Here is a 144,179-nt window from a genome sequence, read left to right as displayed (position 1 = left end):
GTGTGTGGTAAGGTGGCAAAACAGTACTGTTTCAAAACTGCGAATGTCAATAAGCTTCCAGTCACAAGCAATAAAAAGACATAGATGGTGAGTGGTCTTCTGGAAGAATAGGTGAGCTCTTTCAGTGCGCAAACAAAAAAAAGTAAATTGTTAAGTTCTCCTTTTCCCAGACAGTGTAACCTGCCATCTGAAAATCAAGTTATCAAATGTGAAATTGGCGTAGTTCACCCAGCCTCACACAACATGGACTTGGAGACTACTTATATGTACAAGTCCCAGTATAGGCAATTATTGATGGAATTTCTTATTCTTAGTGTTGAAAAAGTCAAAACTGCATTTGCTCTTCTGTGGTTAATTTCTGTCCTGAGTGCAGTAAATTGGATTGGGTTGGCAGTAAGAGAAATAAAGCCCAAAACTATTACCAAGTGATTCAATAGAGTGTGGTTTGGGGGTCAAGAACAAGGTGGTTCTGTGGCCATCGAATCTCAAGAAATGCAGCAACAACTGCTGAATTAAGTAAAATGTAAAACATTTCATGTAGTGTGGATGACTGCATTTGAACTGATGACATTCTGTCATCTCAGATCACTTCTACTTCAGCAACAGATTTAATAGAAATCTGCAACACAGTAGATGATTTGGAAGAAACAAAGGAAGAAGAAGAGAAAAATGATGTCCCTAGAAAAACTAGTATGCCTGAAAAAGCTGTTACGCGCATAAACAACATTATACAATTTGCAGCACACACAAATTTTTCCAAGTTGTTGGAACTATTGTATACTGCAAAATATTGCATAGGAAAAGCAATTTGGAAAGGAAATTCAAACAGGTTTCCCTCCTTGATATGTGATGAGAAAGGTGATAGCTAAAGCAAATAAACAAAGAAATAATATGACTGTACATACAACAATAAATGAATTTAAAGTTAGAGCAAAAATACAGAAATTCTGTATTATTTATGAACTTCCAGCATGCTGGAGTAACTCTGGGACAGCAGCTTATGTTAACCAATACAATGGAAAAACTGTCAATGTTGCAAATTCCACTTTTATGTACTTCCTCTGTAACTGTTCATTTCCACTTTGTTATATATTATCTTGCCACAGTTCGTATATTTTGGGAAATACCATTTTGACTATCTGGATAATTTTAAAATGAGTCCTGGCCTGAAACTAGTCATCAAGTAAGTGAAAGTGGAATTTACAACTTTAGTTGTTTTTCTGTTGTATTGCCATATTATTTGTCAACAGATGTGTGAGTCTAGTGTTCTGTTTTACAATCTACAGTAAATGAACAATATTGTGCAGGGGTGAAGCTATGCAAATTCATGAATAATTACAAATTTATCCTTTTGTGCTTGGTACAAGACAAATTTTATGTAGTCTAGTGAGCTTTGTGTAATCCAAAAACTTGTCCAATTGGAAAATTATTTTAGTCCCATTTGATTCCACTTTGAGTGAGTTTTATTGTATAAACAATGACCTGTTGGCAGTGGTGATGCTCTACAGTCTTGTGGATACGTATGACAATTTTAGATGTGCTACTGAATCCCATCAGGACATATGACTGATATTTGTTTATTTTTGACATGAATTACTTCTGTTTTTAGCAATTTACATATGTAATGCTGTTTATCTTCATGTAATAAATTAGATATTATTGTTCAGTACTACAGAGCTTACCCTATTTATAATGTTAAATCACTGTTATCACATTTTACATGGGATAGATAAATTTCTTTCTCTGTTGTAGTTTACATTTTAAGAGAGAATGCTGGTACATCATCTGTCATCATATTGTTAAATAATATAGCTGATCAAGATAGGGCATATGTTAAGTAGCCACACATATGAAAAACCTATCAGTTAACACTCTGATTTATTATATAACTGCTATGTGAATTGGCAAAATTGACACAATGTGTTAACATTGATCAGCGAATTTATTTTCTATATTAGATAACTAAAAATATGTTCCAGATTCTAAACCAACACAACATGAGCAAGAACTGCAGGAAGAACTGAGAAGCACTCGGGAGCTTCTGGAGTCTACTCAACAAGCACTGGAAGTACTTCAGCAGCAGAATGCTGATACTGAGCGAGCATTGAAAGATGCAAAGGTGAGAAATGAGTGTAATGTTAAGATTTTTATCTGTAATACCATACAAGATATCATTTACAGTTGCACAACTAAGCAGATTTTGTTATCAATGGGCCATGAAAATGCAAGAGCTTTTAAAAAATAATACTATGTTAAAGAAGAGAACAAATTGGACGCTAATAGTCAATACATAATGTGTACATCTGGCTGAAGATACATTGTGCATCACTTACTAGCAGCTTATTCAAATAGCTTGAGCAAGGTATAATATAATAATGGTTATATTGTTGCTGATTCAGCATATGTTGAAAGACATAGGATAAATGGTTTTCTGCAATTGCTAGACCCCATATTTGTTACACTGATTTCCTAGTGAAAATGTTCTGTAATGTAGCAGAACTGGTTATCATTGTAGAAAAAGTTTGACAACTGACTATAACTACACACTTTTAATAACTGAGTTGTCATGAGTTTCTTCACTTGACATTGTATCAGGACTTGTCAAAAAAGTCGATGCTGCGGTCCGTGAAAACCGTAATTTCACAATAACAGAACTCTCTATGAGTTTTCCACAAATTTCACGAAGTTTGTTGCATGAAATCATTACCAAAAAGCTTGGTTACAACAAGTTTTGTGCAAGATGGATACCAAAAATCTTGACAGAGTTTCACAAAAATCAGCAAATGGCTGCAGCGTTAACATTTTTGGACGCTTACAAGAAAGATGGCGACACATTACTCGATCACATTGTTACTGGTGACGAAACATGGGTTAAGCATGTGAAGTGCAAGACAAAATTGCAGTCAATGCAGTGGGGGCAATCAAATTCCCCCCAAAAACCCAAGAAATGCATGCAGACAATGTCGGCAAGGAAGGTGATGGTGACTGTCTTTTGGGACAGAAAAGGTGTGATTTTTGCAGATTTCCTGTAAAGAGGCACTACAATAAACTCTCAAAGGTATTGCCAAACTCTGCACAACCTCAGAAGAGCAATACAAAACAAGCGCAGGGTAAAGTTGGGCTCAAAGATCTTGCTGATTCACAACAACGCCCGAGCCCACACGACAAATGAAACTCATGAAGTTCTCGAATCTCTTAAGTGAGAGTTGTTTCCTCATCCACCGTACAGTCCCGACCTGGCACCGAGCGACTTCCACTTATTCCCAGTGATGAAGAAGTGGTTGGCTATGCAGCATTTTGATGACGACGCACAGCTTCAAGAAGAGGTAACCATGTGGTTGAAGGTGCAGGCAGCCGAATTTTACGACGAAGGAATTTCCAAGCTCGTCCATCGCTACGATAAGTACCTTAATTTAAATGGCAACTATGTAGAAAAGCAGTATTTAAGTGTGGCTTTCATCTGTATATAATAAAAAAATTTCCAATACTTTATTTATTTTTAATTCCAAAACACAATGTACTTTGTGGATAGCCCTCGTATCAGGACTCCATAGATTTTATTGTGGTAATGTAATGTCAGTGGCAGCCTATTATCAGGTGCTCATGTGTTACAACACACTGTAAATATTACACTGAAGTTTGCCATTTATCTTCAAATGAGAGCCAGAAATTGCACTAAAATTCTATCATTTACCTTAGAACAAAAGCCAGAAATCACACTAAAATTAAACCCCTTCTCTTAAAATAATATGCAAGTAAAATGGGCAAAAACATATTTTGTAATGCTCCATCCACAATAACTAGAAACCAGTGTTAAGTGCTGAAATGATGGTCAGCCATGCTGTGATCAACTCAGCCAAGGGATGCAGCTGCCTGTTTTTGACTGCACATGCTCTGATATAATGTCACCCCTTCCAGCACTATGAGTGCTATGCTACCCACAGCATCAGGTCAGTATTTTTCTTTGAAGTTGCATGAGGGATTTTTGAGGTACCATTGCCAGAACTGTGCTGCGGCTGAGTGATTTAATGTACAGATTGACAGTTTGTGGACAAAAGTTCAATTCCTGTTGTTAGCAACACAATTTTTCTCTTTGTATTTTATTCCTTGCAATGTTAAACAATTAATTATTGAGTTTAAATCTACAAGGTGTACAACTTTGCTTCCGCCATTTTTTTCCCAACATTTGAGGCTTTAATGAAACAAACTGGTTACACATGTATCATTCAGAGTATTTTCCATCGCTGGCCACTACTTTCTCCCATCTTTTGGGCAGTGTATGAATCCCACGTTGAAAAAATTGTTCACCTTTTGAAGTGCTCCACAAATTGATCCAATTTGTGACTTCTTCATGAGATCGGAAGTGTTGGTCAGCCAGGCCATGTGCCATTGATCTAAACAGGTGATAGTCAGAGGGAGCAATGTCTGGAGAATATGGCAGGTGGGGTAGGACTTCCCATTTTAACATTTCCAAGTATGTTTTGACATCTTTTGTAAGTTTTGACCTCTTTCGCAATAAGGGGTCGAGCGTTGACATGCTGCAAAATCACTTTATCATGCCTCTCGCTGTATTGTTGCCATTTGTCTTTTAACGCTCTGCTCAAATGCATTAATTGTTTTTTATAACAAGCACCTGTGATTGTTTCACTTGGTTTTAACAGCTCACAGTACATGATGCTGAGCTGGTCCCACCAAATGCAGAGCATGATCTTGGAGCCGTGAATATTCGGTTTGGCCGTCGTCATGGAAGCATGGGCGGGATATCCCCATGATTTTTTGCTTTTAGGGTAATCATAATGAACCCTGGTCACAATTTAATGCAGAAATCCCTTCTGTTTTTGCCTCTGAAGCAACTGTTCACAAACACACAAATGCCGTTCAACGTCTCTTGGTTTCAGCTCACATGGGATCCACGTTCCTTTTTCTGTATCATGCCCATAGCCTTGAGACATTTTGAAATATCTTGCTGTGTCACTCCTACTAATTGTGCCAATTCTTCTAGAGTTTGATGGGAGTCTTCACTCAGCAGTGTCTCCAATTATGCATCTTTGGCCACTATGCAGGTCTACAACGTTAAAATCACTGTTCTTGAAGTGTTGAAACCATTCACAACACATTCTTTCACTAATAGTGTCCTTACCATATGTACATTTGATGAAACTCATCTGCTGTTTGCTTCATATTGAAACAAAACAGTAACATCTCCCACAGATGACGAGAATTAGGCTCGTAAACTGACATTTTCAATCATAAGCAACTTTATGATGCAGCCACAAAATGACTAATGTTTGAATGAGGTTATGTTGACTGAAGTCCAAGTTAACTGCCTGATGTCTGCAATCTGTTTCTTCCGACCGCTACTTACTGTTTTCGCCACCTATCGGCAAACGGCGGAAGCAAGGTTGTACACCTTGTATTTGAACAGTTCAATTTATATACATAAAGTTAATAAATTCAATTTAGTCATGATTACTACCTTTGTTAGTCAAAAGGATAGATGGTGGTAGAAATAATGAGTATACAGGGAAATTTAGTATGAAAGTGTTTTCTGTAGATGACCTGCTAAATAGGCTCTTATCCAGTTGATCCTTAAAGGAGAATATGAGATTTAAAGAGTTAAATAGATCTACTTCACATGAAAGGAGTGTGTATTAGGCTCACCAATTTGGCTTATGTAGCATTGAAAATGTCAAAGTACTTGCAAATATAACAACAACAACAATCAATTTTTAACAAAATAATTTAATTGGATAGATAAAAAATCTACTCACCAAGCAGCAGCAGAGCACACACATAAAAGAAAGTTGTATTTAGGCAAGTTTTCAGAGTCAGTGGCTCCTTCTTCAGGCAGAAGGTTTGGAAGGGAAGGAAGAGAGGTGAAGGAAAATGACTGTCTAGGAAAAGGGGTAGATTTCGGGTAAGTCACCAAGAACTGCAGATCAGCAGAGACTTACCACATGGGTTGAGAAGGAAGGACTGATTGTTGAAGACTGCACTGGACAAGATTTAAAAAACAGAGCTTAAAGGTGGAAGACAGGGTAATATGCAAGACAGAGATTACAGCTTAAACATCATGTATGAGTTAATAAGAGTGAAAAATGAAGTGCATGTACATAACAGAGATTGGAGGGGCAGTAAAAAGTAGGTGGGTAAGACAATAAAAAATGTAGAAAACTAACATGGAGTGAAGAAAAGAGTAGTTACTGTGAAGAAATGCTGAGGCATTTTGTAAATGGTTCCTACCAAAAATTTAAAAAATGAGCTAAAATTAATTTGTAAGAAAACCTTGAAAACAGAAAAACTCACAGGTGAGTAGAAGATGGCTTTGATACATCCAGTACATGAGAAAGGCCATAAACAAGATGTTAAAAACTTCATGGGAATTTCTTTGTGACCCATTGCATGTATTTTCCAAGACGATACTTAACAGAGTAGAAACAACACTGGTCACTAATTTAGGTAAATATCAATGTGGTCTTAGGTAGGGCATATGATGTTCTGATAAAATATTTAATCTGAAGTCAAATGGTTTCCACAGATTACTGAGTTGAAAAGATGTTTGTTGATTTCTGAAAGGCCACTGATTCTGTTGACAGAAACCATAGATAAAATAAAACTATGTGAGTTGAAGCACATTGATGCTCCTTTCAAGTTCCTAGAATATTTCGCCTGAATGGGCTGTAGAAAAATGGAAAATGCTTGCTAAAGCTTTACGCATAGAGAATGAGGGAGCTTTGAGGAGCCATTGTGTGGCCAATGGTTTAATGCACAGCCTTGCAATTTGTGGACCACAGTCAAATTTCCCCTATTACCAACCAATTTTTCACTTTATTTTATTCCATCCAATGTTCAATTATTAATGGCATAATCCATATCAATTCAGGCAACCTAGGAAAAAATCTTACCTTTGTAGTCTCGGATGTTATTGAATTTAGCATATGTCACAATGAAGGACTAAGTAAGGAACACATATCTTTTTTGTTTTCTCCAAAAAAATTTCTGCTCCAAGATGCAGCCCTGCATACTGCGCATACCATTTTGAAGATGTGAATTTTGGAAAAAAATTTAAAATGTGTCTCTGGAAGAGTTCTAGATATTTTGTTGTGTTCTTTTATTTTAAAGATAATTGCTTTATGATTACAAGTAAATCATCCATTTTGACTTATCTGTCAAAGTTCTTTTGCTATAGTCTTCTGAACTTTTTTATAATTTATGAAAAAAAATTTTTTTTTTTTTTTTTTCAAAAATGCCGTTCCATAAAATTTTCATTCTTTTTCTGTTGATTAGTACCATATAGTTCTACATTCCCTGAAAAGGAGAGCTTCCACTTTTAGGTTGAACAGGTTTTATAAACAGCTGAAATTTTTGCCATATATAAAACCTGTTTTATTACCACATTATCACATAACAGGCTCATAAAAGTCAAAACCTAGCCATATTTAAAATAATTTTAGTTTTTAAAGATGAATAAGACGCTCATTTTTCAAGTGTTTTAAATGGTTCCAAAATGTATGTGAAAGGTCCCAAGGTTTCAATTTATACAACTTCTGTGAACTCTGTTTTGTACTGAAATTAGCCAGTCTATGAACTAAAAATATGTTCCACTGCTTCAGTATCTTCCTTTGATATAGAGTGATGCCTTCCTGTTGAACTAATAGGAACTGGAGCAATTACAGTCTTCAAAACATTGTGAACAGGGAGTGAGCACTGATGGTGTTGTTGCTGTCCTTCAGCTGGAAACCTATATCCAGCAGCTGGTCCATGTGGTAGCATAAAGTTCACTACAATTTTGTTTAATTCATAAATGGTGTCTATAATCTCTGCAATCCACCAGTAACAGTCATACACACACGCCACCAACATCTCCCTTCTCAGGTTGTGAATCTGAATATTGTCCTGTTGTTTCTGACGTGTTGGCTGAACGAACAAATTTTTTTCTTTCTTGCTCTTTAAAGTGCGTGCAATATGAGTTTGCCAATCGATTTGAGTCCAAAACTGTGTCTTCTGAATTGCTTTCACAGGAGTAGTTTGTTTGGACCATTCTTCTTTTTCAGCTCATTGAATTCTTCGATTTCCTCTTTGGACAAAGCAATCAGGGCTGTGGATGTGTAAGATTTCACGGCTCTTGTAAAATACTCAGCATTCTGAATCACAGCTCCATTTGGTCTGGAAAGATTATGTTTTGTAGCATGGTGCTTCAGCAGGCCTCCTACACCTTCACAAGGCCTCTTCCCGTGACCAGTGGCACTATATACCCAGTCAGTCGGTACAAGCGACTTGGGCCTACTCAATTCAAGTAGCTGGTAACAATTTTTAAAATGACTGGTAGCACCATCGGAAATAGTGATGACCTTCTCTGCCCCTGTTTGAGGTTGAAGAATTTTGTGCATTGCTAGCAAAGCACGTGCGGAGTCATGTCCTCAGTCATCACTTATAAATGCAACACTTGTGGTCTTGTTTTGAAAATATGTCACTCCTGTAAAAGTTGAAACCTGGTCATTACTCCAATGATACCCTTGTACTTTTTGTGGGAGAATTATTGACCATTTCTCAGCAAAAACACAGTGAAGCACTAAACATAGTTCTTCAGCCTGTACATGCTCTTTCACTTCTGCAATGTGTTGTTTTGCAATTTCTTCATGTGTTGGTGTTACTGCTTTCACTGACCATTTACCACATTCACCAATGGAACTGCCAAAGTCAGCAGTTTTCTTAATTAGTTTATTTTCCTCCCATGACGCGTATGTAATTTCTGCAGAGTTATCTGCTACGTCTTCCAGGCCAAGTGTCCGTAAAAACAGTCCTCCCTTTTCAGTGCAGTCACCACATTCTTGAAACAAACAAGTCTCTTCACTTTATGTCACAGACTACTAATGACTTCACATGCCCAACAAAGGTGTCATATGTCATGTGCTCCAGTAAGTTCTTCAAAGCTACCACACATAATTCAAAATTTGTGCAGTACACACACAAACAGACATCTCTAGGTGGGTGTGGAACTACCCACATAGGTTGTAGTGAATAAAATTTTGATCTTCATTACGCGAAGTTGTATAGTTGCTCTTATAAATTGCAAAAGTGTTGTTAATACTGCAAGTCATGTACCTCTTCACTTTCACAACTTTTTTACCTTCAACTGTTACAGTTATAGTATCTTTTTTGTTAGCACTCTGGTAAGAAAAGTCTCATTTATCTTCCAGATAAAGTGACTGCACTATTTCAACTTGAGCTACTTCTACAGGATGACCATAATAGGGATCTGGTCTTCCAAAGACTCCTTTTACAGATCTCACATTTCTTGATTTGTCTACCATGTACTTTGATACTGATAGAAGGTGGTTCAAAATTGTTTTATTTGAAAATGTCTGTGAAACAATAGTTAAAATTTGCACATTTTCACTGTAGGATGCACAGTATTCAACAGCTGAATTGGTATTTTTGAAATATTCCTGGCAAGAGGTGCAAGAGTGCTTTGGCTCATTTCCTTCTGAAGATGGAAATTCTACTTTGAAGGGTGTGGTCAGTTTTGCTGTAGTGTATTCATCCATAGCTTTAGTAATTTCTCTGTGCTTTCTTTATGCATAGAGCTTATGACTCTACTTCATTGACCACAGTTTCTTCACAGGAATAACACCTACCTCTGTAGTTGACTGATTTGGGATATTTAATTCTTCTTCTATTGATGCAAAATCTGCATTATATGCACCATGGGAGGCTTCACCTTTTTCAGATATTATCATTGTTGTTATTCTGTCAAAACATTCAGAACACAAAAAGTCATCTCTGGAAACATTTTCATTTTGAACAGAGTCTTCAAATGATAGCATTTATTACCAATCTGAACAAAGTCTGTTTTCTTGTTTGTCTTATACATCACTCTTTTATGGATATGCAAATAGTCAGCACACTTCACTCTCCTGTGGCCCCAGTCAGAAGACATTTCAAACAGCCCTTTTCACAAAATACACTGCAACTGTATCAACTAGCAAATTCCTCAAGAATACACCGGCCTTGCTGGATGGTCCCAGATTTCTTAGAAGCCTCTTCAGTACACAAATTATCACTGAACAACTACAATACAGAAACCTGCAATGAACAATCATGACAAAGAAACTGACAAGAAACTACAACAAAGTGTGAGAAATATCTGCAACAATGAAAGTGAAAAGAAATAATTGCAACAAAGAACTTGATAAGAAATAACTGCAACAAAGAAAACTGAAATAAACGTTGTAACAAAGAAATTAGTAAGAAACAAGTTCATTGAAGACATACATTACCCTTGAAAGTTAAAAAATGATTTTTTGAAATAAAACCAGTCCAAATTAAAAGTGGAAGCTCTCCTTTACAGAAAATATAGTACTTCATGGTACTAATCAACAGAAAAAATACACTCCTGGAAATGGAAAAAAGAACACATTGACACCGGTGTGTCAGACCCACCATACTTGCTCCGGACACTGCGAGAGGGCTGTACAAGCAATGATCACACGCACAGCACAGCGGACACACCAGGAACCGCGGTGTTGGCCGTCGAATGGCGCTAGCTGCGCAGCATTTGTGCACCGCCGCCGTCAGTGTCAGCCAGTTTGCCGTGGCATACGGAGCTCCATCGCAGTCTTTAACACTGGCAGCATGCCGCGACAGCGTGGACGTGAACCGTATGTGCAGTTGACGGACTTTGAGCGAGGGCGTATAGTGGGCATGCGGGAGGCCGGGTGGACGTACCGCCGAATTGCTCAACACGTGGGGCGTGAGGTCTCCACAGTACATCGATGTTATCGCCAGTGGTCGGCGGAAGGTGCACGTGCCCGTCGACCTGGGACCGGACCGCAGCGACGCACGGATGCACGCCAAGACCGTAGGATCCTACGCAGTGCCGTAGGGGACCGCACCGCCACTTCCCAGCAAATTAGGGACACTGTTGCTCCTGGGGTATCGGCGAGGACCATTCGCAACCATCTCCATGAAGCTGGGCTATGGTCCCGCACACCGTTAGGCCGTCTTCCGCTCACGCCCCAACATCGTGCAGCCCACCTCCAGTGGTGTCGCGACAGGCGTGAATGGAGGGACGAATGGAGACGTGTCATCTTCAGCGATGAGAGTCGCTTCTGCCTTGGTGCCAATGATGGTCGTATGTGTGTTTGGCGCCGTGCAGGTGAGCGCCACAATCAGGACTGCATACGACCGAGGCACACAGGGCCAACACCCGGCATCATGGTGTGGGGAGCGATCTCCTACACTGGCCGTACACCACTGGTGATCGTCGAGGGGACACTGAATAGTGCACGGTACATCCAAACCGTCATCGAACCCATCGTTCTACCATTCCTAGACCGGCAAGGGAACTTGCTGTTCCAACAGGACAATGCACGTCCGCATGTATCCCGTGCCACCCAACATGCTCTAGAAGGTGTAAGTCAACTACCCTGGCCAGCAAGATCTCCGGATCTGTCCCCCATTGAGCATGTTTGGGACTGGATGAAGCGTCGTCTCACGCGGTCTGCACGTCCAGCACGAACGCTGGTCCAACTGAGGCGCCAGGTGGAAATGGCATGGCAAGCCGTTCCACAGGACTACATCCAGCATCTCTATGATCGTCTCCATGGGAGAATAGCAGCCTGCATTGCTGCGAAAGGTGGATATACACTGTACTAGTGCCGACATTGTGCATGCTCTGTTGCCTGTGTCTATGTGCCTGTGGTTCTGTCAGTGTGATCATGTGATGTATCTGACCCCAGGAATGTGTCAATAAAGTTTCCCCTTCCTGGGACAATGAATTCACGGTGTTCTTATTTCAATTTCCAGGAGTGTATAACTTTGGATTGGCAGTTCTGAAAAAAAAAATCTGTAAATTATAAAAAAAATTTCAAAAGACGAGTGCAAAAGAACTTTGACAGATATGTCCAAACAGACGATACCATTGTAATCATAAAGCAATTATGTTTCAAATAAAACAGATTCCAACAAAATGGCTAGAACTGTTACAGAGATACAACATTTTAAAAAAATTTCCAAAATTATCATCTTAAAAATCATTTGAAGACTCTGTTCAAAATGAAAATGTTTCCAGAGATGACTTTTTGTGTTCTAAATGTTTTGACAGAATAACAACAATGATAATATCTGAAAAAGGTGAAGCCTCCCATGGTGCATATAGTGCAGTGTTCACAGTGTCATCTTTGGATGCCTGTACTTGGGGCAGGAATTGTTCTGGAGAAAACAAAAAAAAAAAATGTGTTTCTTGCTTACTCCTGAATTTCAATAACTTCTGAGACTATGAAGCGTCATTCACCAAAAGCAGTAATGTAAACCAGCATAATACGCACTATTGGGCAACGGAAAATCCATTATGACTGTGACAAGTGGAACATCAGCGACCTTGGTGCGTTAATGTATGGGGCAGCATTATGGGAGGAAAGATAATTGGCCCCCATTTTATCGATGGCAATCTAAATGGTGCAATATATGCCAATTTCCTACGTAATGTTCTACCGTGGTTACTACAAGATGTTTCACTGAATGAGAGAATGACGATGTACTTCCAACATGATGGATGTCCAGCACATAGCTTGCATGCGGTTGAAACGGTATTGAAGAGCATATTTCATGACAGGTGGATTGGTCGTCGAAGCACCATACCATGGCCCGCACGTTCACCGAATCTGACGTCCCCAGATTTCTTTCTGTGGGGCAAGTTGATGGATATTTGCTGTCATGATCCACCGACAACGCCTGACAACATGCGTCAGCACATTGTCAATGCATGTGCGAACATTATGGAAGGCAAACTACTTGCTGTTGAGAGGAATGTTGTTACACGTATTGCCAAATGCATTGATGTTGACAGACCTCATTTTGAGCATTTATTGCATTAATGTGGTATTTACAGGTAATCATGCTCTAACAGCATGCGTTCTCAGAAATGATAAGTTCACAAAGGTACATGTATCACATTGGAACAATCGAAATAAAATGTTCAAACGTACCTATGTTCTGTATTTTAGTTTAAATGACCTACCTGTTACCAACTTTTCATCTAAAATTGTGAGCCATATGTTTGTGACTATTACAGTGCCATCTACCACAAAACGAAAAAAGTGGTCCAACTAAAACATTCACATTAATTTACATACTACACGAATATGTAATAATAAATGGGTTCCTATTAAAAAAAAAAACAGTCAATATCCGTTTCACCTATGGCGGCGCCATCTAGCGGGCCAACCATAGCGCCATCTGGCTTCCCCCTTCAAGCTAGACAAATTTTGTTCTTTGTAGTTTTTTTGTTTGACGCTTATTTCGTGAGATATTTGGCCTGGTCACGATCAATGGACCACCTTGTAGTATAGTAATGTTTCACCTTTGGCATTTTCCGTGAATTGTAATACTGCTTAACGAACCTTAAATTTGAGTCCTCATTCTGCTTCCTTCTTATTTGCTTGCAAATTTTCCTGATAAGCTTCTCATCCTTCACTTCCTGAAAATAAAACGACCTTACTTGTTTTTCATGGTTCTTACTACTGTCAGTATCCTCCTTCCCTGCTGGCATCCTAGATAATGCATCAGCTACAATATTGTCTTTTCCTTTTACGCACCTTAACTCCAAACCAAATTGTGGCAAATACAAAGCCCACCTAGTTAACCTGCTGTGTTTCAGCATGCACTTCTGAAGATAGCTTAAAGCCTTATGATCCATTACCACTATGGCTTATGTCCAAGCAAATAGTACTCAAACTTTTGAAATCCAACAATAATTGTCAAAGGCTCTAATTCTGAAATGTTATAGTTCTTTTCATGTGGCTGTAATGTTCTGATAGCAAAATCAGTAGTTTTGTATTCAACTCCCATCTCAGTAGGTACTAATTCTTTTTTCAAGCTCTGAAATGCCTCTTCACGCCCCTCTGTCCAATTCCACACCACATTCTTTTTCAACAAATTACCAAGCTGAGGATGGTTAAATGACTGATCTGATACAAACTTTCGGTAGAAGCCAAACATAGCTTTAATATCCTTTCTGTTCTGGGGGCGGGGGGCGGGGGGGGGGGGGGGGGGGGGGGGGGGGGGGGGGAGATCCACAATAGTAGCAAGCATTTCTGCTTCAGGCTGTATACCTTCCTCATTAATCCTGTGACCCAAAAATGAAATTTACTTCCTCACAAATTCTGATTTATTTTAGTTTCATACCTCCCATGTACATAGCTCTCAATACTTCATTCTGATTCTTACAGTGCTTGAACCATTCTGCACTCACTACTAGGATATTATCTACACAGACAGTGATTTCATTGGTTAATATCTCACTTTGTCAGTAGCTCTGATAAACAGACACAGACAAGTTCAGACCAAATGGCACCACACAGTACTGGTAACACTTACCTACATGTAAAAATGCTGTACAGGCCTAGATTCATTGGCCAAACTGATATTACAATAGCCAGAAGTCACATCACAAGAAGTCAGAAATGTACATCCATAGAACTTTTGCAAAATTTCATTTATGTTACCTGGTCTGTCACTTTCCCCTACTACAATTTCGTTTAACTTCCTGGCATCCAGAACCAACCTGATACCACCATTCGTCTTCTTTACAACCATAAGTGGGTTACTACATCTGCTGGTTAACCTTTCTGTTAGCCTTCATGAGACCATCTTTTGAATTTCTTTCCTCGAGCTTCCTTTTTTGAAAATGGAATAATATAAGGGATCCTTAAAGTTTAATTTGCACTTAAAATCTCTTACCAAACATGGCCTGTCTCAAAAAGCGTTACAGTTGCTCAGGAGAATTCCTTTTAATTCCTCCCTTTGATTATTTGTAATACCTTCAATATCCTCAACTCTCCTTATTATTTCCAACCTTACTCTCTTCTCCTCTTCTTCCTCAGTAACCTGCTCAGTGGTCAAAACTCTTAATGGCAAATCTAATTCAGCCTGCACACAATTGTCTATACCTTCCAAACATGATACTACGTTCATACTTCTGTTGCACTTAAAACTAAACTTACCACTAGCAAAATCAATATTTACTCAACATTTACATAAGAAATTAGATCCAAATATTACATAAATGCTGAGATTTTGAATCTCCAAGAAATTGCACTCCAACTGCTGTCCTGCCAATTCAACAGTTAATAGTACCTCTTGTTTCACACTCTTTGGTAGCTTACCAGTAGCACCAATAATTTTTATTCCAGAAACATGCATCACTGCTATACCTTCTGCGTTCTTAAACAGATTCAAAAAATTCCTGCGAAATGCCATTCAAAACACTACTACTGTCCAGTACACATGACATGAATACCTCGTACACTTGCTGTTATTACAGGGTGCCACACTTCCTTTTTACTTACCATGTGATCTTCTTCATAAAACAGATCCTCATTAATCCTTTCCCTGGAAAAATTATCATCCTGCCTACCAAAATAATTATCAGATACAATCAAATGACAGATATCATGTTTCTCTTCCTCATTACCACTCTCAAACTCTAACTCTTCATTAGGCCTAATGTTATCCTCCTTTATTCTTTCTTTACTTAACACATTTCCATAATTAAAAAATATAAATTCAAATACCTCATCCTCATCATTACTGGATTCGTCAATGCTATTATCATTATGAATACTGCCAGAATCAGATCCACTGTCACTTTCATTGTCCTCAAATACTTGACTAATTAGTTGATCCTTATTTCCGGTATTAGACCACAAAGCAAAACACCTGAATTCCTTTTGTTTTAAAATTTACCATCCATTTTGCCACTTTGGACATCCTGAGCAACAGCAACATACACTGTTTCATCACTTAATTCTGTTATAGTAACTTCCTCATCTCTTTTTACAGGATAAACATTGCTACATGTACTTTCATTCAACATCTCACTAGAATTAGAATTTACACTTCTCTTACTAATATCATTTACATTACCCTTACCTGTGATTAGAGCACATTTATGTACACATAGCTCTTCATCACTACCTGCTCTGTTGTAAGCCAAAACTGGAGCATTATCTAGTTTAAATGGTTTGATCCAGAATTAAAATAATCTCCTCCATTTCTGTTACTTGAATTTCTCCTGCCTTTTCTGTGCTCAATCTGGCTATCCTCCAGCCAATCATTCCTTGAATTTCTCGTGTAATTAGTTCTGTTCATTCTATTTACCCAAAACTCTTGCCCTGATTGACTATTGTCATCAAAATTCCTCCTATGATCTTCCACTGAGGGCTTCACCATCTCCATTTATCAATATAATTCAAGAAATCACTACTATCACTCATAGGGGCAGGTACAAGCAATTCTCGAACTTTCTGAAACAACTTAGTTTCTAAAGCCAGAATTATTGATTCAATTCCTAGCTCTGTGTCCAAATATTTCAGTTTGTTTATCCAAAGCTGACAGAAACCTTTTGCAGCACCTTTTCTGGAGTCAAAGCTCCCTCCCCCCCAAAATTCTCTGCTGCTTCTCTTTGGACCAATATTCATCTCAAAATGCTTTCTTAAAGCTATGCTATGAAGTACAACTATCAGCTGCCCAAGCTGCCCATCCGTAAGTGTCCTCTTTAAAAAAGATTCTCACAAATGACATTTTCTCTTTGTCATTCCCTGTTTCAGGCAAATCATTAAATACCCTAATGAAATTCAGCGGATGCACTTCCCCATATGGTTTACAATTATTAAATTTCTTACAACTAACAAATGAAGGACTGTTTGGGACACTACATACTGTATGCTTTAGATTTTGTTCTCTTCATCTTTTTCTCCACTTCAGCCTGTTTTGAACCTTTTGTTGTGGTCTTCAGTACTGAGACTGGTTTGATGCAGCTCTCCATGCTACCCTATCCTGTTCAAGCTTCATCATCTCCCAATACTTACTGCAACCTACATCCGTATGAACTTGCTTAGTGTATTCATCTCTTGGTCTCCCTCAACGATTTTTACTCTCCATGCCGCCATCTAATACTAAATTGGTGATCCCTTGATGCCTCAGAACATGTCCTACCAACCAATCCCTTCTTCTAGTCAAGTTGTGCCACAAACTTCTCTTCTCCCCAATCATATTCAATACCTCCTCATTCGTTATGTGATCTACCCATCTAATCTCCAGCATTCTTCTGTAGCACCACATTTCAAAAGCTTCTATTTTCTTCTTGTCCAAACTATTTATCATCCACGTTTCACTTCCATACATGGCTACACTCCATACAAATACTTTCAGAAACGACTTCCTGACAGTTAACTCTATACTCGATGTTAACAAATTTCTCTTCTTCAGAGACATTTTCCTTGCCATTGCCAGTCTACATTTTATATCCTCTCTACTTCGACCATCATCAGCTATTTTGCTCCCCAAATGCAAAACTCCTTTACTACTTTAAGTGTCTCATTTCCTAATCTAATGACTTCAGCATCACTCGACTTAATTCGACTACATTCCATTATCCTCATTTGGCTTTTGTTGATGTTCATCTTGTATCCTCCTTTCAAGACACTATCCATTCCATTCAACTGCTCTTCCAAGTCCTTTACTGTCTCTGACAGAATTACAATGTCAATGGCGATCCTCAAAGTTTTTATTTCTTCTCCATGGATTTTAATACCTACTCCGAATTTTTCTTTTGTTTCCTTCACTGCTTGCTCGATATACAGATTGAATAACATAGGGGAGAGGCTACAACCCTGTCTCACTCCTTTCCCAACCACTGCTTCCCTTTCGTGTCCCTCGACTCTTATAACTGCCCTCTGGTTTTTGTACAAATTGTAAATAGCTTTTCGCTCCCTGTATTTTACACCTGCCACCTTCAGAATTTGAAAGAGAGTATTCCAGTCAACATTGTCAAAAGCTTTCTCTAAGTCTACAAATGCTAGAAATGTAGGTTTGCCTTTCCTTAATCTAGCTTCTAAGATAAGCTTCTACTAGTTTTTCCATTCGTCTGTAAAGAATTCGCGTTAGTATTTTGCAGCTGTGACTTATTAAACTGATAGTTCGGTAATTTTCACATCTGTCAACACTTACTTTCTTTGGGATTGGAATTATTATATTCTTCTTGAAGCCTGAGGGTATTTCACCTGTCTCATACATCTCACTCACCAGATGGGAGAGTTTTGTCAGGTCTGGCTATCCCAGGGCTGTCAGTAGTTCTAATGGAATGTTGTCTACTCCCGGGGCCTGGTTTCGACTTAGGTCTTTTAGTGCTCTGTCAAAGTCTTCAGGCAGTATCATATCTCCCATTTCATCTTCATCTACATCCTCTTCCATTTCCATAATATTGTCCTCAAGCACATCGCCCTTCTATAGACCCTCTATATACTCCTTCCACCTTTCTGCTTTCCCTTCTTTGCTTAGAACTGGGTTTCCATCTGAGCTCTTGATATTCATACAAGTGGTTCTCTTTTCTCCAAAGGTCTCTCTAATTTTCCTGTAGGCAGTATCTATCTTACCCCTGGTGAGATAAGCCTCTACATCCTTACATTTGTTCTCTAGCCATCCCTGCTTAGCCATTTCGCACTTTCTGTCAATCTCATTTTTGAGACGTTTGTATTCCTTTTTGTCTACTTCATTTACTGCATTTTTATATTTTCTCCTTTCATCAATTAAGTTCAATATTTCCTCTGTTACCCAAGGATTTCTAGTAACTCTCGTCGTTTTACCTACTTTATCCTCTGCTGCCTTCGCGATTTCATCCCTCAAAGCTACCCATTCTTCTTCTACTGTATTTCTTTCCCCCATTCGTGTCAGTTGTTCCCTCATGCTCTCTCTGAAACTCTGTACACCCTCTGGTTTAGTCAGTTTATCCAGGTCCCATGTCCTTAAATTCCCACCTTTTTGCAGTTTCTTCATTTTTAATCTACAGTTCGTAACCAATAGATTGTGGTCAGAGTCCACATCTGCCCCTGGAAATGTTTTACAATTTAAAACCTGTTTCCTAAATCTCTGTCTTACCATTATATAATCTGATACCTTCTAGTATCTCCAGGCTTCTTCCATGTATACAACCTTCTTTCATGATTCTTGAACCAAGTGTTAGCTATGATTATGTTATGCTCTGTGCAAAATTCTACCAGATGGCTTCCTCTATCATTTCTTACCCCCAATCCATATTCACCTACTATGTTTCCTTCTCCCCCTTTTCCTACTCTCAAATTCCAGTCACCCATGACTATTAAATTTTCGTCTCCCTTTGAACCTACATTTTTGTTTACTTTTACCTGTTTTTCCCCTACCATATTACACACTTGGTGTCTACCACTGTTTCTAAATCATTTTTAATTGGATCGATTTGGTTCTTGAGTTTAATCCTGTTTTCAGCACAAAATTTCCTGGTTGCTTTGACTTCATCTTTACACTGTTTCTTGGAAGCCTCCAACTTCCACCTATAGTCATCACAAAGTTTCTTTCTCTCTTTTACATATTTACTACTCATCAATGTTAATTTCTCATTTATGTTATGTACTACTTTTTTTTCTTTTCATCACAGTCTTTAGCTACTGCCTCAACCTTATTATTTAATTCTGAAAGATTAGGGCTGACTACCTTAATCTCTTTTTAATTTGTTTCTGCAGTTCATTCTTTAAGCTTATTTATGTCAATTCTAATGCAATCAGTTTTCTTTTCCACCCTATTAATGTCTCTTTTAATACTACTAATGTCTTCTTTCATACTCATATTACTCAAACTAATCATAATTTGCCTTAACATCACTTCCAATTTTCTGTTTGCCATAAACTTTTGCCCTTCCTGACTTTCGCTACTAGATTCCTCCCACTTAGCCTTAACAATTTCATCCACTTCAGTACTGTTTTTGTCCATTTTGCTCACACCACCACACAATGTAGATGATGCTTTTATCATTTCATCTACAATAGAATTTCATGCCACTCATTCAAAGTTACATTCACATCTGATTTATAGCCACTATCATCTACAGAACCGGTCCCCATTAAGTTTTTAAAAACTTAACCTCTACAGCTTTGTTTTCAGTCACATCACTCACTTGTTGTCCATTTTCCCCCATCACACTGTCTTGTTCATTAAGGCCACTCATTACGTATCACTTAATATAAAACGGCTTTTGCTATGAATTACCTTATTTTTTATTCGCTCGTCTCCTGCTGCTGCTGAAGCTGCTGCAGTTGTGATCTCGATTCATTGTCTGCACAGCTGCTGCATGTTGTAATTTTGTCAGTGATGTGTGTTGTTTATCCCAATTGGCTGTGTCCACATGCATGCTGATTGGCTGCTCCTGTATTCAATGGCTGCTTCCATAGAACCCACTCTCTGATTGGCTGCTAGCATACTGTTATCATGAACTCCATGCACTGACTGGCTGTTGCACTTCCTTCGTTAAAATCACTGTATTATAAAATGTTCTTGAGTCCACTATTCAAAGTTCATGAGTCCTAGTTTATTGTGCCCAAATACAATAGTCCTCACCCAGAAGGGCACCGTATGTGACATTTGCTTGCTTTATTTCTTTGTTGATAGTCCTCGGTGTCGACATACTATGTTGTTATATTGGCTGATAAATGGAGAGTGGAAGTTCAATGATGACTACTGTAAATGATGTAGCTGACAGTTCCACAGTTGCGTTCCACAGTTCTTTACTTTCACTGTTCACAACCTCCAATATTACACAGTTAATATGGCCAGTTCACTATTGGTTAACTTTTGGTATGCCTCATTAATAGCTTGCAGGCAAACATCAGCATACAGCTGCAATAGTTTACTGCTGAACATCTATGAACAGTAAAAACCAAACCACACAGTTCTTGCAGAGAAATATGGTACATGTGGCATTATTGAACAGAAACTGTCATTATTTTAACACAAGGCCTATTTGTGTTACACTTATTTCACAGTTAGGTTGTTGCGTTGTTGTTGACCTAATCAGTACAGGTTTCTCATCCGAAAATCGGCTGTGGACTGACTGTCTCAGGACCCAAATTTGGGCCTTTATATATCCTCACAATAATAGGTACCGAAACTACACGTTGTTTGATGCTTAATTTACAGAAATTACAATTAAAACATAACTCATTCAATTAACTGAATACATTGAAAAATGCCTTCTTTCTAACAGTTTCTTCTACCACAAAGGTTAGGCTGAATTATTTGTTGAAATAATGAAATTAGCAGATACAGTTACACAAACAATGCTTTTGACAAATCTGGCAATTATTTTGGAATTAATTAAGGGCTGGCTTTGCTAGTATGTTTTCGAATGGAGCCAAATAAATACTTCAAGGATCCTAGTACTACTTCTCCCAAACATTTCTAATTAGTACAGAACTTATATTCATTTATAAGTCAACAATAGAATCTGAGTCGCAAAACAATTACTAATTTCACCCTGTAACAAATGATATTAACTTGGAATGGTCAAAATAAATTAGGATATTGATGAGATAAACACAAAACTAAGCACAAAATTAGATCTGTTGCTATATTCTTTAAAACTGAGGGCCAAGCTTTCTCTTTTATGTATATGCAGATTATACTCATGTATGTTCATAGTAATTAGTCAAAAATGAAAATAAAATGAATTTAAGGAGGCAGATGGCAAAACAAGAGAGGAAGTAAAAAGATCCCAGCTTGCTTTGTCACATTGTGCAGACCATCATGAGGTTCATGGCAGAGGGTACTTTCTGTTGGACCAGTTAATAAGATTTCTTCCTGTTCCATTCATGTTTGGAACATGGAAAAACTTATGTTTGAATGCCTCTGTGTGTGTAGTAAGTATTCTAATTTTGTCCTTGCAATCCCTGTGTGAGTGATACATAGGCAGTTGTAGTACATACCTAGAGTAATAATTTAAAGATAATGCTAAAATCCCACATAAAATAACAATACAAAATGTTATTGCATATTCTGTTAATAGGAATCACTAAGGAAAATTGAAGCTAATGCCAGGAAAGTATTTTTATTTGATCCTGAAATTTCACATTAAAAAAATAAATAAATAATTTAAAAAATGGATACCTAGAAAATCAACTGCAACTAAAAAAACAAGATTGACAGTGACTTGTATTGAAATAAGACTCTTTAGCTAATTTGTGTGCTGACAAATGATACAAGTAAGATTTTACATCAGTTTTATGTAAGAATACTTGAAGAACCATACAATTTTGTTTGATCTCCAAGTCTACACAAGAGACAAATACTGTATGCAGAACAATACTAAAAGTAGTTCCACAAAAGGTAGAATTATAATAGGTTCCCTTTTTATGAGTATTTTTAAATATTAATATTTTTCAATAAGGGTTTATTATGTATCTATTCTAAATTACTTAGAAATTATCGTTTTGTTAATAAATCACTTTTCCGCATTTATCAAAAATGTAGTTTCAGACTTCTGTGCTAGACAATATATACTATATTTAAGAAGGCCCTTGTTGGAGTGTTGCAGTCATCCAATATAGCAACAGAAAACATAGAGGTGGTAATATTGATTTTGATAAGATACCAACAAGTGAATTCTTGTAAGAAAACTATTGAATACTTGAAATATAAAAAATGATACAATAAAATAATGTAGATTTTACAGATGAGGTCTTTTACCACACACAGTTGAGGGAAGCATTTTTACATGATATCCTCAATTAATCTTAGTAGGAGACATTCATGTTGATTTTCTTATAAACTAAGGAGAGAATAGTTAAAAAGAAGAGTGCTTTAATAAATAGAAGAACAAAACCACTCAGCTGGGGTAGGCACTCCGTAATTTCAAAGGAATAGTAAAGCCTCTACCAACTTAATAATAATAACTTCTTTTTCTGAACTCTTTGTTCCATAACAAATGAAACAAGTATGTTCTTATGAAAACATAATAAATTCCATTTCTGTTTGATTTTAACCAGTATTAGTAATGGACCATACAGTTTTCTATCAATGACTGTAAAAATTAAATTATTTACAAAAGTATGAAACATGTTTGTGTATTTTGTGAAATTTTTTAGTTTCGAACAGTGGAAGAGAAAAGGACATAATGACAATACATGAAAATAACTCAAACGTAACAATCTGCTATTTTAATGGGGGTGAAAACTTAAATATAGATATCTAAATTACAAGATAACTGTAGATAATGTGATGGTAATCAGAGAATGAGATTATAGAACTTTTTTACTTTTTGTTAAAATCTTTTCAAGTTTTGCTGTGCCAATTCAGTTATGGACAATTAATGTGCAAATTTAAGAATTGTATTACTAAGTGTTGAGAAATATAGCAATTAATTTTTCTTTTTCTTTTATGAGACAGACAATTTGATCTGACAAGTGATATGGTTTCATGGATCATGTTTATAAAATTTTACTTCCGTGACAGTATGTAGTTTAAATAATGTTCTTGATTTAGGATAGATCAGTATGTGCAGTAAGATGAGGATTCTCTAATACTTAAAAGGTTCCTATGTAAATGACAAAAAATTCTTTATTTTAGTAGTCACAATTTTAGATTTCTCCTGGACTCTAACTAAAACTAAATTTCCTGCCTTCAACTGTGATAATCTATCTCTTGCATCATTCTTCTTTTTCCTGATTTCACATTGTTTTTTCATGGTTTCTCTAACAATTTCTTCCTTTCCTGAAGTGACATAATTTTACAGACTGGATATTCTATGTTTTCTGAGATAAAGTTGGCAGACCTTTCATTGTACGTAACTAGCCAACAAACCCACTATAGCTTGGGTATTCATTTTGCCAATTTTCTATTAGAAATGAAACCTTTTACGTAGACCTACAGTAGACTTGGTACAAGATGATCCCATACAGTTTCTGTATGCTGAGCACACCTGCTTCACAACCCTAGAATGTGAATTTCTAAATGTCTGCAGGCAACACCTCTTCATAGCTATATGATGGCTATTGTTTTGGATTACAGTCATTTGTACTTCACAGTTGTAAACTGTCAAAAGTGCTGCCAAGTGTTAGGGATTTCCTTAAGTTGAGTCAACTGTAGGAGTACCTTAGTAGTAAAGAATAAATGTATTAAAAGTTCATACGTGATGCAGCATTCTTTCATGCATCCCAGTGTTTATGATGTCATGTCTCTTGAACTATGTGTGACACAGAAATATAACCTAAAAAAAGATAAATAAATAGAGGTTTCCAATTCACTCAAAATTTATTTTTGCAACATTGCATGAAATGATTACAAAAAAAAAATGGTTCAAATGGCTCTGAGCACTATGGGACTTAACATCTATGGTCATCAGTCCCCTAGAACTTAGAACTACTTAAACCTAACTAACCTAAGGACAGCACACAACACCCAGCCATCACGAGGCAGAGAGAATCCCTGACCCCGCCGGGAATCGAACCCGGGAACCCGGGCGTGGTAAGCGAGAACGCTACCGCACGACCACGAGATGCGGGCGAAATGATTACATTTACAGATCAATAGCACAAGTGTTTCTGAGATACCGGGTATCAACCCATACTGAAACACCCATATTAGTACGTGGTGTAGCCTTCGCTGGTGGCAAAGAAGGCACTGACCCTGGCATCCAGTCGATCATACAGATGTTGAATACTGTCCTGAGATATGTTATGCTATACCTGCTTGACCTGTTGATGTAGTTCTGTTGTTGATGAATGGCATGAGTCAATTCTTGACCCATTGTATCCCACTCCTGCTCAATTGGAGACAAGACTGGAGATTGTACTGGCCAGGGAAATTGCTGCATGTCTTGCAGAGCACATTCAGTTTCACAGGCAGTGTGTGGTCAAGCATTATCCTGTTGGAACAACGTAACACCTTCCTGCTGCAATAATGGCAAAAGTACAGGTCTAACAACATTCTACACATACTGTCTGCTCTCACAAGCTCTCTTATCTGTCCTAAGGTAGCAGTAAAATCTGCCACTGCTGTCCTTACAATACAGTGATTCTGGCAGGCATCAGTGCTGTGTGGACATCCAGAACCTTATCTACGGGTGTGAGAATGTTCATGTGACCACTGGCACCAGCATCATTGTACAACTGTTACTGCATGTCCAACCTTTGTCGCAATTCTCTGAGAGGTCCATCCCGCTGCTCAGAAGGCCACAATTTGACCCCTTTAAAACTTGCTCAGTTGGCTGAAGGAAGCACGAATGCATCTCTGTGGTGTCGTTGCTTGCTTGCTTCACACGTTAGCACCACACTGAGCCTTGTGGCAATGAGATTCCCTGTTAAAGGTTAGACACAGATGGTGCTCTTGTAGCCATGTCACTACACTGTCTGTTGGCAGATGATATTGAAATCATTATCTGTTCAACACCATTCTCCAGGCCGCATATGCCATCATCAGATCAAAATTGACATCATGTTTCCAGGTGTACTAATTTTTTTCTGGCAGGGTATTTGTGTAAGCACATTCAGCAGCATATGTGGATAGTGTCTGTCTGAAAAATTTATTGTGCATAGAGTTATTAGCACAGAAATAATTAATAAAATTTAAACATCATGCATGATGTGGCAGTTTTTCAGGCATCTCATTGTTTATGATGTCATGTCTCCTGAACTACTATAGGTGAGTGCTTCTTACCCCCACAGTGATTGTTGCCTGGCAATAAGGGTGTGTGTATCAAATTTGGTTGAAATCGATCCTGTGATTTAGGAGTAGATATGGAACATACATACATACATACATACATACATACATACATTGTTATGATATCTATGGATTTCAAATGGTGAAAATCCTGTTGATGCCCATTGTACACCGTTCATGTCATTTTCAAAAACTCTGACCCACTGCATCCAATTTACATGGTTTTTACTACAAGATGTTCTACAAAGTCTCCCAATTTCTATCATTTCCCCTTTCAGCTTGGCCACTCAAAGAATGGTAAACTGAAATTAAAATGTGTTTCATTTTAGCATGGTCAATAAAATCTTTCCAAGATTGGGATGTAAACTGTGAACCATCAGTGGTATACCTACTTGTGATTTTTGATATGAAATGTTTCCTGATTGTCTTTTTGAATGGGAATAATTTTATAAGCTTAGAAAATATTCCAATTAATTACAAAAGTATAGCAAAAGCCCCTTCTTCTTTTTGGTGGGGGCCCATATACAATGACAGCTGCAAATTTTAACTCTTTATTTGGAAGAATTTTCTATGTTAATCCTCTACTGGTTTGGTTGCCAACTTTTACTCTTTGGCACCTATCATAGGTGGCAGTCCTATTTTTACTCATCTCCAAGTATTATAAAAATAGGTGTTTTTTGTATCTTTTGTATATATTTTGTTGTACCACCATGTCCAAAACTTTCATGCACATCGGTGATTAACAGGTCGATGTATTGTTGAGGCCAACAAAGCTTCCAGTCTTTTAAATCTGGTTTGTGACCCCTAAATAAAATTCCTTTGTGTGCTTTGTAATATTGATCTGTTGTTTCTCCCTTGTTTTTGCCTAGAAAACTTTTAACTATGTTGTTTCTCCCTCACATTTCCCCAAGAAACTTTTAACTAATCTCCATGTATCATCATGTTTCTGCTTTCTTCTGAAACACCTACAAATTTTCAAAACCTCCCTCTCATCTGTAATCACATGACACATACAATTTTGAACTTGTTTTCCCCATCCCCATCATTATCTCCTGAACTATCCCCATAGGTAATCTTGAAAGCATTGGCAGTCACACTGTCCTCCCTTTGAATTTACTTAACATCGTAGTTGTACTACTGTGAAAAAATGCCCATCTGTTTATTCTGTTGTTATATAGTTTGTATTCCTGTAGGTAACATTATGCTGTAGTTCAATATAGAAAATTGCTTTATTTCTCGAAAGATAGCTTTTAAACTTGTAATGTATAGCCAGGAGTTCCTTTTCTGTCAAGGAGTGTGATCTTTTTGTTTTTGCAATATCCCACTTGGAAAAGCTATGGATTTTTGTCCAACTGCCCCCCCCCCCTCCCCCACACCCTGCCACTGCCCCTGCCCAGTTTCTATTTCTTGAAATAAGTGAGCACAAAGTCCTGTATCACTGCTGTTACCTTAAACAAAAAGGAAGTGACATATCTGGTCCATACAAGATTTGAATTCATTCCTGATTCCAATTCATTCCTGATTCCAATTCATTCCAGATTCCAACCCCACACAATATTTTTCTTCGACAAATTACATAAACAAGTGGCATTAAAGTCTTGATTACTGAAAAATTTTCTATAGGATCCCATTAAACAAAAATGACTGTAATTGTTTTTATTCATTGGTGCAGGAAAATTGGCAATGGCATCAATTTTATTTTTGTCAGATGAAATCACCTTTCCTGAAATAATATGTCCCAAGAATTAACTCACTCATCCAAGACCTACAATTTTCTAGTAGTAGTAGTAGTAGTAGTAGCTTTATTCATCCGTAGATCTCTTCTTACAAGGAACTAGGACATGCCAAAGTATTTACAAGTTTAGATCAATTTAAAATAAGCTAATTCGTATTTACACATGTTTACAGACTTCTAGTTAGATATAATCATTAGATTTACTCCTGGTATACAATACTTTTTTTACAAATAACTTATTAAAATAATGTAATGCCACACCATTCATTCATATCTCACTAACAGTCACTGCACACAGTACACACACATTGTTTCATAACACTTCACTCACTACACACACACACACACACACACACACACACACACACACACACACACTGGTGATCTCTGGGCCATTTTCTGTACTGCAACTTCCCATTTGCTATCCTGGAAAACAACTTCCCATTTGCTATCCAGAAAAACTGAGTCAGCATCCCTCCATAATCAGTGAGATGTTGAGCTCAGAAAGAGGAAGAGGTGTTAGTATTGTGCTATGCATAGGTTGGGGGTAAGTATTTCTAGAAACGAAAAAAGAAGGAAAAACCATAAAGTGAAGGTGTTATGTGGAATGTTGGATGTTTTATAATCATTTTTATTATTATTTATTTGCACAACATTTTCTGTCAAACCCCTACTCTGTTTTATCTAATTAATGTTTCAATGTATAAAATGTATTGCATAACAGGTACTTTTTAGCTGTCTTTTTAAATAAGTGTGTTTTTGCAATTTCTGTAATCTCTTTTGGTAATTTATTGTAGATAATGCTGTTTTGAGTTTTATGTTTATTTTTTTCTTGGTAAATGTAAGTTGAGTCTATTTCTTGTTGCGTGGTCATGGACAGAGCTGTTTGTGCCTTTATTACCAATGTTATTTTTGATGTGTATAACTGACTGGTAAATGTATTCACATGGAGCAGTTGAAATCTCCAGTGTTTTGAACAGATCTTTACAATGAGCTCAACTAGTATTTTTGGTTATTATTCTTATAGATCTTTTCTGGAATTTGAAAATTGTGTTCATGTTTTGCGCATAACTAAGCCATAACTATGCCATAACTAAGAATTGAGTGTACATATGATTAATACGTAACTTAAAGACACTGAATGTTACCCACTGATGATAGGATTCTAAGGGCATAACACACTGATGACATTCTGTTTGCAAGTACCTTTGTGTGTTCACACCACTTCAACTGAGAATCAATATTCATTCCTAGAAATTTTGCATTTGTTACACAATCTATAGAGGTGCCACCTACATTTAATTTAACATTGACATTTTTCCTCTTCAAACTGAAAGTTATGGCATTAGTATCCTTTATCTTCAATGTCACTTTATTGCTTATTGACCAATCATAAACTTCCTTGAGATTTTCATTTGCTTCCTCAGCACGGTGTTCTCTTGTTTTCTCAGTGACTATAATATTGCTGTGATCAATGAAGAGAATTTTTTCACCATGAGTAACACTAATGGGGAAGTCATTGATGTATATCAGGAATAGTATTGGTCCTAATATGCTACTTTGCAGAATCTCTATGTTAATGTATTTTGGTTCTGATAAGTGTTTTACTAAATGTTTAGATCTATTTGATGTTATCACTACTCTTTGTACCCTGTCTGCTAGGTATGATCGAAACCAGTCATTAGCTACCCCTCTTATTCCTAATGCTTCTAATTTATTTAATAGAATCTTGTGGTCAACTGAATCAAATGCCTTAGAAAGATCCAAAAATATGCCTGTGACACACTCATCTTTATCAAGAGCATCAAGTACAACTTTTGTGAATTCTACTATGGCTGACTCTGTATTTTTGCCTCTTCGGATACCGAACTGTGATTTGATTAAAAGATTGCATTTATTCAGGTAATTCATTAACCTGTCTTTCATAATTGCTTCTATTATTTTTGAGAATGCTGACAGCAGGGAAATGGGCTGGTAACTTCATGATCATTCCCCATTTACTTAATTCCAAACACACCTCCTGTAATACTTCAAAATGTTCTTCCATGTTTTTATTGTTATTAAAATGTTATCCACATAAACAATTATTTTTGAATTTATTTCATCCCCCATAACAAAATACAAAGCCCTAATAAATTCAGCAACAGATATAAGTACAAAAAGGTACAACACAATATTGAAAACATTGACCATTTTATAGAAATGCAGTGTATTTTCTAGAGCCTGGGCTAAACAAATTTGATGAAAGCCAGAAGTCAAACTAAGCTACTTTTTTTTTTTAGATTAGATTTACTTTCATTCCAATTGATCCGTAGTGAGGAGGTCCTCCAGGATGTGGAACATGTCAGAAAAACAACAATACATGACAAATATTTAAACTAAAACAAATAAGCTAATGTACCATTCCACAGGTCCCAAGTGGAATGATCGTCATTTTTTAATGAACACTAAGAGTCATTTTACAAATACTATTGCACTGAATTTAAAATAAAAAAGTTTTTTATTTATTTATAAGGTACATTTAACACATTCAAATTTATGTAGTAGTCCATCTATATTTTCAGAGTGGTCATTCTCTCTTTTCAGAAACTTATTGGTCATGAATCAAGAAGTAGCCTGACAAGTCACCTCATTTTGCAAAAATTATCAGAGGATTGTTGTATTCACTGCCACTTCTTTCTAAAATTCCCTGTGTTTTCATTTTTTGAATATCTCTCTCTACTCTTTTTGAATGAAGGAATCCCTCAGGGTTTTGTAAAAATGGTCAAAGAGGTCTTACGTGGATAGTTTTTGAGTCTTTGTGGTTTATCACAAAATGCGCCCCACTTGGAATTCCCACAAAGCTGAGTCTTTGTGGTTTATCACAAAATACATCTCACTTGGAATTCCCACCAAGTTGCTTTTAACTGTTCTTTCTATTCTTGTTTCAAGTTATAGCTTCATTGAATTTACAGTTCACAAGCTCCTCAAAGTTTTGATCATATGAATAAGCTAAACAGACTTCTTCAGAAAGGTGATGATTATCTCCATGGTTACATTCTTTTCCACAGTTTGCAGTACACACACCTATCTGAAAGGTTACAATTTCCTATATCAATCAAAGCATGCATTTACTTTTACTATCTAATCCATCCACTGATGGAAATTTGATGACAATTAGGGAATCAGCAGACAACCACAATCAAAGTTTCTATTTCCAGTTTCAATAGTGAACAGCACTTGATGCTTCACCATTTTGCTGTGTCTTCCCTTTATTTTTACCCCTATTTCTGTTAATTCAACAGCATCCTTTCCCTTCGTAATTTTATATGTAAGCTTCTCCATTACTCCAGAAACAGGACTTCCTGTGTCTATTAAGCATTTACCTTCCCAATCATTTATTTTCACTTTTATACACTTAAGCACCAAAGAAATTGGTACAGGCATGAGTATTCAAATACAGAGGTATTTAAACAGCAGAATACAGTGTTGCAGTTGCAGTTGTTAGATTGGTTACTGCTGCTGCAATGGTAGGTTATCAAGATTTAAGTGAGTTTGAACATGGTTTTATAATCAGTGCACAAGTGGTGGGACACAGCATCTCTGAGGTAGTGGTGAAGTGGGGATTTCCCCTCATGACCATGTCATGGTTCTACCGTGAATATCAGGAATCTGGTAAAACATCAAATCTCTGACATTGCTGCAGCCTGAGAAAGATCCTGCAAGAAAGGGACCAACAATGACTGAAGAGAATCATTCATTGTGACAAAAGTGCAGTCCTTCTTCAGATTGCTGCAGATTTCAATGCTGGGCAATCAACAAGTGTTAACATGTGAACCATTCAACAAAACATCATCGATATGGGCTTTCAGAGCCAAAACCCACTCATGTACCCTTGACGACTGCATGTCATGAAGCTTAACACCTCACCTTGGCCCATCAACAGCAACATTGGACTGTTGATGACTGGAAACACTTTGCCTGGTCAGATGAGGCTCGTTTGAAATTGTCTCAAACGGATGAACGTGTATGGGTATGGAGACAACCTCATGGATCCATGGACCTTGCATGTCAGCAGGGGACTGTTCAACCTGGTGGAGGATCTGTAATGGTATGGGGCATGTGGAGATGCAGTGATATGGGACCCTTGATACATCTAGATACTACTCTGACAGGTGACATGTGTGTAAGCATCCTGTCTGATGACCTGCATCCATTCATTTCCATTGTGCATTCTGACAGACTTGGGCAATTCCAGCAGATAATGTGACACCCCACACGTCCAGAATTGCTACAGAGTGGCCCCAGGAACACTCTTCTGAATTTAAACACTTCTGCTGGCCATCAAACTCCTCAGACATGAACATTATTGAGCATATCTGAGATACCTTACTACATGCTGTACAGAAGAGATCTCCACCCCCTTTTTAAGCTTACAGATTTCTGGACAGCCCCTGCAGGATTCATGGTGTCAGTTCCCTCCAGCACTACTTCAGACATTAGTCGAATCCGTGACACATCATGCTGTGGCTCTTCTGTGTGCTCGCGGGGGGCCCTACACAGTATTAGGCGGTTGTATCAGTTTCTTTGGCTCTTCAATGTGTATGGACAGTCCATCTCATCACTTAATTCTTTTCCCACAGTATTTTCAAACAACAAATCATTTTCATTTTCTTTACAACTCAGTTCTTCTACATTATCTTTTTCAAAAGGTCCTTCACTTTTGGTTTTTAACACATTAACAACAACAACACCTGATCCTGCATTTGTTATATCTTTTTCTAACTGGCCTGTACTGTAAACAAGCTGGTATTTGTTGCCCTCTTTCTGATGCTTATTGATTTGTGAGTTTTTCCATCTATTGGGTAAGAGGTCTTATGGATTTTAGCAAGCATTCTGAGAACTTTTCATTGTTACAGTTATTCCCTAAGTATTCCACATTAACCAGAAAAATTTCTCTCCCTTCCCTTCTAAGTTGATGCATAAATTTACCTGATCCATATCTTCTCCATTCTCTCTTCCCAGTTCTTTAATGACTAATAGCTGACAAGCACTGGTAGACAACATCTGTTTCCCTGACATATCTCCACTAACAAACTCAGTACACCTCATCTACGTTTGTTTCAGTGTAAACCTTATCCTCAATTTTGCAGTTTTCAACATTACTATCTTTGCTTTTAATAAAATTATCTTTATCTTCATCATAATAACTCTCAACACCCCAATCCACAGCCTGTTCTCTTCTTAGCATGATATCCACACTTCGCTGTTGTCCAGTACTCACCTTCATTCTGTCACCTTATCTCTCTTCAAATAATGTCACCTGATCAAAACTATTATGCTCAGTACTATCCTATATTGCATCTTGTAGTGCATTTTCTGCCCATTTATAAAATTCTGGTTAAGTCTTAATGCCCATCTCTGGATCTCTTACATTCCTATGATCTGATTTACTTTATGGAACTTTTGTAAGCAATGATAGGGAATGACAAATGACGCAGTGGAATGGACTACACAACACACTTTATTTTATAAAAGCTCAATATGTACAAGGATACAGGACGTAACACACTCAAGTCACAAGAGCGAATTGCTATGGTCAACCATCAGAGATAAGACTGACAGTCATTTTCTCTGGTCAGCAATGGTAACGTACTTGTTCCCATAGAGCCCACCCCCCACCCCTCCATCAGTGCAGAGCACAATGTGGGGGTGACAACTGGGGGGGGGGGGGGGGGGTAGGAAGGGAGTGCTGGTGAGGGTGGTCTGGTCTGGTGCAAGTTGTAGAGATGATAGTCACAATCATGGAATAGGTGGGTGCATGGATAGTGCAGCCTGCACGGATGAGCATGGGGTGGGGGGAAATGGAAAAGATGAATCCCCCAGTATGTGTGTGTTGGATGGAATTGTGAGGAGCTCACTGCCCAGAGAGGGCAGGCGAGTAGTGGAGACGACCAGGCGGATGTCATTAGTGAAACATGTGTGGAGAGTTGCGGTATTGATGTTATCAGCTAAGGTGACAACTTCCCGAAAATGGTGTACTGGGGACTCAGCTGAGACCGTGTAATCATCATGGGCCCCTATGACTGCCAGATCTTTGTCTGTAACTGTGACAGTATGATTCTCTGGGCAGAAGCAGTAGATGTCAAGTAACATCTGGGAAGGAGGGGACCCAGTTGCAGGGGGAGAAGGTTGGAGAGTCCAGGGCAGGAAGGGGGGGAGGTGAGGGAAGCTACCATGGTGGTAGAGTCCGTAATGGGGGGCTTGTTGATGAGATTCTAGGTTGGTTTCAGTCAGTTGATAGAGGCTGTGACTGGCTTACCATTAAGCAGAACATCACAGGTGTCGTGGCTGTGTCGGAGAACTCTATACGGGTCTGAGAATGGGGGCTGGAGTGCAACATGGACAGTATTATCATGCAGTATGATGCAGTTGCAAATAGCTAGGTCTTTGGAGACCCCTGTGGCACGTGAGTGTGGCCTTTAGGCTGCGATGCCACCTCTCAACAAGCCAATTAGCTTGAGAATGATAGTTGGTGGTTCTGTAACGAGTAATGCGGCATAGTTTACAGAGTTCAGCAAACAGTGAGGACTCAAATTGCTTACCTTGGTGTGTGGTTATGAAGTCAGGGCAGCCAAAACATACGAACCAGGACGACAAGATAGCTCTGACAACTGTTTCAGCAGTGATGTCTTGGATGGGGGTAGCCTCTATTCAATGTTTTACCTGGTCAACAATGGAGAGGAGGTAGCTGTTGTTGCTAGATGGGAAAAGGGGACTGACCAGGTCCACATGGATGTGTTGGAACTGTTTCTTCAGTATCTGTAAAGTGCCTAATGGGGCCTGAGTGTGCGAGGAGTTTTACATCGCTGGCATAGTACAAAGGCCCTCGTCCACTTGCAGCCTCACTTAACATGGGGACAAACATATCCAGGGTTGCCACAAGTTCTGGAAATCAAGGAATTACACACATGTCAGGAAAATCAGGAAATATCATGGAAATTTGTAAAAAACATGGGGAAAAATCTTGTTTTTGTCTCAGTAGCTGAAATGTTTTGTTCACTGAGATGTCATGTATCATCACTGGTTGGATGCAGCTGAGTATGTGCACTGCTTCCCTGCTCCCTCATTCTCACTGCTTCTCCCCTTTCTACCACTACCCTCAGTTTTCAGTCAATGTTGCCACCACATCTTGCCACTTGCCTGGCAACTGCTGATGAGAGGTAGGAAGGCATGAGGAGGGGATTGCTTGGACCTGATATTCAGAGACTGTTGCCAGCTGGAGATGGTGGTCATGTGTGTATGAGATGTGTCTGAGTGATTGTGTGAATTTGTGTGTGTTCCCATTTTTCAACAAAAGCTATGGCCAAAATGTAGTTGTGAGAGGACAATTGTCTTTTCCATGTGCCTGTCTGTGGCTCAGTGGTCATCTTTATGGTGAGTTGCTACCTATCCTCATTAGTATTGATTCCCAGAGTATTCGTGCAAGTTATTTGTTGGATGGATTGATAATCACACTCTCATTTTATCAACATACCGTTTGTGACATGTGAATAGCTGATGGTCCAAAAGTGCAGGAAATTTCTGTGAGTATCTCTTAATGGATTGGGCCTGCCGATCGTCTCCCATTAATGTGAGGTGAGTTTGGTTAGTCACAAGGTTGACAACAGAGGCATGCAGTGTTGCTGAAGTGGGTGTGGCACCAACAGAGTCAAAACCACATGTGCATGGCTGCCGATGAACCGGGAGTAACAACTGGAGCCAAGATTGTTTTATAAACACAGGGGTCTGGTGGCCGCTGTACCATCAGAATTGGGCAAGATGACAGTGCTCGGTGACTGTTGGTGGCTGCAGGAGGTCAGGCCCATAGCAGTGCAGCATGCATATCCATACCATTTGTGGGAGCTTTGTTGATGCTGTGCCTATGTCAAGAAATGGTGAAAAACAGGACAGGTGGGTATTGGGAGACAGGTTACAAGTGGAAAGTAAAGTCATCTGCACCTGGAATGGGTGCTTGATGATCCGGATTATCCACAGAACCTTGTTCCTCATTGTACATGATGCACAGATCTAATTTTCTATGGAGATGCTGCCACAATTTGAAAGAGGTCCCATTCTATAAATGTTCAGTGTAAAGTACCTGGTGAGAGTTGTTCTTTGGGAGAGTGGGAGAGGCATCATAAGAGCATTGTTTTGGCAGTCCCCTACTTGTCCGTAGATGGTGGTGCAAGGATGATGTCATAGATAAAGCCGGTATGCAGCATGGGTGCTAAGGTGGCTGAGTAGAGTGATTTACTTCTCATCACCTGTGATGATGGCATTGGGGATTAACATGCTTTCGACGATCATGAACTAAGGTGCTGCTTGTCCATACGGAACAATGGTAGTGAGAGCTGTGAAGCAGTCAACTGTTTGGTTTGGTAATGTGGTTAGAATACAGCTACACAGCACAGGGAGAATTCCCAGTGGGCAGTGGTTGGTAATGCAGATACATGCACGGAGCCGAGAATAGATGGCCTGCTGTGAGGTGGCATTGGGTGGATAAGTGTCCGATGTGTATGATAAGGGTGACAATGTGGTCAGCATTGATCTGTAGTCCAGTTCATGAAAATGTTGACAGAATGCATGGGTAGACATTACACTGGTAGAGTCCATAACAAAGTCAGTAAGCAGATTGTCAGTTTCATTGCTTTGTTATGCTACTGCAATTTGTGATGAGTCTGCAATGTGAGAAGTGTCACTCTCACTTTTAATCACTTGAGCAATGTACGGAGCACTGTTCATGTGTGTCTGTAGTGAGGGATGCAAGAGTTCAATGAAATTTGTGGTTGGCATAACACAATGGGGATGGAAAGGCCACATTCTTGTGACATGAATTTGCACTATTTTAAAGTTCACTCAAAGTTTTGGGTCACCAATGTGGAACTCTGGTAATAGAAAATGGTAGATGACACACTGGTAAAGAGTACACAACACATTTTATTTTATAGAATCTTAATAGGTATAAAGATACAGGTACACAACGTAACACACTCAAATCACAGAGCAAACTGCTCTACTGCTGTCAAGCATAAGAGACACAGGCACCGACTCTATGAGGCCTGAGGGGACCTGAGCCCCCTCCAAAATTCGTTTGGGGGGGAGGGGGGGGGAGGGGTGGAGCTCCCCCAATAATTTAAGAAAATGATTAGTTATATTATGCTTTGTAAAATCACAAAATTATGTTGGAATTTTTTATTTTCCTTGTTTGACAATAGTTACCTTTTAAAATACATTCAGTAATGAGTTGAAACAAATAATTATCATGGTAGTAAGCAGGTTAATGAAAAATGAGTGGTGTGAATCATGATAGTGTTATGGTGCTGTGGCCAAACTTAGAATTTGTCCTGGTGCGTGAACCTGCTGGTAAAGTCTGGCGCCGGTGGGCCAGCACTGTGGCAGCAGCAACATCAAAAGGACTGGAGCAGAAGTGCCTGGAACCCTATGCCTCACGTCACCTTGATGCTTCGAGACATTACGAGACCATGGCTATATAAAGCCCACCCTTCTGTCGCAGTCATTCAGTGTGGATAGTTTCATTCAGTGCATGCTGCAGACGTGTTTAGTGTTCTGACTTTAGTGTCTATTGGACTTCTTTATATGACTATATTTTATTTGTTTACTTTAGTCTCTTAGTGTATTGTGAATTAAGTTTGCAATGGATAAATTGTTTACCAAAAAGGCACACTTGGAAGTTGATGATACTGCAAGTCAACCTCCTACAATTATTGTGTCATGAACTGCTTCATCGTCTTCAGGCAAGAATAACAATTTTCTTCAAAAACAAAGATGCATTTACTTCCTTAGGGTTTTCTAACTGGAAAAAGGCTTCGGAAAAATTCTGTCTTCATGAAAATACGTTAATCATAAAGAAGGTGTTCTGAAACTAAATTCTGTCAATAACCAAAGTGTGGCCACCCAATTGAATGAATAGTTAGGTAGTGATATGAAGGAAGAATGTTTAGCTCTTGAGACAATTTTTACTACCATACAATTTTTATGCCAAAAAGGACTAGCAATTAGAGGTCATGAAGATGTAAACTCAATTTCTTTCAATTGTTGGAACTCCGAAAGAATGACATACCTGAGTTTAAAGATTGGTTAGGGCATTTGGGGTCCCATGATATTCAAAATAAGATCATTGATCTACTAGGAAAGTCTGTGTTGAGAAAGGTATTGACTTCAATCAAGAAGACTGAACATTTTTCTATTATGGTTGACTAAACAAGTGATTCTTCGATTGATGAACAAGTGTCATTTTGTATTCGTACTGTCGTTGATTCCTTACTCATCAACAAAGACTCTATTGGCTTATATGAGATCGCCAACACTGAATCACAAACGCTGTTTAGTATTTTAAAGGACATTTTTGCTCATCTTGATCTGTCAATGGATAACTTAAGAGGACAGTGCTATGTTGGTGCCTCGAATATGAGAGGTAAGTTCAAAGGACTAAAAAAGTTAGTTTTGGATATACAACCAAAAGCATGTTATGCGCACTGCACTGCTCACAGTTTAGACTTGGCAGCTGTAGACAGTCTCTGCCATCTTATGTCTATGGGGGATATTATGGCTTTGGCCAAGGATGTAATAAACACCGTAAAAGGACGGGACTTTTCAGAAGCATACGTTGTGAGAGTGCCAACAAACAAGCTGGTCTGCGACCTCTTTGCCTGACTCGGAATATGCGAGCTTCCAGTATCTTGAGAATATTGAGAAATTTTGAAGAACTTGTAGAGTTTTTTGAAACATTTTCTGCAGAGGACAAAACAGACGCTACCTTGAGTCAATGTTTTAATTCAAGACTTAGTTCTTTTTATGTCTTTATTGCCATGTAATAAAAGTTGTCAATGAAAAAAATTCAGTGCCTTCATCGAAGTGTTACTGATCTGAAAAAATATATGAGGGCTTAGTTTGTGTATTGAATGGAAGGCATGATTGTTTTGAACACTTTTGGGAATTGTGTTTAAAAGAAAAACCTTCACAAGTTGATGACCTGACACTTGCTCGGAATCGAAGTATACCAAAGAACTATGAAAACAACAAAGCCAGCTCACCACACACTTTCAAAATCCCAAAGGAATACTACAAAGATATTTACATTGAAGTTTGTGAAACAGTGCAATCTTGCATTACTGAGGGGTTTGCCTCAACTGGACTCACACAAGTAAATGCAGTTGAACAAGAGTGCTTGCTTTTAGTAAACAGAGGTGAAACAAATTTCAAAAAATCAACTGAGTTTTTCAAAAATGACCTAGACATTGAGAGACTGTGCTTGCACTTGAATATGTTAGCCAATATAGCTAATAAAAAACAACTGGTCTGAAAAAACATGCGTGATGTAAGAAAGTACATTATACAAGAGCCTACAGTTGGAGAAATGTTACTGAAGTAGTGAAGTGCATTAAGCTTCTTCAAGTAGTTCCTATCATGACAGCAACAGTAGAATGGTCATTTAGTATGCTTAGATGTCTGAAGTTATATCTCCGATCAACGATGGAACAGAAGCGATTGAGCAGCTTGGCTGTTCTTCATGCCCACTGAGATATTTTGGATGAATTGAGTATCCGACCAGTCATCGACAACTTCATATTCAGTAATCCAGTCAGATGGTTGACATTTGCACCTTTCTAAAGACACTCTGGCTCTAATAATGGCGTTTAGAGCAATATTAAAAATCTTTATTAAGTAGGGGATTAAATACATACATAATGTTAAATTTTCAGTTTCAAAAGATTAGTACTAGTTTAGTACTGTATTACTATATTACTATAATACTGAATTAGTTATTTTCAAACACTTAAATATTTTTAGGGTGTAAGACACAAAGACGCAATTAAAACCCACTATTTACACACTTTTTAACTGAAAGTATTAGGCATATTGTATTAACTGTATTATAGCATTAACTTTGAGATATTGTTTTTATTTAATAAACCATGAGCCTTATTCAAAGTTAGCTTAAATTAGCTATTTCACTTATTAATCAAAGTGCTATTACTGCGCAACAGCAATATTTTATGTTTTATTCTTTTGATAATAGGTTAGGATTTATTTAAATATAATTTCAGTCTTTTCAAAGCTATATATTTACTGCTCTGTAATAGTCTGTAAGCATGATTATTACTGTAAATTAAATTAGCTTTTTACGAAAACACCGTGTGTATTTATGTTTTGTTTCTTTTTTCAAAGGCAAAAATGTGTCAGGCTTGTCAAGTTTCCTGGAGTGTCGAGCTATCGAGAGTCCAGTTTTGGGGTTCTAATGTTGATCATGTGACTATAAAATGCTTAAGAAAAACTATTTTTCATCTAAAATTTCCCAGGGCAAGACCCCCATGTACACATTTTTTCAGCAGTTCAGAATTGGCTAGGTGCCTGAAAGTTCCTTTTATAACATCTAAAACAGCAAGTGGCAAACCATGTTTGTGGGTGTATGGGTTCCCGCTGGCTTCTGCGTGAAGATATTTGTACCATGGTATGTCACAAGGGAATGATGAGGATTATCACCTGTGGAAATTTTTTGAAAGAATGTTGCCCACATGGCTTGCTGCTTTGTTTTCACACTGTGTAAATCAGCACTGATATCTTTTCTGTAATATATTTGGAAAGTGTGAATTTCCTTGTCAGCCCATCTATTAACAGCTACCAGTGGCTCTCCATTTTCTAACTTCTTGCCTTTCATTCCATTTTCTAATTTCTTGCCTTTCATTTCTTTCTTCAATCTGAGAACTCTAGTTTGTGAGTCGTAAGGATTGCTCACTGAAACAGTCTTAAAAGCACTGGAATCTCCATCATGTAGATAATTAACATACCTAACACTACATTGTTCAACTGACCTTTGGAATGTTAGTTTCATCCCAGCTTCTTCCATCCCACCACTTGGCCCCTGGTAATTCTCGTTGCATACTTTCTTGTGTTTCTGCTGCCACCTTTCTTCTTTACTGCCATAATTGTTCTTTCTTGTGTCGCACTGAGAGCAATATTTGCTCATTACTTGGAAGTCTAAGATTTTTCCCTGTATCCTCACTAATGACAAATGATACACCATGAAGTGCTGTGTGGCCACTCTTCATCCAGGTTCCATCACAAGAGACACACTGATCTGTCTTCAGTACAGTGTCCTTCCTCCCCTTCGTTGTTAATATCTAGAGCTTCCTCAGCAGCTGCTTAGATGTTCTCCTTGCACTCAACTTCAAGAGCAGTGTTCTGTTGTAATCACTGAATCTAGTCACTGGTGCAGGGATGTTCATCAAGCCACAAAACAAATTTATGCCATTTCTGCCTACACCTAAACATCTCATGGTATAACACGATCTTGTATTCACCTCATACATCTTCCCATGGAGAAGAGAAGTGCTGAACCAAACATCATATTCACAAGCATTACACAAAATACATGTATTACTTACAATGCCAATTCTGTCACTGTCGTCACAGTCTAAGGCCCTTTGACACACAGTTACCATATGCACATGAAACATAATTATGTGGGCAAGTATTTCTAAGTGAATTAACCTAAATCTAGAAAACTCATCTTTGGCACTGTACACAGCATCACTAATTTTCTCCTTTTGTCGAAAACTATTCTTCACACTTAGGAGCAATATCTGTAATACTGTTATATTAATTCATGTACCCTTTGCATGTGAAATTTGACACTTTTTAGAATATGCATCCACTGTTACAATCCATTTTGAACAAAATGGGCTGACATATGCAAAGCTAACAACTGAAATAAGTTTGTAGTATGTTCTGTTCCTTTTTTTTTATTTAAAAAAAACCTACATTGTAAACAAAGGAACAAGAAAAGGTAATCTTTCTCACAGCTTGTAGACTTATTTGTTGTTCTTTTTGATTGTGAATGAAAAATTAGTACACAAAAAATTTCTAGCATAGAGGAGGTGTGGATCACAGTATAGAAAGAGGGGGTGTGGCAGGTGCAGACACCCAAAAAAACTTTTCCAAAACATAGTGCTAGATAGAGTTTGATTATGAAACTATGTGATGTTATTCTGAAAGAATCAATCTAATAAATTATGCAATTTAAAAAACTGATTTTTTTTTTTTTTTTTTTTTTTTTTTTTTTTTTTTTTTTTTTTTTTTTTGCCACACATCTGCCTTTAAAATGTCGTTAGAGGTTTTATTTGAGATTCTGATTGGTCACTATTGGATTTCATCTGAGATTCTAATTGGGCACTGATGAATTTGATTTGAGATTCTGTTTGGTCATTGTTGCATTTTATTTCAAATCTTAATACATTACTGTTAGATTTCATTGTAGATTCCACTTTTTCTGACTTTGAGCCCATTTCTCCTATTTGTCGTAACACAGATCTCAATAATTTGTTCAAGTCTGGTTTTATATCAACTTTCACATCATTTGAAATGTTAAAAATATCCTGACTCATATCTGACCCCTCCCCTCCCCCCCTACTGCTTCAGTTTTTCATTAATTTTTAAACCAATTAAAAAATGCTTTAGCCCAGAGAATGCCCAGTTTGGTAAATTTTGTGCACTTAGCTTGTGCCAACAAGGCACAATGCAAGCTGTGGTGGCTCCATAATGATGTAGGTTGTGTTTGCATGAAATGGATTGTCTCCTTAGATGTTCGATTACTTGGAGCCCATTTGCTGTCATTCATGGACTCATGGTCCCAAACAGTGATATAATTTTTATGGATGACAACGCACCATGTTACCGGGCCATAATTGTTCATCATTGGTTGGAAGAACATTCTGGACAATTCAGGTAAATGAACTGGCCAACTGGATCACCGAACATGAATCCCATCAAACACTCATCAGACGTAACTGAGAGTTCAGTTCATGCATAAAACCCTGCATTGGGAATACTTTCAGAATTGTGGGTGGCTATAGAGCCAGAATTGCTCACTATTTCTGCAGGGGACTTCCAACAACTTGTTGAGTCCATGTGATATTGAGTTGCTGCATTGTGCTGGACAAAAGGAGGTCTGATGTGATATTAAGAGGTATTCCATGATTTTTGTCACCTCAGTGTATTACACTCAAAAAGGAGCATGAGTGCACAGTCACTGCCTTAGTTCTGTATAGCTGCTTCCTAGATTAAAATTATTTATATCAATTGATACATCCAATATTTATAATAAAGCATGTCATAAAATTGCTTACAAAAAGCTGCAAAATGTATGAAAAACAGTACGTATTGAAACTAAGGTCAGTGAGGTCAGTGAGTTCGAAACAGAACAGCACTTGAGAACTCTCAAGCTTTAAGCGTGTGAGTGCAAAACAATGGTACAATCCTGCAAAAATCTGAGAGAGGAAATTTCAATGCCTGTATGTTATTTCCAGCATGGAATAAATGTTGTTTATCACAGAAATGTAGTAGTCATTTTGAAGTTTCTTCTGTGATTTTGTATGTATAAGATGATAAGCCAACATTGAACAAAAATATCATTCTGTATTTTCTAAAAGTACAGTAAAACAAGGAAAACTATTTTGTTTTTCAAATATGAATCATGTGGCTGTGCACATTTTAGTTATTAAAATTGTTAAAAAATAAACCTTAGAAGTGTACCAGAAGGAAATATGCTGTTACAGTTATTAATTATATAATAAAATACAAGCTTTGGTAGCAAGTAAGAGCTATAAATAAATAAATTTACTAATGAGAAATTTACATACTGATCCAGATTATTCACTCTTTTAGAAAAACACCAATGGTTCTGATGATAAAATGGAACTTGAACTGAAGGAAAGTAGAAATGTTATTTCCAGCCTCAACAAAACCCTCAAAAATGTATCTACTGAATCAGAAAAAAAGTAAGTACATTTGGGAAGACAGTGGTGTGTGTGTGTGTGTGTGTGTGTGTGTGTGTGTGTGTGTGTGTGTGTGCGTGCGTGTGTGCATGCACATGGGCGCACACACACATGCACTCATACATAAACTGGAAAATGAGGTGGAAGCTTGAAAGCTAGTGAAATTTCTGTATTGTTACATCTACCTATGCACCCTATGCACCATAGATCAGTCAGCACAGGTGACTGGCTACATAACCTCATTTTTATTGTTGTTTCCATTATGAAATTCACATTATTGTAAGGGCACTTATAAGTTTTAGTAATCAGCAACAACACCTGATGTCCAAGAACATGAAATGACAACGTAGATTTATGTATCACCCTCATTTTTATCAGTCTACATAAGTTACAGTGGGAAGGAGAAGGTTCCAAAACACGCAGTGAGTGAAGCAATGTGGAACTCTGGCTAATGCTCACCAGTAACTATTAACTAACATCAGTGGTAATTACATGATTTAAGCACAACACTTTCTTCTTTCTAAGAATATTTTAAAGAGCTGTAAGTGAGAGATCTGGACCACCTCCCTCACCCCCCCCCCCCTTTAAATGAAATTACACAGGATGCAGTTGTTCTGTAGTGATACTGAAAGATACAAGGGGTGATTAAAACATTTCCATTTTAGAGTGATGCTGTGGCATATATTGAATGTAGCACAACTGTGATGCAAGTATGCAAGCACCGAGATGTGGGTAAGGGATTAGTGTGGTATTCATGCCTTTCATATGTGTGTGCATTAAATGTGGGAACATGAGCTACAGCAATGTTATTTCCAACTGATTCCAGACAGGTCCAATGTGCTGATATTCTTTCACACCTGCCAAAGAAAAAACATTGGTAGACATCAATTGGAGAATGAAGAATGTGTATGGGGCAGGATGTGTGTCAAAAACCACAATTGTGGAGTGGTAAATATCATTATAAATAACATTAAATTAAAATCAGTGCATAAAAATACACTTGCATTTGCTTGTGTCATCTAAAACCCGCCTAGATTGGCGAAAGTATCTTCCAAAGGGTAATGGTTTTCTTAAGAAATTTGCTAAAAATTCTATCATTATTAGCCCAAAACGTAAAATATCATCCAATCTGGTGATCTGGGCAGTGTACAGTTATGAAAACCAGTTCTGATATGCAACGGCTAGGAGAGCAGAAGGGTATGGGATGACATCACATTTCCTTTGTTCGTTCATTTCTAAAAGATTTTTTCAGCTGGCTGTTTGAATTCATCTGAGCACAATTTTCCCTGCATAGCCCCCCCCTCCCCCTTTCAACCAGAATCTATTTATGCTCTTATAATATTATGATAAGTAAAGCCATGAATTCCTTACACAATTCAATCTTAAAATATGCATGTATTCGTGCACTATCAAATGACAAAACACGAACAGTTAAAGGAAAGTCATGTAATATCAGAATTCCATCTTTTGTTGTGATGCATTTTGTTTGATTTTAAAACAATGTACAATAATGAGTTACTGTAAATTCTCCACTGAATGAGGTAGTGTGAGGCGGCTGGTGGATTTTATGTTGTTATTTAAATGTAGAATGTAATGTAGAAAAGATGCATTTCCCGGCTGATGCACCAATTGTGGGGCGGCTGGTGGAATTAATGTTGCTATTTAAATGTTGAATGTTTCCGGCCGATGCACCATATGTGGGGCGGCGGGTGGAATAAATGTTGTTATATAATGTTTGGTAATGTAGATGCATTTCCCGGCCGATGCACCAATTGTGCGGCGGCTGGTGGAATTTATGTTGTTATTTAAATGTAGAATGTAATGTAGAAAAGATGCATTTCCCGGCCGATTAACCATATGTGGAGCAGCGGGTGGAATTATTGTTATTTAAATGTTCTTATTATTTATTTAATGCTGTTGTTTGCCGTTCTCAACACTGGCTCTCTAACTACAATATTAGCAACCAGAAAGTGATTAGCAAAACGTGAAGCCTGTAATTAGAATTCCTAGTGCCCACTTCATCTGAGAAATACACTTATAGCTACAGCTTAAAGCTCTGGGGAATTAGGAGATTGTCTGGGATTCATAATCGAAAACGATTCTGTCCAAAATGTTCACTATATTCTGAAAGTCACAGACCAATAAAAAGAATCCACACAGTCCAACTACCAGAGCAGTTCAGAGTCTACTGCACTGATACAACTATAACTATTCAAATTAAATGTTTAAATGAATGCTCGCCATAATTTGATGATAATGTTCATCAAACGCCACGCTAATAATGGTAGAATGTTTGTCCCGTGGTGGCACGTGAAAATACGACATGCGCATACTGAAGATAGATCATTAAAGTCATCCCAGAATTAACACTTCACTCGAAAATGATTTCATGCTTACGCGTATCCCGAGTAACTTATTACGGCATCCTAGGCTCTATATAGCAATGATACCGGTGCGTCGTGACTCCCGGCACAGATGATGCGCTAATCAGCGTCTGGAGAGAACTGGGCCCTTCCTCTCTCGCACAGCATTCTTATATATAAAGCCGCGATGCGGACAGCTAAGGGAACGCCTGATCAATTCCGCTCGCCCGACTAGCCACTGGGCTAGTAATGCACCACTTTAAGTTATCGAATAAATCATTGCTTGCTTTGCTGATGGCCGATGAAGCTCTCAATTTAAATGTGCAATCAGCACACAGGTAAGTAATCATAATAAAAGTCTGACGTGGCTAAGTCAAATATTTTGGGCGAGAGAATTAATTTAATTACACTACACGCAGTAGAAGAGCTCTGAACTTGCCCTTTGGAGATACGCTATTGCTATAGTTTTATAGTTATTCAGTTGAAACTTCTCACACCTTTATGATTATAGCGGATCTCCCTTCTACTTAAATTTAAACATCCTAGCCTTATTTATTCACCTACTTAATCTATCTTGCTTCCTTAATTTTTAAGACAAAAACCAGAAAATCATGAATTTCAACAAAAATTTTAATTTGTGAGATCCAGAATACTGTTTTTACTAAATTATTATGAAAATGGAATCTAAATATAAATTTTTAAGTCTCTAGCTCTTTTCTGTTGCGCCAATGATTTTTACAGAAAAACGTCCAAATTTCGAAAATGGTTAAAGTTATTGAACTGATATTCAACGCATATTGATTTAGTATTACTCCGGACATCCTAGAAACGTTTCAAGTTATTTACTTGATTTTTAAAGTATTGCGCAACATTTATGGCATCAGAGCTAGTTACAGCGGACTGACTGGCACACAATGGAAAGACTGATGTGAATTTTATACGGCATGAGTAGGCTGCTTCCCTACAGTAGCTCTGTGATTTGCATTGCTGAGCTAGCAGTACCTGGATTCTGGAAATGAGGTGGTCCGAATCTATCCACCATGAACCTTGAAAATGGTTTACTGTGGTTTCCTGTTTTCAAATTTGGCAAATGCTGGGGCTGGTTCCCTACTATAGGCCACAGCCAGTTTCCTTCTGAATTCCTTTCTTCTCTGACAGATGTCAGTTCCCTTAAAGATACAGCCCCTCTGCTTAAATGAAAAGAGCTGTATCGAAGGTGAGCCAAAGATCTTTTTGGAGACTCACTGCACTAAAAGCCATATTTGCACTGGATTTACATTGGATCACCATTTTGTATTTGTATCTGTGTGGCTCACTTGCAGAAAAGCAATACATCATGTCTTCAAGTCTTACTACAATAAGAATGGTATTCTACTGTGAATTGTCTCATTTATAATATCCTTGGAACAATGACTCCAACCATCACAACTCCACGTAGATAAACACCACATAAATGACAACATATGTTGAATGTCATTGCAACCTCTGTCCTCAATTATTTTCTGGATGTTTTCCAATCTCTGTCTTCCTCTACAGCTGCCTCTCGTATCATATAAGTTATTCCCTGTTGTCTTAACACATGTCCTGTCATTTTGCCCCTTCTTCTTGTCAGTCTTTTTCATATAGCCATTTCCTCACCAATTCTGCAGAAAACCTCCTCATTCCTTACTTTATCAATCTATCTAATTTTTGACACTCTTCTATATCACCATATCTCAAAGGCTTCATTTCTCCTCTCTTCCACTTTCCCCACAGTTCATATTTCACTACCATGCAATATTGTGCTTCAAACATACATTCTCAGAAATTTCTTCCTCAAATTAAGGTCTGTGTTTGGTACTACCAGACTTATCTTGGCTACGACTACCCTTTTTTCCAGTGTTATTCTGCTTTTTATGTTACAATTGCTCCACCTGTCATCGGTTATTTTACTGCCTAGATAGCAGAATTCCTTAACTTCATGTACTTCATGATCAGCAATTCTAGTCTTTATTCAGTTTAGTCTCAGTCCTTGTTTTGTATCAGTAGACTGTTCGTTCCATTCAACAGATCCTGTAATTCTTCTCCACTTTCACTCAAGATAGCAATATCATCAGTGAATCTTATCATTGCTAACCTTTCACTCTTGAACCTCTCTTTTATTATTGTTATTGATTCTTTGATATATTAATTGAACAGTATGGGCTAAAGTCTAGTCTTTTCAATCTGAGCACTTCATTGATGGTCATCCTGTCTATTGTCCCCTCTGGGTTCTTGTACATACTGTATATTACCTGTCTCTCCCTATAGCATTCCCATATTTTTCTCAGAATTTCGAACATCTTGCACCATTTTACATTGTTGAACACTTTAACAGGTTGACAAATCCTATTAATGTGTCCCAATCTTTCTTCAGTCTTGCTTCCATTATAAACTGCAATGACACAACTGCCTCTCTGATGCTTTTATCTTTTCAAAAGTCAAACTGATTGTCATCTCACACATCATTAATTTTCTTTTCCATTCTTCCATATATTATTCTTGTTGGCAACTCTGATGTATCAGCTGTTAAGCTGATTATGCGATAATTCTCCAACTTATTGACTCTTGCTATCTTCGGAATTGTGTGGATGTTGTTCTTCCTAAAGACTGATGGTATATTACCATTCTTATATATTCTACACACCAATGTGAATAGTCATTTTATTGCCACCTCCCCAATTATTTTAGAAATTTCAATGGAATATTATCCCTTTTGCCTTATTAGATCATAAGTCTTCCAAAGCCCATTTAAATTATGACTCTAGTATTGCATCCCCTATCTCTTCCCTATTGAATGTCCCTGAACATTTTTGTACTTCCTACTTGCACTGATCAACTGAAGCATTTCTTCTTTTATGTGTGGTTTCTTTGCAAATACATTCCCTGTGTTTTAACTATGTTTTTCTTTCTCTCTGCTGTGATTCTCCTTTTTGGAGATGTTCATTCCGCTTCAACTAACCTGCCTGCTGAGCTATTCATTATCACAGAATCTATAGGCTCAGAGGACTTTGAATATCTCTTTATTTCTTAGTACTTCCGTATCCTACTTCTTTGTGCACTGATTCTTCCTGAATAGTCTCTTCAGCCTACTCTTCATCACTACTAAATTGTGATTTGTGATTATATCTACTTCTGGGTATGCCTTACAATCCAACTTAATGTTACTACCCTTGTTTTTAATTTGACTTGTTTGTTTTGACTTTTCTATGTGCTGAGTCAGTACTTGCAACAATCATTTCTTTTTTGATTTTTTCACATTTTTGTTGAAGCTATTACACCTTAGCTTCCACTGCATTTCCTGTTTATTTCATTCACAAGTAACGTATATTTCTTTATTCCTGAATGTCCCTGAACATTTTTGTACTTCCTTCTTGCACCGATCAACTGAAGTATTTCTTCTTTTACATATGGTTTCTTTGCAGTTACATTCCTTGTCTTGTAAGTATGTTTTTCTTTCTCACTGCCGTGATTGTCCTTTTTAGAGATGTTCATTCTGCTTCAACTAATCTGCCTACTGCACTATTCATTATTACGGAATCTATAGACTCAGAGGACTTTGATTGTATCTCTTTATTCCTTAGTACTTCTGTATCCCACCTCTTTGTGCACTGATTCTTCCTAAATAGTCTCTTAAACTTCAACTCTTCATCACTACTAAATTGTGATCTGTGTCTGTATCTGCTCTTGGATATGCTTACAATCCAGTATCAGACTTCAGAATCTCTTCTTGACCATGGCGTAATCTAACTGAAATCTTCTCGTATCTCCTGGCCTATTCCAATTATACTTATCCTGATTGTGATTCTTGAACAGAATATCCACTGTTACTAGCTGAAATTTATTGCAGAGTTCTATTAGTTTTTCTCCTATCTCATTCCTACTACCAAGCTTGTATTCTCCTGTAGCCCTTCTTTTACTGCTTCCACTTCCAGTCCCCCATGGCTATTAGATTTTCATTTCCCTTTACATAATAAAATTACCATTCAATAATACCAAAATTACCATTCAATACAGTCCATAACTACTGTTCAATATCCTCATATATGTTCTCTATCTCTTCAACTTTCGCTTGTGACATTGGCATGTATACCTGTACTATTGTTGTTGCTGTTGGTTTGTTGTCGATCCTGATGAGAACAACCATGTCACTGAACTGTTCATAATATCTCACTCTCTGCCCTTCCTTCCTATTTGTAATAAATTCTACTCCCATTGTATCATTTTCTGCTGCTGTTGATGATTACCTATATTCGTCTGACTAGAAATCCTTGTCTTCTTTCCATTTGACATCACTGATACCACTATATCTAAATTGAGCCTCAGCATTTCCCTTTACACATTTTCTACCTTCCCTACCACTTTCAGATATCTAAGATTCCATGCCCCAGCTTGTAGATCATTAATATTTTGTTGGTTATTGATTTTTTTTTTTTTTTTTTTTTTTTTTTTTTGTCATGCTCACCTCACCCTCGGCAGTCCTGTCACAGAGATCTGAATAGGGAACTAGGGGGGAATCTTTTGCCAATGACATTTTTGAATAACAGACCACATGTCATGAAGATACACATTATGCGTCTCTAATGCAGTGATTTTCATTGCTGTCTGCAGCCTCCTGTCATTGATCATTGCTGAGTCTTTCACCTTTCAGGGGTAGGTTCCTACCCCAAGGGTCAGACAGAACCTCTGCATGCTCCTCTGCCCTCTTTGACAAGGAGGTTGACAGAATGAAGGTGACTTCTTATGCCAAAAGTCTTCTGTTCCCATTGCTGATGACTTTTTTTTCTGAAATGTACACAGTGGTGAGGTTCCAATCTGGGACCCATTACGTTTTGATTTTCTTTTTTTCATCACTGTTCTCCGTATTTGATCTGTGCAGACATGCCAGTTACCCCTAGACTTCTAGACCACCTCATGGAGGAGTTTATTGGCATCAACAGCTGTATAACCATGGATAAATGCGAACTCGTTTAAGAGTTGCATCTGTTAGAAGTCTAGATGAAATTAATGCATGAATCGGTGTTAAGATCCCAAAATTGTATCTCATAGAATGTGTGTATTCTGTTTTCCCCCCTAAGTAAACTCATTTGTTATAGTTTCAAGCTGACTGTTAAAATAACAATTTAAAGAAAAAATTTGATCACTTGAGGAAATAGAAGAACTTTAATGAAAATTTAATACTTTAACAAAATTTGAGCTCAAATGAGGAACTCAAGATGCTTTGATGTATTGAAGAAATTCTGACTTGGTTTAAGATAAGTTGTAAATTTAAATACAAGATTGTAGCAGGAGGAAGATAGCTATTGTCAAAAGAGATTTGAACACATTTAACTTTATTAGTTATCAACCCACCATTAAAATTCTTCTGCTCCGTGACAGTGAACCTTATATGGGAAGACTGAGCTGTGTTTTGTTAGCTGATGGGCAATACATTATATTCAAATTTTAATTTGCTTGGAAACATATTAGACCAAATAATATTTCCATAAATGCCTCCTGGAAACAAATTATGTACATAAAATTAATAAATAAATATATGTATTTTCAGCATAAAATGAAAAACATGAGGCTTGTTAAGGTCCTCTTTAACAAATTGAATCACCCCTTTAACAAAATCCTGGCTGTGTCCTTGTATGAATAGTAAAGTCGCTTCTTCTTTTAGAACGAGGAATGTGTCTCTCCTTTTCCATTTATAATATACAATTAAATGCTTACATCACATTGTAAGGCTCCTATGCTCTCTACCCATTTGTATTTTTTTATTAAGATATAATGTATTAACTTCTTTGACATGTAACAATTTAATCATAGAACCAGTAGGGTACATTAAAATTTCTCTTTGGCTCTAAATATATATATGTTTTGCAGCAGAGACTCAGTCCAGTGTTAGCCTTGTCAAAGTTCTTAAAGGTTTTCTCCCATATTTTTGCCATGAAATGAATTTTGTAAATAGCATCAAAACATTTGTAACAGTGAAGTTCTGTGGTAATAAACCAATGTTTATAATAATTTACAAGACATTGTTAAATACATTAATACCTAGCCACATCCAAACCATCACCTAATTTTTGTTCTGGAGTCAGTCATTCCAACTAATGGGGAATGTCGAAGTTTGGGAGTAATGGTTATCTTAATTTATTGTTAAGAATGAAATGCAACTATGCATTTACTTGAAAATGAAAGATAAAAATGAGTGTGAGAAGTAAATGAGACCAAAGAAAGTGATTTAATTAGCAGATCCAAAAATAGAGACTGTAGCAGTGGCTGATCAGACTTAAGTGAGTAGCTGTTCATTGAGACAGACGTAAGCAATATTTTGGCAACCAAACACATTTCCTTCATTAAAAATTGCTGTTGGGATGACAAGCGGAGGCTGGATCATCTCACCTAAGATCTTTGGGCTTCACACACATCTCCTGTAGAGAGTAGTTGTGTTTTAAAGTATAAGGTTTCCTTTCTGTCATGGCACTCAGCTCTTTATTGGTTCTTTTGGTGTCACTATAGGCATTTGTGGGTACATTTGGGTGTGGTTATGTGTGACATTGTTTTCTGAACTCTAGAAAATATAGTGTTAGTTCAAAAACTTGTAATGTCTCTGTGGTATTATGGGAGATAGTCACTGGCTTGGACTAACACAGCTGCAACATTTTTGCTGCAGCCAAATGAATTACCACATGATACTCCACTTTATCAGTGATGTGTGGCATTTTGTTTTGGTTCTTCTAACTGTGTGCTATGGTACTGTCACACAGATCTCCATATCTGTCAGGACTGTGGACCTTTACCTGCAGACAAATAAAAAAGTAATTATGTAACATTAATTTTGGAGATGATAATTAAAACTTCCTAACTATCTGTCATATGTTTTTCTATGTACCTTTTAGTAACCAACTAATTTTTGTTATTAATTGCTCATAGACACTGTTCCCCTGTGACCGATGTGCTTTTCTCCTAACCAGCATCTGTAAGGGAGATGCTGCAGTTTTTCTTCTATGTCTAGTTCCATATTGGTTTTGCAACAGAGAGAAATGAGAAATATGTTCATTATTGCATGTCACAGATATCAGGGCTTGTGGTCCATCAAAGTCAAATATGGATTTAGTAGTAGATGAGAGGAGATTGCTTGTAACCATCCCAACAGCATTTTATAACATATAAAGTAAGCGAAACCCAACAACCCACCTATAGTGCACTGATGTGTAGAGCATAAAAACACATAACAGGAAACAATATTCACACTAGTTTTCAAGCTGTCGCTCTTTTTCTTGTAAAAGTACACTCTGACATCCAACTTACACTCACTTGGCTGCAGTAAGACTGATTACTGATTATTGATAGCTGAAAGCAGTTGCTAGACCTGATACAAAGGGGAGGGGCTATGGAAGAACATAAAAAGCAAGATGAGGATAGTGAGATAGAGAGACGCCATTGTTATGACAAATGACTCAATGGCTGCACAACAAGGTAAATGAAGTTCAGAGGGGAGAGCATATAAAACATGTAGAGTGAAGGGGAGAGTGGGGTGGGGGGTGGGGGGAGAGAAGGGATGGAGCAAAAAAATGAGAGGGAGATATAGACAAACAGAGAGAGGAAAGGGGAAGGGTGTAAAAGGGGAGGAGTAAGAGAGTGTGAAAGAGAGAGAGAGAGAGAGAGAGAGAGAGAGAGAGAGAGAGAGAGAGAGAGAGAGAGCCTTGATGGTGAGGCAGTGGAAAACATGGATTTAGACCTGGGGGTTGAAACAGTGCAGTAAACATTGCATAGCTTGCAGAAACATGTGCCAAAGGGAGTATCCAGATGCACCACACAGTGAAGCAGCTGTTCAAGTCATGTGCATTGTAGTATGAAGCATGTTTGGCAACTGTATGGTCACGTTTGTTGTTTTCTCCACAGTTTGGCAGTGGCCATTCATGTGAGCAGACTGTGGGTTACTTGTTATGCGCACATGGAATATTGAGCAATAACTGCAGCATAGCTGATGTATAGCATGGTTGCTTTCACCTTTGTGCCTGCCTTTTATTGAGTAGGAAATGCCTATGAATGGACTGCAGTAGCAGGTGGTGGGTGGAGGTATGGAACAGGGCTTGTACCTGGGCTCGTGACAGGAAAATGACTAATTGGATACAAGATTGGGAACAGGGATGAAATAAGAATGGACAAGGATGGTAGGAGGTGTGTCACAGAACATTGCCTTTGGTGATGTTGGTAGGACTTTGGGTAGCTCATGACAAGAGGTAGTCAAAGCCCTGATATAGTTGAGCTTTTAAAGGCCAGGGTGGAAATGGAAATGAGCGTTTGGCGTCATTGGCCGGGAGGCCCCTCGCGGGGCAGGTCCGGCCGCCATATCGCAGGTCTTATTACAGTCGGCGCCACATTGGGCGACCTGCACGCCGGATGGGGATGAAATGATGATGAACACAACACAACACCCAGTCCCTGAGCGGAGAAAATCTCCGACCCAGCCGGGAATCGAACCCGGGCCCAGAGGACGGCAATCCGTCACGCTGACCACTCAGCTACTGGGGCGGACGAGGCCAGGGTGATACTGAATGATTAGAGGAGTGCTGGTTAGCAGCTGGTCCTCAGGTTTACTTCTGTCAGAGGAGGAAATGGCATAGGAGGTCTGTACATAAGGGTGAGCTGGGTGAGATATTGTGTGTCAGTGAAGGCTCTGGTAAAGTTGGCAGTAAAGTTCGACACCTCCTACTTTCCACTGCAGACATGGCATCATCTGGTGGTGAAGCTGCAGGAATACATGTTTTGATATGGATCGTGTGGCAGCTGTTGAAGTAGAGGTATTACTGGTGGTTGGTATGCTTGATATGAACATAAGCATTTATGGAGTCATCTGAAAGGTGGAGATGGACATCTAGCAAGGTGTCTCATTGAGTTGAGAAAGACCAGATGAAGCGGATTTAAGACTAATGGTTGAGGTTATGGAGGAAAGAACAAAGATTGTCCTGGTCATGAGTCAAGAGGATAAAAATGTCATCAATGAATCTGAAGCAGATAAAGAGTTTCAGATGTTGACTGGATAGGAAGACTTCCTCTAGATAGGCCTTAAATAAGATGACATAGGATGGTGCCATGTGAGTACTGAGGGCAGTGCCACAGAATTGTTTATAGTTTTGGCCATCAAAAGTGAAATAGTTGTGGGTCAGGATGTGTATGGCTAGGAGGATTAGGAAAGAGGTGGTGAGCTTGGTATCAGAAAGACATTGGGAAAGATAGTGTTACATGGCATAGGGATGTTGCGGGACAAGGAATCACATCCTCAATGACCAGCAAGGAATTTGGTGGTAACAAGACAGGAATTGTGGAGAGATGGTGATAGAAGTGAGCAGTGTCTTGAATGTTGGATTAAAGGTTGCAGACAATGGTTTAGAGGTGTTAATCAACAAAGTTAGAGCCTCGTTCTGTGAAAGCATTGTATCCAGCTACAATGGGATAACTAGTAGAGAGACATTTTGGGTTGGGTTTGTGGTGTAGGTAAAAGGCTGGAGTGCAGGGGATAGCTGGTGTGAGGAGGGAGATGGATTCAGGTATCAGGTATGGTGATGGACCTAAGGCCTTGAGGAACTGCTGAATTTGAAGTCTGATTTACAGGATTTACCAGGATCTCAGCCACAAGGTTTGTAGGCACTGGTGTCAGAAAGTTGATGGAGACCATTAACCAGATAGTCATTAAGGTTCTTGGTCTCTGTGATGGATACTTTATCTGTGGGAAGGGTCATAAGGTCTGGATTGGTTTTTAGGTTACAGATGGTTGTGTGTTCCATAGGAGGGATGATGGAATTATTAGGGAGGGATTTAGGAAAGAAAGATGCGGCCATGTTAGAAGTTGGAACTCCCGAAATATTACCAGAGGATGCCTGCATGGAAAGTGAGGAGGTTCATGGTTGGAGACAAGTGGGAACTGTTTTCAACAAGGTTCTGTGTGAGTTTTGGGTTGATTGTAGTCAGTGGGATGTCTGGTAAAGAAATGATTCTACTGCAGAGAACAAGCAAAGGAAAGAAAGATCTTTACAAGTACAGCACAGTTAAACCTTGGGGCATGTAAAAGGTGGAGTAAATCAGCAAATCATAGATGGGGAGCTAAACATAGTTGATGGGGACTGGGGGTGGGGGAGGAGGTCGGATGACAACTGTAGGACTTTTCTTGCTGTAGGTAATCCCATGCAGGTATAAGACAGGAGTAGCTGCAAAAGCTTTCTCAGGTGGTCCTCGGAATGCTGTTCCAACTGTTGAAGTGCAAGAATTGCTATTGCTGTGATGGCATTCAGGAAGTTGGTACTGTGTAGAGAGCCATGTAAGAAGTTAGAAGGAAGGAGATAAAACGTTTTAAGTAAGGAAGAGGTAGTAGGCACAATTGTAAATAAATACCTTCAAGCACTAGTTGCCTCACATGATAGTAAGAAACATGCACAATTTGCAATGTGATTCTAAATAAACATGCATGACTGGCTGACAGCCAAGATGGCAGCACAAATTGTTTGGGGAGAATATGTTAAACATGATACTGGAATTAAATGTTTGAAAAGGGACTGTCAGAGCTGGAAGTTGTAATGCAGCTCTTATTAGCATGGCAGGCCATTATAACATACGGTGTTCAGACTGCACAGCAGATGGTGGCCAGTTTGTGTTTTGTATGTAAGTACTGTAGAGGAGAAGAAACTGTAGACATATTAAAGAATAATGAATAGACTATGAGTTGTAGATAAGTAAAGAAAGATAGCAGTGAAGGTAAATGGTTATTTCACTTCTCGCACCAGCTAATCGCTGCACTCCAATCTTTTATCTACTCCACAAACCACAAACTGAACCCAATATGTCTCCCTGCTGGTTGTTCCAGTGTAGCTGTGTAGAATTCTCCCACAGAACAAACCTCTGTCTTTATTTACTAACACCTCTAAACTATTGTCTGCAACCTTCCAGCCTACATTTAGGCCACAGCTCTCTTCTTTCACCACCTCACCACAATTCTTGTCCCATTAATACCAGACTCCCTGTTGGTCACTGTGGTAGTGACTTCCTTGTCCACCAACATCTCTATGCCCCTGGCCTTGAGAACATGGAACACTACCTTTCCCAGTGTCCTCCTGATACCAAACCCACCACTTCTTTCCTAATCCTTCTAACCATCCACATCCTGACCCACAATTATTTGACTTTTGAATGCCAAATCTGTAAAAAATCTGTGTCACTGCCATCAGTACTCACATGGCACCATCCTATGCCAACTTATTTATGGGCCGTCTGGAGAAAGCCTTCCTATCCAATTAACACCTAAACCCCTTTGTCTCATTCATATTCAGTGATGATGTTTTCATACTCTCCACTCATGACAAGGACAATCTTTGCTCTTTCCTACATAATTTCAAGATATACTCTTAAATCTGCTTCATCTGATCTTTCTCAACTCAATGAGGCAGATGTCAGTCTCCACCTCTCAGGTGACCCCATAAATACTTACATTCATATCAAGCACACCAACCACTAATATTACCTCAACTTCAACAACTGTCACATGTCCCATATCAAAACATCTCTTCCTGTAGCCTTGCCATCCATGGATGCCATGTCTGCAGTGGAAAGCAGGAGTTGTCAAAATTTACTGACAGCCCTACCAGAGCCTCTACTAACAGACAGTATCGAACCCAGCTCATCCATATACAGATCTCCTGTGCCAGTTCTTCCCATAACAGAAGTGAACCTGTTAACCAACCACCTACCTGCACTCCTCTGATAACTCAGCATCACCCTGTGTGGAAAAGCTCAACCACACCCTTCAGCAGCGCTTCAATATTACTTGTTGTGCCCTGAGACGAGGGATATCCTACCCAAAATCCTACCCATATCAGCAAAAGTAGTGTTCTGCAGACCACCCTTCCAACAGAATATCCTTGTTCATCCCTATTCCAATCCTGCTGCCAATCCTACACCCCCCCCCTCCCCCTCACCCCTGTGGGTCATTCCCTTATTGCGAGCCCAGGTGCAGCAAGACCTGTTCCATACACCCACCCACATCCTCACTATCCCCTCCTTGCCTCATGCAGCCTTCCCCACCCTCTTCCCACCTCCCATCAGTCTGAGCATCTGTTTTAAATAATTGATAATCAATAATCAGGTGCACCATGGGAGTGTACAGCTTGGTGTTGTCTGTGAGAATGCATTAATTTTTCCAAAAAAAAAAAAAGAGCTGTAGGTCAAAATATAGTGAATATTGTTTTCTGTTATATGTTCTGTGCTTCACACATCAGTCTACTTTAGATGAGTGGTTGCCTTTCCCTTATTTTAGATAGTGTCCTATCAAGGAATTTCTAATATTGTTATCAATTTTGTTAAAAAAATAAGTCCAACAGATGCGTTAGCGGCATTCTCATGAGAAAAGGTTCAATGCTGAAGCTGAGGAAAATGTGATTACCACAAAATTAAAACTGCATGAACTTTTGTACAACCTTCAAAGAGATCAAAATGTAATGTTTCCATTTGCCTATCTTTGTGCTACTGATGTTCTTTAAGTAACTGACAACACAGTATTTTGCAACTTCAAAAATGTTGGGGAGTCCAAATAGTCTTCATATAATCTCACCTGTCAAATTTCCCCTTCTAACAGCCTTTGTAAAAGACTGCTCTACTCTGTTGTAGTTAGAGCATCTAGTAGATACCTTATATTCCAAATTTCTTTTGGAACCACATTGACCTTATCCACTGGTAAGATGACAATATCATAATCATCCCTCAGTTCTTGTACAAGTTCCCTGTTTCTTCATAAGAGTTCCTCTTTGACATGGTGTACCCCTCATATATCCTGTAGGCCTCTTCAGTGGAAGTTATTGGGCCCATATTTCTGACTTCTAATGAAACCATTTGATTTTGTGTGTAATTCTACAACAGGAAATCTATGCTGTTATGTCTCATCAACCTACGCAAAGCTTCAGTTAGGCAGGGAAGGTGAAGTGTGAGATGTGTTTTGAAACTAGGTTACTGTTACTGTAGTGGAAACTGGCAAGATGATATGAAGGATGTACTATTAGCTCAGAGCACCATGCAGTGTAGGTTTGGTGGTAAACAAAGTGAAGCTTCTGGATGGAAGAGGCTACAATTATAATTTTAATTTATGAATACCATGAAGTGTCAGTTGAGCTGTTTAGCATACCACTAAGATGCTATACATCCAATCCCCAGTGACCTACAGGGGGTGAAACTACCCCATAAGATCATGCAAATTTAAGAGAAACAGTATTGTGTAATGGATAATGCCTTATTGAGTGAAAACTAGTAGGGGAGCTCCAATTAAGTATGAAAGCTAGGGGATCCCCAATTAAGCACGAAAGCTGAGTACTGACCTCACAAGGATATATTAGTGAAGGGACTCATATGATTATAGAAGGAAACTAGCAGTCTCTATAATAATTTGGTTTGTTACTGTAAGACATCAGACAAATGATTTACCCTCTTAATCAAACATATAAACAATCAACAAGTGAACAAAAGATTGGAATTATGAACTACAGCCATGGCAAATGTGGGTGTGCAGATGAAAGTATCATGTAAAACTATATCACAGATATGGCCAATGACTGCAAAAATGGTTAGTGATTTAAAGCAAAGACCCTTGAAGGGCAAGAACAACCACCAAAAGAAACACCAAAGCACATGATGGGTGAAAATAGCTGGCTCTGAATGTTAAAACTGCACAATTAATCCCTGATGTATACTAATTAGCCTCAACTCAGTGATTGCATTGCGGCTCATCCTGACAACTCTTAAATGATGTGAGTGTGGAAGATGGTACAATAACAGTTGGAAGTTCTGATTCCAGCTCAACTTCTGGACTCAGTTTTAAGACAGACACATCCCTCTCTGCAGGTCTCTGCAGTGACCTGGAGCAAAAGTGTTCTCTTCAACCTCTCCACTACAAGTACTTCTCTCTCTGGTCTCCTCTGACTTTACTCTCCAATACTTAGCTGGTTCTGCCAGTGTAGGAATCTCGTCAACTAATTGTAGCAGACCTTGCAAGTTTTAGCCAATAATAATTTTATAAACAAGTTTAACAGATTTCTACTCTTATGGATTTTGTCATCGTTAACCAGTACAGATGTGACATGGAAAGGAAGACAGAAAATCTCTCCAACTACATGACAGGTTTCCAACTGTGGCCAATCAAAAGGCTTGCACTTAGGTACACATGGGAAAATGTGCCTTCTACCACAATAATTAATGTGAGCCAATCATAGTCCCTATTACTCATATTCAAACAAACATTCCTATGCAACATGGCTGTAGACAGTGGCTGAGCCCAAGTTCTCAAGATCTGGCTTTTAGACCTTTATCTAGCCAAAAAGTATTCTAATGTCTTGCACAGTTCAATTTTTTATGGCACACAGGCTGCCATCCTATACATCTGCTGTGCAGACACAGGACACTGCAACTTTCAAGTTCTATACCTGCTCAATGGCTGCATTCAGCAGCAAACAAGTTTATGACACTCTGGTCCTTTTAAGCTAGGTTCCTGCTCACAAGCCAGCTAAAAACATCTCCCAAGCCTGCAGAAAATAACAGGTCCCTCTCATCATAGTAAAAGGAAAGGAGAAGAAGACATAATTAGCTCTGCAGGTCATTGTCAGCAGTAAATACTGTCTGCAGTTTTCATGCAGTGTTGAGGAATCAGCTATGTTGACTATTGGGATGTGCATATTACATTATCAATATGTTGGCTGACAGTAAATGTCCACTTAGCAATAGCATGTTTTGAACAGTTTGGAAACTTGGTTGATGATATGAAAGTGCAATAATTCAAATGTCTTGAGTTCTCTCTGTAAGTTCACTGACCTGATTTTCATAGTCCACATTTATCAGCCAAAAAATTCTGTTGTTGGTAAGATGACCAGTTTTTCAACTTCATAAGATTAATAATGCATAAATCAGGTTGGTACTCAGAAACAAACAGGAGCCTTGTGGCAGAATTCTTTGAATAAATTAAGAAGTCATTGAAGCACAAGTTAATAAAATGCTGTCCAGGAATTATTGGTAGCTCTAACAAATCAATAACAACATAACAGAACACAGTTCAGATTTACATTAAACACCACAGCTAATACAGTAATGTCTTGTCGTAATCCACCAGATAAAAGGACACTGCAGTAGTTCAGCTAGTTCTGTCCTCAATAATTGCTCATTCTAATGACAATGATAGTCCAAGCCTCTTACCAATCACAACATAGTTCAGGCAGAATATTCATTAACTTGAATTACAGAAATCACTTGGATATTATGGAAAGGAGAGATTGCTACTCATCATATAGAAGAGGTGTTGAGTTGCACATAGGCATAACAAAAAGACTATTATACACTTAAGCTTCCTGTCGAAAGGCCTTCTTCTAAAGTAGAAAAGACATGCGCGTAGTCAGGCAAGTACAGTTCACACACACACAATCACTATCTGGTCTTTGGCCAGAGATGATGATCATGCATGTATGAGCTGCGCTCCTCCATATGGTGAGTGGCAATCTATTCTTTTCATAATACTGTCATTACACAATCCTGGATTTTCCATTGTTAGGAATCACTTGAAAATGTTTAGACATTGTCATTACTGAATTTTGTGGATGGTGATATGCATATTTTTGTGAACAGATTGCACAGAGCTGTTGCATGTAAGAACACCAGGGGCAGGCTTGACATAGGTGTTACATTTTTGTTAGCTTGACTGGGAGATAGTTCAGACTGCTGAATTTGAGTGATGTCCAACTGTTTGAAGATTGACATATGAACAAATTGTTGTGTTGAACACAACACAATTATTAGAAAAATGACTAGGTGACATTTTACTATTCAGAATGGACTATAACTGTTGATAAAAATTTTGTTTGTGGAAAATGTGGTGGTCTAAAAATTTAGAAAAGTTTATGGAATCACTTTATGTGTCAATGTTAAGAACATCTGACACACAAGTACAAAGTCTGTATTGAAAATTATGGTAAATTAGCAGAAACATTTATTAATAATTTTGTCAGTTCATTAATTATCTAATCTTGTGCATAAAATTCAGGTTAATAAAAGTGCAATGACAAAGGTCAGAGTCTAATAAGCACAGAGACAAAGTCTGCAATGGAATATTTATCTATTTCTGAGGTTGTTTATTAGTTGGCTCAAAAATTAGTTAATTTAATAGAAATTGTTGTAAGTTATTTAAAAGTTCAACTCACAGTCTTCAGTGGCATTACTACACCCAGAAACACAAGTTAACTCACACGGTGTTTCTTATTATGTATTGGTATGGAATTTTCAATTAGGAATAACTTATATAACTAACTGATTTTGCAGTAAATCTAAGTGTAGGATTAGGATCAGCACATCAAAAACAAAATAATTTCTCACTTTCATTTACAATCTAAATACCCACATGTAAGCAGATTTGTTTTATCTTTCCTTTCAACTCTCTGTTTGAACTGTTTGTAGTTCTTTTTATACTGTACCTATGAACAATGAATCCCCTTCTTGCCTTTAAAAGGGAAGTTTTGATTTGCAATTTCTTTTCTTCTTAATTCATTTAATGTACTTTGTATATACCATAGCTCATTTCTGTAATATCATTAATTCTCCTTCAAAATCAGACTATAATTGTGTGACAGTAAACATCAAAAATTAGCAAAAAGCTCATTATTAATTGATTCTTTAATAATGACAAAAGGTAAATTTTCAGTAACCCTAAAGCACTAATAAAAGATAGCTTATAACCTATTTTTCTCTATTTATAGGTCAAAAACAATAAATGAATTGAAGCGAAAGCTCCAAGATATGGAACAAATGTTTTTGAAGCCCACTGACTACAGCAAGGTCCATGGAACAGATAATAAGTATAAGGTTTGTTGCATTATTGAATTATGTGATCAGATATGCCTATATTTTGCAATGGAGGAGATGGGTTTTATTGAGTATTAACAATTATTATAGTGCTAGTTAAGTTGAAAGCATCATGTTTTCACAAATTTAAAACCAAGAATAAAGTCATTAGCATTCCACTAACCCAAATGGTTCATACATCTGTCAAGAGGGATTATTTTAAATGAGTTATTTTGTAATATGAGATGTGAAAATTGGAAACTGTGTGACTTTCAGTTACAAAATGTGTCATAAAAACAAGCGGTCTTAGAATATGTACTCCAAGTGCCACTGTGTGCATTCAGAAGTGCTGCTTGGTGAAGAATGCACAAATTAACTTTTTGTTACTCCATTCACTGCAGGAAGGCTCCCATTGATAAGCATTGTAGTTACATCCTGATACAATGTTCCTAGAATTTAGTATAAATTTTTTTAAAAAATGAGTAAATGATTTGTGAACACAGTTGCTTAACTCACTTTTCGAAGGAAAATAATGTGATGCTTGCTTGGATTAGATGAATAAACCATAGGATTTTCATATCAAAGCTGCAGCATTCTGAAGGCCACATATTCAATATATATCATGAAATTTCTTAAAAATATGAAGAAACATTTTGATATTACCTGTCACAGATAATTTTTTCCTCTGGTTCAAGTTGCTACAAAAAGATTTGTCTGTATGACTGATCTTGGTTTGAATTTGTGTTTTTATCTGGATGTTATGAATGGTATGAATTCATATTTTTATCTGAATGTTATTAACAATGGTAGCAGGCCCACTGTAGTAAATATCCCTTGATTTCCAGATTGTGTATGTTGTCTCATACATTTTCAAGGGTTAGTGTGTCCTTCAAGAAGGTAGGATAATAATTTTTAATGAAAAATGGCTTGTCCAGTATCAAGGCAAAATCTTTATAGTGCTTGGAGCAGAAAGCATATGACTGATTTGAATGTGTTAAAGTTGTTTGTTACCAATGCCCCTTCAGAAAATGTATGATTCCATAGTCATCAACATCATACTGGTATCTAAAATGGTAATCAATAAAAATTAAAATCCTCCGTCTTCTCAATGAATTCTGAACTAGGGAGAGGTGTGCTCATTGAGCACAATTACACAACTAACAATACCATTTGAGAACATTTAGTCAGAATTTTTCACAACATTTACTGTAAAAACTTAAAGGAAAATGTTATAATATTATGAAATGGAAAGTTGCCACTCACCATGTAGCAGAGATGCTGAATTGCAGGTAAGCGCAACAAAAAAACTGTCACAGATAAAGCTTTCGGTCTGTAAGACCTTTGTCAAAAACAGACAACAGACATTCACATATGCACACACACTCGCACACACATGATGGCAGTCTCTGGCAACTGTAGCCAGACTGGGAGCAGCAGTACCAGTGCATGGTGGGAGTGGTGACTGGGTGGGGGTAAGGAGGAGACTGGGGTGGGGAGGGTGAGGGATAGTAGGGTAGGGATGGCGGACAGTGCAGTGCTGCTGGGAAGCACGCAGCGGAGAGGTCGAGGGGGGGGGGGGGGGGGGGGGGAGGTTAGCAGAAAAGGAGAGAAGTACTGGATGCGATGGTGGAAAAGGGCTGTATAGTGCCGGAATGGGAACAGCGAGGCGGGCTGGGTGAGGACAGTGGCTAATGAAGGTTGAAGCCAGGAGGGTTACAGGAACATAAGACATACTGCAGCAAAAGCTCCCACTGGCACTATTCAGAAAAGCTAGCATTGGTGAGAAGGATCCACATGGCACAGGCTGTGAAGACATCATTGAAATGAAAGATGTCATGTTTGGCAGTGTGCTCAGCTACCAGATAGTCCACTTGTTTCTTGGCCACCGTTTGTCGGTGGCCATTCATGTGGACAGAGAGCTTGTTGAATGGTTATGAATTCCTCCAGAACCTCAACAACTTCTCATTCATTTGCTTCACCTGGTCCTACTCAACCCAACAAACCACCTTCCTAGGTGTTGACCTCCACCTCAAAGATGGCCACATTAGTACTTCTGTGCATATCAAACCTACTAACCACCAGCAATATCTTCACTTCAACCCACAGCCACCCATTCCATACCAATAAGTCCCTTCTATACAGCCTAGCCACCGATGGTTGTCACATCTGCAGTGACGAGCAGTCCCTCTGGAAATATACCAAGGGTCTCAAGTCCCACAGAAGCCTTCACAAACTGTACTTATCCTCTCAACATCATACAAAACAAATACCCTGTGCCTTATCTTTCCTCACCCCCCAAAGTCCCACCGTCTGGCCACAGAGGAGCATTCCCTTCATAACTCAGTACCACCCAAGACTGGGGGAACTGATTTACATTTTTCACCAGCATTTCGACTACCTCCCATTGTGCCTTGAAATGAGAAATGTCGTGCCCACTATCCTTCCCACCCCTCCAACAGTGGTATTCCACTGTCCACCAAACTTACACAATATACTCATCCATCCCTACACAATCCCTGCTCCCAGGCCCTTACCTCATGTCTCATAGACCTGTAACAGACATAGATGCAAGACCTGTCCTATACATCCTCCCATCATCACCTGCTCCAGTCCAGTCACAAACATCACCTACCCCATCAATGGCAGGGCTACCTGTGAAACCAGTCATGTGAACTACAAGCTAAGCTGCAACCACTGTGCTGTGTCCTATGTGGGTATTACAACCAACAAGCTGTCTGTCCACAGGAATGGCCACCGACAATTGGTGGCCAAGAAACAAGTGGACCATCCAGCTGCTAAGCAAGTTGCCAAACATGACATCCTTCATTTCAATGACTGCTTCACAGCCTGTGCCATGTGAATCCTTCCCACCAATACCAGCTTTTCTGAATTGCACAGGTAGGAACTTTCCCTGCAATATACTCATACCCTATGTTTCTGTAACCCTCCTGGCATCAACCTTCGTTAGTCATTATCCACACCCATCCAGACTCCCTGTTCCCCTTCCAGCACTATACAGCACTCATTCCACCATAATACCCATGTTTTTACTTGTCTTCTTTTCCATCAAGCCTGCCTCCCCCCCTCTTCCCTACACTCCCTCTAACCTCCTGACTGCACACTGCTGGCCTACCCTCTCTCCAACTCAACCCTGTGTACTGCCCAGCAGCACTGCACTTCCGCCACCCCTACCCTACTAGCCCTCCCCCTCCCCACCTCAGCCTCCTCCTTACCCTTCACCTGGTCACCACTCCCATCATGCACTAGCACTGCTGCTCACAGTGTGGCTACAGTTGCTTTGACTGCAGTCATGTGTGTATGTGTGTGTGTGTGTGTGTGTGTGTGTGTGTGTGCATGTGTGTGTGTGTCCCTTTCTGGCGAAGGCCTTATGGGCTGAAAGTGTGGCGGTCTTTTTTTGTTGTGCGTATCTACTCAGCGTCTCTGCTATATGGTGGCTGGCCACTTCCCTTGTCATAATATTGTTATATTCCATCCTGGATTTTCCATTGTTTTATTTTTGCCTGATGGATTTTTTTTATCCTAATCCAGTGCTGTGCCTTTATCATTATTTTGTAATACATCACTATACTCAGTGTCCATCCTTCTTTCTCTTCTTTCTTATGTTTCTCTTTTCAACTTACAAACCACATTGCATGTCCTCTACTTACAAGCCACAGTGTATCAACTGTTTCAGTCATGCACAACAGATGGCTACAAGACCACACTAATTGTTGGTTTAGCATCTTATGTCCCACATTACTCCCACCAATATTATTAATCCTGTACCTTTTAATTCATCTCTCTCCCTGTGCCACTCTTCTGTATTTTCCTGTGTTATTTCCTGCACCTTTCCAGTGTCACATGATCTTGTATCTCATCCTACAAACCCCTCCCCATCTCCCACTCTTTCACCATTCTATCCCAGTTCATACCCACTAATTCCACCTCATCCAGTCACATCTGCAGTCCCCATTTTTTATACTTGTCCACTTTCAGATCTGCTACCCACAGTAATATATTCTTTGATCTCATTGTGATTTCACACCAATTTTAGTGAATTTTCGCCTTTCGCTATCATCAGCTCCCTCAGATTTCATCTTGTTTCCCCCTTTTGCATCCTTTTCATCCTTCTTGTGATTTTTCACACATATTTGGATGTGTTATTGCGAATTTTTTGAGATAAAATTCTACATTATTTATGTAATTTTTCGCATTTTTTCCTCCTCTATGGATCCTTGCTTCTTCCATCTGCATCTATACAGAAAAGTTTCCTCATCCCTAGCCAGAACCCAGTCCCACTTACTGTTCCCGTGTTGTTGCTTGGCTCATGGAATGCCCCCAAATGGCCTTACCATCAAATTACTCACCGCCAGCAGCCACCCCTCCTTCCACAATGACCTCCAACTATTCAGATTCTGCCAATCCCTAGCCCTCAGTAACATAGTCCTGTAAAACTATATCAACCAAGTCCAAACCTCTTTGCAGTATATTCTCTCCATCCACAAAATTCTCATGCTATGCAATCTCAAATTCCTGGAACCCATAATGCACATTGAAACTTGGGCTCTCCAGGAACTAGAGTGACATGCACAATGTCACCTCAAAAAGCTCTCCACCCTGCTCACTTCCTTCTGCCACCTTGGAGTACCACTGTCCACCACCTCTTCTACAAGCTCCAAACCTCCCCCACATCCCCTCATAGCTGACACTGTCTCGCAGACCTACTACATTCATCCCACCCTCCAGAACTCTCTGCCACCACCACACAGAATCCAGAACCTAAATAGACCTGAAACACTGTCATGAACCTTTCCTCTGGAGGCCTTAGCCACACTGAAATATCAGTCCTTTCCAAAGGCCTCACATTTTGCCCCACTCCCAAATTCAGTCATTCAGGATTTGTTAAAGACTGTCTCTCTTTCTCCTGGTCCCTACAGTGGAAACACTCTTTTGCCACCAACCCTACAAATCAGACTCAACCAAAGACCAATGTTGAACCCTGCCTAACTCAATTCACTCCTCCATCCAACAGTGATCACCCCAACTGCCGCCAAATCACCACCTGTTAATTCTCCAGAATTTCTTAACCTTGAATTTTGTCTCACCATCATTCCCCAAATCCCTCAACATGCAAACTAACCTTACATCTGCAGAAAGAACTGCAGCACACCATCTAAAAACTGATCCCAACATTGTAATTTTACCTGCAGACAAAGGCTCCACTACTGTTGTTTGAACCACAAGGATTAGCTGGCAGAAGGACTCTGCCAGCTGTCAGATACATCCACCTACAAACCTTGTCACAGTGACCCCATTCCAGAAATCTAGCAGGATCTCCAGTCACTCCTCAAATCCTTAGGCCCATCGCAGAATCTCTTCCTGGAGTCCATCTCTCTGCTCACCCCTACCATTCCCCACATTTCTGTCTTCTACAATGCTACCTAAAGTCTATAAACCCAACCAGGATCCTACCCTCCTATATAGAGGATACCAGCCAATTCCTCCACCGACTCCACACAGTTCCTGTCCCTTTACCCCACAGTGCCCTGCTCGTCACTATTGTTGCCACCTCCCTTCTCACTAACATTCCTAATGCCCATGGCTTTACCACTATTGAACACTACCTTCCACAATGCCCAACAGATTCCAAACCAACAACCTCCTTCCTAGTCACTACGATCAACTATATCCTTACCCACAATTACATCTCCTGTGAAGACAATACCTACAAACAAATCTGAGGTATGGCTATGGTTACCTGCATGGCACGATGTATGAAAACCTATTCATGGGCCCTCAAGACAGATCCTTTCTATACACCCAGAACCCTAAACTCCTCACCTGGTTCAGATTCATTGAGGACATCTTTGTGATATGGTCGAGGACGAGGACACCCTATCCACTTTCCTCCAGAACCTCAACAACTTATCAATCATTTGCTTCACTTGGTCCTACTCAACCACTGTCCTAGATGCTAACCTCCACCTCAAAGATGGCTACATCAATACCTCTGTCCATATCAAACCTACTAACCACCAGAAATATCCCCACTTTGACCCACTGCCACCCATTCCAAACCAAGAACTCCTTTCCATACAGCCTAGCCATCCATGGTCATTGTATCTTCAGTGACTAATGATCCCTCTCAAAATATACCAAGGGTCTCATGTCTCACAGAAGCCTTCACAGACTGTAATTATCCTCCCAATCTTGTACAAACACAAATCTCCTGTGCCCTATCTTTCCAGTCTCCAACCACCTCCCAAAGTCCCACTGCCTGGCCAAAGAGGAGCATTCCCCTCATAACTCAGAACCACCCAGGACCGAAGGAACTGAATTACATTCTCCACCAGGGTTTCGACTACCTCTCGTTGCCCTGAAATGAGAAATTTCCTGTCCACTATCCTTCCCACCCCTCCCACAGTGGTATTCTGCCAACCACTGAACCTACGTAATATCCTTATCCACCCCTACACAATCCCTGCTCCCACCCCCTTACCTCATGGCTCATACCCCTGTAATTGACGTAGATGCAAGACCTATCCCATACATCCTCCCACCAACACCTACTCCAGTCCAGTCACAAACATCACCTAATTCATCAAAGACAGGGCTACCCGTGAAACCAGTCATATGATCTACAAGCTAAGCTGCAACTGCTGTCCTGCATTCTGTGTGGGTTTTACAACCAACAAGCTGTCTGTCTGCATGAATGGCCACTGACAAATGGTGGCCAAGAAACAAGTGGACCACCTGGTTGCTGAGCATGCTGCCAAACATGACATCCTTCATTTCAATGACTGCTTCACAGCCTGTGACATATGGATCTGTCACACCAACACAAGCTTTTCTGAATTACACAGTGGGAACTTTCCCTGCAATATATCCTACATTCCCATAACTTCCATGGCCTCAATCTTCATTAGTTGTTATCCAGATCCATCCAGCCTTCCTGTTCCTATTCCAGCACTAATCCCATCCACCTTCCCCACCTCTCCCCTCCTTGCTGTCTAACCTTCTGATAGCACATTGATGCCCTATGCTCTCTCCACCTCATCCCTGCAGCCTTCCAACCCCCTCAGGAGCACTGCCCTGTCCATCTCCCCTGCATGATGTGTGCAGTGATTAAATTTTTCATATGTGTTCAAGTTATTAATTTATAACAACTTAACAGCTTGCCATAGTGCTATGAAATAGACACACTATCTGTAAAGATGTCAAAGGTGAGTCAGTTTTGTGTGTCTGTTAAGTGTACAGTATTGCAGAGCTCCCTTGATGACAATGGAGACTAACTGGCATAGGACTGAACTGATATTCCAGGGCATGATGATTTGCTCTCCCTCACCATGATCTTTCTGATTGTGGAGTCCATTACAGTATAGAGAGTGCATTGTGATCCATCCTCTTTGTAAACTAGATACCGTTAACCTACTGTGGTGCAATGTGTGTGGGCATTAGAGATGAAATCTGAATGTTGTTAGATTATTTCACCTACAGACCACAAATTCATTATGAACCATTGAGGTGCTTTGGTTGTTGTACTAGATTAGTCAGTACACTCTCAATTCATAAATTGTATATGTTTTTTCTTGTTCAGTTTTGTTGCATTAGATACTCTCACATTACCCACATGAGCCTAGTTACTTGTGTACTGCATAGTTGTTCAATCCCTATATTACATTATTCACATTTGGCTGTCATTGTCAGCAGTGGCAGCGGCAGCTGAAACTTGTATTTGAGTTTTCATTTTTCTCCTGCATTTCCATTACTGCATGTCAGTTCAGGTATGGAGATGCCTATGATGGCTTAGCAGACCAATCCTTGCATGAAACATGCAGCCACATACATTATGCATAATAGAGGGTGGAGGCAGTGGCTGTGCCTGGTAAAATTTGGATATGTGATGTTTTTCATTTTCCTGCTTCTAATGTCCCTGCTCAAAATGTAATACATCAGCTAAAGTAGTTTTGTGCCAATGTGTATAATCTTGTGCTGTGCCACACCAATTACTTGGGTCAATGTTTAGAATTTTTAAGTTCTTCTTGAATTGGACCTTACAGTGCTATAGAGGAGCACCTTGGGGACTGTGCTCACTTCACTATGTAAAATTTGTCAAGGCAGTCTGTTGTTTCCCATCCACTGGACATGCCCAATCCATCTGAGTTGGTAACTATGCATCTTTGCCTCCTCAACAATCATAGTGTTTGATACAACTCATCCCATTTGATGTTCATAATATATCTAAGTTTCTGTTGGTTCAAGCATTCTAGGTCAGTGATATAGTGGGCAGGTTTTGCAAGCATAGAGCTGGGTAGAAACACCAACTACTCAATACGTCATCAGTTTGGTGCACAGTGTCTGATCTTGATTCAGGAAGACCCGATGTAAGAGTCATCCAAAAGCAACATGTGTTACATGCATCTTGTTCTCCACTTCCTTTTCCAACAAGCAGTTAGCAGACAATAAATTTCCTAGACAGAGAAACTGATCTACTTGTTCCAAAGGTGTGCTAGACATAGAGGTATTGAGACCCAAAAAGGCAGTTCCAGGAGCTGGCTGTGATCAGGACTTTGCTTTTTGGATGTTGATTGTAAGGCCAAACCATTTATATGCAGTACTGAAACAATTTACAGGAAATTCCAGCTCAATGGGTGTATGAGCTAGAGTAGCATTGTCATCAGCATACGGTAATTCAGTTACCAGAGTGAGACTTGTGAAGCTTTAGAGTGCAATCTGGAATGATTAAATAGTGCTCTGTCAAATCTGTATTTGAGTTCTACTCTTGCATTGTTTACAGACAAAGTCTCATAAAGCATGGGTGCTAGGTATACATCAAACAATTTTCATGTGAGGACACATCCTTGTTTGAACCCATTAATAATAGGGAATTTATCAGATGTTTCATTCTGGTATAGTACTTGCCCAGATAAGTCAACATGGAGAGCTTGAATTACTTTAATGAGGTGTTCAGGGCAGCCAAAACATCTTAAGACCTGTCACATAGCTTCTTGAGGCACTGCATCAAAGGCTTTTTTTTTAGTCCAAGAACACAAATAGTAAAAGCTTGTGTGGTTCCCTGCACCCCACCTGCAATTGCTGTGCACAATAGGTCACATCAGTAGTTACTCTGGAGGGGCAAAATCTTCACTGAGATTCAGGAAGTACAATCTCGGAAAGAGTCTGGAGATGATTCATCAGAATTTTAGAAAAAAATTTTACCAGCCACATAGATCAAGGATATGCCACATTACCACATATGGTTCGGTCACCTTATTTAAAGATGGTGACAACTGTGGAGTTCTTCATGTCAGCTGGTACCTTACAGGTTTCACACATTAGAAGAAACAGGGGGAAGTGTCTGGTTTTTAGAGGCAAGCCACCACTTTGAATGGTATTGAGAGATATGATGTCCAGTTGCCTTTCTTGTTTTCACACTATCTAGAGCCTTGCTGAATTCATGAAATGTTAGTGAAACTGCCACAGGTTGTGTTGGATGTTGTAGTGCATGTTCAAGAAAGTTGTCAGAAGCAGTAGAACTACAGTTTAAGGAGAGATAAAATGGTTTTTCCAGTGATTCAAGACATCCTGACTATTACTTAGGATGGTCATTCTGTTGGCAGCTTTCAGGATTCCTGATGAGGCATGAACAGGCCCCATATATTTCATTTATTCCAGCATAAAAATTCCGAAAATCCCTGGCATCTGACAGACTTGGAAGTTCCTTGGCATTTTGTTGCCACATGTTGTTCTTGATTGTTCTTATTTCAGTTTGACATTTCCACTTGAGTCTTGAAAGTATGCTTTCTTTTCCGCAGAGGATAGGTCTTCAGCAAGGGATAGGTAAGCATTCTGCTTGACTTATGAGGTTCTTAATCACTTCTTTTTTGTCATCAAACCAGTCATTTTTTGTCTTTGCATCAAAACCAGATATCTCCTCTGATGTCTTCGTGGTATTATTTTTTAAAGTGGGCCATTCATGTTCAGAATCTGTTGTGTTAACTGCGGCGGTGCTAAGTTGATCCAAAAGTGTGTCCTGTAAGAGAGAGCCAACAGTTTTGTCCTGCAAGTTGCTGGCATTGAATTTTCTCCTGGAAGGATTTCAGAAGTAGGATTGTGTTTTATGATGGACGATAATCCTCAGATGGCTAATAAGCAGTTTGTGATCAGTCCAAAAATCTTCTATGTTTCGAGCTGCTTTACTGATCAGGACATCATTCTTGTCATGCTGCTGAGTGATGACAGGGTCAGTGAGATGCCATATGATGATTAGGTAAGTGGAACTGCATGTCAGTGATAAATAGCTCAAGTATAGAGACCTAGAAGTAGCAACTCATTTGCACTGCAGTTTCCAACAACCATGACATTTCCCCAAAAACAATTCTCTCTTCAAACTCTGGCACTGAAGTCGCCTAGTAACAGGAGTTTATCTTCAGTTGGCCCTATAAAAGGTAAGCTAAGCATTGGTACTAACATTTGTACCTGGCTGGGAATCCACACCCAGAATGTCACTCCTAATTTGTGGACAAAACCCAAGAAAGAACAACAAGACTATGACTACAGGGACATGGAACGTCAGGTCTCTTTTGGACTTAAATGGCAATAGACCAGAAAGAAGAAAAGTTTTCATCACCCACTAGCTAGCTAGTTTAGATATAGATGTTGCTGCCGTAAGTGAAACCAGACAATCCGGCAAGGGGCACATCACTGAGGCTAGCTCAGGGTACACCATCTTTTGGAAAGGAAAGTCTTCAGGAGAACCCATGGCATAGGATTTGCATTAAAAACAAAAATAATGAAATAACATCAATTAATCCCTATTGCTTGTAATGAAAGAATTATAACTTTTCGAATTCCCTGCAGCAGCTAGAGACTATGGTCACATGTGTGCATGAGTTGCAGGTGCATGTGTGTGTGTGTGTTTTGTCTATTTTTGCCGAAGGCCTTGTTGGCTGAAAGCTCACTTTCTTTTTGTTGTGTCTATCTGTAACTCAGAATTTCTGCTATATGGTGAGTAGCAATCATCCTTTTCATAATAATGTTACATTCCATCCTGGATTTTCCATTGTTTGATCTTGCTGTTACTTTGTTTGTTACAGCGTCCAGTGATGTAACAACAGTGGAATCAACAAGATTTGCAAACCATGTGCACTCAGACCAGGAGAAAGCCCAATGTGTCCTCTGGTATCATGAGACAAAGTCACCAAAAACAGTACAGAGAAAGTTTCAAATGGTGTGCCACCGATAGCCACCAGATTTTGAAAGCACAAAGATGTGTTATGTGAAGTTTAATGAAACACGGAATGCCTGTGATATCCCTAGAACAGCAAGTCCTGGAGTCTGTAGAGTCTCAAGTGAGCTGCAGATTCTGAAGACATTAGTGCATAGTGTTCTGCATAAACAACTTCTTTTTCTTGCGTACCTACTGCAAATCATGCTGTCCCTCCAACCAATGGATTACGGTGCTTGTTATGACTTTGCTGTTGAAGTGCTAGGTGAGATTGAAGCAGATGATAACAATTTGAAACATGTTCTTTCCTCAGATGAGGCCAGACCATGAGTGTACCTCATGATACCAGAGATCACCTTGTCTTTCTTCTTGTTTGAGTACATGCTGTTTGCAAATGGTATCCAACTTCACTGCTGTTGCATCACTGGCTCTGTACCAAACAAAGTAACAGCAAGTATGTATGTACACTAAAACTTGAATATGTCACAAACAATTCAAGATAAAAAATATTTGCCTATGTGTCATATTTAGTGCCTTATGAATATTTGTGATCAGGAAAAGACTTCTGGAGTAGCTGGTACTTTTGATTTTTCCACTGCTAAATGATTCAGTCGTCATTACCCATATGGCAATGTAAGAGAACTAAGATCCCTTACAAAAGACTAATGTCTTGAAAATAATTACATGGATAACAAAAAGGGAATATAGATGAAGTCATAAATTTACTTTCAGATGATGCAAATGGAAGCTATGATATCACAGCTGAGAGAACACAATTCTGACCTCCAGAAAGAAAAGCTTGAACTTCAGTCAGAGCTAGACAATAAAGAACGTAAGGAAGGTGAGCAAACAAAAATTATTGAGGCCAGAGATGATGTAATACGAAAACTGAAGATAAAGGAAAAGAGGCAGGCTGAAAAAATTTCTGACTTATCATTTATAATTCAAGAGCATGAATCTGCTATATCTACAGTAAGTATCAATGTAATTGAATATATACATTGCACTAGGTCTTACAAACAGATGTAGAAATGAAGAGAAGCAGATGACAAAAGTGAAAGCAACTTAAACTTAATATTTGCTTTTTGCATAAAACTTAGTGTGTTTTATAAATTTTGGTTTGCTGACTTCAAATCAGGCGCTAGAAGTACTGTGTTACCCATAGTTTTTGAGGATGAGCTAATATAAGTTTTTCACACTGTGCCCTATACACAACATTAAACTGCATAATCATTCATTTATAACAATCTTTTTGATCATGATTTTCATTGATATGTTTTGCTGTACTGTCCCTTTTAAGATGCTAACAATAATCTGTAAGCATTACAAGAGTCCATTTGCCTTGGCAGCAAAATTCCATGTTAGACATACCTTTTTAAAATTTCTTACCATACTTTTCGCTGAGATACACTATGTGTTTTGGAAAGAAATCCAAGTTTTGCATAGAAGACTCATTTTTGAGGACTTGTTGGAAACTGTGTTTCTGCATGCACCAGTCAAGACGTTAGATACCTTCTTTCAGGTAGAAGCTCTATTCTTGTCAAGAAAATTTATGAGAAATACTTCAAATGTGGCCCACACTGTCTTTTTTTCCCTTGTAGTGATTCATCAAAATTTCTGTCCTTCAAGAGATCCCTTGTTTGGTTTACTAGAGATTCCTTCTTTTATTTTGGCCTTATTAACTTCTGCAAATTTGTTCTGTGTATATTGAAATGCTCTTCCTTCATTATTCACAGTTTTCACATAAGTTTTTACCAATCCAAGTTTGATATGTATTAGAGGTAAAAATACTTCCCTGTGATCTATGAGAGGATAATTTTTGCATCATTCTCCATATCAAGTTAATAGTGTTCATGTTTATGTGATACTCTGACAGACTATCTATCAGCTCTAACCCTACTGTCCCACTCGCATATCAGGCAACTAAAGTCTTCCTAAAAACTGTAACTGTAATATCTCTCTATATATGCCAATAGTGTGTGCTATAATGTACAAAATATAACAAACATAGCTTGCTCATAAAAGTTTCTTTCATTTGCGTTGCATGGAAAATTGTCAGACTTTGAAATCTGTTTCCTATATTTAGAAGAATGGCTTTGAAGCTACAATTCAATGAGCTGATGGGCAGCTGCCACTCTTCTTGATTGAGATTATGTTCAATATACTTCCTTAGTCCAGTAATATCAATGTAGAAGGCCATATTCTCATCTGAAAACAATAATGGCAACCCTCCTTTCTCACAGTTGCAATACAGAGATATTTTGACATTCTTGTGTGGAACATTCCATTCAAGCATCCTGAAAGCATGCATATCTGATCTCTTTTTTGACTAATCTACACTGATGACCAAGAAATCAATGTGAGTTAACTGTCATACTCTTCGAACCTTGGCAGTACAATTCTGGTCTTATGCTACAGACAGTACCTTGCTGGAATATTCCATTGCCATCAGGAAAGACAACATCCAAAAACGGATACAGCTGATCTGCAAAAATGTTTACATAGTCCACAGCTGACATGGTGCCTTTGATTAGCACCACAGATTCCATGGAAGCTAAGGTGAATGTTCCCTAAAGCATAATACTGCTCACACTGTCCTGCACAATAAATGTTTAGAGTAGTCATTGGCCTGGATGGTGATGTATTTGGAGGTGAAAACTGATGTGGTGTAACAGGAAATATGATTCATCCAACTAGGTGACACGTTTATATTTATCCACAGTGCAGTCTCAGTGAACCAGTTCCAATTGCAATCCTATTTGAGATGTCATCAGCTCTGCATGGGAACATGTAGGGATCTCCTGCTTCAGAGTCCCATGTTTAATAATGTGAGCTGACTGGTGTGCTCTGAAACACATGTCTCTGTACCATCATTGTACTCTGTCATTAGATCTTCACAGATTGCCACCTATCCTGGTTTATAGAACAGGCAAGCATCTGACCTCCACATTCAGTGATGAGGTGTGTAAGTGCAACATCTTGTCACCAATTCATAGTTTAACTGTCCTTCAACCATCTTAAATTCTTATGACAGTAGCAGAAAAATAACTGACCATCTTTGCCTTTTCTGAGATGCTCATTCCCAGGCACCAGATCATAAGAGTCTGCCTTTTGTCAGAGTCATTTATGTCAGTGGATTTCTTCATATGCAGCCTGTATTGTTGCTATAATAATTCTCTGCTTGTATCTACTCTGCATAGATACTTTCTTTTCTGCATCAAGTGCCCACAGCATCACTAGGCAGCATTCAGTTTTACAGGGGGGCAATGGTTTTAATGTTTCGGCTCACCAATGCCGGTCACAAATTTTCTGCATCTTAAATACACACATCAAAAAAAGTTTTTCATCACCTCAGTTCTGAGAGTTCTGCAACTGTACAGAAAATTGGAATAGAGATCAACATAAACATCATTTCGTCTCTTTTTATTGGTCGTGAAAATCACACATTGCATGTTGCACCACCATACAGCGAGACCTTCAGAGGTGGTGCTCCAGATTGCTGTACACACAGGTACCTCTAATACCCAGTAGCACGTCCTCTTGCATTGATGCATGCCTGTATTCGTCATGGCATACTATCTACAAGTTCATGAAGGCACTGTTGGTCCAGATTGTCCCACTCCTCAATGGTGATTTGGTGTAGATCTCTGATAGTGGTTGGTGGGTCATATCGTTAATGAACAGCCCATTTCAATCTATCACAGGCATTTTTGATAGGGTTCATGTTGGGCCCACATAATGCCACCCCAAAACAACAGGCAATCTCCACCTTGCTGCACTCGCTGGGCAGTGTGTCTAAGGCGTTCAGCCTGACCAGGTTGCCTCCAAACACATCTCTGAGAATTGTCTGGTTGAAGACATATGCGAGATTCATCAGTGCAGAGAACATGATGCCAATCCTGAGCGGTCCATTCGGCATGTTGTTGGGCCCATCTATATCCCGCTGCATGGTGTTGTAGATGCAAAAATGGACCTTGCCATGGATGTCGGGAGTGAAGTTGCACATCATGCAGCCTATTGTGCACAGTTTGAGTCATAACACAATGTCCTGCAGCTGCACAAAAAGCATTATTCAACATGGTGGCATTGCTGTTCAGGGTTTCTCTGAGCCATAAGCCGTAGGTAGCTGTCATCCACTGCAGTAGTAGCCAATGGATGGCCTGAGCGAGGCATGTCTTCGACAGTTTCTGTCTCTCTGTATCTCCTCCATGTCCGAACAACATCGCTTTGATTCACTCCGAGACGCCTGGACACTTGCCTTGTTGAGAGCCCTTCCTGGCACAAAGTAACAATGCGAATGCAGTAGAACTGTGGTATTGACCATCTAGGCATGATTGAACTACAGACAACATGAGCTGTGTACTTCCTCCCTTGTGGAATGACTGGAACTGATTGGCTGTTGGACCTCCTCTGTCTAATAGCCACTGCTGATGTATGGTTGTTTACATCTTTGGGTGGGTTTAGTGACATCTCTACACAGTCAAAAGAACTGTCTCTGTGATATAATATCCACAGTCAATGTCTTTCTTCAGGAGTTCTGGGAACCAGGGTGAAACAAAACATTTTTTGATGTGTGTATTATACAAAGAGCAATAATGGCATGACACAGTTCACAAACAAACTGAACCATGTTGACAAAAAACAGAACAAACTAACAGAAATGATTGAGATTAGCCGTAATTCTATAGCAGATGGTACATGGACTATATGAAAAGTAATTTGCATGCCATTTCTCAAAACTATGTTGATGAAAAGAATAGACTGCAAATTAAAGAATAATTAGTGATATATTATCAACTTCAGATATAAATTATCAAGGAGCAAAAGCCTTGTGCCATAGTATAATTTTGTTGCCTTTCATTATTTTTCACATTTCAAACACTTGTCACCAATTTTATAATATTTGACTCACTTTCTATAGTAATAAATGTTTATCTGTATTATTTATTTACTCTACTGCCTATGAAATGGTAATAAAGCAGACTGGTAAGTGTTACATCATTGACAATATTGACTAATTATGAATTTCTCTTTCCTTACATGTAGTATTTCTGGTTCACAAGCAAGAAAATGTTTTAAATATTTCTGGAAAATATATTTCTCAGTCATGTTATGGCTCTTAAGTACAAAGCTTCAAACAAATTAGTTCTGTAAAATTATGAATATAATAGTTTGGAAAGATCTTCTTTAGGCAAATATTACACATTTACTGCTGGTTTACTAATTATTTATTATTATTGTGACCTCATTATAGGTTCTTTGCGCATTATTTAATGTTACTGGTGAAGATGTCGCTATGCATACTGCTTGCTATACACATGAACAAAGCAAAGAATTTACAACCATCAAAGAAATTAGCTGCCAATACTAAATATACATAATAATACATCCACAATCATAGAACAATAAAATAAAGTATTGCCAAATCCATTTACAAAGGTGTGCAAGTTAACTAATATGGATTTGGGAGTCAGGTTTGTCAGTATCACGGAGTAGAACATAATGGAAGTCTGCTTGCTCATTCAGTATGTTTCTCAGGTGGATTTTGATTTCCATTATTTAAAGTACAGACTGTTTCTCTCCATTTTATCCAGAGTGCAGTATCTGTACATCTATTACACAATTATGTCTTGTTTTCAGACAGTGCCGTCCAAAGACGGAGTTTGTTTTCTGCAACTTTCAATTTCATTTGTGTTCTTAATGTCTGGTGCACATTGACATATCTGTTTTATTGTTGTTATATGTGCCACACTCTTTGTCACTGATTTAAGACTTCTAGGCTGCAAAAGCAATAAGTAAATAGTGAATCAGTGGTAAATAGTGTGTTTTCCTCTGTAATCATGTTTCATCAAGCATGAAGTAAACAGAAAAAGATCTCCTGCACAAAAATAAAAATAAAAAATAGGCATATCCAGCTCAGAAAGATCATAATGGCATAATTGAATCAAATCATCTTATCTCTGTCACACTAGCTGATTTTCTTCTGACTCTTGAAAACCAATGTATTTTCTGACTTCAGTTTACACGAATTCACTGCCATCATGACACATCAGTAGAGTGCCTTGTTCAGAAAGATCATTCTCCATGTCTATGAACATCGTAGACATGGAGAATGATCTCTCTGAACAATATAGTGTGTAGAATTATATCTCCTCAGGATGCAGGTTTGACAGACTGAACATCTAATACGTTATATCACCTGACAAAAGTTAAGCAAAAACATCTAATGAAAAGAAGGGTAACAACAATGCATTAGTGTGATTACTCTTCAGTGGAATGCTTCAGGCAAAATATATCTCAATAAATATGTTACTGCTCCCTCTCAAGACCCATGGAAAACCTTTTGGATTTGCAAAGCCACATGTCAGAGCTATTATGTTGTACTGCCTCCAGACCAGTCCATTCACATGAGAATCAATGTGTTAATGAACACAAACACCACCTATGGATCCCTATACTATCAAATTTATAGAATCTTACAATTTACTGGGACAATATTTAAACAACATTTGTCTTGCACATAAGTGCTCCATAAGAATTCAGTCACAGGACCATACTTTGGATACAGCTATGCATTGTTGTCTTATGTCATCACACTTTTGGGTAATCAATCCCCACCCCCACACTCACCACTGCCAAAATGCCATTGCTCAGAGAGTTCAATCTGCATCAGGGGTGGTGTCCATTTGATACACATTTGCAGAAATCTGTACTGGAAACTATAGATATATCAGTGACATCAGAGTACTTCTTCTCCTTCTTATGTTTTATTAGTAAAAACTGCTCTCTCTTCAAACCCAATGGTGCATATCATGACCACTATTCTATGTCAGGACATGACTTTCAGAGCAACTAAACAAAGGCCACCCTTGTGTACAACTGAGAAAATTATTCGGTGTCCAGTGTTCTTCCAACAAATATGAAAAACCTCTCTCTTGGAAATATCTGCTGGAAAATCATTTTATTGAGTGGGTGAAACTTTTTTAGCATAAATGAGCATGCTGAGATACAGCTTTATTGTTTTACTGGAATGACCAGTAATTACTAGAGTAAACATGAACCTTCTGTTTTGTTGTGAAATATATAACATTTATTTTTTGTTTATTAAGATATTACTCCAGCTCACATACAAAGTAACATGAATATGTCTTTTAGTGTCTGTTTAAATATAAATTTTTATGATTTTCTGGATAATATTCCATACTTATTTGCATGTATTAAAACGTATGTCAGTTATTATGAGTGCTAACATGAGTTACTATATTTTAGCCTTCTGCATTCTTTATTGTCAATTTTGTGATAAGTCCATAATTGCACATTTAAAAAACCTTATTCATTCTATATGCAAGAAAATCCACTGCTGTTGAAATATATGTAAATTACAACAAAATAGGATAAATTGTGATAAAATGTGTGTGGAATTTGAAAAATTCAACTTTTGTGATTATAAGTGCATGTCAAGTTATTTCTTTCTAAAAGTGATACAGAAAGGCATTACAAAAATTTCATAGTACAGTAATGAAGTAACACATTCAGCTTCAAGCAAATGAATTGGAACTAAACTGATCTCTTTCATACATCTAAGAATTGGTTATGCATAGCAAAATGTTTAGTTTAGTCTGTATGACTAAACTGATGAAAGGGAGAAAGTTTTCCCACTACAGATATCATAATAGTTGGAATATTCTCCTCTTGTTACTCACATGTCTGAGCATAGACATGACAGGGGCATAATAATGAGTACGTAGAAATGGTTTCATCAGCAATAGGCATTGTAGGAAAGCACAGCACATGGGTGCAGAAATAAAGTTTTTCCTTTGTAGCAACATTAACATGAATATGGAAAATAGTAGAATATTCCATATGCCAGAATTTAAGTGTTCCATTTAACATCCAAAAGGTAAATATAATATACAAGGAACAATAAACTCATATAAGTGAATGAAGGTGAATGGGAAAAAGTAGGCAATATAATGCCAACTTAAATTTTTCCATACCATGTATGTTGTTTTAAGTATACCATCTCATAAATCAATTTGCCAGCAAGGTGGCACTGGTACATCAAAGGTAATGTACCATAATTTGTTCCTTAACAGAGAAAAAAATATACATCAGGGAATAAAGTCTCAAAATGAAGTATTCAGGAAAATATATCATTCAAGTACAGCAACTAAAATGCACAGTACAAATTGAAATGTGACTCTATGCTTTTCAGAGCTGTTACTTACACATAATAAATATTATTGAATTAAAGGAGGCCACTCATGAAAAAGAAGAAGCATTGAGTTGTCAATAGGCACACACAGAAATAAAGAACACTTACTATCTTTCAGAGTTATCCTTTTCAAACTTGAGCAACGGACACACAGAATATACACACTCATCTGTGTAGTTCAGAGAAAATCCTTACAACACATCCTCCACTCCTGTAATAATTCTGGCCTCAATCTCTAGTAACTCACTGTCCCCACACCCTCCATTCAAAATTTTTCCCTTCCTCTATCTTGTCTCTCCCTCCAAATTCACCTCCATATGTCACCTTCAGTGTGCGTTACTCCCCACTGACTCTGACACCCATACATCACATTCCTAGCCCATCTGCCATATCGGCAGCATATTGGCAAGGCATTCATCATCATGTACGACAATTTGCACCCCCATCATGCACATCTTGTGAATGACTTCCTCCAGAATAGTGACATTGCTCGACTAGAGCTACCAGCATGTTCTCCAGACATGTACCCTCTGGTAGATTGAAAAGGGATGTTTATGGATGATGTGACCCACTAACCACTCTGAGGGATCTTCACTGAATCGCTGTTGAGGAGTGCGACAATGTGCACCAACAGTGCCTTGATGAACTTGTGGATAATATGCCATGAAAAATACAGGCATCAATGCAAGTGGATGTGATACTGGGTATTAGAGGTACTGGTGTGTACAGCAATCTGGACCTCTGAAGGTCTAGCTGTATGGTGGTACAACATGCAATGTGTGATTTTCATGAGCAATGAAAAGGGCGGAAATGATGTTTATGTAGATCTCTATTCCAATTTTCTGTACAGGTTTCAGAACTCTCGGAACTGAGGTGATGCAAAATTTTTTTGATGTGTGTACATTATAACAACATTATTACAGAATGTGTTTTAAAGGATTTCAAAGATGGTTGTTTTGAGGTGTTACATATGTGCATTGGAATATGTACACTATGTGATCAAAAGTATCTGGACACACCCAGAAACATACATTTTTCAAATTAAGTGCACTCTGCTACCACCTACTGCCAGATACTCCATATCAGCGACTTCAGTAATCATTTGGACTATCAGATCATGACATGCAGCTCCTTGTTTCAGATGTAAATTCTAAGCAGATTATCAAGACTGCTAAATCTGAGTACAGGAGAGTAGTCAATCAACCAAAAATTGAGTGTTTTAGAAAACTGCTCAAAGATATGAACTGGACATGACATGAATGAAAAATATAACACATTCATGAACAATGTCAGTACCATGTTTGAAAACTGTTTTCCTCTCAAAGTTACTCAAATTAAACAGAAGTCTATAATAAAACCATGGATTACACAAGGAATAAAGATTTCCTATAAGACAAAAAGGAAAATGTATCTGTCAACCAAGAATAGCTCCAATGCTGATGATTTAGCTAAATACAAGGAATGCTGTAAAATATTTAAAAAAAAGTAATTCAGACATCTAAAAAAATGCACTACGAGAAGAAGATAACAATGTCAGGGAACAAAATAAAAACAATATGGGATATAGTGAAAGAGGAGACTGGTAGAACCAGAAAGGAATAGCAGAAAATAGCACTAAGGGTAGATGACACATTAGTAACCGATGGGCATAGTGTGGCAAATCTATTTAACAAGTACTTTATAACCATTACTGATAGAACGGGACTGTCAGGATCAGTAAATAATGCCCTTGAATATCTTAAACTAGCCTTTACAAATAGCTTCAGGTACATGAATATGTCACTCACTTCACCAAAAGAAATAACTTCCATAATAACATCTTTAAAAACAATGCGTTCTAGAGGTTACGATGAAATATCAACAAAGCTAATTAAGGCATGTTCTTGTGAGTTTAGTATAATTCTAATTTACTTGTGTAACCAGTCAATTATAACTGGGTCATTTCCTGACTGGCTAAAATATGCAGATGTTAAGCCTCTATTCAAGAAAGAGGATAAAGAGATACCATCGAACTACAGACCGATTTCACTTTTGCCGGCATTCTCAAAAATTTTAGGAAAAGTAATGTACAGGCAGCTTCTCAACCATCTGACCACAAATAACATATTATCAAGAACACAGTTTGGATTTCTGAAGGGTTCTGATATCGAGAAGACTATTTACACCTACAGTGAAAATGTACTTAATATTAGCAGCAGGTATTTTCTGTGATTGTCAAAGGCATTCGATTGTGTGAACCACAACATACTTTTAAATAAATTATAATTCTATGGTGTCACGGGCAGTGCTGCAAAATGGTTCAAGTCATACCTCTCTAACAGGAAACAAAGGGTGTCAGTGCAAGGGACTAGTGAATTAAGTCATCAGTCATCATCAGAATGGGAAGAAATTACATGAGGTGTCCCACAAGGATCAATCTTAGGGCATTGCTTTTTCTTGTGTACATTAATGATCTCTCATCAGTTACACTGCCAGAAGCAGAGTTCGTTTTGTTTGCAGATGACACAAGTATTGCAATAAATAGTATGTCGAGTGTAGTTCTAGAAAGATCTGCTAATGATATTTTCATAGATATTAATAAATGGTTTAAAGCCAACTCACTGACATTAAACTTTGAAAAGACTCACTATATGCAATTCAGAACATGTAAGAGGTTCCCACCCAGCATATGCATTAAGTATGAAGAAGACCAGATAGAAGAAGTTGACAGTCTTAAATTCCTGGGATTACAACTTGATAATAAATTCAGCTGGGAGGAGCACACCACAGAACTGCAGAAATGCTTTAACAAATCTGTATTTGCAATTCGAGTGTTTGCAGACATAGGTAACATAAAAATGAAAAAGCTTGCATACTTTGCCTACTTTCAGTCCATAATGTCATATGGTATAATATTTTGGGATAACTCTTCAAGTCAAACAAATGTTTTCAGAGTCCAAAAGCGTGTAATACGTATTATTTGTGGAGTAAATTCACGGACGTCCTGTAGAAACCTCTTCAAAGAACTGGGTATAGTAACTACTGCCTCTCAGTATATTTACTCATTAATGAAGTTTGTCCTAAATAATATATCTCTTTTTCCAACGAATAGCTCAGTTCATACATACAATACCAGGAACAAAAATGATCTGCACAAGGACTTTAAAAAAACATGTTCTCCATCCACAAGGATCTCCTCAGCATGGATCCATGGAACGAAAACTAATCTAATCTAGATATTGTGAGAGAGAAGAATGAGGTGCTCCACAGAACTCATGAGCTTCAAATGTGGTTCAGATAATCGGGTGCCACTCAAGTCATACGTCTGTACACGAGATTTCCACACTCCTAAACATCCCTAGGTCAGCTGTTTCTGATGTGATAGTGAAGCATACAGGCTGACCTCGTCTGTTGACTGACAGAGACTGCTGACTGTTGAAGAGGGTCATAATGTGTAATATGCAGACATCTACCCACACCATCGCACAGGAATTCCAAACTGCATCAGGATCCACTGAAAGTACTATGACAGTTAGGCGGGAGGTGAGAAAACTTCAATTTCATGGTCGAGCACTTGCTCAGAAGCTACACATCATGCTGGTAAATGCCAGACAATGCCTCACTTGGTGTAAGGAACATAAACATTTTACTATTTAACAGTGAAAAAACGTTGTGTGGAGTGACAAATCATGGTACACAATGTGGTGATCCGATGGCAGGGTGTGGATATGGTGAATACCCAGTGAACGCCATTGCCAGTGTACGTGGTGCTAACAGTAAAATTCAGAGGTGGTGGTGTTACGGTGGTTATATTTTTCATTGAGGGGACTCAGATCCCTTGTTGTTTTGCATGGCGCTATCACAGAGCTGGCCTACATTGATGTTTTAAGCTCCTTCTTTCTTCCCATTGTTGAAGAGCAATTCGAGAATGGTGACTGCATCTTTCAACATGAACGAGCACCTGTTCATAATGCATGGACTGTGGCAGACTGGTTACATGACAGTAATATCCCTGTAATGGACTGGCCTACACAGAGTCCTGACCTGAATTCCATAGAACACCTTTGGGATGTTTTGGAATGCTGACTTCATGTCGGGCCTCACCAACCAACATCGATACCTCTCCTCAGTGCAGCACTCTGTGAAGAATGAGCTTCCGTTCCCCAAGAAACCTGATTGAATGTATGCCTACCAGAATGGAAGCTGTCATCAAGGCTAAGGGTCAGCCAACACCATATTGGATTCCACTATTACAAACTTGCAAGTCATTTTCAGTGAGGTGTCTGGATACTTTTGATCACATTGTGTATTTCCGGTGGTATGGAAATCGGATTTTGTCAAGTTTATATTTTGTGGGATTAAGTGGGTTTCACACAGGTGTGTACAAAACTGAGTGTTTGGACTGTGGCTGTGACAGGTAGATCATTTGGCATTAGATTCAAAGAACTCACAGCAGCATTAAAAAACAAAAAATACCACACATCAAGAATACCCACTAACCTACATGAAACAGAATGCTATGTTAACAACACAAAAAAATTAGCATCCTACACATCCATCCTAAAGGAAAAAACTAGACAGCCTTGAAACATACAAGTGTGCGTGCATGCACACATGCATGGATATATGTGCCTTAATATTTAGTTATGTTACCATGACATTCCTAAATGTACAAGGCATTGACCTCATTTACAAATACACCATCACGCCACAACTTGTACTCCTTGTCAGATTCAAACTATATGTATGTCAACTAATGACACAAACTGTACATCTACCTGCATATTGAAGCATTAACCAAAGTATAACCCCAACCTTATGGCAATTATTATGTGTAACTGGTATAATCTTAAGAACCCTCTGCTTTGGAAAATTTGCTCTCATCCCATCACTTCTTCCACCCTCTCTTTCTCTTCCTCTTCCTCTGCCTCCAGTCTTTCATTCCTATCTGTGAATCCCAACCAAAATTAAACAACAAAAGATCCAGAATGGAATGTAACAATATTATCATGAAAAGGAAAGTTACTATTCACCATATAGTGGAGATGCTGAGTCACAGATAGACACAATAAAAAGACTGTCACAAATAAAGCTTTCAGCCATTAAGGCCTTCAAACATTCCACGTGGGAAAAATATATCTAAAAACAAAGATGATGTGACTTAACAAACGAAAGCGCTGGCAGGTCGATAGACACACAAACAAACACAAACATACACACAAAATTCAAGCTTTCGCAACCAATGGTTGCTTCGTCTTTCCTGACGAAGAAACTGTTGGTTGCGAAAGCTTGAATTTTGTGTGTCTATCGACCTGCCAGCGCTTTCGTTTGGTAAGTCACATCATCTTTGTTTTCTTATATATAAAAACAAAGATGATTTGACTTACCAAATGAAAGTGCTGGCTGGTCGACAGACACACAAACAACCACAAACATACACACAAAATTCAAGCATACAGGCTGACCTCGTCTGTTGACTGACAGAGACTGCTGACTGTTGAAGAGGGTCATAATGTGTAATATGCAGACATCTACCCACACCATCGCACAGGAATTCCAACCAACGGTTGCTTCATCAGGAAAGAGGGAAGCTCCTTCCCTCTTTCCTGATGAAGCAACCGTTGGTTGCGAAAGCTTGAATTTTGTGTGTATGTTTGTGTGTCTGTCGACCTGCCAGCACTTTCATTTGGTAAGTCAAATCATCTTTGTTTTCAGATATATATTTCCTACGTGGAATGTTTCCCTCTATTATAACCATATATATATATATATATATATATATATATATATATATATATATATATATATATATATATAATGGAAGGAAACATTCCACGTGGGAAAAATTATATATAAAAACAAAGATGAGGTGACTTACCGAACAAAAGCGCTGGCAGGTCGATAGACACACAAACAAACACAAACATACACACAAAATTCAAGCTTTCGCAACAAACTGTTGCCTCATCAGGAAAGAGGGAAGGAGAGGGGAAGACGAAAGGAAGTGGGTTTTAAGGGAGAGGGTAAGGAGTCATTCCAATCCCGGGAGCGGAAAGACTTACCTTAGGGGGAAAAAAGGACAGGTATACACTCGCACACACGCACATATCCATCCACACATACAGACACAAGCAGACATATTTAAATATGTCTGCTTGTGTCTGTATGTGTGGATGTCTGTATGTGTGGATGGATATGTGCGTGTGTGCGAGTGTATACCTGTCCTTTTTTCCCCCTAAGGTAAGTCTTTCCGCTCCCGGGATTGGAATGACTCCTTACCCTCTCCCTTAAAACCCACTTCCTTTCGTCTTCCCCTCTCCTTCCCTCTTTCCTGATGAGGCAACAGTTTGTTGCGAAAGCTTGAATTTTGTGTGTATGTTTGTGTTTGTTTGTGTGTCTATCGACCTGCCAGCGCTTTTGTTCGGTAAGTCACCTCATCTTTGTTTTTATATATATATATATATATATATATATATATATATATATATATATATATATATATAAAATATCTGTGTGTGTGTGTGTGTCTATTGTTGATGAAGGCCTTAATAACTGAAAGCTCTATTTGGGATAGTGTTTTTGTTGGGCCTATCTGCGACTCAGCATCTCCACTATATGGTGAGTAGCAACTTTCCGAACCATAATTGTTATTTATGTATTATTTTACCATCATACCCAACATAACTATTATACTTAAAATTTTCAATGTGTCACCTGATTATACAAATGAGTATGAAGTTCAAGCTATATAAAATTGAGAAAACTGGAAATGTATACCACCTGAAACATGTATTCCAATGAATGTATTCAACACCTCAAAACAAACATCTCCGGAATCTTTTAAAACCCATTCTGTAATAATATCATTATGATGTATATTCTTTGTAGTTTGTGATTATGTTTCTCTTCTGCTATATGATCTTTTCACCTAATAGTTTCCAGATGCCATATTTGTTTCAAAATATGACAGTATACTTGTGATGAGTTCTGGCAGTGAAAGGAACCTATGGCCACTGGCGGTACTCTATTTTACTTGTTTTATTTTTACCATTAGATATACATTTAGTTTTTTGTCAATAAACCCAAAACCATGTTCTGAAATAGCATTTTGTTTCTCTGCTAGACAGTGCCATAAATTCCTCCAAAAAATTGTAACACAATACACACACACAAGTCATACTAACAAACGTAAATCCACCTGATGATGGAGGTTTAAATCTTTGAAACACATAATGGAGATAAAAAAACAGTGACTGGTAACAGTAAACCTGTTGGTTCATTTGATGTCAAAAACAATCACAGTAAAGCCTAACCTAAAATGTTCACATTAAAAGGTATTCAAAGAGGGTTCCAACTGGCCAGAGTATGTGAAGCTCTAGTGAACGATATCACATTTAGAACTATTTAAAAGTAATCCACTATCACTCAGGGACAAGTAATGAATATGTTTAACTTGCAACTTTTCATTCAATACATAAAAAAGAGATTGTAATGGACAAAGTGTATCAAGTGTAATTTAATCATTTACTTTCAATAATTAATTAAGTAGAAATAGTACCTATTGTGGTAGGTAGAAGTAACTGTCTTAATTAAGTTAATCTAAAACCTCATATTTGTTCATTCCTAGGAATGTAGCTGACACAGATATGCCAATTGTAGTTTATACCAATGTGTAACAGCAGGCTACCAACTATTTTGCAGCTTCAGGGTGTGTGGTTGGCTTTTTTGGTGCTGTGTCAGATTATTTCTGCCAGTTTCTGCCATGTCATTCCTGGTAAAATCAGTCAAAAGTACCATGACTACCCAGTCTGGCAGCTGTGATTCCACATTGACTGGTTAGGTCAACCACAGTATCATGTAAGATCCTTCCCAAAGAGGGATGAACTGCTTAGTCTTCCCCTTTTTTATGCCTGGATTCGTAAAACAGTACCTATGGTCTGGGCTTACAATATGGAATTTTCAAGTACTTCTGACTCTGTTTAGTTTGCATAGCAATACCAGTGACATTGGTTGCCTATATGTGTTCCAAATGACTTTCAAGCATCAGGGCAGCTATCTTAATAGTGTAGCATCAACATCTGGGGGCAACTTATCTAACTGGATGTTGAACACATTTTGCATTCAAATGCCACCTCATGCAGAGTTCCCCCAATCAATTTGTGATCTGTTACATTTTATGAGGACACAACATAGAGGAGCAGCCTTTGCCTTTCTGCATGGCTTTGATTCACATAATACATTATACAACAGCTTTTTGAGAATAGACTTGTGGGTGTGCTCCATACTTTTGGAAGAAAGGTAGTAGTTCACCACTTTAAAAAATTTAAAACTGCATGTAAAGAGATGATAAGAAATTACTATATTGATCTTTTATGGAGCCTTTTTTTTTACAACTTTCAGTGTCACACTTACAAATAGACCCCCAGTATTATGTGGTTACCTGTGCATTTTTTGCCTGCTTCCCACTGTCCACTGTAGTGACTGCTGTAAAATTGCTTTTCTAAGGTATTTAGGAATAACTAGACAACTGCCTTGCAGTGCTTTACGATAAAGGATTTTATCAGTGATCACAAAGTTGGATGGTGCCGCAGACTGCTTGTATTTTCCACTCTCTTGCTGGCCTTTCTGTAGTTCAGCAATCAGGTTTTTGTTGGCCCATACATGCCAAAATTTCTGACTCAAGGCATCAACATTTTGGGGAGAGATTTCCTAGCTTGTGTCTTATTGAGTTATCTTATTCACTTAACTTAATGGTCCACCTTGTTGGTCTACTATTTGGGTCCTTTAGGCTTAGTAACCACATTAATGTCTTGTGTATGAGTTACATTTAAAATGGTTTACAACATACACTAGAGCTAATATCTCCTCTGTTGTGTTGTGATTAAGATCAGCTTGATTCAACAGTCTAGGCACATACCCAACATTGTATTCAAATTCTTCATGAACTTGACTAAGAACACACCAAAATGCATTATTGATGACATCAGAAAAGAGCACAAATAGTTTCTTCAAACTGGGGTATGCCAAAACAGGTGAGAGTTCGAATTATTTTATAATTTTAGAATGGAATTGATGACACTGCCTTCCACTACGGTGAATGAGCAGGCATGCAGCAAATTGGACGTGATCAGACGCCCACATCCAAAATCTGAGCACACTTGATGTGCCCATGTGCGCTGTGTTGAATTCAGGTAATTTAATTTAGTAGCAATGCATTGCCCTGCTATGCAGTATCCAGCTGTGCAGAAACAAGAAACTGCTTACTGGCATGCAGCACAAAATGGTTCAAATGGCTCTGAGCACTATGCGACTTAACTTCTGAGGTCATCAGTCACCTAGAACTTAGAACTAATTAAACCTAACTAACCTAAGGACATCACACACATCCATGCCTGAGGCAGGATTCGAACCTGCGACCATAGCGGTCTCTCGGTTCCAGACTGTTGTGCCTAGAACCGCACGGCCACTCCGGCTGGTGCATGCAGCACAAATACCAGTACACATTACATAGGGAAATTAGAGGAAACATCAAAGCACAGCATTCCAAAGCTGTCCAGTGCCCTCTTGTGCCATCAGAAAAGCACACATTCTGTGCAAACGTACTGTTCTGGAAGTGAGTATATATTTATGTCTCAAATTCTCCACTGATTGCTGTATTAGCTGGAATGATAGACAGGAAGAAATTTTATTGTGGAAGTCTTTTGGTGGCCATGAATAGGTTAAAAAGAACAGGTTGAATCTTATTTCTGATATCAGCGTACAGATAGAGAAGCTAGATAATGCGCATTGGTAGGATTTTGGTTTATTAAGGTAGGTTGGTTGGTTTTAAGAGTAAATGGACTAAAGGGTTTAATATGAAAGCATACTTAACACAAAAGTAGTTAATTTAGACAGTAGTACATGGGCTTTACATAGGGAAGCATAGTGAAAGGCACCAATCTCTTGGAAGGATGTCAGAATTTAGGATAGATCTGTCTCGGATCATCAACAGGAGCAGAGATAGGAAGCAGCATCTGGGCCCCTACAGATAAACCTAAACTAAAACTAAACTCCTCCCACACAGGCTATGAAGGCCCAAAGGTACCAACTGACCACCGTGTCATCTTCAGCCCACAGGCATCACTGGATGCACATATGGAGGGGCATGTGGTCGCACACTGCTCTCCCGGCTGTAGGTCAGTTTCCAAGACCGGAGCCGCTACTTCTCAATCAAGTAGCTCCTCAGTTTGCCTCACAAGGGCTGAGTGCACCCCGCTTGCCAGCAGCACTCAACAGACCAGATGGTCACCCATCCCCCTGCTAGCCCTGCCTGACAGCACTTCGTTGATCTGACAGGAACCGGTGTTACCACTGTGGCATGGCCATTGGCTCACAGCTAAACCTCACATGATTTAATCAGATGAAGCTGATTTGTGGATTGTGCAGTGTCACACTGTGACTGCAGTTACCACGAAGGCAGATCTGGCAGTACAGCATGTGGGATCCGACTTCCTTACCATGGCCTGAGCATGAGGATCAGTAGGTATTAGTTCACAAAACAAAGGAAAGACAGTTGTTATGAAAAGTTATATACAGTTTTGTTATGAAGAGTTATTTGTTGTACACTCCACCCCCATTACAAAAGTTTACATGACTTGATTTTACTCCGTTGGTGGCTTGTAACTACTGGATGAAGTATAAAAGGAAAAAGAAAAACTTTGATCGTGTTACTTCCCAGTACAATATAAAATTTGAGATGGCCATTATAAAACAACAATTACAATAGCAATAATGCAGATGAACATGAACAAAAGTAATAAAGCAATCCACACCTTCATGAAATTTGATGAAACTAGCTCTTGTCTTTTTAATCAAAGAATAAACCATACTGTAACAAAATAGAAATTCCTCAATGTAACAATATGTAGTAAAAAGAAAGGCAACCACACACATTTGATGGACTGATGTGTGGTGCATAGAAATATGTATCAGAAAATAATATGCACACTAGCTCTTGCTCTTTTTCTGGCAAAAGTACACACATCCACACAAAGAACTGCACAGACACCCAAATGAACAGCCCCACTGCTGTGGTAAGACTGATTATTGATTACCAATCATTGAGAACAGCTACTTGGGCAGATGGAGGTGGGAAGGGGAGAGGGAAGTATGGGTGAGGGAAGCAGGGGATATCTGGATAGACTGAGGCAGGTCTTTCAACAAATGACTCAGTGGCCGCACAAGATGAAAGGAATTTGGATGGTGGAGGACGTAAGAGACAGTGTAAGGGGGTGGGGAAGAAAAGGAAACGAGAGGAAGGTTGAGATGAAATGGCAGAGAAAGAGAGAGAATGGAGAAAGTAAGAGTGGGGGGAAAAAGGGGTTAGAGAGGGGGAGGGAGATGTGGGGCAGAGAGAGAGAGAGAGAGAGAGAGAGAGAGAGAATGCCCACATGGGGTGGGTGGGGAGGATAAGTGATAGGAGAAGCCAGCAATACATGGTCTGAATTGGGAAGGAGTTCTGTGAACAGAAGGAATGAAGGAAAAGGTAAAGTGAGGCAATGGGAGGAGGGTATCATAGATTTATGCCAGGAGGATTGAAAGAGTGCAGTATACACTGGAGAGACAATTCCCACCTGTGTACTTCAGAGAAACTTGTGCAGGGGATGAGTATTCAAATGTCTCATGTAGTGGAGTCATTTGTTGAAGTCATTTGTTTTGTGATGCATAGCAATCTCAGCAACCGTGGTTTGCCACCATTTGGTGGTTACAATTCATTCAAGCAGACAGTTGGTTATTTGTCATGCACAGATGAAATGCTGCACAGTAATTGCAGTATAGCTGCTATATAATATAGTTGCTTTCACACATGGACCTGCCTATTGTTGGGTAGAGAATTCACCAGGGTCACCTTGTTCCATGTCCTCATCAACCATCTCCTATCTCAGTCCATCCACAGGCATTTCCTAACCAGTAAAAAGGTAGGGCCACATGTGAAAGCAGCCATGCTACACATCAGCTATGGAATGTGATGCTACAGAAATGTGCTGAAATTTATATGACTATAGATCAAATAACTAATGAAGAGGTGTTGCATCACATTAACAAAAAAAAAGTTTGTGGCATAAAGTGGCTTAAAGAAGGGCTTGGCTGATAGAGGACATCCTGAGGTGTCAAGAAATCATCAATGTGATAATGGAAGGAAGTGTGTGTGAGTAAAACTTGTACTTAGAGCTCTAGGCTTGAATACATAAGCAGGTTCAAATAGGTATAGACTGCAGTAGTTACACAGAGATGAAGACTCTTGAACAGGACAGACTAGTATGAAGAGTTGCATCAAACCAGTCTACTGACAGAAGACCACCACAACAACAATTTAGTTTAGAACAAAGTGAACTGCAAATTAATCACTTTAAAATTGTAAATATTCTGTATAGTCTGTGCATTAATGAAATTATGATACATCAAGTAAACATCTTGGCATTCACCTTGATCCAAAACTAACATGGAAACCCTGTATCATTTATTTGCTAACCAAACTTAAGATCTATATAAATAATGCACTGTTGCTTAACTCTTCTTATTTTGTCTCTTTCCACAGCCACCTACTGTTATGGGGAAATTACTTGGGAGCAAAAAGTATTTTTATTGGGCTATACACTGAAGTGACAAAAGTCTTGAGATACCTCTTTATATCATGTCAGACCTCCTTTTGCTCAGTGTAGTGCAACAACTCAATGTGGCATGGACTCAACAAGTCATTGGAAATCCCCTGCAGAAATATGGAGTCATAATTGCAAAAGTGTTGCCAGCGCAGGGTTTTGTGCATGAACTGATCTTTCAATTATATCCCATAAATGTTCAGTGATATTCATGTTGCGTGATCTGGGTGGCCAGATTATTTGCTCAAATTGTCCAAATGTTCTTCAAAACATTCACGAACAGTTGTGACCCAGTGACATGGCACATTGTCATCCACAACAATTTCATTATTTTTTGGCTGCAAATGGTCTGCTAGTAGCCGAACATAACCATTTCTAGTCAATGATCAGTTCAGTTGGACTAGAGGACCCAATCCACTCCATGTAAACACAGCACATACCATTATGGAGCCACCATCAGCTTGCACAGTAACATGTTGACAACTTGAGTCCATAGCTGTGCCACACTCAAACCCTGCTGTCAACTCTTACCAACTGAACTCTGGACTGATTTGACCAGACCACTGTTTTCCAGTCATCTTGGGTCCAACCAATATGGTCACAAACCCAGGATAGGCACAGAAGGCAATGTTGTGCTGTTAGCAAAGGCACATGGATTGGTCATCTGCTTCCATAGCCCATTAATACCAAATTTCATCACCCTGTCCTAACAGATACATTCATCATACATACCACATTGATTTGTGCAATTATTTCATGCAGTATTGCTTATCTGTTAACACTAATAGCTCTGTGCAAATGCTGCTGCTCTTGGTCATTAAGTGAAGGCCATTGGCCACTGTGTTGTCCATAGTGAGAGGAAATGCTTAAAATCTGGTTTCATCAGCACACACTTGGCACTGTGGATTCTAGAATATTGAATTCCCTAACTAATTCTGAAATAGAATGCCCACTGTATCATTACCTGTTCAAAGTCTGTTAATTCCCATCATGCATCCATAATCACATTGGAAACCTCTTCACATGAATCACCTGATTACAAGTGACAGCTCCACCAATGTATTTCCCTTTAATACCTCGTGTATGCAATACTACCTCCATTTGTTTTTTCAAATAAAACAATGATAATTGCTTCTGCTAGTATTGTAGTTTTAAAAGATATGAATACAACAGCATTTCACTCTTCAAAATCTGATGATTAGTTTTGGAGTAATTACAATATTGTGAACTTAGTAATTATCTGTTTTGAATATGAAACTGACATCTGTCACGCAGTAGTTGGCGATTTTGTGCTGGTATAAAAGTAGCACATTGATCACATCACATTATTGCAGTATGTGCAGTTATGATGATGAAATCTTTTCATATTGTTCTGAAATCCTTTGAACTATCATCTCCAATTGAGTATTGCAGTAGATGATGGGAATTTTGAACACTTGATGACATAAATGGAATTATAAGGAAGTTTTTATGTCCACATTCTTTCATGGTTTTAATTTTGTTGCTAATGTAATTTTGGAATATAAGAGTTTATATTGACATTAGGCTCATAACACAAAGTTTATTATTTAACAGTATTTATGCCTCAATTCCCTGTTTTGCAAATCCATTCAATTTTATCACATGCTCCTTTCTTTCGAGGTTGTGCCAGAAACAAGAACATGACTGTTAGTGTAGTTAACTGGTGAATCATCCTTAGGTACCACTTTCTTTACCTTCCAGTTGTTGTGTTGGTTCAGGCACATATAGCTGAGTGTGATTAGTATCAGTTTTCAGTTCAGCTTCTTTCTTCCTCTATTTCACTAAGTAGACTCCATGGGCTACATCACCTTGTAGCTCACCTATGTGACAGTTGTGTAAGAGCATGAACATTCACCAGCCGAAGTTCTGAAGGCCATGCTGAGACGTTTTACAAGATGTCCATAAAGGTTGACTAGATGAGGAAACCAGGCTGAATGAAGTCACCGTTGTGTAATGGTTATGGCAGAGTACTGATCTATAGAGTTGCCACAGGGAAAACAAATGCTCATATTCAGACAGCTTCACATCTCCTTCAGGGTAATTTTATTCCATTGGCAACCACATCCCTGGTGGACTGCATGTTCAGACACAGGCTAGAGGCTGCCAAGCTACATTGTTGTCGTTCACTGATCCCTGTAGGCCCTCATTGTTGCTGATCACTACACAGTGTGGACATACATCTTCGACATCAAATATACTGTGTACTATGGTCTAAACATTGTCTATTTTGGTATTATATGCTGCAACCACAAGACAACCAAGCTGCCAAGGGATGTGCCTGTCAGGCATCACTGGTGGCACACAGCCATGTCAGTCTTCTGCAGCCTTGCTGATGAAAATGCCCATTCTGTTAGATTCTGGTGCCTTCTTGGCAGGGAGCTGCTGACATCAGTATGCTGCACATCTACACCCAACCATGCCATCAGTGGTAACAGACTTCTCACCAACAGTGATCCCATCTCTGTTCCTAACATTAATAAAGGAAACTCAAAGTGGAATGTCAGCAATATTAGGAAAAGGATAGATGCTACTCACCGTAGAAGAGATGACCCATTGAACTGCAGACAGGCACAATGAAAAGACTGCTACACATTCACATTCACACAAGGAGGCATCCTTCACACAGATGTGACCACTATCACTGGCAGTTCTGACTGAAATGCAGCTGCAGCAGGAATAGCAGTTTGGAGTGGGGTGGAGATGGGGGAGGGATAGCAGTATACAGGTGGGGGGAGAGAAGAACACTTTCTGGCAGGGCATGCAGGGAGTAGAGACTGCAGAAAAAGAGAGGAGTGGAAAATGAGAGGAGCAGGGGTGGGGAAATGACAGGCAGGAACATTGGCAGAGGGCGACACAAAAAGAGGGCAAGGGAATGTGAAAAGGGAGAAGGTGACAGAATGAGTAACAGTTGATTGGATGAGGGGCAGAAACTGTTGGCTGGAGGGTGTGAGGACAAAAGGTTACTGTTAATTGGTGCCAGGATAATTTTGGGACTAGAGAATATGTTGTATGGATAACCCCTATCGGCACAGTTCAGAAAAGTTGGTGGTGGAGGGGAGGATCCAGATGTCCCGGGTTGTGAAGCAGTCACTGATATCTAGCATGTTATGTTCAGTTGCATGTTGTGCCACAGGATGGTCTACTTTGCTCTTAGCCACAGTTTAGCAGAGGCCCTTCATCATAGTGGACAGCTGCTTGACACAGGCCGGCATGAATCTCTCTCCTCTGCCAACCTCTTCATCTCAGAGTAGCACTTACAACCTATATCCTTAATTATCAGCTGTATGTATTCCAATCTCTGTCTTCCTCTGCAGTTTTTTGCCCACTATAGCTTCCTCTAGCACTGTGGAAGTCAGTCCCTGACATCTTAACAGATGTCCTATGATCCTGTCCCTTTTCCTCATCAGTGTCTTCCACATATTCCTTTCCTCTCTGATTCTGTGCACAGAACCTCCCCATTCCTTACCTTCCAGTCCAGCTAATTTTCAACATTCATCTGTAACACCACATCTCAAATGCTTCGACTCTCTTATGTTCCAGTTTGTACTTAATTCATGTTTCACTACCATACAGTTCTTTGCTCCAAATGTATATTCTCAGAAATTTCTTCCTCAGTTTAAGGCCTATGTTTGATACTAGTAGACTTTTCTTGGCCAGGAATGCCCCTTTTTTGGCAGTGCTAGCCTGCTTTTGATGTCCTCCTTGCTCCATCCATCATTAGTTATTTCACTGCATAGGTAGCAGAATTCTTTAACTTCATTTACTTCATGACCATCAATCCTGATGTTATGTTTCTCACTGTTCTCATTTCTGCTACTTCTCATTACTTTCATCTTTCTCTGATTTACTCTCAATCCTTATTCTGTACTCATTAGACTGTCCATTCCATTCAGCAGATCATATAATTCTTCTTCACTTTCACTCAGGATAGCAATGTCATCAGTGAATCATATCATTGATATCCTTTCACCTTAAACTATAATTGTAATCCTGAACCTTTCTTTTATTTCCATCATTGCTTCTTCGATGTACAGATTGAACAGTAGGAGTGGAAGACTACATTCCTGCCTTACACCCTCTTTAATCTGAGCATTTCGTTTCTCGGCATTCACTCTTATTATTTCCTCTTTGTTCTTGTACATTTTGTGTATTACCCGTCACTCCCCGTAGCTTACTCCTATTTTTCTCAGAATTTTGAACATCATTTTACATCACTGAACAGTTTTTATAGGTCGACAAATCCTATGACTGTGTCTTGGTTTTTCTTTAGTCTTGTTTCCATTATCAGCCACAACGTCAAATTGCCTCTCTGGTGCCTTTACCTTTCCTAAAGCCAAACTGATTGTCTACATTGTGATCTGAGTCTGCCTTACAGTCCAGAATCTAATTTTGGAATCTCTGTCTGACCATGATGTAATCTATCTGAAATCTTCCCATATCACCAGGCCTTTTCCAAGTATACCTTCTTCTCTCATGATTCTTGAACAGAGTATTTGCTATTACTAGCTGCAATTTATTACATAACTCAATGAGCATTGTTCCTCTCTCATTACTTGCCCCAAGCCGTATTCTCCTGTAACCTTTTCTTCTCCTCCTTCCCCTACAACTGCATTCCAGTCCCCTATGACTATTATATTTTCATCTCCCTTTGAGTATCGTATTACCCTTTCAATATCCTCATATACTTTCTCTATCTCTTCATCTTCAGCTTGTTATGTCGGCATGTGCATCTGAACTATCATTGTCAGTGTTGGTTTGCTGTCGATTCTGATAAGAATAACCCTGTCACTAAACTGTTCACAGTAGAACACTCCTGGCCCTACCTTCCTATTCATAATGAATCCTACTCCCATTATATTATCTTCTGCTTCTGTTGATATTACCCTATACTCATCTGACCAAAAATCCTTGTCTTCTTTCCATCTCACTTCACTGACCCCTACTATATCTAGATTGAGCCTTCAATTTCCCTGTTCAGATTTTCTGGCTACCCTAACACATTCAGACTTCTGACATTCCATACCCTGACTCATAGAGTATTATCCTTTCGTTGATTATTTACTCTTTTTCTCATGGCCACCCCTGCTTTGGCAGTCCCTTCCTGGAGATCCAAACAGGGGACTATTCTGGATCTTTTGTCAATGGAGAGATCATCATGACACTTTTTCAATTACAGGCCACATGTCCTGTGTACATACGATGCAGTGGTTCTCATTGCCTTCTGCATCCTCATGCCGTAGATCGTTGCTGATTCTTCCAACTTCAGTGGCTGTTTCCCACCCCAAGGACAAGAGAGTACCCTGAAGCTCTGTCTACTGCTCTGCCTTCTTTGACAAGGCTGTTGGCAGAGTGAGGGTGACTTCTAATTCCAGAAGCGGTGGCAGGTTTTGATTCCAGGACTGAGGACATTTTGATTCTGAATCGAAGACTCTGTCTCTAGACTAGCTAGACTGGTTGTCACACCAGAATAAAAAGCTGTGCAGTGGTTGTAGTAGAGCTGGTATTCAACATGGCAGCTTTCACAGGTGGTATGGCCTTTGGTGGAGTAAGATAAGCCTGTGACAGGACTGTACAATGTGTGCTCAGTGCATGGATTGGGCAGGTCTTGCACATGGGTTTTCCATGGGGATATGATCACTGTGGCAAGGGGTTCAAATTGGGGCTGGCATAGTGATAGACTAAGATGTTGTGGAGATGGGGTGGGGGACAGAGCACCACTTTAGGAGGAGTGGAAAGTGTCTTGGGTAGGATGTCCCTCATTTCAGGGTGTGATGATTGATAATGAAAGCCATGATGAAGGATGTGGTTGAGTTGTTCCAGTCCAGGATGCTATTGAGTGACAGAGGGAGCACTCTTTTGTAGCTGGCTCTTGGAAGTGATGGGAGAATTGGGGGAATGTAGGGAAATGGCACAGGAAATCTGTGTGCAGACTAGGTCCAGGGATATTGCCTGCCTGTGAAGGCCTGCATCCTGGGAAACAGAGTTCTTGTCACTGCAGATACGCCATCCCCAGGTGGCAAGGCTTTACAGTAGTGATTTTTTCGATGTGGAGGGATGGCAGCTGCCAAAATGTAGGTACTGTTTGTGGTTAGTGGGTTTAATGCGGACAGAGCTAGTTATGTGCTAGGATAAAGATACTTAGGTGAATTAAAAATGAAGTCGTGTGATTGGAGACTGATTTATTTCTCCTCCTTCATCCTTGTGTGTTTTTGTTTTGTATTTCCCACACCTACCTCTGCCAGATAACTCCCATCTCTCCTTCATTCCTTTTATCTTATGTGTATGTGTGTATTATACATATTTTTTCATATTTTTATGTATTTGTACATGTTCTTGCATACTTGTATGTGCTTTTTTTGTGTATTTGTGTATGTTTTTGCATGCCTGTACATATTTTACACATCTTTTCCTGTTATCCAGCTCCTCTTACAACCAACCAACAACTTCATTTGCCCATTTCTTACCTCATATCCCATTTCCATAATACCACCTCTGTCATAATGGAACCCCACTCCATCTTTCTGGACCATTCAGAAAAGTATTCCTTTCCCTGGGTAAAACCCAGTCCCACATCCTGTTACTTAAATGCTACCTACATCATGGTATCACCTGAGTGGTGTATCCAAAAAACTTCCTTTCCCTGCATCCCACCCTCTCTTCACAATGACATTCACATTTTCAGATTCCACCAACCCTGTCCCTCACAAACACGGTACTGCAAAAACACATTTCCATGGCACAAGCATTTCAGAACCATCTCTGCTCCCTCCACGAAATACTGCTACTCCGTAATCCCTACTGCATACAATATACAACTCTTAAGTTATTCAACCTTCTGCTGCCTTGGGGCACCTCTATCGAACACCCACCCTACCCACAGGGCTCCTGCTTTTCAACCCTCCATAGCACCAAAATTCTGCCTAGAAGACCCTTTCAGCTTGACTCATACCACAAAACTCTCTATGAACACTCCAAATCCACAGCCTAAATAGTCCTAGAACATTGTTGTTAACCCTACAACCAACTTTAACCATGTTGGATCTGTCGAAGCCTTACTTATTTCTATAGATCCCTGCACTGGAAACACTTCTTTGCCACCAGTCCTTCCAACCAAAGCCAACCAAATTCCAACATTTAACCCTGCTTATCTGAGTCCATACCATGATTCAATCATGATCTTCTCTCCCTCCCACCTAACCAACCCGTGGTCACCTGCCAGGAGTTCATTACCTCGAACTTGGCCTCACCATCCTTCATCAGGTCCCTTCATAAGAACACCAACCTTTCAGCAAAGGAATTGACAGCTGTACACAGTCTCAAAACATATCCTGACCTGATCACCCTCCCTGAAGACAAAGGCTGTACCACTGTTGTGAAGAGTTTCAATGGCTACCTGGTGGAAGGCCACTGCTAACAGTCTTAACTCAACCACCTATAAACTCTGCCAGAGTGAACACATCCCAGAAGTCTAACATAATCTCCAGTCCCTGCTTTAAGCATTAGGCCCTTCTGAGAACATCTCCTTGAATCCATTTCCCTTCTCACACCTATGATGTCCCACACACTCACACTCTACAGGCTCCCCAAAATCAACAAACCCAATAATTCTGGATGCCCTATTGTAGCTGGTTTTTGTACTCCCACTGAAAAGATTTCATCCCTCATTGAACAACACATCCAACCAATTGCCTATAATCTAGTCTCCCATGTTAAAGATACCATCCGTTTCCTTCGCCGGCTCTCCACCTTCCTTACCCGTTTACTTCCTGGATCTCTACTTATCACTGTTGTTGCAAATTATCTGTACATCAACATCCCTCATTTCCATGGTCTTGCCACAACACTAGCTTTCCCAAAGTCCTTCAGACTCTAAACCCACTACCTAATTCCTCATTCACCTACCTAATTACATCTTAACACATCTTGTTTGAAGGGATGCTATACAAACAAACCCGTTCCTCAGCCTTGGACACCCTCATGACGGCACTCTCCTAAGCCAGTTTGTCTGTGGGTCATCTAGAGAGAGCCTTCATCACCCCCCAAAACGCCAAACCCCTAGCCTGGTTCAGGTTCTTTGATGATATCTTCATGTTCTGGACTGAGGGACAAGGCACCCTATTTTCATTCTTTCACATTCTCAAAACCTTCTCTCCCTTCTACTTCACCTGGTCCTCTTCAAACCAGTGTGTCATCTTCCTAGATATTGACCTCCTCCTCTCTGATGTCTCCATCCACACCTCTGTCCACATTAAACACACCAACCACTAACTGTTACTGGATTTTGACTTTGGGGAAATAGGAAATGATGTAGGAAATGAGCAAATGAAGGTGTTAGATGGTTGTAAGGGGAGCTGGATAACAGAAAAAGATGTGTAAAATATGTACAGGCACGCAAAAACACACACCAATCCGCAAAAAAAGTACAACTATGCAAAAACACATACAAATATGTAAAAATAAGCACAAATACATGAAAGTACTTAAAATACACACAAGCACATAGGAGAAAAGGAACGAATGAGGTATGGGTGTTCATAGGAAGATGTGGGAAATAAAACACAAAAACACACAAGGATGAAGGAGGAAAAATAAACCAGACTCCAATAACACACCTCATTTTTCATTCTCTTAGCTAACTTTATCCTAGCACATAACTACCTCTGTCCACATTAAACTCACTAACCACAAACAGTACCTACATTTTGACAGCTACCATCCCTCCACATCGAAAAATTGCTCCCATATAGCCTTGCCACACAGGGATGACATATCTGCAGTGACAAGAACTCAGTTTCCCAGTATGCTCAAGGTCTCACCAAGGCCTTCACAGGCAGGCAATATCCCTATACCTAGTCTGCACACAGATTTCCTGTGCCATTTCCCTACATGCCCCCAGTCCTCCCACCACTTCCAAGAGCCAGCTACAAAAGAATGTTCTCTTTGTCACCCAATACCATCCTGGACTGGAAAAACTCAACCACATCCTTCGTCATGGCTTTCATTATCTATCATCATACCCTGAAATCAGGGACGTCCTACTCAAGATACTTTCCACCCCTTCTAAAGTGGTGTTCTGTCACCCACAACATCTCCATCCCTATGGCACTCCCAATTTGAACCCCTTGCCACAGGAATCATATCCCTGTGGTAGACCCAGGTGCAAGACATGCCCAATCCATGCACCCAGCACCTAATATGACAGTCCCGTCACAGGTTTATCATACTCTATTAAAGGCCAGGCCACCTGTGAAATCAGCCGTGTTGTATACCAGATCAACTATGACCAGTGCACAGCCTTTTATCTTGGTATGATTACTAAGCAGTTGTCCACCACAATGAACAGCCACCACCAAACTGTGGTCAAGGGCAAAGCAGACCACCCTGTGGCATGATATGCAGCTGAACATAGCATGCTGCTTCACAATTCAGATCAACTTGACCCTCCCTGCCACTACTAGCTTTTCTAAGCTGTGCAAATAGGAGTTATCCTTACAACACATTCTTCACTCTTAAAATTATCATGGCATCACCCTACAGTAAATGTTGTTCCACACTCTCCACCCAACAGTTTGGGCTCCCTTATCCCATCACCTTCTCTCTTTTCACATTCGCTCATACTCTTCGTGTGCCACCCTCTACCAATGTCCTCATTTGTCCTTTCCCCATCCCATCTTCTCTCCTTGGCCACCCTCCCCCTTTTCCACTTCCCACTTTTTCTTGCACACCCCACCCCTAATGCGACACCTGGCCAGAGTGTATATGCGGACAAGGAAAAAAGTTTCCAGATTTTTCCCAGTTCAAAGTACACTTTTTTCATGTTAAGTGACAGTATACTTTCCCTCGGAATTGTAAAACTTATGAATCCTTTGAATGGTTATGGTTTCATACACCGGCATAGACCCTCCCGGTCCTTTAGAAACCAAAACAAAACAAAAGAGACACATTTTATAAATATCTTTGATGTGTAGCAACATGTATGCTGCATATTTTTATATTATGAAAGTATAAATTCAAATTCCACCAAACACAACATGTTAGTTTCCGAGGCATTGAAATTGAGATTTCAATGTGCTTTAGTATGCCAATCATAGCTCAGGTCATGTAATCTCACCAGCTGATGACGGTGGATATTCAGAGTGTAGCCAGCCAATAGCAACATCAGTGTTAAATAGTGTGAACATATAAATAGTAAAAGTTAATTGTTTAAGTTTAAATATACATAGTTTAGCTACAAGGAAAACAAAGCTTTCACATATAATATTGATCTCAAAGATTAATAAGCTGCATTGCTCATATTGATCTCAAAGATTAATAAGCTGCATTGCTCTTTTTTTTTTTTTTTTTTTTTTTGCTTGTGTTACTCTTTAAGATTCAGCACACAATTGTGCCAGTAAAATTTTAAATGACATAAATGTGTGATTCTGGGCTCGAAATTATTCCAAATGGCTCATCCTCAAAGTGTTGCTATTTAAATGAGAATCAAACACTCTGTGATTTTGGAAATTCATCACACATTCTTGCATGTAACATTATTCATCTTGCCTAAAAGAAAATTTGCTTTGAAAGTAATGCTTTTCAAACCATCATTCGCAATATTTTCCTGCAACATGTTGGAAATAGGTTCATTTCAGCAGTTTCCAGAGAGCACCAGAAAATAGATGTTGTTATGTGTGTGCAACTATGATGACATAGGTAGCCCATATATTCGAATGTGTAAAACATTAAGAGATCTTAGATTAAGTCCTGAAAGTAACAGGACATCAGAGGATATTCCAAGAGCATCAGAATATCTTAAACCATACTAGAATGCATAATTTGGCTTAAAGTGCACATTCCTAAGTCCAGATTCGTAATAAAGTAGACCTCAACCTCATGTTAAGCTTTTCAGTGTGGTTTTCGAGATCTAAATTTTCTTGGAATACCAGTCCCGTATTATTTCATATTATTGGATTTTTTATTATGGCATGATGCCATACATGCCAGAAGATGAAAATGTGCATTTGAAATTCAGTGAACAGTTGAAACTAGCCAATAGTGTGGAATCAAACACTTTGTTTCAAATAAATTGACTACCTCAGTGGATCAAATTAATAAAAGCCAAATTGATTAACAAACTGATAAAAAACAAAAAACAAAATCATTGTTCTGCAAGATGATTAATGCTTGAATGTTCAAAATATGGAAATATAATAAAATCTTAAAACGGAAACTAATACAAGGGTGAGTCAAATGAAAACCTTAAATTTGTAATAACAGATCGAAATTTTGCGCCGTTATCCTGTAAGTTGGTAAGTGTGCTACAAACAGTGTGCAGAATGGCCTGTAGGTGGCAGCATAGTCCAGATACACACATACAGTCGCAGTATCAGTATAAAGATTTTTTATTATGGCATGATGCAACTTGCACCAGGGAAGAACAGCGTTCTGTTATTCGGTTTTTGCATAGTGAAGGTGTGAAACCTATTGAAATTCATTGATGAATAAAGGTTCAGTATGGTGATGCATGTTTGTCACAGCAGCAAGTCTACGAATGGAGTAGGAAGTTCACAAATGGTGTGACTTCAGTGGAAGATGTTCCTCGTCCAGATCAGGTACAACGAGTTGTGACTCCACAGAACATTGCAGCAGCTGAAGCCACAGTGAAGGAAACCTGCCGAGTTACATTGAATGACATTGCAGCATGTTTACAGATTAGTCATGGGTCAGCACACCACATTGTGCATGATGTGCTCCAGTTTCACAGAGTGTCTGCAAGATGGGTGCCACGGCAGCTGACTACTGAGATGAGAGAATGACATGTTGATGCTTGTGAAGAGCTTCTTCGGCGCTATGAACAAGAAAGTGATGGCTTCCTAGCAAGAATCATTACTGGGGACGAAACCTGGGTTCACTTCCACCAACTGGAAATGAAGAGAGCGAGCAAGGAATGGCACCAGTCCTCATCGCCAAAACCAAAGAAGTTTTGAACAGAACCACCAACAGGGAAGGTTATGCTGACTCTCTTTTGGGATGAAAAAGGTGTCATTTTGGAGCATTACATGCCTAGAGGGACCACTGTCACCAGTGCATCACACACAAATCTCCTAAAAAATCTTCTGCAGCCTGCAATCAAATTAAAGTGATGTGGATTGCTGTTAGTAGGTGTCCTTTTGCAACATGACAATGCAAGGCCCCACACTGCCTGTACAACAGTTGCAACAATCACAGACCTGCATTTTGAGTGTCTTCCTCATCCACCATACTCATCAGACTTTGCCCCAAGTGGACCACTCAAAGATGCAATGGGAGGAAAGAAGTTCCATTCTGATGAAGAGGTATGCCACACAGTGTATGAGTGGTTGCATGGACTACCAATAGAATTTTTTTCTAAAGGAGTTTATGCACTTTGTAAGCGCTGGAGGACTTGCATTGTGGGTGGGGGAGATTATGTTGAAAAGTTATACAGCTTTGTACCACTTCTGCACAATAAATAATATTTTTAAAACTATTTAAAGTTTCCTTGTTACTCACCCTCGTAATATATTTTAGTCTTTCGTAATTATGGGAATGTATTTTAATTCACTTGATAGCTCCCGGCCACAAAAATCTATTTTGTTTTCATCTGATGTGAGAGCTGTAAACTAAGATGAAACAGCAAAACCACTAAATGTAAACATTGGTCACGTGGAGATTACCCCCATCCCCACTACAACTCAGGATCTGCGCATGCGGGAATCTGACAGCTTGGGCACAACAGAAAATTTTTTCCAGGTAGCATCTGGCTACTTACTGCTACTGGTCATACGGCAAACAGCCACACTTCAAGTAGCCAGAAGCAGGAGACAGCACAGCTCATACATGAATTCAGTTCTGCGCATGAATTTGAGCCTGCTGGTAACTGTTCTAACAAACCTCGCATAGCATCTGGCTGATGCTGATACAGCTAACAACCAAACTTCATGTAGCCAGAAGTTAACGAAGGTATTGCTCACATTTGACTCAACTGCACATGTGCATAAGCTTGCTGGCAACTGCTCAAATGAATCTAAAGTAAACAGTTGTCATATTCTACTCTTCAGATGTAGTTTGTTGTTATGAAGGATTGCAGTGTCTTCATCCTAAAGCCTTTGAGACCATTTCCTATTGGCAGATGCTTGTGCGAGCACTGTGTTTTCTTGATGTATATGGCACATTTCCGTTGCAACATACATTTTATTTTTGTTTCTTCATCTCATTTATGTTTTATTGCTGCAGTATTAGTCTGCAGTAGCACAATACAGTAATATTCTTTGTTAGAGTATTGGTTCTTACCAGTCAAAATTACAAAAATTTAAGTGAAAACTAAAACTTTGAACAATTCCTGGAATTCTAAAAAAATTCTTGGGTTTTACCTGGTTTTCTCCCAGATGGAAAAATTCCCAAGGTTTTCCCAAATATACCAGTTCTCCTGTGGCATATATACGCTGCTGGCAGTCTCTAGTCCCTTCATGCCAGGCCAGATGTGCTGGTGTGAATATGTGTGTGTTTTCTTTGCTGAAGAAGGCTTTGGCCGAAAGCTATTAATGTGTAGCAGTCTTTTTGTTGTGCCTGTCTGCAACTCATTATGTTGTCTTTGCAGTGAATAGTGGTCAATCCTTTCCTTAATATTGTTAACATTAATAAAGGACTGCTATATTCATGGATATTTGATTAATGCTCTGCCATGTGCATTCAGTGACAACCATGTCTACAACACACATCCAGATGAGGAGAGGAAAAATAGAGAATGTACCCACACACCCTTCCCCCTCCCCCCTCCCCTCCCCCCAAACACACACAGCGTTATTAAAATGGCTACATCAGATTGAAAGAGCAATGACTTTGGAATAGGAACTTACATTCCTAACAAGGAATTTGGTCCTACCCAGAGCTCTGGACTTTCAGGAACAACAAGCACAGTCAGTAAACATGTGCTTTAATTTCAGTGAAGTTAATGAACTGCTTACTCAGCAGTGTTTTACTTTATAGAAATGACAACATCCTCATTCAGTACAGGTGTAACATTTTTATAGAAAATTCTGGTACACTCTACCAAGTACATCGAAAACCAGCGTCACATACATGAGACTTTTGACATTCTCCCATAAAAAAGCCTCATGTTACTGTTGTTTTAGAGGATTTAATGTGATGACCACTCGACATAAGTTTTAATTTATCTTCTTCACACTCATTTTGATTTCAAAGAAAGTCACTTTTAATAACTAACAGGAGATAATGATAAAATTAACAATTAATCACTACGAGTTTCAATCAGCTGATCATCCTCAAGCCACCTTAATAACTTCCTTATGGTGTCATCAGAAATTAAAATAAAAACCATCCTATGTCACTGCACTTTAAGCATGGTGCAAGGTACCCTATGTCACTGAATCGACCACCAACAATAAATTTCATTATTGAAATCAACAGTAAAATACACTGATAAAGTTATATAATCTTAGTACCCCATCTGTATTCGAATTCCATGCTCCAGTGTGGAGTGCACTGTGCATAATGATGAATCAGACTGCTTAAATGACTCTGTACACGTGGCTCATAACCTGATCAAGTCTTGGTGGTCCCTATGGGAAAAATAAATAAGAGTGCTATTTGATTCTTCAATTAATACATCATTGTATATAACAGCATCATCTGAAAAAAAATCTCAGGATATTATTAACACTGTCTGCCAGGTCATTAATACAATATCAACAGCAAGGGTTTCAACATAGTTCCATGCAGCATACCTGAACTTATTTCTACACTTGTTGATGACTCTCCATCCAAAGTGACATGCTGTGTCTTTCATACCAAGAAATTCTCAATGCAGACACAAATTCCATTTGATACACCATTTGATCATTTTTTCTATAAAAAGTGAAAGCATAGTACTGTGTCAAATAGTTTTTGGAAATCCAGAAATGCTGCATCCTTCTAACGCTTGATCCATGTCTTTCAGGATGACATGAGGTTTTCGGAATTCAAGCTGGGTTGTGTGGAGAAGTCCACTCTGTTTGAAATACCTCATTACTTTTGAACTAGAAAGTGTTTTGAGATTCTACAACAAATGGATGTCAGTTATATTGGAGAGTATTTTTGTGAATCACTTATGCTACCCTTCTTGCAGATGTGCGTGACCTGTGCTTCCATTCAACTATAGGGCATAGTCTTTTGTTTGAAGGATCTACAGCATACTGTGATTAAAAGAGTGGCTACATTCTCAGGTAGTATATGACAGGTATTCCACCAAGCCTGGATCCTTCTCCAATTCTAGTGATTTCAGCTATGATTTTGCTCACTGCCACTGACACTTATATCTGTAACACTCTTTTTTTTTTTTAAGCGGTGCTGTTTTGGTTTTGCTATCCTCCATATCAGTTCTTGAGTCATTCATGAATGTCTGGACACTAGCTTTCATGTAACTGACAACCTTTCAGTATGGCCATTGTAGTTTACCTTTTATGAGAGATCTTTTGATAACATTCTTTGATGGTAGTTATTGTAGATTAGATTTCATGCACTGATTGCCCTTTTGACAGTAAACTCTTTGTTTAGAAATTTATTCACAGAGACTACATACCAAAGAGAATCCCCATCACCATGAACTATTTCACTAGATATATGTGTATTCAGTGCTCCATCAACTATTGTTACCAACTTGAGCCACAGTTCCTCTACATACTCCTTCCCAGAGGTAATTTCTCCTTGAGGTATAACACTATTGCCTTTTCATGTAATTTACTGAATATATAAATCATTTTGAAGATTTTGCTTCAGTGACGATCCACAGCCTCTAAGTATTTAATAAAGTAATATGTTGTCCATTGTATGCTGTATTGGGCTTGATAAAACTTTACGTAGTTTTCGTGTTAGATTTCTTAGTGTTTTCTTGATCGTTCAGAACAGAAAGCGCCCTAAAACCGTCTTTTGTTTGTTTCGCGGCCGTTAGCCACTAGTCACTTGAATCAGCAGTTGTCTTGTGACAGCCAGAGCGAGAGCACCAGCAGCAGCGAGTACTGTTTGTATAAAGCGTTTTTGTACTTATTTGCTGCGCTTAGCTTTTAAATAGTTTTTCTGGGAAAACCTAGCGTAGTTTTCGCGTCTCGTATTTCAGTGAGTGTTTCTTGACTATCAGAGTAGCTCATCAGAAGATTATCTTGGGAATTTGTCACCGTATAGAGTAGGGTAAACATAGTCATGTGTAGGGACTGTGGTTGTTGTGAGCGGACGCAAGGAGAATTGGCCACTCTTCGGGGGCAGGTGGAGGCTTTGTCTGTTAGGCTCATCGAGCTCGAGGCGCAGGCGTCGGCTCGTAGTGGTGTTGGGGCAACTGTGGTGAGACCTATGCCTACTTCGGTGGCCTTGGAATCACATGGAACCCCTGATGTCGCTGCGTCTTCCGGCAGTGAGCATCTTACCGGTCAGCCATCACTCCAGGGTGAATGGCGGACAGTGGTGGGCTCGCGCGTGCCTGGCCGAAAGGCAAAGGTGGGATCTGGCCGCGTGGCAGCTGCCTTACCCCTTTCCAACAGGTACGGGGTGCTTCCTAGTGGTGATGACATCGTTTCCGAGCCACCACAGGATGCCTTGCCTGTTGGGCCAGTGGCCGATTCTCCGGCAAGGTCCCGACAGTCACAGAGGGCGGGCCTATTAGTTATAGGGAGCTCCAACGTTAGGCGGGTTATGGAGCCCCTCAGGAAAATAGCGGGTAGGTCGGGGAAGAATGCCAGTGTGCACTCGGTGTGCTTGCCGGGGGGTCTCGTCCGTAATGTGGAGGAGGCCCTTCAGGCAGCTATTGAATGCACTGGGTGTGACCGGCTGCAGATAGTAGCACATGTCGGAACGAATGACGCCTGCCGCTTGGGTTCTGAGGCCATCCTTGGTTCCTTCCGGCGGCTGGCTGATTTGGTGAAGACAACCAGCATCGCACGCGGAGTGCAAGCTGAGCTTAATATCTGCAGCATAGTGCCCAGAGTCGATCGCGGTCCTCTGGTTTGGAGCCGTGTGGAGGGTCTAAACCAGAGGCTCAGACGACTCTGCGACTATAATGGTTGCAAATTCATCGACCTCCGTTATTGGGTGGAGAACTGTAGGGCCCCCCTAGACAGGTCAGGCGTGCACTACACACCGGAAGCAGCTACTAGGGTAGCAGTGTGGCGTGCACACGGGGGTTTTTTAGGTTAGAGGGACCCCCCCTTGGGCGAAACGATAAAATACCTGACGGCTTACCAGAGAGGACATTATCATCGTTGATAAAGAACGTCCGTCCTCAGAGACCAAAAACAGGAAAAGTTAACGTAATATTGGTAAACTGCAGGAGTATCCAGGGCAAGGTTCCTGAATTAGTATCTCTTATTGAAGGAAATAGTGCGCATATAGTATTAGGAACGGAAAGTTGGTTAAAACCGGAAGTGAACAGTAACGAAATCCTAGACACAGAATGGAATATATACCGCAAGGATAGGATAAACGCCAATGGTGGAGGAGTATTTATAGCAGTAAAGAATTCAATAATATCCAGTGAAGTTATTAGCGAATGCGAATGTGAAATAATCTGGGTTAAGTATCAAAGGTGGGTCAGATATGATAGTCGGATGCTTCTATAGACCACCTGCATCAGCAACCGTAGTAGTTGAGCGCCTCAGAGAGAACCTGCGGAACGTCGTGAAGAAGTTTCGTGATCATACTATGGTAATAGGGGGAGACTTCAATCTACCAGGTATAGAATGGGATAGTCACACAATCAGAACTGGAGCCAGGGACAGAGACTCTTGTGACATTATCCTGACTGCCTTGTCCGAGAATTACTTCGAGCAGATAGTTAGAGAACCAACTCGTGAAGCTAACGTTTTAGACCTCATAGCAACAAATAGACCGGAACTTTTCGACTCCGTGAATGTAGAAGAGGGTATCAGTGATCATAAGTCAGTGGTTGCATCAATGACTACAAGTGTAATAAGAAATGCCAAGAAAGGAAGGAAAATATATTTGCTTAACAAGAGTGATAGGGCACAAATCGCAGAATATCTGAGTGGCCACCATCAAACGTTCATTTCTGAGGAAGAGGATGTGGAACAAAAATGGAAAAAATTCAGAAACATCGTCCAGTACGCCTTAGATAAGTTCGTACCGACTAAGGTCCAAAGCGAGGGGAAAGATCCACCGTGGTATAACAATCATGTACGAAAGGTACTACGGAAACAAAGAAAGCTTCATCATAGGTTTAAGAGTAGTCGAATCATAGCTGATAAGGAAAAGCTGAACGAAGCGAAAAAGAGCGTAAAGAGAGCAATGAGAGAAGCATTCAACGAATTTGAACATAAAACATTGGCAAACAATCTAAACAAGAAACCCTAAAAAGTTTTGGTCATATGTAAAATCGGTAAGCGGATCTAAATCCCCTATTCAGTCACTCGTTGACCACGATGGCACCAAAACAGAGGACGACCGAAGAAAGGCAGAAATACTGAATTTAGTGTTCCGAAACTGTTTCACTGCGGAAAATCGTAACACGGTCCCTGACTTCAGCCGTCGCACGGACGCCAAAATGGAAAATATTGAAATAAACGATATCGGAATTGAAAAACAACTGCTATCACTTAGTAGCGGAAAAGCATCCGGACCAGACGAGATACCCTTAAGATTCTACAGTGATTATGCTAAAGAACTTGCCCCCTTTCTATCAGCAATTTATCGTAGATCGCTGGAAGAACGTAAAGTACCTAGCGACTGGAAGAAAGCGCAGGTCGTTCCCATTTTCAAGAAGGGTCATAAATCAGATGCGAATAATTATAGGCCTATTTCGCTTACGTCAATCTGTTGTAGAATAATGGAACATGTTTTGTGTTCTCGTATTATGACATTCTTAGATAATACAAATCTCCTTCATCATAACCAACATGGATTCCGCAAACAGAGATCATGTGAAACTCAGCTCGCCCTATTTGCCCAAGAAATTCACAGTGCCGTAGACACTGGCGAGCAGATTGATGCCGTATTCCTGGACTTCAGGAAGGCATTTGATACGGTTCCGCACTTACGTTTAGTGAAAAAAATACGAGCTTACGGAATATCGGACCAGGTTTGTGATTGGATTCAGGATTTCCTAGAAGAAAGAACACAACATGTCATTCTTAACGGTTCAAAATCTGCAGATGTAGAGGTAATTTCGGGAGTACCGCAGGGAAGCGTGATAGGACCTTTATTGTTTACAATATACATAAATGACTTAGTTGACAACATCGGTAGCTCCGTGAGGCTATTTGCAGATGACACGGTTGTCTACAAGAAAGTAGCAACATCAGAAGACTCGTACGTACTCCAGGAGGACCTGCAGAGGATTAATGCATGGTGCGACAGCTGGCAGCTTTCCCTAAACGTAGATAAATGTAATATAATGCGCATACATAGGGGCAGAAATCCATTCCAGTACGATTATGCCATAGGTGGTAAATCATTGGAAGCGGTAACGACCGTAAAATACTTAGGAGTTACTATCCGGAGCGATCTGAAGTGGAATGATCACATAAAACAAATAGTGGGAAAAGCAGGCGCCAGGTTGAGATTCATAGGAAGAATTCTAAGAAAATGTGACTCATCGATGAAAGAAGTAGCTTACAAAATGCTTGTTCGTCCGATTCTTGAGTATTGCTCATCAGTATGGGACCCTTACCAGGTTGGATTAATAGAAGAGATAGACATGATCCAGCGAAAAGCAGCGCGATTCGTCATGGGGACATTTAGTCAGCGCGAGAGCGTTACGGAGATGCTGAACAAGCTCCAGTGGCGGACACTTCAAGAAAGGCGTTACGCAATACGGAGAGGTTTATTATCGAAATTATGAGAGAGCACATTCCGGGAAGAGATGGGCAACATATTACTACCACCCACATATATCTCGCGTAATGATCACAACGAAAAGATCCGAGAAATTAGAGCAAATACGGAGACTTACAAGCAGTCATTCTTCCCACGCACAGTTCGTGAATGGAACAGGGAAGGGGGGATCAGATAGTGGTTCAATAAGTACCCTCCGCCACACACCGTAAGGTGGCTCGCGGAGTATAGATGTAGATGTAGATGTAGATGTAGATTAAAATCATGCTGTTAGCTAATTTTTGCCACGGGCCATTATCAAGCACATTTTCTGTCATATATTACATATCATGATATGTAATACATGACATAACATGATATATAATACATGACATAGCAAATGTGCTTGATAATGGCCCACACCTGAAATTAGCTGATATCATGATTTTAATAAAACATAATTTTACAGAGAGAACTCTACAGCATTGGCCCCTTACCTAACTTCATTTTATCATGAATCCTTCAACCAGGGCAAAGCCCCAAGTGACGAAAAAAGTGTAGGTGACTCGAGTATATAAGAAGTGTGGAAGAATAGATCCGCAAAATTGCAGACACGTATCTGTAGCTTCTGTTTGCTGCAGAATCCTTGAACGTAACCTCAGTTCAAATATAATATACTTTCTCGAGACTGAGATGCTTATGTCCATGAATCAGCAATGTTTTAGAAAGCATCGCTCATGTGAAACTCAGCTTGCCTTTTTCTCACAGGATATACCGTGAACGATGGATGAAGGGCAACAGACAGATTCCATATTTCTAGGTTTCCGGAAAGCATTTAACATGGTGCCCCATTGCAGGCTGTTCATGAGGACATGAGTATATGGAATAAGTTCACATATATGTGAGTAGCTTGAAGACTTCTTAAATAATAGAACCCAGTATACTGTCCTCTATGACAAGTGTTCATCAGAGACAGACATAACGTCAGAAGTGCCTCAGGGAAGTGTGATAGGATCGCTGTTGTTCTCTGAATATATAAATGATTTGGTAGACAAGCTGGGCAGTTGTTTACTGATGATGCCATGGTGTAAGGTAAGGTGTCGAAGTTGAGTGACAGTAGGAAGATACAAGATCACTTAGACAAAATTTCCAGTTGGTGTGATGGGTGGCAGCTAGCCCTAAATGTGGAAAAATGTAAGTTAATGTGGATGAGTAGGAAGATCAAACCTGTAATTTTAGGATACAGTATTAATAGCGTCCTGCTTGACACAGTCCAAATTGTTTAAATATCTGGGTGTATCACTGAAAAGTTTTATGAAGTGGAATGAGCATGTAGGAACTGTGGTAGGGATGGCAAATGGTCAACTTTGTTTTGCTGAGAAAATTTTAAGAAAGAGTGGTTACCTATAAAGGAGACTACATATAGGATGCTTGTGCGACATATTCTTGAGTACTGCTTGTGTGTCTGGGGTCTGTACCGGGTTGGATTGAAGGAAGACATTGAGGCAATTCAGAGGCAGGCTGCTAGATCTGTTACTGGTAGGTTCGAACAACATATAAGCATTACGAAGATGCTTCAAGCACTCAAATGAGAATTCCTGGAGGGAAGACAACGTCCTTTTTGAGAAACACTATTGAGAAAATTTAGAGGAGAGGCATTTGAAGCTGGCTGCTGAATGATTCTTCTGCAGCAAACAAACATTGTGTGCAAGGACTATGAAGATAAGATACAAGAAATTAGGGCTCATACGGAGGCATATAGACAATCGTCTTGTAACAATTCATGGTGAATGTTAGTTAAGTTTCTTCTGCCTGGTCCATTGATGAATGAATGGAAAATTTTCATGCTTCACAACATTTATTCACATTAATTGACATCTGAACTGCACACTTGTCATGTAAACAAAACACTGACAGACTTCAGTGATCTCTCTGACTTCCAAGAATAACTTGAAAACTGACCTGTCACAGGATCCCTGCATCGCTTTATATAGAATTTTAACAATAGCTTCCAAAATAAAGCATTATTAATTTTGCACAATTTTGATGTAAAAATTAAAATTTACAAAACGTAAAGAAACTGATGTTACAGCTGAATAAGGTGTAAAATACAATATTCAATGACAATCTTTTATAACAATATCTTTGGTTTTCCATAAGAAAATCATTCTGAACTTTAATTACAATAATTTCTCTCATATTATTTTAGTTACATAATAATTACAGTTTGGATTTGGTTACTAACATGTAATGGTAGTACAGAGCTCGTGCTTTATTCGATTAAATACACAGAATGCATCAATAAGGCTTCAAATTCTGGAAATTGGAAAACTGTGAGATGTAAACTATTGGAGAGTTAATTAGAAATGCAATTAAAAAGAATATTAATTACAGAGGAACACATAAAAATAAATAACAAATGAAAATACATCACTTCTCAAGATAGTGAGGTCTTCTGCTATCGGATTTTATAGATAACAATTTTGTTAATTAGAATCATTGATTTTTCATGCTAACATCTCTGCAGTCTCTAGTTATTTATTGCTAAGGACTTATTACTTAAATTTCTTGATTAGTTACTTAATTTAGTATATTTACATAATTTTATCAAGGACAACAATCCACCAATAATTATAACAACGCATGTCCTTCCAGAACATTCCACACACCTTCACAATGAATATCAAGTTTTTTATCAAATAGGTCAGAATGATATACATACAGACACACATACAAGGCCTTAGGAAGCACTGAATTGTCAGACAACTATCCGGATGCATATAAAAAAAAGGTGGTATCGGACATTTCATATGAGTCCTGGGGGAGGCTGTACTGTTATACACCCCTACCCCCCACCCCCCAGCCACTCTTACAAGTACTACTTGTATGAATGGCTGCTAAATACATACACACAGTCCAAAAAAAAAAAAAAAATTCTTTTCTTAACTGTCACTCCAGTCACTGGTTCACATTGCACATCTTAAGGAATTGGCTGCTCAGAGTCATCAGTCCTTTTGCATTGTCCATCTTGTGTCTGCAACCCCTCTTTTTCTGGCAGTCTCTACGCTGCCACCAAATAGCACAGTCCACTATTACTATCACAGTTTTTTTTTCACTTCCAGTTCAGGTAAGGATCTTGGTTACAGTTCTCTAGGTAGGAATAGGGATGAACCCATTACTCAAGGTATTCATGTAGGTTACAATTTAGGTCACATCAGGTATGAATATATCAAAAGCATTCACATATTACCCTATACTATTAGCATATTTACAAACAAAATCACACAAAATTAAACATCTCTAAACTGTAAATTTTTAGCTATACACAGATTAAAGTCAATGAACCAAAAATGAATTATATATGTGTCCTTTCTTTTTGATTCAGTATATTCCACTATACAGTATATTTGACCCCCCAGATCTCATTAAACTCTTCATCATATCAAAAACACTCACAGACTGCTCACCATCACACCACCTTGTAATAACAAACTTTTCAAAAAATGTCTTTTGTCACAGTGAAACTTGTCATTTAGTAACACATGTACATCTTTACCATTGTCCAATTGTTCATCTCATTTCCAAATTCATAAAATCATGACCATGCCCGTAATTCTCAAAGAAGCACCCACAAATCAACTACATGCTCCCCAGAGTCTAACTACAATAATTGGTCACTCACTGTTTATGAAAGTCAAATTTAGTACACAGTTTACATTATCAAATTATTCCTCAAATAATGTCACTCAATAGTCATATTATATACAGAAAACTTATACTACAGAGAATGGATAGTATTTTCAGTAAGAGATAATTTCATTACAGGTTTATAGATGAGTGAAAGATGAAGAATCCGAGAATAAAAAGAAGAAAAATAGAATGCTACATAGCTCGGAGGCCTAATGCTCACCACACACTTGACACAAAGATGTGTCCTCCTGAGAGCTTTTACATCATCTTAATTTTTCTTGGTGTTTTAACATTTAGTCCATATAGTTTGATAAAAATGGTTCATGAGGTCTGCATTCATAGTTTTTACTTTTTCAGGTTTCTCGCTAAACACATCTTTGTATTCCCACAACAAAGTTCGTAACTGATTTGTCTGTTCTTCATCTAGACTTCCAGCTTCTTTTAGTTTGGTGGCCACTAATTCAGCATATTTGTCTTCACTGCATTCTTCTTCATTGTCTTCCTCATTAACATCAATTTTTTTCATTTTCACCATTCTTGCCTGCACATTTTCTCTTACTTGTTGTAATTTTACTTAGAGCTACATCAGATGGTTGCTTGATGTCATGTCCCTCTTTTACACACCGTCTACCTTTCCAGTTGGAATGCAGTTCTTCACAAATAATCTTGATGACTCTTTTTACTCTGTCACTGTCACTATAACCCTTGTAAGTATCCCATAAAGTTTCCAGCATCACATCTAAATCATAATGTCTGTCACATATTCTGTATCAGACATCATATTCTTCACCATTAATTAAATATTCTTTAACCTTCATATACACCATACCATCTAATTCTTTCTCCTATTTATCATAATGTCCCTATCAACATCAGAACACATACTATCATCTCCAATACTAGGCACTTCTACAACATCTTTACAATGATCATCAGAATTGTTGACAAGTACACCAGTATAAGTATCATCACTCAAGTGTTTAACAATAATAGATTCTTCCTCCATTAATTTACGCAGTCCAAACTCATCGGGATTATTATCAGAACCAACCTTTTCTTTGCAAACTTCTTCACCACACTGATTATATAGACTTGAGATAGTTTCCTCCTCTAACAGAACCTCTTCAACATTCTTACAGATGCTATTACTTCTATCTTCAACACTTTCATTCATACTTTTCCAGAATTTACTGTCAAACTGTAATTTGCTAATTTGATGTGCTCTTCTTACATTAGTTCTGTCATTTCCACTCCAATCTCTTTGATTACTCTGTTTTATGTAATTATTTTCGATGTTTCTAGGCCGGTGGTGTTTAGGCTGATTTCGGTACTTATTTCTCACCCCAAACTGACAGGCTTCCAATGAGGCATCTGTCAGTTAAAATTGCTTGGTCTTGATTGGAGATTATCCAATTGTCTGTTATTATTCTCCCACGGTCCCTCCCTGTTGTCATATCTTCTGTTTCCATTTCCATTTCTATGGTTCATCCATCTATTATCACTTCTATTGTACCCGCTATTATTATTCTGATTTTCATTGTCAGTCCTACCTTGATTCCTGCTCTGATTCCACACCCCAGATGGTTGATTGCCAAATCTGCAATTACTTAACCTCTCATTACTCTCAAAGGCTCTATCCAACTTATCTACACACCACAAGAACTGATCTACAGTGTCATCTGGTCCATAAATCAACTCCCACTGTATTCTTTTTGGTAATCCACTTTTTAAGGCATCTGTGTGTATTAGATCATCAAAAGGTTTGTTTAAGTATACTAATTTCCTCAATTGGTTTTCACAAATAAACTTCAAGCTACCATCACCTTCCCTATACATTCGACCATTCAAGAACTCACTCTTAATCCTAGCTTGCTCAGATTCTGACCAACACTTATTTAAGAACTTTCTTTCAAAATCATCATATGACATGGTATAATTAACATTCTGATTGGCCCATGAGATTGCTTCTCCATCCAAAACTCTCTTAACAAATTTAATTTTAACATTGTCTGTTATGTCGTTACTAAAATTATCTTGACAATGCTGTAAAAAATCAACAGGATGCAATTTACCATCACCTGAAAAGCATTTTAAAGGTATGCCACCCCATACACAATTAATATTGCTAACAAAATTTCTTTAAGCTACACCCTCTTATAGTTCTACAACTTTCTTACTTAAATCTACAACATTAATTTTACACAAATCTATTTTTCCGTCATACCTTAGTTCTACACATTTGATTGGAAATGTCTGTAAGTTTTAGTTCAGAGTTCCTTTTGTAAGGTTTTACTTTCTCTTCTAACAGTCTCCTAATCTGAACAACCTCTACTTTAAGTTCAGAATTTTTGACTTCTACATGTTTATCTAGTTTTTCAAATCTCTCCTCATTTTTGGATAACTCTTGTGTGAAGTTAGTTTCTAATATCTCTGACCTTCCTTCAACTGCTCCTACATGAGTATTGAGTTCACCTTGCCCTGTCTCAACAGTAATTTTTAGTGCTTCCAAACCCTCCTGGATTTCCCTTATCTGATTAGTATTTTCACTTAATTGCTGAGTCATGTGTTGGCTTTGCTGACCAATATCCTGCCTAATCAGTCCCATCTGTTCCTTCTCTTCTTTCATATGCTGCATTAATAACATTAACAAATCATCTCTGCCCACTCTTCCCTGTGCAATTGGAGTACTCATGGCGACATTTTCACTGGAGCCCTCTCCACCAAGGCTTTGATCTACACTTTGATTACTACTGGGCGATAGTGCATTGATACTTGCTTCTAGGTCCAAAGTGTTTTCTACAGATTCACTACTAATATCTTTTTTCTCACTCATTTTTACATAGACTTTATCAGCCATAGTATATTATAAAATATAAAACTTCCCACACAAATGTTTGTCACTTTCACAAAAACACTAATTAAGAAAATAAACTGTTACACATCTGATGGTTGACAGTGCTGTCCAAGAATTTGGTCCTTTTTTTAATCCACACCAACTCTACCCATGCAACAATGTCCATTCGTTGTGGGCATCCATAACACAAAATTTTTCAAGACAATTTATGTTTGGCATTCGTCTTACGTTCCAAACATCTATCCCAGCTCAATTCCACCATTTGTAATGATTCATGTTGAATGTTACTTAACCTAAGTTTCTTCTGCCTGGTCCATTGATGAATGAATGCGAAATTTTCATGCTTCGCAAAATTTATTCACATTAATTGACATCCGAACTACACACTTGTTATATAAACAAAACAGACAGACTTCACTGGTCTCTTTGTTATCCAAAAGTTACTTCAAAACTAACCTGCCACAGCATCCCTGCATCAATTTGTATAGAATTTTTACAATATCTTCCAAAATAAAGCATTATTAATTTTGTGCATTTTTGATGTTACAATTAAAATTTACAAAACGTAAAGAAACTGATATTAAAGCCAAATAAGGTGTAAAATACAATATTCAGTGACAATATTTTATAGTAATATCTTTAATTTTCCATAAGGAAATAATGTCTCTAATATTATTTTAGTTACATAATTAATTACAGTTTGGATTTGGAAACTAATATGCAATGATAGTACAGAGCTCGTGCTTTATCTGATTACATACATAAAATGCATAAATAAGGCCTCAAATTCTGGAAATTGGAAAACTGTGAGATGTAAACAATTGGAGAGTCAATTAGAAACGTAATTACAAAGGATATTAATTACAGAGGAAGACATAAAAATAAATAACAAATAAAAACGCATTGCTTGGTAATAACTTTTAAGCTTTTTCTCAAGATAGTGAGGTCTTCTGTTACTTGAATTTTTAGATTACCATTTTGTTAATTAGAAGCATTGATTTTTCATGCTAACATCTCTGCACCCTCTAGTTATTTATTGTTAAGGACTTATTACTTAAATTTCTTGATTAGTTACTTAATTTAGTATAAGTACATAATTTTATCAATGACAACAACCTACCGATAAATATGATAACACACATCCTTCCAGAACATTCCACACACCTTCACAATGAATATCAAGTTTTTTATCAAATAGGGCAGAATGACATACATATAGACACACATACAAGGCCTTAGGAAGCACTGAATTATCTGATAACTATCCGGATGCATATAAAAGAATGTGGTGTTGGACATTTCATATGAGTCCTGGGGGAGGCTGTACCATTATAGTCTTTTCCTTGCTCTATTAGCAAGTGGAACAGGAGAGGAAATGACAAGTAGTGGTACAGGGTACCCATTGCCATACACTGTACTGTGGCTTGCATAATATTTATGTATTTGTAACTGTAGTTGTAGATGTCGACCATACAGCCTACAGTGGACAATATATTCTTTTATAAATCTTTTTGCTTGTTTTTGTTGTTAATTGTACTTTGATAATCATTGTTCTACGGCTGTATCAATAGTCTCTGATACCAGCCTCAATGCAGATGTCTTCAAAGATGTTAGCTCTTTTTCTTGTCATTAGATCTAATATGTTTCCATGAGCAGGCTTCCAAACGTCTGTAATTTTGCTCACTAGCTGTTTGGCACTCACTGTGCATGTTCTTCCATTGTGAAAGTGTCTTGTGGACATTTGTCAAATAATGTACACCATACTGCAGTAATGAACAATCAGTTTATTCATGTTTATTCATAATCAATATTACTACCTGATGATGAGCTTTGTCACATGCAATAGTCTAAGCCAGAGCTTTCTAAACTTGTCTTCATGGTGACAGCCTTCTAATACACACAGTTTCATGAGACAACCTTTCACTAGTAGTGTTAATGAAAGAGATTCTGTAGTAGCAAACAATATTTTAAAGAAATATTAAGGAGTGCAGCAATTTATTTAGTATCATGCTTGCATTGGAAAGTTTTTCTCCATATATCACACACTCCAGCATAGGACATCCCCACTTTTAAGTATTATTCATTATACAGTCTCACTTTTGTGTTCTTGCTGCTGCATGATGATGCAGAACAAACAGAGCTTTGAGACACACTATTTGATTGTTTTCCTGTGTTTGCTGATGTTTCAGACACATTGCTTGACTGATACCTTGCCTCTGGTGTTTCATAAACTGACAGAAGTGTCTTTGTGACAACAGATTCATCCATTCCTGATGACTTCTGTTAAATATATCACCTTTAAAGAAGTAAAAGAATGACACATGTCACAAATGAGAGAGATTCTGATTATAGGAAAAGTGTACAATCTCCCAATATTGCTAATTGAACAGCTTGTCAGACATGGACCAATAGAGAGCACCAATGTACAGCAGCAGAACAGTGACACCTAGCACCATAACTGGAAGTTAGATGAACACAATAATGGAATTCAGCATACAAATCACTCATTTAATGTGTTATCTATGGTTACACTGAATGAAGAGAAGGATGTTTTGTATTATGTTGTCACAAATATTTCATTTGTTTTAGATTTTGAATTTACTAATCTCATGGTACACTACTCAACCTCAATATTTTGGGACATCCAGTTTGGAACACTCTGGCCTAATTGCATGAACCAGATGAATGGTCATACTTACAGACTGTATATCACACAGTTATTTGGTGGCATATAAATGAAGAGTCACTCTATTTGGACACAAACTGTATAGCAAAGCTCCTGAGTCACATAAAGGCATGACAAAAAGACTGTTGGAGAGTTAGCTTTTAATCAAGAAGGCCTTTGTCAAAAGTACACAACATACACATGCAAACACTCACGCGAGTGCAGTTCGCACACACACTGCCACAGTCAGCTAGGGCCATTCTGATCATGTGTGTGTGTGTGTGTGTGTGTGTGTGTGTGTGTGTGTGTGTGTGTGTGTGTATGTGTGTGTGTGTGTGTGTGAGTTGCATTTGCATGAGTGCGTGTGTATGTGTATGTTGTCTACTTTTGACTAAGGCCTTGTTGGTATTTTTGGTGTGCCTTTCTGTGACTCAGCATCTCCACTATATGTTGAGTAGCAACTTTCCTTTTCATTATATTGTTACATTCCATCCTGCATTTCCCATTGTTTAATTTTGAACACAAACTGAGTATTTTTAATGGATAAGTTGCAAAATAGTTAACATCTTGATCGCTGAGCACAAGTGAACTGACTAATAGCAGCACAAAGAAGTTTACATTTTTGATGACTACTGATAACTGATTTATAACACATAGTTTACATTTTGGTAAGTAACTGCAAACTGACTCAATCATTATCCTACATGGCTGCATGGTACATAAGTTTTAAATAACATAAAAAGTCCTAAAAGGCTAACAAATTATATGTTCCTGTCACCAACAGATGAGTAAGGAGTCATAAATACAATTAGATTCTTAAAAAATAAAAATTCAGAGGGATAGAATGGCATATCTCCTAAAATAATTAAGTATATTTCTAAATACTTAACAAAGGCTCTCATGTTCCTTGCATTACATTAATACTTCTTCCATAGCTCATGAATACGACAATTCATAATGGCGTAGAACATGTCAGCTTAACACTAGTTTTTTTTTAATGTAATTTAATTTTTCTTCCCTACTTCATACCTTAAAATTTCATCTCTCTCTCTCTCTCTCTCTCTTTTACTCAAATCTGCAGGAAGGGATACTTAGAGACTGCTTAAAGAAAATCAAAATAATTCCCACATATAAATGGAGATGAAAGTAATACTGGCAACTATGGGCCTGTTACTATTTTATCTGTGCTGTCTAAAATTGTAGAAATAACCGTAAAGGACAGGATAGCAAACTTCGTAGAGAAACTTCTGGAATTCCACACACAGATAAGAACATGCACAAAGTTCTAAACATTTTAATGTGAACAAAGTTTCAATAGCCCAGAGTGCAAAGCTATGCCAAGTCCAAATTTTTTTTCTAAGAGTGGAGTTCAACTGCTATGAGCATATATCTACATCTACATCTACATCTACATCCATACTCCGCAAGCCACCTGACGGTGTGTGGCGGAGGGTACCTTGAGTACCTCTATCGGTTCTCCCTTCTGTTCCAGTCTCGTATTGTTCGTGGAAAGAAGGATTGTCTGTATGCCTCTGTGTGGGCTCTAATCTCTCTGATTTTATCCTCATGGTCTCTTCGCGAGATATACGTAGGAGGGAGCAATATACTGCTTGACTCTTCGGTGAAGGTATGTTCTCGAGACTTTGACAAAAGCCCGTACCGAGCTACTGAGCGTCTCTCCTGCAGAGTCTTCCACTGGAGTTTATCTATCATCTCCGTAATGCTTTCGCGATTACTAAATGATCCTGTAATGAAGCGCGGTGCTCTCCGTTGGATCTTCTCTATATCTTCTATCAACCCTATCTGCTACGGATCCCACACTGCTGAGCAGTATTCAAGTAGTGGGCGAACAAGTGTACTGTAACCTACTTCCTTTGTTTTTGGATTGCATATCCTTAGGATTCTTCCAATGAATCTCAGTCTGGCATCTGCTTTACCGACGATCATCATTATATGATCATTCCATTTTAAATCACTCCTAATGCGTACTCCCAGATAATTTATGGTATTAACTGCTTCCAGTTACTGACCTGCTATTTTGTAGCTAAATGATAAAGGATCTATCTTTCTGTGTATTCGCAGCACATTACACTTGTCTACATTGAGATTCAATTACCATTCCCTGCACCATGCATAAATTTGCTGCAGATCCTCCTGCATTTCAGTACAATTTTCCATTGTTACAACCTCTCGATACACCACAGCATCATCTGCAAAAAGCCTCAGTGAACTTCCGATGTCATCCACAAGGTCATTTATGTATATTGTGAATAGAAACGGTCCTATGACACTCCCCTGCGGCACACCTGAAATCACTCTTACTTCGGAAGACTTCTCTCCATTGAGAATGACATGCTGCGTCCTGTTATCTAGGAACTCCTCAATCCAATCACACAATTGGTCTGATAGCCCATATGCTCTTACTTTGTTCATTAAACGACTGTGGGGAACTGTATCGAACGCCTTGTGGAAGTCAATAAACACGGCATCTACCTGTGAACCCGTGTCTATGGCCCTCTGAGTCTCGTGGACGAATAGCGCGAGCTGGGTTTCACATGACCGTCTTTTTCGAAACCCATGCTGATTCCTACAGAGTAGATTTCTAGTCTCCAGAAAAGTTATTATACTCGAACACAATACGTGTTCCAAAATTCTACAACTGATCGGTGAGCACAAGTGAACTGACTAATAGCAGCACAAAGAAGTTTACATTTTTGATGACTACTGATAACTGATATACAGTAGGGAAGTGAGAGAGAGTGTGCTCCACTTTGGGGATGTATGAAGTTAATTTGTTTTTCAGTGTCTTGAGGTGGCACTGGCTGTTGACGGCACAAAAAGGCCCTGAAGTGGTGCTGTCTTCTGATGTATGATTGTGCCATTGACTGGTGGCCAGATTCATGCTGCCTGATTCCAGCAGGGCTGAGTTGAATCACAATGGCCTGCTTGCGAAATGTTGTGGTAGCCATGGCGGTAGTATGAAATGAGTGATAACACAGTTGACTATCCCTCTCTTTTCCCTTTGGGGAAGCAAAAGTGATTTGGTATCAACCTCGGTATACCTACTCGATACTGGGGGCTGCCATGAAGTATGCAAGGAGGCAACATCTGTAACCTCCTGGGCATTGGAGACTGCTGCTCACAATGCATACAATAGTTCCCTGTCTGCAGCCATACAGCATATATTGGAAGAAGATTAACAGTGGGCTGATACCGTATGGTGTGACGCCAGTTGCTGGGGGTGCCTGTGCCTGAAAGGGAGCCATATGGATGTCTGGCTCTTCTGGGGCAGGGAGCGGGAACATGAAGGGATGGGTACTGCAATTCATCCAGCAGCTCTGTCCACTGAGAAGGACCTTATTCACCACAAACTGCAGATAATCCTATGGGGGGACTGGAAAAAACGGCAGATGAGAGGACTACAGGCAAGGGGGAGCACAGCACAGGAGGCCATACAAATGAGAGAGGAAGCACTCTGAGATGTGGCAGTTAGGAGAGAAAACTAGGTTCATGGAGGTGGATCCACTTGGTAGGTGCACACGGGAGTTGTGGAGGCCATTTCTCCCCCCGCATGCATAAATGGTTGTGATGGCAGGTCACCAGCCCATTACCTATCTACCATGTGAGGGCTTGCCAAATCCACTGATCACAGCCTACAGCTGTAATCCGATCCTCACGGCGACCAAACATGCCCGCCCAGGTGGGGTGTTCCGGGCATCTAACATAGTGACCAAGGCACATGAGGCAGGTGAATGGTCAGCAATAGGAGATGTAGCATTGCGCATTCCTGGCATCCATGCTGCATCTCCAGTGTGCTCTTCTCACCAATAGGAGTGGACCTGTATGACTAGAAAACGTGGAAGGCACCCTTCTGCTGTGGGTCTCCTATAAACTTCTTCATCTGCATCTTGATGGTCCATATGAGGTGTTCTACTTCATTGTTGAACAGCAGGTAACACAGCAATTAAGTGTTCAGTTTCTTGGTTTTCACCTGGCCAGTTGACATAGCAGTGAGCAAGCATTTTTGTCCTTGAGGACCCCAGTGGCCATGATATATGAACCAAAGGATGTCCCGTCAGACAAAAGCCAGAATGACTGCTCAGGGCACAATATGTTTCATTATCAACAAGATCACTGTAACAACATGAGTCAGTCTGTGGTGCAGCATAAAATAATTGTGGATAGGGTCTGATGCATGACTGGAAGTCTGTCAGGCCACCTTTGCTGGACATGTTGCCATATTTGGCAGAGGACAGGATTTTTGCTGATAGCGTATGCAGTATGAGAGCTCATACTAGGAAAGCCATCCACCACCTTTTGAGATTTCTCATCAAGATAAAAGCAATTGGATTCCTCCTTGCTGAAACTGGGTTGGGACCCTTAGGCAGGTGTGAGAGAGCATCTGTATTGGAGTGCTGAGCTGTCAGGTGGAAGTGTGAATCTCATAATGGTAATGGCTAAGCAACAGGACCCACTATGGCAGTGTATGAGCCGTCTTATCTAGCAGATGTGCAGGGAGGCTGATTAGAGAGAGAGAGAGAGAGAGAGAGAGAGAGAGAGAGAGAGAGAGAGAGAGAGAGACTCTCAAGGCTTGTGATCCTAGATGAATCTTCACACCATATAAAATACATGAAACTTCTTGAATGCTTAAATAAGAGTGGGCCTCCTTGATTTGGGAATAATTCTGTTGAGTTATGGTGAACATCTTTGAGGTGGATGTGATAGACCACTTCAAACTGTCAGGTTTGCAATACACCATCACAACTCCAAGCCCAAATTGGTGTGCATCAGTAGCCAAGAACAGCTGCTTACCCAACTGATACACAGTGGGGTAAGATATTGAACGAAGACTACCAGTCAATGCCCTAAATGTTTGAGCACTTGCAGTCATCCAGACAAATGGTACCCCATTTTTGATAACTGGTATCCACATGTAGGATGAATTTATAATATATGCGACTTTCCCAGGAAATCCTGGAGCTGCTTTACATTAGAATGTCGAAGAAGAGCGTCAAGGTAGCGATGTGACTGTTTGTTGGCTGTATCTCCCGCTGAGAGATAACATGTCTGAGATATTTAGTAGAGTTTTGGAAAAAGTGGACTGCTCTTTGAGCCCCACATCCTGCAGAGTTTGAAGCAGAAGCCAAAGGTTCCACAAATGGCGCCTGAGTGGAGGGACCTGTGACAACGATATTGTCAGGATAGTTGATACAACAGGGAAAATATTGTGTGAGTTTCTCCAAGAAATGTTGGAAAAGCACCAGAGTGCTTGCTCCCCCAAAACCTAATAATTTGTACTTGTAGGAACGATAGTGTGTGTCGATGACATGTAACTTCTAAGATCCCTCATCAAGTGGGAGCTGAAGGTACACCTCTTATGAATCCACCATGGAACAATACTGCCATCCCATCAGTTTGGTCACCAATTTTTCTGGATGCAGGGTGGAAAATACATGTCATGGTCTCTGTGTAATCATCACCTTAAAATCACTACATAGACAGGATTTCCAGACATTCCTTCATGATTAAAAGCAGTGTAGCCCATTAGCTGGATGAAATAGGTTCAGTCACCTCCAAGGGCTATCAACCTGTGGAGTTCCTCCTTAACTTGATAGCAAAGTGAAGTGGCACTGGTCAGGCTAAAAAACATGAGGCTATGCCATCTGCTTAAGAGTAATGTATGCAATGAAATCCTTAACCCTGCCTTGTCCCAGCAAAAAAAAGTCCAATAAGCTGTCGCAAGTTCATGATGTTCCTACTACAGCACATGGTTTGCAGCCAGGTTAACCAAATCAGTATGGTAAATTTAATTGCCCTGAAAGCATCCAAGCCATACAAGTTTTCTGTAAGATCACTATCCATCATGCTACATCTGCTGCAAATTGTCCAAGAATGTGTTGTCTGTTATAGGTAACAAGATGGCATATAGCTGGAGAAAGCAGTGAAATACTGAGGAGCAGACACATGAGAAAATTGATAAGAGATTCTGCGGCACCATTATCGACTTGCAACTGAAGTGGCTTCCCATTGATACACACACTGATGAACAACTTGTTAGAAAGCTCCTCAAGGTTGTAACATACAGTGTGGAAGATGACATTAATGTCCATTGGTGGAGGGTTGAGGCTGCAGCACAAGCAGATAATGCTTGACATACTGCTACGATGTGTCCTTTGTTCTGACTGTGGTGGCAGGAAGACTAATGTGTGGGGCAATTCAGCCATTCATGTTGAAAAAGAGAAGCAGGAAATGATGGAAGGGACTTGTGGGAAACAGCCCATCATGGATGTGTTTGTGTGGCATGTAGTGCACAAATGGGCTGTGATTTCTGCCTCAGAGGACATGCCCAAACATGAGTGCCTGCAATCATCTGAGTTGACAGCAGGCACGTCCACCCAGGAATCCAAATGCTGGTCCACTATATGAGAAACTTCAAATGACTGAGCAATAGAAAGGACCTCATCCAACAAGGGCTCGTCAAACTGTAGTACTCACTAGTTGACTTCTGTATCAGGGGACAATCTGATGATAGCAACCCAGACTATAGTATCAATGTAAGGCTCCTTATTGTTGAAAGGCAACAAAGTGGCAATTCCAACTGGAGCCCTGCAATTCAACAGCCTAAGTACAGTATGACTGATGAGGCTGGTTCATACACTGATAAAACTCCACCCTTGAGAAAATAATGTTTACGCTGCCGACAATAAGATGACAAAAAGGAACCCATTTCATCCAGTGAAAGGGAAGTGGGTTCCTGAAGTGGGTCAGCTTTCCTAACAAAAGATACATGAGGAGTGGAAGCCAAGAGAGAAGGAGAACCTTAACAGTAGAGGGGTCCATTACCTGGAAGGTGGCGTAGTGTTCCCACACACTGTTCTTTTGTATGCTCCTCCCCCTCCCCATCCTCTGTATACTCATCATAGGCAGTGAAGGGAGTTGAATATACTAGCATTTGTTGAGACTTTGCCAGTAAACTGGCCAACACCCAGTCAAACACGACAGTGTGTTTCTGTTGTTGCAATTCCAAAGGCCTCTGGCTCTCCAGCTGTTGCTGCTGCAAAGAATGGAGCATCACCTCCAAGGACACTCTGGAGATCACTGACAAGTTGGCAAGAAACACATATGAAAAGTCCAATCATCTTCTCCACCACTCATGTTGTAATTTCACACACAAATAAGAACACAAACAATATCATGTGAACACAGTTCTGATTGTCCATGCAAGTCCAGAGTACAAAGCCTGGCCAAGCCCAAGACACAAACACAATTCATCTAGAAAGCAGAGTTCAAGTTACTGTGAGCAAATACAATAGTGAAATGATAGAGAGTCCACTCCATTCTGGGATTATATGAAATTAGTTTGTTGCTTGGCATCTGGGGGTGGTGCTGTCCAACAACAGTGCTTGCAGACCCGAAGATAGTGGTGTCTTCTGATGCTTGATCAGTGGCCATCAGTGGCCCGCCCCATGCCACCTGGCACTGGCATAGACGAGATGATCATGATTGCTCACTTCTGCGCCTCCTGAAATGTTGCATTATCCATGATGGTAGCACCAGTACAAAATGAGTGATAACATTGTGGTTACCACAGAAACATAGCATAATAAATAGGGCACAGCATGGTTTCAGAAAATGTCAATCCATAAAGACACCAGTTTCAGACTTCATAGCATATGTGGTTGGGGCACTGCAAAAACAGCAACAAGTTTGCAGTCTATTTCTCAATGTATCAAAGACATCTGATCATGTATGTTGTGAACTTCATTAGAAAAATTAAACCATTGTGGCATAAGAGGCAAAGTAAACAATATTATCAAGGCAGTCACTGAAAATAGGCAAAAATGTATAGAGATAAAATTTGAAAAGGGCAACAGTTTGGAAAATTTGCTTTCAGCATTCAGAGAGATAAGACATGGTGGTATGGGCGCATGAATATTTATTCTATAAGTAAATGACATGACAGAAGCTGTAAATTACACAGTGATCATGTATACTGATAACACATCTCTAATAGTCACTAGTGAACCTGCAAAGGACTTTGGAATGAGGGCATGTGTAGAGATGGATGAAGCGAACAAAGATTTTGAGGGCTACAATCTTTTTATAAATGGAAATAAAATGACTTCCATGAGAATACAAGCAAGTAAGGCAGTTAAAGCAGACAATCTTCATATCAAGCTTGGCGACTCTAGTGTTTCACAACATCATTGGCAGCAAATTTCTGTGATTGATCTAGGACAGATTCATGACATGGAAGACTCATATAGATCAAGTATGTTCAAAACTTCACACAAATATATTTCTAATGATAAAAGTGTCACCAATTGTTGAGTGTGACACTAAACTAAAGATGTATTATGGTTTAATTTATCCACATGTCTCTTACTGTATACCTGTGTGATGCAGTGCAGCTAACTGCAAAATAAGGTTATAAGGTGCATTGGAAACCTATCACCAAGGCAGTCCTAAAGGAATAAATTCAAAGACATACAAATACTGGTAGTGTCTGCTCTGTACATATGTGAAACAATTATGTTCTTAAACTGCACAGCTTTGCTGAAGAAAAATATATGTAATTACAACACTAGGCATAAAGATACCAGTAACTACCATATGTATTATAATAGACTTAAGTGACAAAGATCCTGAAATATATAGATGTATATTTTATAGAAAACTTCCATGCAGCATAAAGAACTTAAAAATACTGTCTACTTTCAAACAAACACTAAGATGTCACCTGGCCTCACCTTCTTTATACAATATAAGGGAGTTCTTAGATGACAGTATACAAAATCCTTAAATAAGAGTGTCATCTACAAATTCCATGTAAAATGATGCAAAGATGTCATGCTATCCATTATATGTTTGCACAAATGTTTATATTTTCTTAACTCTGTATACTATTTTGTGTATGTACATGTGTGATTTTATTTGTATGATGTAAACTCCAAGTCCTACAAATACCTGAAAAATTGTGTGTATTCATGTTTTTAATGTAAATAATCACTAAATACTTTGTAACAAATCCTTGTATATCTTGATGTATCCAATATGACTACAAAGAGTGATTAAAGAATGAAAAATAAATAAATAAATAAATGTGTCTCACAGCAGTCCTCCCAACATATCTGTTTGCAGCAGCTTCCAGTCACTTGACACAGTGAAGTCCATTTACTGCTGCTTATAAGCAACAAATAACTCATCATGTTCATGGATATGGATGTACAGTGGTGCAGCATTGACTCTGATGCAATGTTTTTTGGACAATAAACAAGTAACTTTAAGTTTTCATATTCTCTTTTAATACTTGGAACAGTTACACTATAATTATTACAAGCTTCAAAACTGAAGTGATGGGCTTGTGTTATAACAAAGGAAATACCTGTGATAAACTTTACTTATTTGTTGAAGTTACTTGGAACTTTGAGTCACAAACTTTTCTTTTATAAAAGTTATGCTCATGGACAGATACGAAAATCACAGAAATTTATGACAAATGCAGACAATACACTGCGTTGTTGGAGGGGGAACTTAAATTGTACACAGTATGACAGTTACAATTTGTACAGTGCACACTATTATGACACAGCAGTCATATTCAGAAGATTTATGTTTACACTGTGACCACAAACTTTCAAACACTTCCTCATAACAAACTGATAAAAGCATGGAGAAAGATGGAAATATTGCATAAAGTATGTAAATATCTACATTTTTGTGTGTATGTTTGTGTTTGTTTGTGTGTGTATCGACGTACCAGTGCTTTCGTTTGGTAAGTCACATCATCTTTGTTTTTAGATATATTTTTCCCATGTGGAATGTTTCCCTCTATTAATAAATATCTACATACATATACTGCAGTTAAGGAGAAGCTATTTTCCAAATCACATATTGGGACAAAAGTTTTGGAATGCACAAGTGAGCTTGCTACAATCGATTTACTGTAAAATATGTTAGAGACTACAAAATTTCCAAAGGGTCTCAAAAATATATCTTTATTCACATAGATGTACACTAAAATAAGTGGGAGCTATTGTGGGAATGAGGGTGTTATTATTGCTTGAATTTGTGGAAAAAACAAATCTTGTTTACAGCTGAGGGTACTGTAGAAATTACATTTTTAGTGGCACTTATTGTTTGAAAATAGAAAATATGTGTTATGACATAAGCAAAAAGTTTGATACAGTCAGTGAGACATAGCAGAAAAATGACATGAACAACATGTTCTGACCATCATCTTCATGCCTGCAACTTCTTATCTGTTCACTTGATAACTATTGTTAAATAACTACCCTTTCATTCATTATCTTCTTTTTACCAAATGCCAAACTTGTACCTTAATGTAATTTGTTGGAGTTCCCTATTCTTAAATACATTCATAATATACATTTTTGAATTCTTACCTTATGAATTTGTTGAACAGTTTAACAATATTTAGTTCTTAATGCTGTTTTAAGCAATTGTGACATGTTATTGATCTATACCTTCAGTCATTCCACATCTGTGGCATGTCTCCTTCATATTGAGATCTATGGATCATGATGAATGAAGGAATGAATACATGAAAAAATGACTTCTGCTTCCCTTTCTTGTCATGCAGAAGATATTTTTATTTAATTTTTGGAAAATAGAGGTTCAGTAAGGCATTTTAATTAGTAACACTACTGATCTTGCTTCAACTATTCCCATTTCAAAAGTTAGGGAGAGAGCTCTCCTTTTTTCCATCTCAAATACTTGTCTTCAGTGCTACTTTGAATTGTGGTTTGAGCATTTGTTTGAGTTTTTTTAATTGGGTTTAATTGCAGATACATCAAGACATTTCATCCAGCAGTGAATCACAGGACTTAAAGAAGCTGCTTGAAGTCAGACAACTACAAGTGTTACGGCTTGAAAAGCTAGTTCAGAAGCAAGAGGAGCAACTGAATAAGTGGAGCCTTCAGAGAACAAGACATGAGGCACGTATTGCGGAACTAGAGAAGGCTTTACGGGAGAGGCAACGGTACAGTGATCATCTGCTTTGGAGAGGGGATTTTTCACATGTAGAGAGGGGAGTTTAAAAATAGTCTACCCGAAGAAGCACAGGCCATTAAAAATTTGGTAGCACAGGAATGCAAATTAACTGCAACACTTAAATTATAATATTTGAAAAAATATCCTAACTATGAAGTTAGATTTTTTTTTAGTCACTCCTAAAAGAATCAATTAGGTTTATGAATACCATCCATCACAGAGTGAAGAAATGGTACATATCAAACTCATTTATCATGTCTAATCATGCATGTGATATAAGAATGAAAATAATCAATTATATAATAATCAATAATATAATGTAAATGAATAGATAAAAAATCTACTCACCAAGTGATGAGACTCTTTCCCTCTCATCCCGTCTGGTAAGTCACCCCTGATGTGAGGTTCTGATTGACTTTTCTGAACAGTTCCTCTTTCCCTAAACCTCTGCAGTCCTTTTCCTTCACTCCTCTTCCTTCCCCTTCTACTCTTCTGCCAGAAGAAGGGCCACGGGCTCTGAAAGCTTGTGAAAGTTAAATCCTTTTGTGTGTATGTTCTCCTGCTGCTGCTTGGTGGGTAGATTTTTTATCTATCCATTTTCATGCATGTAATATGATAGACAATCAAACACTATCAAACTTGAGATAATACATAAGGAAGCATTGTATACCACTAGTTACGGAAGAAATAATGAGGAATTAAACACACTGAAACCTGAATCTCAAGAAAAATGATTGCAGCCCAACAATTTAAGTTGACCATTCTTATTTTTCCTTACTCTCCGAACATCTGTGATCAGATATTTACTTTGTAGGCTGGCGTACAGTGGAGAGGTTTTAGCATCAGTATTATTTGACTTGTTACTGGAGCAAGGAATAAATGCCTGTCTGTATGCCTCCATACACATCCTAAACTCTCTTACATTAATTTCATGGTCTATATTTGGTGAATATAATAGAAGCACCAAAATTTTACCACAGTCTATCTCAAGTACCACTTCCATAATTTATGCGGTGGAGTTTGGCAAGTAAAATGTCAGCTTCGTTCTGAACCTTTCTCTGTTACACTTTTGTGTGGACCATGCTGACCTCTTATTATTCCAACAGCAAGTTCCTGAATTCCTAAAATCTCTGCTATGAAGCCTACTTGTTAATGACTCCAAATACAGGAGCCATACTCTAGAGCATTTCACAATTGTATCTTCTTTGTTGTCTCCTGAAAAGATCAACTGCACTTTTCTAGAATCACTCTGTCAAATCTAAATCTTCCATTCACCTTCCTACAACTGATTTCATATATTAGGCCTATTTGATATTACATTGTAATATTATCCCCATTTATTTAAACAATGTGACATCTTCCAGATTAATCTGCATTTATTTGCATTTGAAGGAAGCTGACAATTATTAACAAGAACAGTGCACTGATGTCAGGTACACCACAAGCATTGATGTGGCTTCCCTTGACAAGGTAGCAGATATAGACGTGCCAACAGTAGCTGTGGACACAGGAGTGCAGCAATGTCATCTGTTCAAGTGGACGTATCCAAGTGTGGAGGCTCCGAGGAGAATGAATGGTGCCAGACTAGATTCATCATCACCATCATACCAACCCAGAATGTGGCATTATACCTTGGAACTTCTTTGGGTACTTAACACAAATCACCTCAAGTTTGCATAGCTCCTAATTTGTGCAGCAGTCCTTACATTTATTGTGTTTAGTTAGGTAGCTCTGTCCCATTTCTAGGTCTCCATGTCATTACCTTCAAACAACACAATGTGAGACTGCATTTCTCATGCTATCCTAAGTTCTCTTATTATAGAGGATGTTTGACTTTCACCCTTGTCAATACATTCTCCAAATCTCTCATCAGTTTAAAATATCTGGTTATGAGCTGCCAAGAGACTGTCACACCAACACTTGCCAGCCTCGTGACTGATGAAATGTGTCATGATGTTGAAGCAGCATATAGTGTCATACCCATATCTTGCACCAAAGTTCATTTCAACTCAGTGCACTACTGGGTTAGTGCCATTGTTGCTGCCAGAGGTGGCAAATCTGTGGACTAATTTTTGCTTCTTGTATACTCCAAAATCACTAAAAATTCAGTCATGTATTTTTCTTGCTATGCTGTATATGTGCAATAACTAAAATTTTGTTATTTGATATCATTCCTAGTGTTGTAGTTGCAATGGCCAGCATTGTATAAACAGGTGTGCCCTACACTTTTTTTTCATGCTACTCACTGTATGAGGAGTCCTCAATAAGTGAGCATTATAAGAGATGTCACTTCAGTAGGGTATCCAATGTGATTAACTAGTTCAGTTTATTGTTAATACTGGGAGTGATTATATCAGTATTGTGATAGGTTTTGAGGCTCTCAGTTACAAGTCACAGTTTATTTTAACTTAATTTTTCTTACTGTAGATGAGATGCTGTCATGGCTCGAGCAGAGAATTCCAGCAACAGCAAATTAAAATTCCTTCATAGTTATTTATCCTCTTCTTTTACAGTTATCTTATCACCGATTTCTTTTTTTCAGTGAAGTGATTACTGTTGCAGAAAGTTGTATACAGCAATATCTTTAAGGAATCTCATTCTAGACAAATAGAGACCCCCATAGTTTCAGTAATCTTGTTACTGAGTCTTCATTTAATTAAAATAATTCTCGTTACTGAAAGTAGCAAGCAGTAATGTGTTAAAATTTCTTCTCAGATAAATAAAATTTAGATAGTTTACACCAAAGCTGATAAATATTTAAAAAGTACAGGTATTTCCTACAGAGAGAACAGCAACCATTAGAAATTAAAATTGTAAGCAGCCACAAGTTGCATGTAAGTTTCTTTGACTGATGTGTTTTACTCAACAGACATGAGCATTTACAGAAATTATGTAGCCAAGTACACATATCATCAATCTACTGTGTGTAGTGCCACCATCATGCATGGCTTGTATTATGGTGGCACTGTACACAACCAGATATCTTTAATGCATGACACCTGTCTACTTAACCTCTGAGGAAGCTCGTGTTTCTTGAGTGAAACGTATCAATGAAGGAAAGTTACATATGACTTGTGGATCCTCTACAGTTTTAATTGATAAATATTTATTTACAACAATGATCAGCAGCAGCAGCCATGCCAAAACTCTAGATGAAATGAGTAATCTGAAAATTAAGTACAGGTCATATTACAACGTTGAATTCGATGAAGATACTTTGTGATGAAATATTATTAAACTGTATGGCTTTTTATCATGGTATGTGCTTCTTCATCAACAGTGTTGCCTCCATGCCATTATTTATTATTTATTATGTGCTTTTGTACTGAACATTCATATGGAATGATTGAAAAACAAGAATTTCTCATGTGATAGAAGAAAATCAGTACTAAATTAGTGGAAGCAAAAGAGAAATTTGTAGTGTAGCAAAGCAGTTGTGAGACTGTGTATCTATTTTATTAATAGCACAGGCAACCAATTGACCTTTAATGTCAATCAAATGAAGTAGAAGAAAAAGAAAATGTAATTACATAGACTGCACTTCCAGGTTCTTTTGTGTTGTTACAAAGAAGGTCTATGTTCTTTGCATGCAATTTTACTCCATCCTCTCAATTTTAGAATGTTCAAGAATCACAGCTGATTTGTATTAGTCCTTGTTCCTTTTATTCATTTTCATAGACTTTGACAATTGCTGATTCCTTCACTAATAAAGGGAGCATATGACAGATGAAAATACTATAGTCGCTAGATTATAGAATCACTGACAGATTCAGTTGGCAGTAAACATGATATATTTCAGCAGTTTGTAATCTGAAACACAGTGAAAAGTGAAGAAAATTAGATAGAAATCAAAAGAGCAAAGCATTATTTGCAACAAGTCAGTGATATATGCAAGATTAAAAAGGTATATTATTGGAAAAAATTAGAATGCTATAGTTAAGCCATTGGGTAACACTGAAAGGCAGGCTTATAAACTTATTATGGGAATAGAGGGACTACTAGAAAAGAAAGACAACGAAGAAATACATATAAAATCAGTCTAAAATGGGTGGCATGAAAAACATTAAAGTTATTATGGAAAAAAAAAACAGTTAAAAACCAAACCAATTTCAGACTGTGCAATTTGTAAATTCTGGAGAAAATATGAAAGAGAAAAGAAACAAATTGTGAGGGATGAAGGAAAGATAAGATGATATATTAAAGTAAACTAAATTATTCAGGTTTATTTAATGATGAAACATTTTAAGTATCTCTATATTACAAGAACTGGTATCTCAAGAGTTCAAGAAACATTGCTAATACACTAACGAAGCTAATACTGATTGTAGACTGGAAAATTAGACAGGTCTGTTTCAACTTGTTTGAGTTTTTTTCAATAATATGAAGTACCTTTACTTAGTTTGATTATTTACTGAATTCCAAGAAAATATCACAAACCAAATCAGTTTCAATTTTCAATCAAAAAGAAATAAAGGGTTAGCCTAAATGATTCACTGGATTTTGAAGCACTGTTTATTTATTAGTATCTACATCTACATCTACATCTATACTCAGCAAACCACTGTGAAGTGTATGGAATAGTATACATACCATTGTATCAGGTATTTTCTCATTCCATTCACATATGCAGCTTAAGAAGGGTTATTGTTTACATGCCTATATCCATGTTGTAGTTAATCTAATCTAGTCTTCATGATCCCTACAGGAGTGATCCCTATATGAGGGGATTGTAGTATATCTCTAGAGTCATCATTTGAAACTGGTTCTTGAAACTTTGCAGCTAGATTTTCTCGGGATAGTTTAAATCTGTCTTCAAGACTCTGCCAGTTTAGTTTCTTAAGCATCTCTGTGACATTCTCTCATGCATCAAACAAACCTGTGACCATTTGTGCTGCCCTTCTCTGTATACATTCAATATTCCTTGTCAGTCTTCTTTGGTACAGTTCCCACGCACTTGAGCAATATTCTAGGATAGATCACATTAGTGACTTTTAAGCAATTGCGTTTGTAGATTGATTCCATTTTCCCAGTATTCTACCAATAAACCAAAGACTACCACCTGCATTAACCATGAATGAGCCTGTGTGTTCATTCCATTTCATATCCCTAAAAAGTGCTACACCCACATATTTATGTTGGTTAACCTATTCCAGCTGTGACTCATTGATATTATAGTTGTAGGACTATTATGTTTTTTGTGAAACTTTTTTATGAGAGTAATTCATTATAGATAAAAGCATCATCAATAAAAGCGTGAGGTTACTATTAATATTGGCATCAAAGTCATTAATATACAACATGAGCAGCAAAGGCCCAAATATATTCCTCTGGGTCTCACCTGAAGTTATTTCAACATCTGTTGAATACCCTCCATCCAAGATAACTTGCTGCCACCTCTATACGAAAAAATCCCAAATCCAGTTATAAATTTCACTTGATACCCCATATTGGACAAGAAGAGAATAGAAGCTTTCGAAATGTGGTGCTACAGAAGAATGCTGAAGATTAGATGGGTAGATCACATAACTAATGAGGAAGTATTGAATAGGATTGGGGAGAAGAGAAGTTTGTGGCACAACTTGACCAGAAGAAGGGATCGGTTGGTAGGACATGTTCTGAGGCATCAAGGGATCACCAATTTAGTATTGGAGGGCAGCGTGGAGGGTAAAAATCGTAGGGGGAGACCAAGAGATGAATACACTAAGCAGATTCAGAAGGATGTAGGTTGCAGTAGGTACTGGGAGATGAAGAAGCTTGCACAGGATAGAGTAGCATGGAGAGCTGCATCAAACCAGTCTCAGGACTGAAGAACACAACAACAACCCCATATTGTCATACTTTTGATAATAAATGTAGATGTTGATACTGAGTCAAATGCTTATTGGAAATCGAGGAATACTGCTTCTACTTGACTGCCTCCATCCAAATCTTTCAGTATGTTATGAGAAAGTACAAGTTGGGTTTCATATGATCAGCATTTTTGGAATCCATGCTTGTTGACTTGGAGTAAGTCATTCCGTTCAAGGCGCGTCATTGTGTTTGAGCTCAAAATATGTTCTAAGATTCTACAACAAATCGCTGTCAAGGGTACCAGATGGCAGTGTCATAGATTACTTCTACTACACTTCTTGTAAATGAATGTGATCTGTGCTTTCTTCAAACTACAGGGCACAGTTTTTTGTTCAAGGGATATGTGTTAAGAGTATAGTCAACATAACGGTTAACTCAGCCACAAATTCAGTATAGAATCTGATAGAAATTCCATTAGGCCCTGGAGCTTTTTCAGTTTTAATGATTTTAGCTGTTTCTCAATGCCACTGACACTAACACTTATTTCATTCACCTTTTTAGTGGTATGATGATTAAATTTGGGCAATACTCCTGAATTTTCTTTTGTATAAAAACATTTGAAAATAGAGTTAAGCATTTCTGCTACCCTCAATTTCAGTTCCTATCTCATCTGTGAGTGACTGGACTCTTCTTAGTACCACTAACAGCCTCTACATTCGACAAGAATTTCTTGGTTTTCTGAAAGACCATTTTACTATATTCTGCACTGGTAGTCATCGAAGGCACACACATCACCCTCTTGAAAGCCAACTGCATTTCATTTACCATCTCTTTATCTATAGCCATATTCTTTGTTTCACACCTGTTACAAAATAGTCTATGTTTTTTTAGAAGTTTCATGTTTTAGTTGCCCTTTGTACTTTAGTAAGAATTGTTGCCACAACTGCCCCATGGCCACTGATACCAATTTCAATGCAGACATCCTCAAAGAGGTCAGGTACATTTGGTGCTGTCAAATCTAATATGCACTGACAGAAATAAAAACTCAACCTAAAAAATAATTAATGTAGAATAATGATATTTTGGGAATACATTTATCTAGGTAACACATTTAAGTGACTAACACTACAACATCACAGAGTAATGTAGGCATGAGGTAAGCCATTGCAAATGTGAAGTGCTGGTATATTTATAACCAGTGTAACTGCCAGAATGTTGAATGTAAGCATGCAAACATGAGTGTATTGTGTTGTACAGATGGTGTATGTCAGTTTGTGGGATGAAGTTCCATGCCTGTGGAACTTGATCAGTCAATACAGGAACAATTAATGTCGGTTGTGGATAAATCTGTAGTTGTCATCCGATGCTGCCCCATATGTGTTTGAGTGGAGACAGACAACATGTTGACACTCTATAGAGCATGTTGGGTTACAACAGCAGCATGTGGGTGAGCATTATCCTATTGGACAACACCCCTGGATTTCTGTTCATGAATGGCAGCACAACAGATCAAATTGTCAGACTGACATACAAATTTGCAGTCAGATGGAGAATGCTGATACATTGATAACCAGTGCTTGAGTGCTCCTGCTGTCATATGAAATCGGACCCCAGAAAATAACTCCAGGTGCAGGTCCAGTGTGTCCAGCATGCAGACAGGTTACTTGCAGGACCTATACTGACCTCCTACTAACCAACAAATGGTTGTCACTGGCACTGAGGCAGAACCAGCTTTTGTCAGAGAACACAACAGACTTCCACCATGCCCTCCAGTGAGCAAATGGGGATGGTTTGGGGTCAGTGGAATGCATGCTACAGGGCATCTGGCTTGGAGTTGTCCTTGAAATAACCGATTTTTAACAGTTCATTGTGTGTCTACATTGCCAAATGCTGCTGATGTCACTGCTGGAGATGAAGTATGTTGTGCCAGAACCATATGCCACTCACTCATTGAGGTGATGATAATGGCATCTTTGTCATTTTAAAGGCATTCTTGACTGACATCAGGTCATCATGTACAATTTCAAAGGCAACAAACGCTAATGACCATTACAGCATGTATTTATAGTAAATGTGATTTACAACCTCATAGTGGCACTACTAGTGCCACTTTTATGTGACTGGGGTGAACTTTAAGTAGACATCATTTTTCGGATGTAGAAACACCTACCGACTTTCATTTATGTTGCACAACTTTTGAGTGCTGTGATTTTTATCCACAACAGTGAATATAAGGAGTATAAGATGCTACAGATTATAAGACACTCCTTAATTTTTAAGCAATTTTTTAAAAAAATAACATTTTACCATTTTTATTATTAGGTTGAAAAGTCAGACTGAAAAACAAATTCTTAGTTTATAAAACCAAACTGATCTTTAAAACCCCTGAAAATCATCATCTGAACTTACTTCTTCTTCTTCTTCTTCTTCATTGTACTCTTCATTTACATAAGATGGTCTCCACTGGCATCAACAGTGTTACTTATGCCACACTTCTTGAAAGATTTAACAATAATGTTTTCTCTCACTCTGGACCATGACTGTTTTATCCACTAACACAGTTGTTTGATTTTAGGTTATTTTAAAGCTCCCTCCAATGTAAATTCATGTTGGTTTTCATCCATCATCCATTTGTTCCATTTCCCTCTCATATTCACTTTAAACGGTTTATTTATTGAGACATAAAGAGGTAGCAATTGTGAAGTAAGTCCTCTCGAAATAACAGCAAGCTCTGGATTTCCCTGTCTCAGTTTCTCTTTCACAGAATTTTTCACATGACTACGAAACTGATCTAGCACAAGAAGAGAACTCTTCTTCAATAAAGCACCTTTCGTTTTTCCCACACTATGTTAATCCTTAATTTCATACCTGCCTTGTCCATCCAACCCTTGTCATGTATATGAACAGTAACACATGGCGATTTTTCAGGTTTTGGCATTGTTTTGTGCATGAAAATGACCATTGGATTATGTTTAGTACCATCAGCACAACTTGAAAGGACAACAGTGCTGTTACTCAGCACATCAAATGTCAGAGAAGTTTCATCCATATTTGCTATTTGGCTTATTTCTGCACTGGTTTTCTTTCGATGTTTAAGAATAAAGTGATGGAAATATAATATTTTCTCCTCATACTCTTGTGGCATTTTCTGAAATATTTTGCTTTTGGCTCACATGTTAAGTCCATGACGCTTCTGCTGTAGCACCAACCAAATCCACCCTTAAAGTCTGTTAAGTTCCACCGTAGCGCTAGCTTATGAGCATGTGTTCAAATTATTTTTGTATTAATTCCAATGTCAATTTGATTATGTCCTTGAATCCATTTCAACGTGTCATGTTTTAGTTTTGGCCATTTTGCATTCAGTCATCTATTTGCACATGTAATCTTCCTCATTTTTTTTCAGTTCTTCTTTGCTAGCCCTCCTATCTTGAATGCTTTTTTTCTGTTGTTGGAGCACCAGAATATGCTCAGCTGCTCTGTTTCTACGTTCTTCTGCATATGCTATTACATTCAATTTATAGCCTGCATCATATGAATACCTTTTTATTTTTTCCATTACAAAACTGCTAACAAAAATGTTGCACTGTTACTGATAACACAAATCACTTTCAATTCAAGTTCACTGGAACCAAAGACTGCATAGGCTAACAATGTCTTCGGCTTGTGATGCGAGGCAGGAGGGAGACAGTGTTAGCCAACTTGTGAATCCCCACAGCTCATGTTCGTTGCATTGGTGCACTGCTGCTGCAAGTTGAATCTGATGTTGCCACATAGAGATGCATTTCCTATGGCATTGAGTATAAGGCCATTTTTTTAAACTGTTAGGAATTTTATATCAAACACTGAACATTTTTATGTTGATTTAGGAGGCAATTTTTCGAATAAAAGTGTGCATCTTATAGTCCATAAAATGCAGTACATGTGGGCGCAGTTAGCTAAGTAGGATAGTGCTTCCACTGAGGTCATCTACCA

General features: G+C 38.8%; 1 protein-coding gene across 1 annotated transcript; it reads left to right on the top strand.

The window, feature by feature from the left end:
- Positions 1-61,269: 61,269 nt before the first annotated feature.
- LOC124574654 lies at positions 61,270-132,010 on the top strand. Its single transcript, XM_047131153.1, has 4 exons — positions 61,270-61,277; positions 62,219-62,324; positions 74,263-74,502; positions 129,315-132,010. The coding sequence occupies exons 1-4, from the start codon at positions 61,270-61,272 to the stop codon at positions 129,417-129,419; spliced, it is 459 nt and encodes a 152-aa protein (XP_046987109.1). The 3' UTR covers positions 129,420-132,010.
- Positions 132,011-144,179: the final 12,169 nt, after the last annotated feature.

Source organism: Schistocerca americana, chromosome 1 (genome assembly GCF_021461395.2).
Source record: "Schistocerca americana isolate TAMUIC-IGC-003095 chromosome 1, iqSchAmer2.1, whole genome shotgun sequence".
In the NCBI taxonomy this organism is placed as follows: domain Eukaryota; kingdom Metazoa; phylum Arthropoda; class Insecta; order Orthoptera; family Acrididae; genus Schistocerca; species Schistocerca americana.
The sequence above is the reverse complement of the archived record's forward strand: the minus strand, read 5'-3'. Positions and strand labels throughout refer to the sequence as shown.

Coding starts and splice junctions, on each gene's coding strand:
- LOC124574654 (XM_047131153.1), top strand. Junction 62,325..74,262: donor GAACAGATAATAAGTATAAG/GTTTGTTGCATT, acceptor ATTTACTTTCAG/ATGATGCAAATGGAAGCTAT. Junction 74,503..129,314: donor ATGAATCTGCTATATCTACA/GTAAGTATCAAT, acceptor TGTCTGTTATAG/GTAACAAGATGGCATATAGC.